This window comes from Lagenorhynchus albirostris, chromosome 15, assembly GCF_949774975.1.
Source record: "Lagenorhynchus albirostris chromosome 15, mLagAlb1.1, whole genome shotgun sequence".
Lineage (NCBI taxonomy): Eukaryota > Metazoa > Chordata > Mammalia > Artiodactyla > Delphinidae > Lagenorhynchus > Lagenorhynchus albirostris.
The window spans coordinates 9,889,821-10,033,999 of record NC_083109.1 but is presented as its reverse complement, the minus strand read 5'-3'; the positions used below and the strand labels follow the sequence as shown (position 1 = coordinate 10,033,999).

General features: G+C 43.2%; 1 protein-coding gene and 1 pseudogene across 8 annotated transcripts; both read right to left on the bottom strand.

The window, feature by feature from the left end:
- Positions 1-30,879: 30,879 nt before the first annotated feature.
- Positions 30,880-52,168, bottom strand: LOC132505622 (60S ribosomal protein L7-like; annotated as a pseudogene).
- Positions 52,169-58,746: 6,578 nt separating this feature from the next.
- ZFP64 (ZFP64 zinc finger protein) lies at positions 58,747-136,535 on the bottom strand. 8 transcript variants are annotated; one of them, XM_060123539.1, is made up of 9 exons: positions 135,985-136,535; positions 132,873-133,112; positions 119,513-119,674; positions 118,164-118,226; positions 114,684-114,935; positions 72,349-72,498; positions 72,117-72,179; positions 63,472-63,723; positions 58,773-60,425 (listed from the first exon to the last, which is right to left on the bottom strand). In XM_060123539.1, exons 1-9 carry the CDS (start codon positions 136,028-136,030, stop codon positions 59,716-59,718), a joined length of 1,938 nt encoding a protein of 645 aa, XP_059979522.1. In that variant the 5' UTR covers positions 136,031-136,535; the 3' UTR covers positions 58,773-59,715. The 8 variants fall into 8 exon arrangements, with proteins under 8 accessions (XP_059979523.1, XP_059979522.1, XP_059979519.1 ...); XM_060123536.1 differs by lacking the exons at positions 58,773-60,425; positions 63,472-63,723; positions 72,117-72,179; positions 72,349-72,498 and adding exons at positions 107,329-108,755; positions 134,360-134,634 and having other exon boundaries at positions 135,985-136,507; XM_060123537.1 differs by lacking the exons at positions 58,773-60,425; positions 63,472-63,723; positions 72,117-72,179; positions 72,349-72,498 and adding exons at positions 107,329-108,755; positions 134,360-134,634 and having other exon boundaries at positions 132,873-133,106; positions 135,985-136,507.
- Between the last annotated feature and the right edge of the window lie 7,644 nt (positions 136,536-144,179).

The following is a 144,179-nucleotide window of genomic DNA, read 5'->3' as shown; positions in this document are numbered from 1 at the left end:
CAAAAGAACAGCAGGACCTGAGCCTAAACTCCGGACGGCTCCTATTCATCTTTCATTTGTTTTGGAAACTCCACCCTCCTCCTGCCATGTTCAATATCTAATTGGCATTCTGACCCTTCAGATAACTCAACATCTGCTACTCGGATGCATCTTGGAAACCCTTTGTTCCCCTCAGGCGGAGTTCAAGGGGCTCTCTTTACTGATACACAAGATTCATGCATGCCATTGTGTCCGCAACTCCTGGTGCTGAGTGGAGACAAAACTACTGCAAGCCGATATGAAAAATTGAGCCACCCCCATATTCTACCCGAATCACATTCAACAGATTTAAAATTACGGATGGCTGGAGCAGGGGGCAGTGAATGAATGAAACGATTCAGCTTGACTTCTTTAATAAGCAATTTGAGGCTGCGATCCACAAATCTATTTTTACTTCCGCTAGTTTAAATATATTTTGGCTCCACAGCCTCTGCTTTTCACGATTATGCGCCAACGTCTGTACTAAAGTTTTGGATTCTGCAGATATAAATTGGGATTTTTAGGGAGAACCACATAGAAGACTGATTCTCTAACACATGATTTCATCGAATCCAAGACACCATAGACTGTAGACCGTGTAATTATTTTACGTACCGCTAGGAAAGAAAAACTGAGGCTAATTAACTTATGGCATGCCTTCCATTCTAAGAGGCAGGACTAACATCAGAGATGTAAAAATGTGTAAAAATGTGCATCTGGGAATGATGAAATTTGGTAGTACTGGGAGAGATTATGGAATTTGTTCCTGCAATTTACTGGGAAATGAATCATCCTTTTCAGCTGTTTTTTTCCTCCCTTGGTGACTGTGTTCTGTTAAGGAATGTCCAATGTGTGTCCCTTACTCTTCAGTTTTGATACTGATCTAAGGAAGGTCTGCTCTGAAACTATCCCCCCCCAAATGTTCCCTAGTGCCACTTGCTGGGATGGGTTCCGTGGGCCACAAATCAGAACCACCTTTCCGGGCAAACGATTCCTTTTTATTATTTTACTTGACAGTTTGATTTAGGGTCAGTAGGATAATGTTTAATTATCTTCTGGGAAGAATGAACCCACAATGAGCTGAGAAAAGTTTAGGTCCTTCTGAATACTGAAAGTTACCTTAAGTTTTGGATCAGACTGGAAGATTCTACTGCTAATAGTTTAAGGCCCAGAGGAAGCCAACAGAAGGGCATGAGCTCCAATGAAACAATTTAAAGGAATTTGGGACACCTCTAAAAAACTTAAATAACTGATTTTTCTTTCCCTGGTTTAAATGGTTGGGCAGGGCACTATGGTGTTTTGGTTCAAATCTCTGCTCTGCCTGATTCTAACTAGGAGTCTTTTAGGCAAATGTTTGCATTTATGAAATGGGAGTAATACTCATCACAGGATTAAATGAGTTAGTGCATATAAAGTGTTTAGCTAAGTGTCTCGTACGTATCATTAATTGTACAATAAATTATGATTATGGTCGTTGTTGTTACAGTCCTTTTGACCCAGAGTTGAAAAAAATTTCATGCCAGCTCCCCAAAGATGTAGTGTTCTCTTGCTATAGCCTGGAATTTCTGATTTCTAAAAGGACAAACTATCACTATTGTAAAAATTATTATTCACGATGTACTTTTCTTTCATGGTTTCTGCTGGTTCTTCCTTCAAAAGTTTCAGCCAGCATTTTCCTACATTCAGCTACAATAAGTGACAATTCCTAGGCAAAATGTCTACATGGGCTTCCTTTCCTACTTCTAAGACTTGTTTAGGAATATTTTTTCTAGAGCTCTGAGTGCTTAACTGCTAGTTTTTCTTTCCTAATGAGTTGAAACAGCTACATAATCAATGACTGTGGTTTCTTTGTTTTTTTGTTTTCATCCATCGTTGTCATCTTTAGACTATTATAATTTGCCTGAATTTCTGAACAGAAGGAAACATCGTGGTAATCAGAGATTTTGCTTTAACTGGACACTACATTAGAACTTTCCATGTGCTAACAGCTAGGGGCATGAAATGAATGAGATATGATTATATCTCTCTGCTTGGGAGAAATGCACAGTAGTGAGGGCCAAAGCCCCAACCCAGCTATTTAATTTCTTTACTTATAAAGACCTTTAAAATATGTCATTAGCTACCAAGCAAGCAGGCCTGGGACGAAGGTGAGGCAGAAGATTTATGGGGACACCAAAAAACTCAGTCATCAAGATAAATAATATTTTAATGCAATGCTTTTTAAAAAATGCAGTGCTTTGATCTGCCCCTTTCTAGCTATGAGGCTTTGGGCAGATACTCATCTTTCGTGTCTCTGTTTCTTCATTTGTGAAATGGGAGCAATATTTACCTCGCAGGGTTGTGGAGGATTAAATGAGGTAACACATATGAAGCTCAGTGCCTTAAAAAAATCCACGATGAACAAAATTTCAAAATTATGGATAAAGACTGAATCCATAAGAAGACTGCACTAAGTTTTGAAAAAATCCAAATGGGACATTTGAAGCTAAATAACTACTTTTCTTTTTAAACCCCATATTCGTTTATTTATTTATTTTTGGCTGTGTTGCATCTGCGTTTCTGTCGAGGGCTTTCTCTAGTTGTGGCAAGTGGGGGCTCCTCTTCATCGCAGTGGCGCGGGCTCCTCACTGTCGCGGCCTCTCTTGTTGCGGAGCACAGGCTCCAGACGCGCAGGCTCAGCGGCCATGGCTCACGGGCCTAGTTGCTCCGCGGCATGTGGGATCTTCCCAGACCAGGGCTCGAACCCGTGTCCCCTGCATTAGCAGGCAGATTCTCAACCACTGCGCCAACCAGGGAAGCCCTAAATAACTACTTTTTGGGGTTTTTTTTTGTTTGTTTGTTTTTGCGGTACGCGGGCCTCTCACTGTTGTGGCCTCTCCCGTTGCGGAGCACAGGCTCTGGACGCCCGGGCTCAGCGGCCATGGCTCACGGGCCCGGCCGCTCCGCGGCATGTGGGATCTTCCCGGACTGGGGCACGAACCCGTGTCCCCTGCATCGGCAGGCAGACTCTCAACCACTGCGCCACCAAGGAAGCCCTAAATAACTACTTTTTAATAATAATTATGATGTCAAAGAAGGACAGGGCAGCAAAGCTTGTGAATCTCCTCTTTCCTTTCTCCTCTCTCTGGTCAGAAAGTAGGTACCTGGCAGGGCATAGAATCTAAAACTTGACTGCCTTGAGTTTGACCTCTGGACCTACTACTTATTAGCTGGGTGACCTTGGGAAAATTACTTAACCTCTCTGAGCCATGTGAGGATGAAATGAGATCATGCACGTAGAGCAGGCTCTCAGGAAGAGGGAGCAGGTATTCCTAATGAGGCAGTGCAACTCAAGAAATAAAACGATCTCAGTTTACTCCAGTTTTGCTTGTCACCAACAATAATGGTCATCACTTTCAGAAGGTTTTCTTGACTTCACCAATAAGAATGTGTCCATGATTCAGAGGGCTTAACAAACCCAGCTGATGCAGGGCTTGGTAAATTTTCACACCACCACTACCATTCTTCAGAACACTTTCAAAATATTATTATCATTATCATCATTATTATTTGGGTAAAAATGTTCAAACTCTACCCAATAATAGAATGACCAGTACAGTGAATGCTCTAGGCTCTAGGTAATGACCTAGATTTAATAATTATTAAGATTTTGCTGCACTTGCTTTAGCTAGGCTCCTTTCCTTCCTCACTCCCCACCCTTAGTATCTTAAAGCATGTCATAGAATTCATGTCATTTCACCCTACACATGGAAGTATTCAGAAATAAAAACCCAGTTTATTCAGGGAAAGAAAAACACACGATGCTATTAACACTTCTAACAAAAGGGCCGATTCCTAGGTATCACCCAGCCCATCTTCCAGTGGCCCGCATCATCAAAAATGTCTACTTTACTCTTGATTTGTCGGAGTCTCGATCCAAACCCATCCCCTGCATGTGGCTGTCATAGGAAACCTTTTCTGTTAAGAACTCCCGGCAGGCGACTGTTGAATCTCTGACATCTTCTGCTTCCCTGGCCCCCAAGCACAGAACCAAAACAAAAAAATCCCGACCTAGTTTTCAAACACGTTTATCCAAGAGAAAGGGTGCCAAGCCAGAGCACGGAGACGCGGAAGGGCGGTTAGGCAGGGTGTGGAGAGGGCTACGCTCCCTCGAAGCCTCCCGCGCTGCATCCGACCTCCCATCCAGGTGTTGGGCCTCAAACCCACTTCCGCTATTGTTTACCGCCCTCCCGTGGATTAATCCCCTGTCAGTCACGCCAGAGATGCTCTGGAGAGACAGGCCTGCGTAGCATCCCATGTGTCAAGGCTCCTTTGATACACTTTATCTTCCCTTATCCTTTCAGACGCACCATGACTCCTCGGCCCGTCACGGCCCCGGAGCTTTAGAATTTACGCCCAGGGGCTGACACCCCTCATTTGGAGGGGAGACGGGGGATTTTTCTTTTTCTTTTCTTTTTTTTTTTTTTTTTTTGACAAATCATTGTTGATCTGATAAGACGTTTTTCAGGGGAATCAAGGAACAAACTGGGAGTGCCGTGAGTCAGGGATTCAGTAGCAGTTACAAGAGGCTAAACAGCTTTGCCTGTTCATTTTGACTGCAAAGATGCCCGTTGGTCTTGTCAAAACTAGGAACGTTTTTTTTTTTTTTTTTTTGTGGGTGGGGTGCAGGGTGGTTACGAGGAGGGATGCATGAGTAGAGGGTTTCAGATGTATGTCAGCATTAAATATTACCATATGTTCAAATTTCCTTTCTAAAATATAACTATTCATTGAAGGAAAGACACGCAAGTTATGTATGCTGTTGTACAATAAACATAAGTGTAGTAATGTTAATATTAAACCAATGTGCTTGGTTGCATTTTTTTTCTTTTAGTGGCTACTACTGCTTTTATTACTTTTTATACTTCTAGCATGATTGTCTTACAATTTAAAAAATCAAATTTTAATTACACACGCAAGGCGTGAATCCAATTCATACTGAAGAACATTCATATTTCAGAGATAAAGCTAAAAGTTCTTGACTACTGTGCCTACATCTAGTCCCCATCTCCACAGAAGGTAGCTGTTGCTGTCAGTTTGTTACATGCGATCACAGGGCTTTATTTCTATGCATGGACATCCACATATTTGTCCTAGACTTAATTTTTAGATCTTTCCTGGAGTCAGCATATGGGTGCTTAATAACTGTTGCCTGATGGAGATGGTGGTAATGCATTTCTAGGCGCTACTACCAAAAAGTATTAATATACTGATTTATGGATGCTTATTGTATAGAATCTAGGCAACTGCACAAATCTTCTTGGTAGAGAATCACTTCTTTTTCCTTTGCTAGACACAATCCCAAAATGACACTGAATAGCAACATGTTATAGGACAATGTTGAAAATGATAATTCTCATCTCCAACCTCAAATCTTATATTTCTAAAAGTGCCTATCAAAGTTGGATGAAAATGAATTTTCCTAAAGCAGAGATCCTCATTCACCTCTTACTTCTCCCTTCTCTCATTAATAACATTTTGCATTATTTTCCTGCTATTCCCCCTCCTATTTCTTAAACATAATGAAGAGAAGGTACTGGAATAAGATTGTTCTCAAACAATATGTTATGATTTTCCTAGTGGAAAGTAAAGTGTCTCATTTAACATATGACTTCTGTCTGGTACATTCTTTGAGGTTTCCCTAAGCTATTTTTTTTTCTGACTATATAGAGATTCTGATTTTTTTGTGTTTTGTTTTGTTTTATTGTTTGGCTGTGCCGTGCAGCTTGTGGGATCTTAGTTCCCCAACTAACCTGGGCCCTCGGCAGTGAGAGCGTGGAGTCCTAACCACTGGACCACCAGGGAAGTCCCGAGATTCTGATGGTTTTAAGCAACAGTTGCTACTTCTTAAACTCCTAATGCCATCCATCCCTGCCATTTAAACAGGATCAGGGACTTAAAAGACAAACAGAGGTACTTTTAATTCCCTCCTAATTTAAATCAAAGCATCAAAAATCTGAGTTCACAAAATAATAGTATAAATAATAATTATCACTAATATTTATTAAATGCTTCCCACGTGCCAAACATCATTTAAAACACTTTATGTGTATTATTTCATTTCCTCTCAAAACAACCCTATCAGAAATAGTAATGGTAACTACTACAGAAATAGTAATGGTAACTAACTACTAAATAAATGGTAATCTAAGCATTGAACAAACTGGACAGACCAAAACCCTCCCCTTGTAGAAGCTTACGAATATAGATTAACTAATAAGAAAAATGAATAAATCAAATCCTTTTAATGAGTGATCAGTGCTACGAAGACAGTGGGACCCCTTTTCATCTTCAGAGAAACATGTCACATGGTCATAATGCCTAATATCAGAATGGTGCCGTCTTAAAAAAAAAAAATTCAGTTTTACTCTTTAATTCTTCCTCTGATCCTGTAAATTTGTTCTGATCCCTGCTTTCTACAGATGAAGAATTGAGGGTCTGTGGGGATGTCTGAGGTCACACAGGTGACAACAGGCAGACCAGAATGGTATCTAGGAGTTTGTGACTTCTCCATGCAATTTTATGTGGAATATTGCATAATAATCATTGGAGGCTTTCTCTCTCCACCCCCAACAAAAGAAAACCAAATAAACCTATTCCAACCCATCAAGTATAGATCACTTTTGTATGTTTGACAAAGAGAAAGGGTCGATATGTTTCAATCACTCAACAGTATTTGTTGAATAACTTCTATGCCGTTAGTTGCTGGGGTTTTACCGTGAATGGGACAGACACACATAGAGTTCACAGTCTGGTGGGGAATGTGGATCATAAACCTGAGAATAAATAAATCAAGAAATAAATGACAGAACACTGTAAGCAATTATACTCCAATAAAGCCAAAAAAGAAAGAGAAATAAACGACAGGATGGTACCAACGGCAATGTCTATAATGAAGTAAAACTGGTACTTGTGTAGAAAATGATGGAGCGGGTGGATGACTAAGGAGGATCTTCAGCAACGGTAGCCCTGGAGGGCTCTCCCAGGATGGGATTTCTGAGCCAAAACCTGAATGATGAGATTATGCAAATGTGGGGGAAGGGCATTGGGGAGGGGGGATTAGCACATACACAGCCCCTGCTGTGGGAACCTGCTTGGCGTGTTCATGGGTAGCAAGGAGGGAGGTGGGAGCAGAGCCCATGATCACGGCCACTCTATACCCTACAGAACTTATTCTAAGTCCTTTGGGAAGCCGTGGGCAGGATATAATCCAAGGAACAAAAATCATGCTACAACACATTATTGTGTAGCGGAATCTGGTGGAAGACCCCAGAGAGTAACTTGGCATAAGAGCTGTTTGACTCCCAGAGTCTTGAAAAGAATCACTTTGCTTTCTCTCCTGCAAACCTCCTTCTGCAGGGCTCCCACGCAGGATGCCTAGACACAGCGTCATAGCAGATTCTAGTGGGTTTGAACACTTTGCGCAAATTTAAATTCTGGAGCAAGGGCAGAAGCACTTGGTAATGCATTTATTACCTTATTCAGAACTCAGCTTTCAGCTTCTCTTGGCCAAAGGATACTACTTTAGGTTGAATAGGTCCTGCTAAAATTACCATCTCATATATTAGAAGAAACCCAGAAGAGGAAAACCTCAATTACATGAATAAGAGCCTTTGGGGAGCATTTAAATATGGTATCGTACATAGGATGGCCTGCTCTTTGATAAAACCCCGTGCATAATATGGGCTCACCTGGAAACTGGCTCATTGGGAGGGAGGACTTTTTGCTGTAGACTCTGTTGTGTCTTTTCAATCTTGTAATATGAGACTATACTACCCCGTTAAAAAAAAAACCTCACAAGTTATATAAATAAAATTTCGGATTATTTTTATCAGTCAAATAGGCTGAACTTTTAATTGGTACATTGTCTCCAATGTGTCTTAAGCCGGTTAATTTTTTTAATTTTTAAGAATGCTTTTCATTAATATAACACCATTGAATGCCTCCTAAGTACTGATCCTTTGCTAAATTCTTTTGTAAAACAAAAGCTTTCTTAACCAAAAGCAGGATGAATGGCAAATAACACAAAAATTAAACCTTTAGTTGATTATATGCCATGTTTAATCTATTAGGTTCCTTAATGGGTGTTTTTGTTGTTATTTAGAGAGAATTATATGAAATCATCACTAAGCCGTCACTGACTTGGAGTGATTTATTTTGGGGGGGAAACCAGATGTTTGGGATGGCTGATAACGCAAGAAAAGCTGCTTTCTTTGCTGTTTGTTTTCTCAGGGTAAGTTAGGCAAAGATGACAAATATTAAGGTACCACCTTACCCCATCCTACTGACAGGCCTGTGACTGATCTTTTTTATCAGTTAGTTGAAAACACACACAAAGAAAGAAAATTAAATAATAAGGCCTGGATGTATGCATAGTTCAACAAGTTAATTTAAATTTAGATTGCTAACTTACCCTCTGTGCCTTTAAAATGTTATAGCAAAAACCCCACATGCCCACACTACACACACACACACACACACACACACACACACACACACACACACACACACACACACACACACACACACACACACTCACTCATACAATCTGTTGGAAATGTTTCTAAAGGGCTACCAGTGGCTCAGGGTGAAAAAAAACCCAGCATGCTTTGGAGGTTTGGTTTGAATAAGTAGTACAATTGCTATTTGTATATTTTAAAAATTCCAAATCTTATTGAATTAGATAAGTGGGCTCCTTAGAAGGTGAGTGAAACAACTAAACCACTTGTGTGGCTAATTTCAGAAATTTAAAGAAAACACAAACTTGGGAATGTCACATTACATGGTTCTAAGGCACAAAGCAGAAGGGGGATGGCCTTGGCCATTTGCTCGATTTCTCTCCTCTCCTAGGACCATCCCACTGGATTCCATTTCAACGTGATGATTCCCCAGGACCTGAGCAAGAAGCTCCCTAAATCCCAGCACTGGGGGGTTTCTTAGACAATGAACGAAGCCCTCCAGGCCACCCCTGTGCTTGGAGATTGGGCGACCTAGCGCACCACGGAGCCACGATTCCCTTGACAGTTTCAGGTTTATTTCTGCCCCAGTGGCACCCCCGGCCCCATGTGAGTTTTCAAAACATCTGCTCCTCACTTTCCAACGCCAGGCACCGTATCAATGAGAAGTGCAGGGGGCTCTCGGTCCTCCACTGATAACAACATCTGGGGATAACTTCTCTCATTTTACAGTGAACTAAAAATGAGACAATCTTTCAGCATTCAGAGATAGAGGCTTCCAGGCCTTCCTGAGCTGCACTTCATTTTTGATTTCTCGTGTCAGAAATAGAAAACGGAGGGCAGATCATCTGACCTGACCTAAGATCAGCTCTCCGGCTTCACATCTTTAGATGGAAGATTGTAGTAAGAGAAAAAGGAGATATCTATATGCATAATGTGGAACCTCAGGGGGCATCATCAGTGAGCAAATTCTCTCTGGCAGAGCTCATCATTTTTTGGAATACTGTGAGCCCCGGCACACGCTGAGGACCATCCCTGGGGGTGGAAAGTTTTTCCTTTTTGCGTCTTTTAATGTGAACGGAGGCCTTTGATGGCTCCAGCCACATGGCTGTGGGGTGAGGCCCCACTGAGCTCAAATGCAGGCACCAAGGCTGTGTCAACATGACTAAAAATAGTCGAAAGTTGAAAGATTCAGTTAGTCAACACGGAGGGGTTTGTGGCGGGAGGGGGACGCAATCAATGACTCCGTTTGAATAGGTTTCTCCCACTAATTAATTGATTATTATTATTTAAACATCAACAGCAAGGCAAACGGTTTCTATGTTGTGTCCAGTATGGTTCTAAATTGCTTTATAAATACTAACTGGCTTGTTTCTCATAGTAACTTTTCCTGTTCCCATTCTAATGATGAGGGAATTGTAAAATGGTGGTCCCTAGGCCACCTCCGACTCACGGATAGATTCTGTCTGACCTACAGAGTTTGAAAGGTTGGTAAAATTCATATAAAATTCGAGCTTCTGGCTTTACTTGAAAATTGGAAAGATTTGGTGACTTGGGGCCTGCATTTCTGCATGGAGAGCATTGGCAAGAGTGAGACAGAGACACAGACAGACGGGCTGAGAGACACACATACACACAGACGCACTGCTGGATACGGACTGGCTTTCCGGGCCACCGGAGTTCCCACCTGCCCTGCTGCCCGCATTTCTGATCTGTGCCTGGGCCCTGAGGTCACTGAGTTGGCGATGCTGGTGTTTCAAGTTATCTAAGTTCATTGAAGGGGCTGGATCATTGATGGTGGTGATGGGGAGGGGTTGGGGAAGCTGAGGAAGAAACAAAGTATGTACTGAATGAATGAATGGGGTTTCTGGTCTTGAGCTGAGTTTTCTGGGTGGTGAGAGGGCTAGAATGAGAATGTTTTCCTCAGGAGAAGGTACAAGAAACACCTTAAGAGACCTCCCTGGCGGTCCAGTGGTTAAGACTCGGCACTTTCACTGCAGGGGGCGCGGGTTAGTTCCCTGGTCAGGGAACTAGGATCCCACGTGCCCTGCTGCACAGCCAAAGAAAAAAAGAAGAAAAAGGAAACTTAATGCGGTGGTCTGCACTGAGGGCTCTGGAGTTGGGCTGCCTGGATTCAAACTCCATCTTAATAAGCATTGCGGTCTCTGGGCTTCAGTGTCCCCATCTGTAAAATGGGGCTAATCAAAGCGGCTACCCCACCAGGGAGCTGCGTCGATGAAACAAGACAAAGTATTTGGTGCAATGCCTGGCACATAGTAAGTGTTCAACGAATGTCAGCTATGAAAAGCCCCTTTAAAATGCTCCTTTTATGAAGTTCAAATAAAAGTCTGGAGTTCAGCTAAGAGTCATGTACCAGTGTCGGTTTCTTTGCGGTTACCATGAGGTTTTTAGATAGTAGTGTCTCTCTCTCTCTCTCTCTCTCTCTCTCTCTCTCTATATATATATATATATATATAAAATATGTATATATATATATGATTGTTTTAAGGTGCTGATCTCTTAATTTCTAATGCACTTTTTTTTTTGGCTACGTGGCATTTAGGACCTTAGTTCCCTGACAAGGGATTGAACCCGTGCCCCCTGCCATGGAAGTGCAGAGTCCTAACCAGTGGACCACCAGGGAAGTCCAGAAAGCATGATTTAAGAGAGGTTGAGATGGATGTGTTAGGCATGTGAAACCTAAGTTTCAAGTTTCCTTCAGTGGCCCTAGTAAGGGCCCTAGCATCTATTCACATGGTCACATGTTTCTGTAAAATTTGCAAACATAAGATGTTTTTACAGTCTTTGTTTTATTTATTCTATGTTTAAAAAATTTATTTATTTTATTTATTTATTGTTTCTGGCTGCGTTGGGTCTCCGTTGCTGCGCGTGGGGCTTTCTCTAGTTGCGGCGAGCGGGGGCTTCTCATTGCGGTGGCTTCTCTTGTTGTGGAGCACAGGCTCTAGGCGTGCAGGCTTCAGTAGTTGTGGCATGCAGGCTCAGTAGTTGTGGCGCATGGGCTTAGTTACTCTGCGGCATGTGGGATCTTCCTGGACCAGGGCTTGAACCCATGTCCCCTGCATTGGCAGGTGGATTCTTAACCACTGAGAAACCAGGGAAGCCCGCAGCTGTCTTCTTGTTCTTAATCATGGGGCTGAGATACTCATCAGGTCCTACCTCCAAACTTGATTAGATTCCAAAAGACAATGCCCTCCTATGACAAAGCTGCTATCTCTTAAGAGGATGATCAAACAAAACCGCTTAAGAAAACAGTGGAATGTGAGCTAGGTGGGGGCAGGGAACCCCATTAGGTGCTCTAATTGGGTGAATATCCCAGGGACTGAAATAGACACTGAGTCAAGCCTGAGCCCACAAAGGTCCTGCTCTTTTGTCTCTTAGACGCAGACCACATGGCTTCCCTCGTCCAGTTCTGGGTGGGAGTTGAAGGTAGAGGCAATGGATGCTACACTGTAGAGTTGACACAAGAACTGATTCAATTCCAGCTCTCTCTACCACCTGCCATCTGCATGACTCTGGGCAAATTCCTTAAAATCTCCGGGTCTCAGTTTCCTCATCTGTAAAATGAGGATACTAGTCCCCACCTTTTATGAAGTTAAACATCTAAAGTCTTTAGCACAGTGCTTGGTACACAGTAAGTGTTAGCTATCAGTATCAGGCAGCAGTAAACAGCTTCTTCTTTCCTGTTTCTTGAATATTTGGTACAACTAACCCGTAAACCTGCCCTTGCCTGGTGTGTGTGCATACATGTGTGTGTACACATGTGTATATGCATGTGTACATATGATATGCATGTGTACTAAACCGAGGAAGTCCCTTGGTTCAGTTTTGATAAGTGATGTTTCCCTAGGAAGTTAATTTTGCCGAGAGTTCACCTTTTTTTGGCATGAAATCTTTCACAGTATTCAACTGTAATTATCATTCTCTTCTGTATCTGTAGTTAAGCCCTCTTTCTATCCCTAATATTTTTATTTACATGTTTTTTATCTGTTTTAATCAGCCTAGTTAGATATCTGTCTTTTCAAAGAACCAGCTTTTGGCTTGGCCAGTTTTTTTCCTCTCAAAATCTTTGTTTTCTATTATGTTATTTCAAAAATTATCTTTATTACCATCTTCCTTCTGCTTTCTTTGGATTATTCTTTTTTCTTGCTTAATAGTTTATATTTGTAAGAAGAATTAAGATGTGGCTGAACCAATGACTCTCACCTCATAGGACTGTTATCAAAATTAAAGGAGATTATGCTTATGAAGTGCTTATCAAGATGACTGGTATAGGGCTTCCCTGGTGGCGCAGTGGTTGAGAGTCCACCTGCTGATGCAGGGGACACAGGTTCGTGCCCCGGTCTGGGAAGATCCCACATGCCGCGGAGCGGCTGGGCCCGTGAGCCATGGCCACTAAGCCTGTGCGTCCGGAGCCTATGCTCCGCAATGGGAGAGGCCCCAACAGTGAGAGGCCTGCATATGGCAAAAAAAAAAAAAAAAGATGACTGGTATATATTGATAGCAAGTCCTTGATAAATGTAAATTATCATTACTATCTTCATGCCTCAGTTCTACTATCTCTAAAATGGGTCCATGGGAGGATGAAATGAGATAGTCTGTGCAAGTCCTTGGTTCATGCATGTCACTTGTGATGAGTATTATTCCCTGGGTGTACAATATACTTGTCATCTATTATAACTGTCCTGATTGTGTCTGGGGTGAGCGAGAGCCCTGGCTTCCTCTCCCAGGACCGGCTACAGAACTGGCAGGACCCAATGCGAAATGAAAGTGCATGACCTCTTGTTAAAACCTTATTAAGAGGGCTTCCCTGGTGGCGCAGTGGTTAAGAATCCACCTGCCAATGCAGGGGACATGGGTTCGAGCCCTGGTCCGGGAAGATCCCACATGCCGCAGAGCAACTAAGCCTGGGTGCCACAACTACTGAGCCTGTGCGCCTAGAGCCCGTGCTCCGCAACAAGAGAAGCCACCGCAATGAGAAGCCTGTGCACCGCAACGAAGAGTAGCCCCCGCTCGCCGCAACTAGAGAAATCCCACGAGCAGCAACGAAGACCCAACGCAGCCAATAAATAAATAAAACAAAAACAAAAAAAACCTTATTAAGAATTTCAAGATGGCAACAGCAGAGCCTTAAACCAAGCATTTAAGGGGACCTTCTGAGCACGAGAGCAGGTTGGACGTCCCTGAAGTTGGCCGGTCCTCTCCCAAGGTCGCCTGGGCAGAGAGCTGGTGTTTGGGCCTTGGAGGAGGATTGCTATAAAGGCCTCTTCCCTGTGCCTTCACACATGTGTATGTTCCAGCTTTCTAACTGATTCCAGGACCTTGGAATTCCGTCTGACCCCTAAGGCTGCTCCTAATGCAATCAGGGGGACACTAGATCCTCAGCCCCCAAATCAAAGGCCAGGACAAAATCTTGGATAAATTACAGCTGTTATAAAGAAGCCACCTTTCACCTTGTTCTCGTATCCCTTATGTTTATAGTCATAACTCAATGAAGCCCTCAACATTTGCCATTGATAAACCTGGTTGGGTAAGCAAGCCTGATGGGTTAACAATGACAACTAGAGCAACTTAGAAAGCGACCAACAGGAGGCCAAACCACTCTTTTAAATATACAAGGCTGCTTTTTAAAAGGACGTGTGGTGGTTGATAGAGATGCAGCTCAGAATAACATTTGTCTCTAAGAAATTGTTGAATGAATTTGCAAGATTAAGTCAGCTTGTGCGCTGCACGTGAGCAGGCGGGACTCTCTGAAATGCTAGTACTTTCTCTGCTGCAAACACCGCTCCTGTCCTGCACGGAATAGGAACCAGGGCCTTCCGCATATCAGCGCCTTCACTGGCAGCCCACATTTCCGGAGCACGAACCTCGGGCCAGGGCCCCTGCCAGGAAGGGGCTTTACAAGGATTATCTCCTTCAGTTCTCTCAGCTACCCTACGGCTACCAAGTGACCCAAGTTCACTTAGAAGTGTGTGAGTAGGTTTCCAACACGCCTATTTGACAAACCTGTGTTCTTAGCCACCATCCAATAGAGTCATCTGGTCACATAAATGTTAGCAACAAAAAGAGAGATACAGGAATAATTAACATATATGTATATGACACCAATTGCGCCAAGGACCTTACACGCATTATTGCACTTGTATCTCATATTAGTTTTATGAGGGAGATAACGATGATTATTATGCCCATGAGACAGATGAGGAAACTAAGGCTCGGGGAAGTTAAGTGCTGAGAGCCACACAGCTTTATAGAAAGGCTGGATTGGCAGTTGTCTTAGCTCGAGCTGTTGTCACAAGACACCACAGGCTGGGTGGCATAAGTGACAAACATTGATTTCTCACAATTCTGGAGGCTAGGCTGTCCAAAATCAAGGTGCCACCAGATCTGGTGTCTGGTTTGCAGATGGTGGAGAGCAGAGAGAGAGGAAGCAAACTCCCTAGTGTTTCCTCTTATTAGGGCACTAATTCTGTCCTGGGCGTTTCACCCTCATGACCTAATGATGTCCCAAAGGCCCTACCTCCAAATACCATCATACTGGGGCTTAGGGTTTCAGCATGCAACTTTGGGAAGGATACAGACATGGAGTCCCTAACAGAAGTTATAGCTTCAGAAATCAGAGAAGAGGAATTTCTTTACTTTCTTTGCAGCAATGGAGAATGGTGATGCCAAGTCTTGAATTTCCACTTAACTTATTTTTTTGCTCAATGTGGAACACATTTGGCCTTCAATGCTCCAAACCATGAGAGGTACAGGGACGTGTGAGGCCTCAAAATCCTGAAGCTAGGGCTTCCCTGGTGGCGCAGTGGTTGAGAGTCCGCCTGCCGATGCAGGGGACACGGGTTCGTGCCCCGGTCCGGGAGGATCCCACATGCCGCGGAGCGGCTGGGCCCGTAAGCCATGGCTGCTGAGCCTGCACGTCCGGAGCCTGTGCTCTGCAACGGGAGAGGCCACAACAGTGAGAGGCCCGCGTACCAAAAAAAAAAAAAAAAATCCTAGTGGGGAGAAAAAAAAAAAATAGGTGGCTTGACGCTAGTGAAGAAAGAGTTAAAAATACTCTTGTCAGCCTCAGACATTGCAGAACCAGGCCAGCAACTTTTTTTTTTTTCCAGAAAAGGTTATAAGTAAACACAATATGTAATAGATCCGTACCGCCTAATTCTAAGCCATGGTCAGCGCTGGAAGGTTACAGAAAATGCAGAGACAGATAGCATATGAGGACTGAGGGTGACAAAGGTTTCCTTTCTCTTCTCTTCTGATAGATTTTTTTTTAATTTGGAGGATATTCAAATCAACTGAAAAGTACAGAGCATAGTAGAACAAACACTTATATTCCCACTGCCCCCAAATCAGCAAATAGAATCATTCTGTTGCAATCTCTGATATTTTTTAAATAAAAAATAAAACATTACTAAGTCAAGCCCACTGTACCTTTTCTGAAGGCCTCCCCCCAAAGTGACTGCTATCACGATACTGATGTTTCCTTCTAGCCTATGCTACAATAATTTTAATATTCTATGTGTATACCTCTATATATCTGTATCTTTAAATGTTATAAGTTAATTTATATAAAGAGTTTCTTGTTCTTGAGATGTATCATGTTGATACACATGATTCTTTTCAACTGTAGGATCATATTTCCTCGCAGGAACGTATCACGTTCTATTTATCCTTTCTCAGATGGGTGCATATTCAGGCTGCTTGCAGTATTTTGCTTTTCCAGCAGTGCTGTGAACCTCCCTACGACCCTGTGACATTTGTTGGTGTGTGTTCCTAGGTTGGCTGGTGCGGACATATGCAGTGTTCCCAGAAGTTGATACCTTACTCTCCAAAGTATCACAATAAACTTAGTTCTCCTCTATGCCCCTGCCTTCCATTTGGGGACTAACAAGTCACACTTAAGATACATCCGAGCATTCTGCACAGCCTGTGAGACCCAGCGGGACCTGGTTCGAGCCCATCCTTGCCTCTGCTCCCCGCCGTGGTTACTCTCTCTGCTCCTGGAAGACAGCAAGCCCTTTCCAGCCCCCGGACCTTGCGCTGACTGGTCCTCCCCCGAGCTGGCCTTCTGAAGCTCTGACGTTCCTCCCCAGACCTGAGCTGGCCCACCTGATCGCCACGTGTCACGGGGGCCACACATGAAATGGGGCTGCTGTGTCTGAGGAACTGGATTTCTAACTTTACTTCATTTTAATTTAAAACTTCAAAACTGATACTTCATTCAACTAGTAGAACATGTTTAAGTATCTTTAGTACAATTTGCGTATGTGAATCTACCTTTTCAATTGTAAACCTGATGAAATTGAAATTCAGATCAAATCTTTCTCATGAAAATTTACTGTCCAAATTGAGACGTGCTGTCGGTAAAAAACCTGTACCAGACTGCAAAGACTTATTGTGGGAAAAAAAAAAAAGTAAAAAAATCTCATTTGTTATTTTTTTCAAAACATTTTTGAAAAGATGTTTCGGATACACTGAGTTTGGTAAAAATAAAATATATTATTAAAATTAATCTCACTTGTTTCTTTTTTACCCTTTTTAATCTGGCTACTAGAAAATTTAACATTACATATGAGGTTAAATATAACAAAATGTATTATTAAATACATGTAAAAATAAATAAAATAATAAATAAAAATAAATTTAAAATAGTTTTAAAAACTCAAATAAAATTGTATATAATACAAATGAAATGAAATATATCATTAAAATAAAATAAAACTTTTAAAATAAAAACATTTAAATAGTAATTAGTATAATATTTTAAAAACATTTATTAAAATAAAAATTAAATTATTTCTACCCATTTCTTTTTACCTCCTTAAAGCTGGCCACTAGAAAATTTAGCACTACATGTGTGACTTGTGTTTTTTATATATATATATATATATATATATATATATATATATATATATATATATTTTTTTTTTTTTCCCGGTACACGGGCCTCTCACTGTTGTGGCCTCTCCCGTTGCAGAGCACAGGCTCCGGACGTGCAGGCTCAGCAGCCATGGCTCACGGGCCCAGCCGCTCCGCGGCATGTGGGATCCTCCTGGACCGGGGCACGAACCCATGTCCCCTGCATCGGCAGGCGGACTCTCAACCACTGCGCCACCAGGGAAGCCCTTGTGTTATATTTTGAATGGAGAGCTCTGGCCTGTGTCTTCCTGAGGCTGGCTCCTTCTCACTCAGATCTTTGCTTTAACATTATCTTCTCAATGAGGCTTTTCCTAACCGTACAGACTTGAGAGTCATCCTTGTACGACACAACGGCCCCATTACACTGCCTTGTCTTGTTCTCATCTCAGCACTTATTACCACTTGCCATTTTGGGGTGTTTATTTCTTTGTTGCTTTTCTCAGCACACAACATAAATGAGCATCTTCTCGATAGGAGTCCTCCAGCTCTGGTTCAAGCAATCTGCTCGGTGCTAGAATCGTTGTCTGCCTCATGGGTTACGCTCATAAATATTTGTTGAGTCAACTCATTTCTGAGGAACATTTCCAAGAATTTACAAAACAAACTATTCATTTACACACACCACCCACCCAAGCTCTCAGGACTATGTAACTTGAAATCTAACGTTGAGAGGCGACATTTTCGATTTTGGATTCCAGGTGCAGTTGGGTCTAATAACTGTTTGTCACCCAGCCTTCCTGAAAGGTGGAAGCATGGGATAGAGAGAGAGAAAGATAACAGTTTGGATTTATGCAGGAAGCATGTTTGCCTGCAGCTTGATAAAAGATCATGGCTGGAACCAAAAAAAAAAAAAATCAATCAATCATTCCTTTCTTGATGGCTATTTTAAATATTTAGCTGAAATTGTCCTCATCTGGGTGTCAGCTGTTTTCTCTGCAAACACCCGTAGCCCTTGTGCTCACACACAATGCGGGGAGGCCGGAGGCCCAGCTGCAGGACACCTTTTGTGTTTTCAATTTAAAGCTTCTGGGTTGATAGTTCACATTAACATGGAAAGAAATATACAACTTGTGAGTCGAGAAAGCAGTTTTTACTCATAAAATCCTTTGATAGTTTAGCCATCTGGTCAGAGTGAAGCCCCACATAAAAGAGGCCCAAATAAGGTTAAAGGGCACACTCTCTCAGGGTCAAGGGGGCCCACCAGAGTTTGCTCTAGCGGACTTCACTAAAAGGACGCCTGACAAATTATTGCGCATTCCATAGCTTTTTGCGTAAGTATTTGATTACAGTGGACAGGAATGTTGTTGATATTTTCAAACGTGAGGCAAGGAGGAGGAGAGGACGCAGTTCTGTTCATGAACGCTTTTCAGATCCCCCGATTCCCTGCTCAGGGGCAGAGGTGCTCTAAGCATTTTATTGAATGGCTGTGTGCAGCGTCAGTGCGTTCAGAAGCCTTTTGGCTCTGGCAATGGTGTGAAGAGATATGCTCCCCCCACCCCGCCCCGCCTTGGGGAGAAAAAACAAGTACACTGTCGTACCCTGAATTGCCAGGAAAGCCCCTCTGCTGTTTTCTTCTTGCTGTTTGGTAATAAAATAGGAAAGGAACCGCACTACTTGGAACTCTCTGCTCTTTCCGGTGTGAATGTCAACAAAACTAAACATATTTATGGCTTTATTTCTCGGAGGGGATCACAGACAGAAGGGAATTTGAGGTGATTAAGTGTCATTTTCTCCAGAGTCCTGGACAAAAGCAGAGGAAATCACTTGATTTTATGGGGTCTTTGATAACACAAGTACAGTAAGTAAACGGCAGGTCTTTGAACAGTTGGGAGTACGCATCTTGGATTTCCAAAAAGTGCCAAGAAGCCATCCCCTTCCCTTGAAATGGGGAAGGATGAAGACACTGCCTGTGAACACATGTCTGGTGCAGCTTCGGAAGGTAATGCTCGTTAGGCATTAGCAACAACAGTTCCATTCTGGTAAGAGACACAGCTTTGCAGATCATTCTACATAAGACGTTCTTGGGGGTGTATTTGTAATGTTTCCAGCTTCCAGGACAGGAGGAAATGAAGAGGTGGGACAGGCAGATGGACCAGTCAGTCCAAGAGGAAGCGAGTCTGTGAGCCTCCATCAGAGGGAGGATTCACTGTGGTGGAAGGTTTGAGTTTGGGGAACCCTACCCCCTCTCCAAGTCTCCCTAAAATGGACCGGAAAGCCTCTTGGACTGCTTTATGTAGTTTTTGGTGGTATAATACACATAACATAAAATTTACCACTTTATTTTGTTTTGTTTGTTTTTTGCGGTACACGGGCCTCTCACTGTTGTGGCCTCTCCCATTGCAGAGCACAGGCTCCAGACGCATGGGCTCTGTGGCCATGGCTCACGGGCCCAGCCGCTCCGCGGCATGTGAGACCCTCCCAGACCGGGGCACGAACCCGTGTCCCCTGCATTGGCAGGCAGACTCTCAACCACTGCGCCACCAGGGAAGCCCTACCACTTTATTTTAAAGTGTAACATTCAGTGGCATTTAGTCCATTCACAACATTGTGCAACCAGTAACATGATTTAGTTCCAGAACATTTTCATTAAATGAAAAGGAAACTCCCGGGCCCATTAAGCAGCCCCTCAGGCCTTTTTTTAAATAACAATTTTACTCCTGGTGGGGACAATGTAATAAGCCCATCAAAGATAGTGGGAAATTGCTTACTGGATTTATTTATGGTTCTATATCTCATGATAGGATATAAAGTCAGGCATGAAATAAATAAATACAGATGCATACGTATATATTTAGGTAGCTGTGTGTGTATGAGAGACAGAGAGACAGAGAGAGAGAGAGAATAGATCAGGAGCTGGAGAAGGGAAGAACCATTTCACCACTGCCTGGTCACATGCAATCTTATGTTCCGCTGACAGTGAGGGCCACACAAGTCATTCTGGCTATTTCACCACATGTCATATTAAAACATCACCTTGGTAGGCCGCAGTTTCTCAAGGAACCAAAATGAGAATGATTGTGACTTAGAACATGAATAAAAGTTAAAAAAAAAGGCGAGAGAGAATTAATGGCAACTACTAACTTTGTGTCAGGAATGGTACTAGGTGCTAGTACTAATTGTACTTTATCTCTTTAACCCACCAGAAGAGTGAATTTGCAAAAATGATAAGAGTGGTCCATGATCCCATTTTACAGATTAGGATATTGAGGCTCCTAGAGGCGCAGTCACCATTGAAGGTTATGTAACCAATTAGTGCTGGAACCATTGGGTCTAAACTCTTAAATATGAAACTCAGTGCCATGAAGTATAAATTTAACATAAACCATATACTCAAATGACCAAAAAAAAAAATAGATACAAGTACTTAATAATACACAGGCTGTATATATGATCTGAGTTCTTGGAAAGTGTGGCAGACATTCTTGCTTGTCTCCTGGACAACCATTTTCTTCTCATTCCTTATAACGAGACCTTGATTTTGTGCAGACCAAATGGTGTGTACCTCCTGGATTCACCTAAATTAGCAATGCTCAAATTGATTTATCTCAAGATACCAACTTAGAAATGGAAACTGAGAAAATTTAAAGTATTTGTTTATTACAATCGGCCCCCTGCATGGGTGAGTCCTGCATCTGCGGATACTGAGGGCTGACCTTACGACACCATCTTACAATATACAAGGGACTTGAGCAGCCATAGATTTTGGTGTCTGCGGGGGCCCTGGAACTAATTCCCAGAGGATATCAAGGGACAACTGTAATTCATTTAAAACAATAATAATCCCATTACATGGTAATAAAAAAATTCATGAAATATGAATATTTTTCAAAATCAAAAAAATTTACTGAGAAGAGTGGCACTCAGTCTTTTACATTTTATGCAAATCTCTTCAATGACTGGCTTTAATAGAAGACAGCAGGATTCTCATATCTGCTTTTGCACCATTTGTGCAAATGTCCACACAATGAAAACAGGCAAGTATCGTTTTAGTGTCATTATGAAAATCATTTTGACTTCACAGCTCCCCTGACTCAGAGGGTCTCAGAGACCGCAGGATTCTGTGGACTACACTCTGAGGACCAGCTGGTCTGTATCAATCAGAGCAATTCTGGCGCCTTTCCAGTGATTACTGTGGAGGAGGTCACGTGACCCAGTCTGGCCAAAGAGATGGACACCAGCTGGGGGGCCTCTGGAAAAGATTTCCCTCCCTGACAAAAAGAGGAAGCCACAGGAGGAAAAGGCACTGTTGTGCCCACTCCCATTTCCCTTTGCTGTGTGAGAACATGATATTGGTTGTGGTGGCAGCCATCTTGGGACCATGAGGTAAGACGTCAGTAAAATGCTGAGAAAGGGGAAACAGACTGTAGGAAAAGCCTGTGTCCTGGATGACATCATTGAATCATCATGTCAAATGGAGATACAAGACTTTTGTTTTCTGAGATAATTAAATGTCTTTGTCTAAACCAAACTGAATGACCTTTGTATACAGATGCATCCTACATGATACATCACATTATAGAAATACCAGAGACTAGCAGTAGATTTTGGAAGGTACAAGGTTGGAAACTTAATTTAGCACTTTTACCAAATTAAACAAAGCTTGAGAAAATGCTTTGCCAAATGCAAACCCAGGAACATAGGTACAAACTTTCTATTCCTTTAGTCAAGAAATATTGATTGAGTCCTGAATGAGTTAGGATTAGGTCTGGCTGTGCAGGATAGAAAACCCAAAGTAACAGTAGTTTAAACAAGGAGACACGTTTACTTCTCTCAAGTACCTACAGGCAGCAGAGTGCCAGTATGGCGGTTTCATGATTGTCAGGAACTGAAGCTCATTCCATCTAGCTGTCCTACTATGCTCAAATTGTGATTCCTGTTGTCCAATAAGGAAGCAAGAGCTCCAGGAACCATATCAACATTTACCTAATAGAAAAGAGGAAGGAGAGAGACCACATTCCTTCCCTAAGGCCATTACTGGGAAGTTCTCACATCTCATTGGCCAGAGCATAGTCACATGACCACATCTAGCTGCAAGGGAGGCTGGGAAATGAGTCTTTATTCTGGACACCAATGTGTCCTACCATCAATCAGGGTTTCTGCTTTTACAGAAGAGAAGAATGACTACCTGAGGACAAGGGCAGTCTCTGCCACAGGTACCTACCATGTGCCATTTCTGAAACACAAATGTGCAGTTTACTAATGTGTCAGCTTACATTAGGAAAAGTATATTTTTCATTCACTTAAATATTCATTTATTCAACAACGATTGCTTGAGGGCTATTTGTGCAACCTATGAGATATAAGACACTGGTGATAGAAAAACAATCAAAAGGAATTGTTATCCAGCAATAACTCTGGTTGGGGAGTTATCCGGCAATAACTCTGGTTGGGGAGAGCAGTTATGTGGAAAAAGAAAGCTATCACGAATATTTTTTCTTAAAGAAATAATTAGGAGCATGTGCAAAGTTCTAGCTATAAGGAAGCTCACTGTACTTTTCTAAAAGCCCATGAAAAATGGAAAGCAACTAAATAACCAGCTATTGCTAAAATCAATCATGGCACATAATTAACAGCAATGCTATAAAACAAGACTGTGGTTAGCATTTGCTTCCCATTTACTTTATGCCAGACATTGCAGCAGCTCTTTACATGCATTAACTAAGGTAATCTTCAGCTAAGGTAACTAAATCCTGTGAGATAGATAATTATTGTTCCCCGATTTTACAAATGAGGAAACTGAGGCACAGAAAAGTAACTTGCTCCGGGTCACGCAGCTACGTGGCAGAGCTGGGATTCAAACACAGAATCCAAGCTCTTAATCACTCTTAATTTGTACGTCAGTAATATTTCACTGAACTCTTATTAGGTATATAGCAGTGTGCTCTAGGTACTTGGGATACCTCCTTCATGAAACTCATATCCTAACTGGGGGGCAGCTGTTCATACAATGAATAATAGATATAACAATAAATTATATGCCTGAGGAAAAGCATACAGGCAGAGGGAACAGCCAGTGCAAAGGCCCTGGGGCAGGAGCACATCTGAGATGTTGGACAATGCAAAGAGGCCAGCATGGCCGATGCAGAGTGAGTCAGGGGGAAGAGTGGTAAAAGTGACCAGACTTTAAGAGGGTTGGGGGCCTCCTAGTTCACTGTGAAGACTCTGAGTGGGGTGAGATCCCCTTGGGAATTTTGAGTAAAGGAGGGCTGCCATCCCCCTAAGATTTTAACTGAATCCCTCTGGCTGCAGCGTGAAAACTAGACCGCAGGGGCCAAGCATGGCACCTGGGAGAACAGAGAGTAACACACAGAAAGATGTTCGCATTAGAGGAGTAATTTTCTTAAAAAGCTACACAACAGTATGTACAGACATCGTACTATGGTCATGTGCGCCGTGACCACTGGGGGAAGCTGGGTGAAAGGAACATGGGGCCTCTCTATGCTCTTTGCAATGTCCTGGGAGTTTACAATTATTTCCAAAAAAAAAAAAAAGTATATACAGAAAAATCCCATTTTGTTTAAAAAGTATCTATGCAAAGAGATGACACTGAAATCTTTATCTTAAAAACTGAACACAATTTTTTCTTGTGTATATTTTATAAGTTTTTTTCAATGTTCCCTTACTACTTTTGTAACTTCAAGAAAAAGCTTTTATAAAACCATCTAGACTCATCCAAACTTAAGGGATCACAGACAGTAAGGAAATGAAGTATGAGGGCAGTTCAGGAAAACAATTCTTTCTACAAAGGCTGACCCGGGGCCAAGAGGAAGTGGTTTGACAGATTTGGAGACTGACCTGACCCAATGATGGCACATTTGAACATCGTCCGATTTACGGCCACGGCTTTAACACACTGCATCCAACTCCCAGTCATCACATGCCATGCTTGCTTTGGAGGAGGCTGTCACCCCCCTGGTGGTTCCATTTGTCACGAGAAACTGACATGTTTGGATAACACACCAGCCCTCACCATGTTGTCTAGCGCTCCTGGGCACTCTGCCCCCCGTGCCCCCCTCCCCCACCCCGACATCTCTGTAACGACCTGTCTCTGAGTCTGAGTCGCCCTCCAGCAATGTGAGCTGCTTGAGGGCAGGACCAGGGACTTGCTGGGCCCAGAGTAGGAACTGTGATGCCACCTGTCAGAAGAATGACTCCAAACTTTGCTCGTACAGAAAGTGGCCACTCACTTTTGTCGATTCTGCTTGGTCTCTTAAAGCAGGGACCGCTTTTCAGAAATTCCCCTCAAGGGAATAAATAATAAACATATAAGCTAGAAAAATATGAGACATAGTGCTTTATAGTGAACCTACCAGGTGTCCCTCCAAACCCCAAAAGGAGCCTCAATGCATTATTTAATATCTTTTCAAAAAACAAAGCTCTGGATACAATTTTTTCCTCTCTCCCTCCCTCCCTTCCTCTGTCCCTTCTCTTTTATCTAACAAATATATACAGGTCATCTCCTGTGTTCTAGAACACATGCCAAGCAATGCAGTACAGTGGAGAATAAGAAAGACAGGGTTCTTGCTCTCAGGAAGCTTGCAGGGTAGGAGGCAGTCAGACGTTAAACAAAGGTACAGATAAAACAATTTAACTACCGTGGCAATGAGTTCCAGGAAAGAGACATTCTCAGCACAGAGAGAGGGTTAAGGAGGGGCAGTGAAGGCTTCCCAGTAGAGGTAACTTTTTGTTTTCTAGACAAAAATGTTAATATTTATTTCCATACGGAAGTGCTTGGGATACTAGGCTAGGAGACATTTGAAAGAAGTCTGACAATTATTCCAACCAATAATGGCCAAGTTTGGATTTAGGAGCCAATCAGAATAGGAAAAGAAAGAGCAAAGGGCATGCATGGACATAATTACAACAAGAATGAATAGGTCAGGCTTATTTGTATGAGATAAGAGAAAATGGAAGTTGAGCTTAATTAACATCATGATAACAGGCCAAGGCCAATTACAGATAAGCACAGAGGACAAAATAAGCAAGAATGATGTTCTTACAGGTCCTACATTAATGCTCCACAACACACAGAAAGTCGGAGAGGGTAGTATCTCTTTGTGGTGTGGGGCTATCCCACATACTGAGGACATCTGTCATCCCTGGCCCCGTTCACTAAATGCCAGGGGACAGTCCCTAGTTAGCCTAACAGCCACAAACACCCCACCAATTTCCAGTGCACCCTTGCTTCCTGCCTAGTGTCCTTGGAGTAGCTTAAATGTCACCGCTTTGCCTCCTTAGGGGGCTCCTTCTGTAGACCAGGGCTGGGTAGTGCCCCAAGGATGGGGTTGTGGGGAGGAGCTTAGGGAGGAGAACGGATGAAATGGGGGTGCAAAGACCTGCTAAGGTGTGGGGCATTCTGAGCAGGTGACAGCAAGCACATTTCACAGTGGGGAGGGGTTCACACTGATCCCACAGCACAGCCTCCTCTTAGAATATGTGTGCCACACCCATCCTCCCTGGGACCCTGGGCCGTGAACCCCAAGCAGTGGACACTGGGTCTGCAGAGGGAGAACCTGAAGGCGGAGCCCACGATGGGTAAAGGGCACATGGTCGAAAAGACTGTAGTCAGGAGGTCAGTACAAGAAGGGAGGAGGCCCCATCCAAAAGGGGCCACCGTTTCCTAGGGCAGGGTCTCTCGATCTTGGCACTGTTGGCATTTGCGGCTGGATTGTTCTCTGGGGTAGGAGCCGTCCTGAGCACTGTGGGGTGTTGAGCATGGGCATCCCTGACTTCTCCCCACTAGATGCTGTTAGCACGTCCCAGGTGTGACAAACAAAAATGTCTCCAGACATTGCCAAATGCCCCTTGGAGGGCAAAACTGCCCCCAGTTGAGAATTGCAGACTTGGACCAAATAATTTTTTGGCTGAAAGATGAGTTTGTCTTCCCAGAGGCTAGTAGAGTTGCTTATGGGCAACGGACTCCACAAAGTGATGGAATCACGCCCTCATCCTTCAGCTAGTGGATGTAGGACCCAAGCTGCTCCAGTGTCCCTTTCAGAGATCTCCAGGATTAAAAGGACACTGGGGTGAAAGCTGGGCTGGGGGAGGCTGTCAGAAAATGGATTTGTGGAGGTAAGCTGGGCCCAGGTCATTGGACTTTATTCAAGGGACGTGGTTAGGTTTTAAATTTATTTATTCATGGCTGCGTTGGGTCTTTGTTGCTGCGCGCGGGCTTTCTCTAGTTGCGGTGAGGGGGGGTCTACTCTTTGTTGCGGTGCGTGGGCTTCTCATTGCAGTGGCTTCTCTTGTTGCAGAGCACAGGCTCTAGGCACGCGGGCTTCAGTAGTTGCGTCTCGCGGGCTCTAAAGCACAGGTTCAGTAGTTGTGGCGCACGGGCTTAGGTGCTCCGCGACATGTGGGATCTTCCCGGACCGGGGCTCAAACCCGTGTCCCCTGAACTGGCAGGCGGATTTGCAACCACTGCGCCACCAGGGAAGTCCCATGGTTAGGGTTTTATTTGTTTGTTTGTTTGTAATTCTGCTGTGATGGAAATTCTCTGATTTCATTTTAAAAGCTCGCTCTGGCTGTTGGGTATAGAACACAATGTTTGAGTCAGAAATAGAAGCAGAGACCAGTGAGGACTGCCTACTGGCTACCAGGTGGGAGATGACGGGGACTGGGGCTTGGATTCAGCTGTGGTGGTAGAGGTGGAGAGAGGCAGATGGGTTCAGAGTCCAGGATGATGGCTGTGATGTTGAACCAGGTGGACTGGGTGAGGAGAAGAATCACTTCTAGCAGCTTGGTTTTAGCCTCGATTGGCGATACCCTAACATGAGATGGGGAAGACTGAGAGGAACAGGTAGGGCTGGGGTGAGGGAGGCAATGTGGAAACCAACAGGACAATTTTCTTTCATTTATTTTCTTAAATTTTGTTCTCAGCCAGAACCCTAATCTCTCTGAGCATCAGTTTCCTCAACTGTGAAATGAAGAGGAGAAAGCCTACCTCACAGGGATCTTTTCAGCTGCAAGTAACCATGGCTTAACTACTAAGGATATTTAATGATCTCACACAACAACACGTCTTGGAGGTAGGTGGTTCCGGGTGGGTTTGGTGGCTCAGCAAAGCCACCAGGATTCAGGGTCTCTCCATCCTTTTGCTGTCTCTCCTCTGGCACTGGTTTTCCATCTTCGGACTTGTTGCCACGTGGTTGCCAGAAGCTGCTATAGCCATCACATCCTCACTCAGTCCCACACAAAGATAGGAACAAGTAGAGTAAACAGAGAGGCTCTCTTCCAGTATTGAATGTCCCTGGCCACACTGACTGTATCAAAGGTGGGCCCATGACCCATCCCAGGCCATTCAGAAAAAGCAAAATGGAATTCTTGTTTAGAACTCCTGATCTAACCCTGAGGATATACCCTCTTGGTGTTGGACTGGAAGCTGGGAGGATGTAAGCCTGGAGCTCCTTAGGATCCCGCACATACAGCCTGCCTAAGAGGAAGGCAAGGCCTGTGGGACAGTATCTGAGCACCTGGATGCAGCCATGCCTGAAGTGAGACCAGACGGCAATTGCCTTTTCAGTTACGTAATCCAGCGTATTTCCTATTTTAAGTCTATGTGAGCTAGGTTTCTCTCACAGCTGAAGGAGACTTGACTGATGTAGCTTGCAATAAGAGTTTTTTCCTTCAATTCTAGGGTCTCTAGAGCTAAACAAGTATTTGAAAGTCTTAGTCAATGCAGGCTACTACAACAAAAATACCATACACTGAGTGGCTTAAAAAATAAACATTTATTTCTCACAGTTCTAGAGGCTGGATATCCGAGATCCAGGTGCTGGCTGATGTGGTGTCTGGTGAGGGCCCACTTCCTGGTTTGCAGATGGCTGTCTGTCTTCTCACTGTATCCTCATATGCTCTCTTTGGACCACAGCGAGAGGAAGCAAGCTCTCTGGTGTCTCTTCTTACCAGGGATTGAACCCGTACCCTTGGCAGTTAAAGAGTCCTAACCACTGGATGGCCAGGGAATTCCCTGCCCTACCTCCTAATACTATCACATCGGGGGTTTGGATTTCAACATACGAATTTTGGGGGGGACACAAACATTCAGTCTATAACAATGACTTATCTTAGTAAATACAAAGCTTTCCACAAAAGTTAGTTTAAAATAATAATAATAAAAAATTCTAGAGCAGCTTTTTAATCTGGGGTGCAGTGCAGAGGAGTCTTTCTTAATTCAGATGGTGCGGGTGGTATTCAGGCAGTTGCTACATTATGCTTTTGTATTTACAAATAATCATTGTGGCATTGTTGTTATAGAAAAGAGTAGAACCATGTAAATGGCAATAAGTTGGTCAATGGTTAAAAACATTAAGTACAGCTGTATACTGAAATACCAGGCAGCTATTTTAAAAGATGTGGTAGGTAGCTTTCTCTAATACTGATGATACGGGTCGATGTCCAAGATGCATATATAAGTGGAAAAAGCAGATAAAAATCAGTGTGTCTAATATGCTTCATTTGTAGCAACCAATAAAAAAAGACAGTGTGAAAACCTTTGCTTGTGAATGTATACCAATCTCCAGGAAGATAAACAAGAAACTCACAGTGGTGCCTGAGATGGGATGGGAATCGGTGCTTGCAGAAAAAGAGAAGCAAATGTTTTTATTGCACAGCCCTTTGTACCTTTTGAATATTCAATCCCGCGAATGGACTACCTCTTTTAAATAAATAAATCACATACATGCAAATGACGAAAACCGACAAGCAGAAATCGCAGACACCAAAACAACACAGGATTATCTAAGGTATCCTGACCCAACAACATTGAAACATTGGCTTGGAATCTGGCTCAGACTTTAAGTCAGGTTAGGGAATTAGGCCTTCCTAACAGAATCCACTTAAGGAATATAATGCCTTCCACGGATCTGGTGTTGGCCCCGATATTCCAGAATCAATGCTGAGCTCTGCTCTGAGTTTCACCATCATGAAGGTGTGCAAAAGACAGACACATCCCAATGTCTCTGTGGCCTTCCCTGGGTGTTGGTAGTCACAATGATTTGTTTTGTTCCTTTGTGCCTTTTTAAAAAAAATAACATTTTTGTGCTGCCTATTTGGTAATGAACAGTGGGAAAAATGAACGTTGTTTAGAATTAATGTAATGATGAATAAATTCCCATAAGAAAACCCAGAAAATGTCTTTAAACTCAACGAAAAAATAAAAAGAGACTTCCGCCTGGCTCTTGAGACTGTAAGACGTCTTTTCTTTCTTAGAAATATTAAGCTCCCAACAAGTAGATTAAAAACTTTACCCTCCAGGGCTTCCCTGGTGGCGCAGTGGTTGAGAGTCCGCCTGCCGATGCAGGGGACACGGGTTCGTGCCCCGGTCCGGGAATATTCCACACGCCGTGGAGCGGCTGCGCCCGTGAGCCATGGCCGCTGAGCCTGTGCGTCCGGAGCCTGTGCTCCGCAACGGGAGAGGCCACAACAGTGAGAGGCCCGCGTACCGCAAAAAAAAAAACACAAAAAACTTTACCCTCCATTAAATCCTAAAACAGTGAAAGTGAATGATCCATCTCCCCAGTGTCATGTTTCCGGATGGGACAATGATTATGAATGTCTCTTGGATCTGACGCTCCATTAAGTCCTGTTAGGAAGAATACTTTCCAGCTCCAAGACACAATTAATATCTTACTGGCAATGGCATTCTTGAATAGATGACTGGGATTTTAATTACACTCAGGCAGAAAGTAATACTTTCTAGGGCTGGGTAAAAACACTCTTCGGAAGTAAAGTTGGGGGCCATAAAGACTGGGGATTACTTTAGCTAGTCATTTGTAACAGGTAAATGGTTGTGTTTTAACTTCCTGGAGTTAGGGCTGGAGAAGCAGAAGAGGATATTTTAGGAGGAGGAAGGAGAGTCCAGCTGAGGGAGGTGAAGGTCTTTAAGAATTTTTCCATGGTTGAGAATTCATAAAAAACAAGAGTACTGATTATAAAAAGGACAGAACTTCAGGATTAACATTTCTACAAATCTGTAAGGTATCCATTCATGTTGTTTACCCAGTGCATTAATCGTTACTATAGGAAATGCAAGCATCTCCCCAAAAGTTGGTGAGATGAAAAACTGGAAAACAGTCACCAGATGACTTGCACAGTCTAACACAGTGGTTCTTTTTTTTCTGGCCTCACCACGCAGCTTGCAAGATCTCAGTTCCCCGACCAGGGATTGAACCCGCACCCTCGGCAGTAAAAGCATGGAGTCCTAACCACTGGACTGCCAGGGAATTCCCTAGCCCAGTGGTTCTTAAGCAGGGATGATCTTAAGCAGGGGATATCTCACACTGTCTGGAGATATTTTTGGTTATCACAGCTGGGGGGGGTGGGTACCTCTGGCATTTAGTGGTCCAGGGATGCTGCTAAACCTATATGCTTTTTGTTATACTAAGTACACCATTTTATTTATTTATTTAATTTCAATTTGAAAGCAGTCACTGTTTATTAACTGACCAGATTACAAAAATAATCATGGTAGATACCTTAGTTCATCCTTCTAATAAGCCTGTTGATCTGGTCTTCCCTGTTGCCAGCATTTCCACCTTCTACAAAATGGGTGGTCTTTTCCTTCATTCCACCTCGTGGAGAAGACAATTTGAAGGGCCACAGGAGGTTGTTTGCTTCTTTGAAACGTTTTCCAACAGTATAGATCTCATGAATCAGATCCTCCATGCAGATAATACTGTATTTGCCAAGAGGTAGAGCAATCAACGCATTATCTGTTAGAGCAATTCGCTTCTTGGTGATTTTGCCATAATCACGCTTGTAGATCAGTTCATTTACTGACGTCAGGTTGGGGTACTCCCACGCAATGTACGGTTCCACAATTCTCAGCATGTTCACTGAAGCCTTGTTGAGCTTCACAAAGGTGCCATTGAAGATCTGATGGAGGCGAAGAAGCTGTACACCTGTCGAACCTTTGGGCTCACACCACTGATACCTCTGATCCTGATGACAAATGCCAGTTTGGGTTCAGTGGGTACGAAGAAGTTGCTGGCTTTTCTTGCCATCCTAGCCATTCGAATTTCAGTTCTTATGTACACCATTTTATACCCGGACTTCCTTATTTACTATATCTTCAAGTTTGTTCCATATCAGGATGGAGCACACGATATTATTTATGTATGTTATAAATACATATTTTGTATGTTACAATTATGCAAGAAAACCCACTTATTGTCTTCTCTTTTAATGTATCCATCTCACTAATTGCTTTATATAATTAAACTTTTTTCCGTAGAGCACCACCTTTTCCTTGAAAATCCATTTCTCAAACACCGGATGCTACATTTGGTTGCCAGGTCACATCACACAAAAAGAAATCTTGGACGAACTACACTTAATTAGTTCTCTATTTTAAAAACGTGCACGCCTCCTTTCCTCCCTCACTGGGGTTGGTAACGTATCTAGAAATGGCTGGATGGACCTGACGAGACCCCCAGGTAAACTGAGTGTCCTAGAGGGCACGTTGGCCTCCTCAAGTTACTGGTCACTGCTAATTAGTTTAGAGAGTATAAACCCTTCATATTCTCAAATTCCTTTTTCAAAGAAACAGGAGGCTTAAGTCGCCACAGATGTGAATGATGTCATGAAGAGGGACTTCAGGAGGTGCAGTCGAAACCGTCTGAAGCTCGCAAGGCAACGCAAAGCCACTGGCGTGGCCCTCCGCTAATAGAATTTAGCCAGGACAAGAGCCATCCAGCTTGTTCCACCAGGAGCTCAGTGCCTCTAATAGATTCTGAAAAAAACATGCCTTTTGTTGTTTCAGTTCGGGCTTAAGAAAAAAGAAAGTGAAAAATAAAGTTGGAAATACATCTTTTGTTGGAAATTTGACCAGTATATTATCATAGGGTATTTTCCTTACTGCGATAAAAGCGGTGATTTCGTAAAACTTATTTTGTGTAATTCCCTTCGTTGCTTTCCTGGTTACATATTCGCTACATATATTCATTCCACAGAAAATGTACGGAGGGCCTACTCTGTGCCTGGCATGCTTCCAGGACTGGTGATATAGGATGAAGAAGGCAAACAAACAAAAAATCAAGCGTTGCAAAACATATTCCATGGAAAGGAAAGACTATGAGCCCACCCACTCCAGAGACCATGGGTTTCTCCAGCGTTTTTCCTTCCACGCCTAGGCTAACATATAATATTTTACAGTGATGGGAATTTCTTGTACGGATATGTATATACTTACACAGACATACAGATATTCACAGTAACATCTGTGAGGGGAATAAAAATCTCCCAAATAAGTGATTTTAAAAATATTCCTGTTTATCTTTAATCTGCACACAGGTTAAAACTGCTGACGCTCTGAACCATATTCTACATTGAAAAGAATTCTCTGCCTTTGATTGTGGGTCAATGTCGTCCCGTTTATAGGAATAAAAATGACAGCGATTACAACCATCATCATAGAAGTGAAAATGCTCCATTACTGAGGTCTGGCTGCATGACAGATACACTATAAAGCATGTTTACAATGTACTGCATTTGGGCTGGCTCTGGAAATCACACAGCAGCCCTGGGAGGCTGGGTGAGATCCAGCCCCAGGTGGAGATGAGCACGGGAGGGGGAGGGGGTGCCGGTGGGGGGCGAGGGGCTCAGAGCAAGTACTTAGCAGCTCCCAGCACAGATCTGCTTGGCTTCTAAGCGCCACGTTTCCCACTCTAATACCATCTAAGCAAGCAAACAAGCATCCGCAAAACCTGTAAATCGACACGTAGAAAACTAGGCTGTTGTTTGTCATTTTGACGGAGCAAGCGCACTAGAGAAAAGCAGGACTTCTAAGTCTCTCATTCTGTGCTGTCACTAGAGGGTGACTCTAGGTGAGTCGAGTCCCCTCGCCTGGATACGAAATGAGATGAATATTCAAAACATGGATCCCAAAGGGGTCCTATCCTATGAGGATTAAGCCAGACAGTGCATGTTAAAAAATAGAAGAAAAAAAATCTGTAAATTGTAAAGTGCTTTCCAAATCTTAATTATCCTGTTTGGTTTTTTTTTGGTGAGATTGTCTCATTTTATTTTTTATTGACATGCAATTCACCTAACATGAAATTAACTGTTTTAAAGTGTATAATTAAGAGGCAGAGCTCACTCGTGATGTTGTGCAACCATCAAACTATACTATCTTCATGAACATAAACATATACATATGTCGCATGTGACAATGTTGGGCATCGTTCTTTGATCCTTTAGTAATTTAGTGCCCCTCAAGGACACTACGCTCATGCAAGAGTCTCCCAACCCCTAGGCCTCTAGCTCACACAGGGTTTCCTGCCTCTTCTCAATCCTGTCATTGAATTTCAAAGCCTTACAATTGCACCCAACAAATTGCTATGGGTATTTATTCATGGTCTTTGTGATATTTGCTGTTTTACAAAGCCAACGGAATGTCTGGGTCTCTGATTGGCTACAAAGCCAAAAATAAATCCAGGTAACACGATAAAATTTTAATTATAACCATCCTTGGTTTTCAAGACACCCCAATACTGGGTAATTGTACATAAACTGAAAACGACACCCCTCCACTCCCAACCCTGTCTGGTTGCTGGAACGTTCTAGAAATAAAGGTAGGGCTCAACAACATTTAAGACCTTTGTACAGAAATACAGAAGCCAGTTCAAAGCCTTTTCCATATCTGATAACTGGAGCTATCACTTCTTTTTAAATGCAAATAAGTTACTTCGGGTATTATTAGAAAAAAATTAAACTAGATTATCTGCAGCATAGTGAAGGAAGATTACTTTTAGCAGTGATGCATGTTTCCACAGGGATCAGTCCTGTTTTAATTTCTAGACTGGCAGTTCTATAGATTCACAAATAAAGAGAGGCCCTGGCAATTTCTATAAAGCCACAAACAAGCCCTATGTTTCTGTTTCTTCTGATGAAATGCTCTGGGTCAGGCAGTGTGTTTGTGATCACACCAAAGTAGCAGCATCCAGTTCAAAGTGGAGGAAAAACAATCTTAACAATGTAAGAATTTCCAAAAGTCCAAACATCCCTGGCCACGCCGCTCCCACAAATGGAAATGGTGTCAGATCTGCATCATAATTGATCCTCCAGATTTCCATCCACAAAAGAAGGATGTGGTCAACTAGAACAAACAACACCAGGGACAACAGAGGAGCCTTCTTGCTAACGTTCCCCTCCCCTCCGCCCACTAAAGTTTAGCAACTGACATCAATTTCAGCGTAATGCTCAAGATACAATCACGGTAGAGGTTTACGGCATGTTACGAAGAGCAGGGGACAAGCACATCTGCGCTATTTTCCTCCTTGAGATGTGAGCTGCTGATAAATATTCACTGTAGAGGTTTTTCCATAATTCTTTGACTCTTCAAAAGCAAAGCCATTTTGGGAGTCTAAGCTTTTTGCTCCTGACCCCACAAACACGAGGGGGAGGGGAAAAAAGAGTGAAAATGAGGGAGAGCAAGAGAAAAAAGAACAAAAAATTTTTGATACAGATAAAAGAAATTAAGCGAGCCATAAAGTCTGGGCTTTGTTTTAACTGGGTTGTAAGGTCCTGCTGTGCCGCCCATAATCCAGCTGGGAGAGGGGCCCCTGCTGGGTGGCTAATTAAAACAATTATAAATACAAAGAAGGTATCAATGGCATTCCGAGACTCAAACAAAGAGATAAAGCATTGAAGATTTAAATTGTCAATGGTCAATCTCTCTTCAGGGGATTCTGAAGAGGAGTCCGTGTCCCCAAGACCCCTCAACTCCTTTTTTATACTGACTTACGTCTGGTTACTCGGGACCCTTCCTTCTGTTGGGTTTACAGACATCAAAATATGTCAATGATGGAATTAAGGGAAAGTATAGGCACGAAAAGACTCCGATGTCTTAGCATGTCAGAACAGTGGATCTGAGTTTAAAAAATAAAATCCTATATGGGGAAAAAGGTCCCTGCCCCTCCTTTGGAATCGCTATTTTCAAAAACAAGAAAACAGAAAAGATCTTGAGACTTTTTGCCCCGATTCAAAGTGACAAAATGAAAGTCAATGTGAAATGTGATTAGAGGGTTTTTTTTTTTTTAAAAAAAGTACTGTGGGCAGTTTTAGGAATGTTGAAAATGTAGCAAGTGTGCTAGAATACTCCTTCAATGGATTTTTAAAAAGTGAGTTGCAGAATTAAACGGTACTCTCCAGCAAAAGTGAAAATCTTTCTTACTTTCTTAGACCAAGCTTTTTTTTTTTTTCTCCTTTCTGGCTTTTATAGGTTGAACCCTAAAAGGAACACTCAGAAGTATACTAACCTAGAGTTGCATAAATTAGTTCTCTGGTTATGGTAAAGATCCTAAAAAGGTGTGAAACTGAAAGCCACAGGCAAGAACTAATTTATGCAACTGCAGGAAAATGTCTGAGTACTTACAACGCAGGACAAAATAAGTGTCAGATGTAGATTCAAATGTGGGATGAGCAACGTTTCGGATTCCTTTAAGGAACAGGATCCAGATACTGCTGCACGCGTCTGTAGTGCTGAGACAGTCCCTCACTGCACTTTCAGAACCTCTCGGGACTCAATCCCAGAGCAGAAGAGATCGCAAACGTTTTCAGGGGCGTCCCTCGGGGAGGGTGGTCTGTTTGCTCTCATGACTGGGGTCTGACCACTGAGAGCCTGCACTTGGGGGTCGGTCAGCGGGGCTTCAGGAGAAAGACCCCAAAGCTCCGATTCGCTAAGGCTCACCCTTAAAAGGAGCAATACCTCTTTCCACCCACAAAGAAAGTAACGGCGTAGCTGGTGAAAGCCTGTTAAGGAGGAAGCAGTTAAGGTAGAGGCAGCTGATAAGGACCCAGTGGGGGTCAGAGCCCAGAGGCAGTCTCTCTCACTCTCCCTTCCCAGCTCCTCCCCTACCATCCCTCTCTGCGTCCCCCTTCTCCGTCTGTCTTGTTTTGCCTCCAGTGGCGAGGGGACTGAGTCTTTCTTTGGGGTTATCAATGCCCCCCCATCCTTTGACTTAAGTGTTATTTCTTCCATCAATTAACCGGAAGATGTGTGTCTTTCCCGGTGTCAAAATAATATCAATAAAAAGGTCTGAGAGACTGAATGGAAACATCGGCCCAAAGCATTTGCAGCACATGATGACGATTAGTAAAAAGAAAGATAGGATTTGACCAAAATGACTTTTTTTCTGGGATAGGAATGTTGCCTCAAAAAAAAAATGTTGCCTCATAAAGCACCTTTGCTGCTTCAAGTATTCTGAAGTTATTATGTAACCAGGATATTAATACAAAGCACAGAAACTCCTCTAGTTATGTGTTCAACTCCGAGCTTTTCCGGATTTGAACGCAACTCCACGGGGAAGCAAAAGTGTGACAACTCTGCTCAACGCCAACAGAGGGCGATAGATACTGGGATCTGTCACTGGAGTTCTGGTCAAAATTTTTAGGCTAAGGCAATACTGAAACTCAGATGCACTCAGGGGGCAGAGGAAAACGGACAGGCAGATCTGCCAACAACATTCGTGGGTCATGGCCCACACACCGTATGCCAGGAGGCGTGCAAGTCATTAAACAAATCTCAAAACATTTAATCTTCCCACTTTGACACGTATACATTCATAATGACAAAAGCAAAACATATGTGTCAAGTTATTGTTTATATATGATTAAAAGTCTGCAAACAACCACAGAGGAGAGAATTTACTTATTACTGCACATGTCTGGGTGTCCTGTTGACGGGCCTGTGATATTCATATGAGTAACAAACATAATTCATAAGTTATTATTTATCCCATTTCTTTCTGTTGTTTCCATTTCAGTGGACTCATAAAATGTATAGTTACAGTCAGGTTTTTACATAATTTATATTCTATTGACCAAAGACTAAAATATTTTGGTAAAGATTCAGATAATAAATGTTTTAGGTTTTGTGGTCGATCTCATATATTATTCTTGGTTTGCTGTACAAACCTTTAAAAATATAAAAACCATTCTTAGTTCATGGTGTAAATATAGCCCTTAGGCTGTTCGAAATAAAATCCTGTCATTTTTTGACCCCTGATTTTGTCAATAATCATCTAAAAAATGGAAAAAAATCAAATTCAATTATCAAAGTATAAAAAATGTGAATACTCATTAAAAAATTAGATGTTATAAATACTTCACAAATGTTTTAAAATATTTTTCTACCAAAATGTCCAAAATTATTTAAGATGGAAAGGTAAAATACAAATGATAATTGAGATCAAGCTTTACATAAAAATTATTTACACAAAGCTGAAATATATATATGGTTAAAAGAATTTGTTAAATCCCATTAAATATTCATTATAAAAATAAAACTACTTTCAATTTTAGCATTCAGTGTTTGTCTAGCTGCCAATGTTGAGAATCTAAGCCTGTTACATCAGGACCAAGGTATAAGCAAATTGAAGAGTTATATGAATTAATATTACAAAATGTCCTCTGCTGCCATGTGTAACTGGTACAAATACTGTGCTCTTTGTAAGCACCTCTAGAATAATGAATTGGGACAATGAGAAACAAGAAAGGGGTTGCTCTGGTATTGCTATGGAGATGGGCTATACAAGTATCTGATGCATTTATGGCCTGGGAGAAGGCTCCGACAGTTAATTCAGTCGTCTTTTCTTTCCTAAGTGCTTCCCGTGCTCAAATCCTCCATGCACCCTGAAGCAGTGTTGTCTGATGTTGGCAGCAGTATGACAACAAACCTTCAAGGCATTCAGAGGCAAGTGCCTTTTGCTCTGCAGAATAGGACCAGAGATGTGAAGTGTTTCCCGGGGTCTGAACCGTGTCAGTCACAAGCGTGCCTGTTTAATGCCATGGGTTGCACATGCCACCGCTGAGTACCAGATGCTGAGGGGCAGACTTGCCCATGACTTTTAGCAAATATTTTTTTTTGTGTGTTTTATATTCAGAGACACAAAAGTGAGGAGTCCAGGGCAGAGGCTCCTCTTGCCCAAGTCTAAAGGGAGACTGCAGGCTAGATTAAACAAACAACGCCAAGTGGGAAGATGAAGGGCCGCTGACACTAAGGGGCAGAATCAGAGAGATGACAGGACATGGTAGAGATGCAGTGATCTGGGGAGCCCATGCCCTGTCTAAAGAGAACTGTCAACATTCTGCCCTTACCAATTACTGACATGTAGGAAAGTGGACCTGCTGTTGCTGGACTGTCTGATTTCTCAAGAGAATGCTAAATTCTGGGTTTTTATATGAAAAAAAAATATTACAAATAATCCAAGTTAAAAAATAAAAGGCACATTTGGAGGGATTAAATCTTTAGGCTGGACTGATTATTAAAGCCGCCATGATCAGCCTTCTGGTCTACCGCATTTTCCTATTTGTGCTTATCTCTGAAGGGTTTATGATCATTAATTATTCATTTTTGATAAATACTAAAGCAATGACAGAGTCAAATGTGGGGAAGAAGAGGTATGTGATTAGGTTAGAAAAGAAAGTGAAGGTTCTATTTACACCTTCACTTCACACCTTAGCAAGGGTTACCTGTGTTCCATCACTTAGACTTTGCATAATATGGACTCAGCAACGTCCTGTTTACAAGTAGAGAAGCCTCCATACCTGGACGTGTTACTTTGTTTCTGGTTCTCTCACTAAGTTCAGATAATTTTTGAGAGATCTTCATTGTACTTCATTTTTAGTAAAAGGAGAGTGAGTGGCAAAAAAAATGCGCGATAAGAGAGTAAAGGGACGAAATTAGAGATCTGCAGGGAGTATTTCCAGATGTGAAGACTCAGGACATGGGGTTACATCCTGTGGTTCTGGAAGGGCAAACAGAAGATATCTGGCCTAGGAGTTGGGGAGGGAGAATGCAAAGGGAAGGTACCAAGTTCTGTGTCAGGCATTTTGGAGCACAGGTGAGGTATCTACAGAGAGGTTAAGAGGTCAAACTGTCCCAAGTTCAAAACCCAGTTTTAGTTGTTACACGCTGGAAAAAGTTGCTTCTCCCTCTGAGCTTCTGTTTTATCATTTGTAAGAGGGTGATAACGATGACCTATCTCAAAGGGCTACTCTGGGCAATAAATGAGCTAATATCAAAGTCAAGGTCTAGTGCACATTCCTCAGTAAGTACTCAGTAAAGCTGGCCACTGTTAGGAGAATCATTGGGATTAGTGATGGGAACTTGGGAATCATCAGCAGAAAGGCAGGCAACCGAAATCTGAAGAGAACGGGGCAGGAGGCATATGTATTGGGGAGCATAGGGATCTGGGGGAATATAGGAAGGAAGTGAAACCCTCAAAGGGATCAGAGGAGGAACAGTCAGGTAGCAGAAAGGTCAAGACAGGGTTTAGGGAAGGCCCCAGTGTGGAAATAAAATAGAAACTTTATTTTCTCAACAGTGTGAAGAGTGAAAGTGAGTTAGAATGGCACTTTATAAACTTTAGGGTACTGGGGAGAGGGGAGATGTTTAAAACACAGATTCCCAGAAAGTCTGACTCCGTGGTTCTGAGCTGGGGCCCAGGAATCTACAGGGATTCCAACTGCAGGTAGAAAAGCCACTCTTGGAAGAACACTGTGTTAAGACAGAATACGCAGCCAGGGAGAAGAGACAGAGTGGCCACCATTCTTTCAAGGTAGTTGGTTAGAGTACACACGTGTTTCACCCTCCACTATCCACGCATTGAAGAAAGAAAAAAGTTTTCCAGAGAAAACAGGTTGCTTTCAACAGGTTGCTTGATAAGTAAAGGAAGGGATGGTGGCTAGTGGTGTTTACTCCTATATATATATACAATGGCCAAGGGGACTTAAACATCTGTGACCCTAGGCTTGGATGGGGGAATTAAATTGGTTGATTTTCAAGTGTTAAACCAACCTTGCATTCCTGAAATAATCCAACTCAGTCATGATGGATAGTGGGAAAGAGACACATTGATCAGACCTCAATCTCAGGTTCCAGGTTCCCTTTGCTGTCTCAGGGTTCAGGCAGGCATGACCTTCTATCCCATCAACACAACAGCTCCCTGAGACTTGGAAATAAACATCAGGTCTTCTAGAGCTGTGATCTTCAAACTGTTTTTCTCTCACACTCTATAAAATAATTTTTTTAAAGTATGTACTCCCTTACATGTTTTAAAGTTTATATCTAAATCTTCCTATGTTTAAACAGCTTAAAAGGATTCTGGCACTATAATTATTTGTTATATAATTTCTTTATATGTATTGAAAATAATCTAAATATCATGTATCCTTGACCTCCACTGTCACCCACTTGAATCATACATGAATAAGCTGTTCTTTAATAGTTGAAATTTTATGTCATTACTTAAGTTTTCTCCTTAAATTTGCACTTCAATTCCACATCCTCATGGAATTTTATATTAATGTAATAAATATTTTTTGCTTAGAAGTCTTTTATTGATCACCTTATCAAAATTCTCAGCAAGGAAATTTATACATAAGTTTAAAAAATTTAACTTCCTTTGGTCAGAACTGAGTCACTATTACAATGATTAATTTTTGTGTAATTGATGAAAACAAGGTGACTATACTACAAAATCAGAGCAACAGAAGTTACATCATTTTTGAAGCTGGGTCATGGGTGCAGGGAGGATCATTATGATTCTCACTCTTCTGTATATGTTTGAAATTTTCCACAATAAAAAGTTAAAAAATATATTGAAGAAGTAAGTATAAGTTCTGGTTAAACATTCCTAAACAAAAAATGTAAAATTTTATTGGCAGTAACAATTTAACAAGATGGATGTGACTTTTAACAAGATAGATGGTCCCTTTCTTTGGTGCAGATCAAGTAGCAACCACTATTACCAGGTTCATGCATATCTTTCCAGAGATACTGGATGCATATGAAATAAATGCTAACATATACTCTTTATGATACATAAATGATAGCATATTGTGTGCACATTCTGCACCCTATTCTTTTTTGTCAATGCATCTTTGTGTATGACTGTGTCATATAAATATATATGTATATATACAGACACTTGCTTTTTAGTTTTAAAAATGTCTTCAGAGAATTCCATGAAACGGATGAACCATAAGTTATTTACCCAGACTCTTCCCTACTTGGTGGCATTTAAGTGGTTTCCAATCTTTTGCATTTATAATCGGTGCTGCAGTGAATAACCTTCACAAGTATTGCTTTGCTCATCTCTAATTTTATCTTAGAAAAAAATCACAAGTTTTTAAGATCAGTTTTAATAGAAAAATGCCTTTCAACAGCTTAAGAAATACTTTTCATAGATTTAGAAACTGACCAAATGGGATTCTTTTGGCTCAAAAGGTGGGGCGCTCGTCCCCTTCCTGCTTTTCTAATACAAAAGAGCCAACCTTGGTGACCTAATACAAATCTCACCTCTTGTTATTTATTTTCCAAATATTTAAGTACAGCTGATTGCTTTTTTTTCCTGAAATGCCAGAGAAATAAAAGCTAGCATTTATTGAGAATTTATGATGTGCATGTACCATACTAGGAGATATTATCTCATGGAGCCCTCACAACAACCCAATGACATGGACATTGTTTAAAACTAAGAAAACTAGGGCTTCCCTGGTGGCGCAGTGGTTGAGAGTCCGCCTGCCGATGCAGGGGACACGGGTTCGTGCCCCGGTCCGGGAAGATCCCACATGCTGCGGAGCGGCTGGGCCCGTGAGCCATGGTCGCTGAGCCTGCATGTCCGGAGCCTGTGCTCCGCAACGGGAGAGGCCACAACCGTGAGAGGCCCGCGTACCCCCCAAGAAAAAAGAAAACTAAAACTCTGAGAGGTTAAGTCAGTAGCTTAAGGTCACACAGCTGGTAAGTGGTAGAGGTAAAGATTCATCCCAGGTCTGTTCGATTTCAGGAATTCACTCGCTGCCTCAGGAGCCTACACAATATATCCCCGCTATCCAAGCCAACACTGCCTTGTACACTTTTAAAACTACTTTTAGGTTTATGGAAATATTTCAAAGATAGTACAGTTCTAGATATGCTTTATCTAGCTTCTCCTAGTTAACAAACTAAGAAATTAACATTGGTACAACACTATTAATTAAACTAGACATTTGGTTTGTATTTAACCAATTTTCCCCACTCATGTTCTTTTTTGCTGCTTTGGGATCCAATCCAGAATACCACTTTGCTTTTAGGATTTTTCTGTTACTTTTAGTTCTTTCTTTCCTGTATTTATCAGCTCCCCCACCACTTCCTGAAAGCAGAAATATTACTGAACACGTGAGTCCATCCTAGTGTCCTAGGAACAGTGCTGGACCCACGACCATGGAGTCAATGGTGACGTGACATGATTTATCTGGCTTGGCCTGATTTATTAAAGTTCTGGCTGTAGAAGAAAACAGGTTTCCAGGGCTCTGGAATATCAGGTGTGCTAATGAACGCCCCGTAAAGCAGGAGGGACACATCAGCACTTCGTCACCTTGTCTGCCAGGCGCCGGAGGAAGTGGGAGATTTGCTCATGACACCAGGTCACTTCCTCCCTCCCTGGCCTGACCTCCCAGCTCTTCCAGCAACAGCCAGTGGAAACCATGGCCAAGTCACTTAGTGACATCTTAAGGTGAGGCAAAGAACTGACAGGGCACGCTGGTCCCACACTTGGAAGGGACCTTCCAAATCCAGAGTTCCCCTCCTTGGATGGGTTGCCACATGAAAATATGAGAAGTCTAGACACTGAATGGACATCAGAACATACTTAATAAAAAGAAAATTTTGCTATGTAATTTTACCTGATATCCATGATTATCTAGTATTTACTATACATAGTAAGGTTTTTAAAATGCGTGAGATTCATTCAACAAATATTTACTTAATACCAACTATGTTCCAGGCACTATTTTAGGGGCTAGGTATAAGCAATAAATGCCCTAAAAGAGCTTATATGGATATAGAAAGCAGATCAACAATCAATCAACATAGTATATAAGGCAAGTGAAATGTTAGCCACTCGTGCTAAGTGTTACATTCATTTAGCATGTATCTGAGCACCTGTGTGTGCCAGGCACTGTTCTAAATCTTGGAGAGGTGACAAGGACAAAACTAAGGTGCTGAGGTCCCTTAGCTTTGAGATAAGACAGATTCTACTAAAAGAAGAGGCGATTTTAAATAGAAGGGTCAGGGAAGGCCTCTCCAAGAGAGTACCCTTTCATCTGAGATCTAAAAGATAAAAAAGGTCAAAAAGCGGGTGGAAAGAGCATTCCCAGCAAATAGGACAGCATGTGCAAAGGTCCTGAGGTGGAAAACAGACTGGCAGGTTTGAAGAACTGAGAGAGAAGAACATAGTGGAGTGTGTGCAGTGAGCAAGGGGAGAAAGCAGCCACGGTATGGAAGGAATTTCAGTCCATGGGAACGCGAAAGCCACTGGGCTAATCTGTCTGTTGCCATTTTGACATTTCCCAGAATCCCCTTCCCCATGGGTTCCAGGTTCTACCAGTCTTCGTTGCTGTGCGTGGGCTTTCTCTAGCTGTGGCAAGAGGGGGCTATTCTTTGTTGCAGTACGTGGGCTTCTCATTGCAGTGGCTTCTCTTGTTGCAGAGCACGGGCTCCAGGTGCGTGGGCTTCAGTAGTTGTGGCACACAGGTTCAGCAGTTGTGGCTCGTGGGCTCTAGAGCGCAGGCTCAGTAGTTGTGGTGCATGGGCTTAGCTGCTCCGTGGCATGGGGGATGCCCCTGGACCAGGGCTCGAATCCATGTTCCCTACACTGGCAGGCGGATTCTTAACCATTGTGCCACCAGGGAAGCCCTCTATGCCTGCTTTTGTGCTACAAGAGCAGAGCTGAGTGGCCTGCAAAACCTAAAACATTTTCTTTCTGGTCCTTTACAAAATAAGTTTGCCAACCCTGTGCTAAGACATGACAGGCCTTGAGCAAGGCTTCAATTCCCCCTGTGTCTGAAGACAGAGTGATTTCAGTTATTCTGACCTAATCTTGACACCCAGCAAAGGTTTTATGCAAGGAAATGATGGTGTCCAGCTAATGCTTGAAGATTCTATTTTTGCTACTGTTTGGAGGATGGCTTGGAGGAAGGCAAGACTGGAAGTAGGGGGATCCATAAAGAGGCAGTTATCCAGGTGAAATACGATGATGACTTCTACCAGGGGGCTGGTGGTGGGGATGGAGAGAGGAGGGAAGATGCAAGATAGATACAGTCTAGAGACACCCAGTGGCAATGGATACACTAGTGTGCGATCACGATTAAATACTATTCTCCCATAAAAAGAACCAGAGCTCCTTTGAGAAAGTTAATCTCAGAGCTGGGGCAGGTAATACACAAGATTCACCTGGAACATCTTGTGATACCAGAAAGTAATGAAGTGCTTTAAAAACTATGGGGCCATGTTGAAAGGACACAGGAGCCAACTTGAAGGACCTTCGAATGGCCAAATCTAGAGTGATTTGAACAAACTAAATAAGCAATGAGAATAATAAATGATATAAGTCAATAAACAAACAGGGGGAAAGGACAGAGCCTTCTTACAGAAATTCCAATTAACAAATGTGAAAGGAATGATAGAATTTGAAAATCACCACTTAGCAAACACCACAGGGATAACTGTTACAGCCAAGAACGGTGGACGGATACTAAAGTTAGTGAGCAAAAGAATGATGAGAAATGGAATATTTGCATAGTCTCAAAGAATCTCCCCCCACAGGGTTCTTATTAAGGACAAAGAGAAGAAGAGTAACTTCAGAATGAAGAAACCCTATGGACACCACCTTCACCAAGTGACCACAGTTAACATCATCAGTAATGAGACATATTGACTTCAGGTAAGTCCTGATATGATGCACTGAAAAAAGCCACGGGTGGCATTCCTGAAAAAAAAAGTTGCATAACTGCAACCTAATCGTGGGAAACATCAAAGAATTTCCAATTAAGGAACATTCTACACAACACCGGTCAGTACTCTTTAAATGTGTCAAGGTCATGAAAGACAAAGGAAGACTGAGGATCTGTTAGAGGACAACTAAATGAACGTGGGATGCAGAACGGGATCCTGGACCAGAAAATGAACCTGAGTGGGACAACTGGCAGATTTTTAATAAGGTCAGAGATCAGGCGGCAGTGTCGTAGCAAGGTTATTCTCCTCATTTCCACAGTTGTACTGTGCTCATGTAAGATGTTAACATTTGGGGAAGTTCAGTGAAGGGTATTTTTGGGAACCACTATTTCTGCAACTCTTGTCTAAATCTAAAATTATTCCAAAATAAAAACGTTTAAAGCTCCAGGGAAAAAAAAAGATCTGGTTTGGAGAAATGATGAACAGGATTGCTGATCAACAGGTGTGTTGGGAGGAAGAAAAGGGAAAAAAAAGTTACATTCTGCTTTGCATTGTTATCAAGATATAGATACAAGTAAAAATGCCCTAATACATAAGATGAACTGTATAATCATCCCTGAGCAATCTGTCTATACACCCATTTATTTGTACACAGTAAAATCTACTTCATATGTCCAGTAGGAGTTGTATTATTGGGGATCACTTCACTCCTGAATTTCCAGAAGGGAGCAGGGGAAATTCCAACAGGGGAGGCCACATTTATGAATGTATACAAATGTATATATCTTGAATTGCATACAAGATATGTAAATGTATATCTTGATTTCATTATTATCTAAAATGAGAATCTCTTGTGAATATTTGAGGCAAAACACTGGAATTAGCTAGTATTTATTTTGTGCCTGTCCCAGAGTCTATTGTCACAGGTATTATACAATTTATGGGGGATCCAATACAAAGTTGCAATTATAGCCGTCACTAAGTGAGTACCTACCATGTGTCAGGATCTGGGCCAGGGGCCAAATGCCTTATCTCACTTCATCCTCCCACTAACCCTGTGCCCATCATTTAGATGAGGATGTTGAGTTTCTGGGAAATTAATGAACCTGCTCAAGATCTTACAGTGTGAGGATGAATTGAAGGTATGTGGGGGTCACTGCCCCCAGGCTCTCAGCCAGTAAGTGGCAGAGCTGGCCTGAGATGTGGGTCTAGGCTTCTAACCACAGCTGCAGGGTTTCTGCTTTGTACTCTACTCTTTCCACAATTAGCAGACGGCAGGACCAGGCATGGAGGGCTTACAGTTTTGTCCAAGTCAGTGTGCTTGCTTAAGGCAGCAACATACAAGTCGTGTATTACAAGGACTGGACCCTCAAGTCACATATTTTATATCTTAGCCACTCTTGCCAACACTTGGTATCACCAACTGTAAAGGTCTGCAGATCTTACAGTTGGAGACTAGCTCACCTGTCCTTTTCAAGTCCATTTTCTTGAGTCAGCCCCTTGCAAATGGTCTGACCACATGTTTGTCCTCTCCCACCATCTTTCTGTCCTTAGCCCTTTCCATATTCTCCTCTGTTGGACTGTCTTTTTCTTAGTGATTTGAAAGAGATCTTTGTGCATGCTGGATGTTAATAATTTGTCTAAAATAGGTGGCAAGTATCCTGCTTGCCTTTAAATTTGCTATTACTATTATCGGTGTTTTAAATTTGGAGCTGTCGAATCTCTTTTCTTTGATGGTATTTGTGTCTTTTGAATAAACTAAAAATGTATTCCTCCGTATTTTCTTCCACAACTGTCAGTTTTGTTCAGGTTTTGTTAATCAAGGGGGATTTATTTTTGTAACTACAGCAGGGAATCTAACTTTATTTTTTCTAGCCACGTTTATTGGATTGTTCTCCGTCTTTCTTTTTAAATTACATGTAAGATTTAAATCTATTTCAGATGATCATGTGTTACTTTTATAATAGCAATAGCTGAAATACGATTACTTGAAAGGAATAAAATCATATACTGATGTCCTTCTCTTGTGTCTCCCCATGGCTCACACAATGCCAGGAACATAGTACGTGTTCAGTAAATATTTCTGAACTGAAGGTGCCAACTTTTCTGTTTTCTCCTGACAGTATTATGTATATAATCTGTGATATAATCTTCACGTTAGCTTGGCATCATTACAGGCATTGAGGGGTAAGATCATATTATTAAAGATTTTGTTCTTTTAGTGCCAGTTTTTCAGTTAGATTTTAGAGAATCCCATTCTACAGATATAAAAACAGGAATGTGAGGTACCAGGATTTTCTGCTTTAAAAATGAAATCAACATAGCAAGTGGGAAGCAGCCACATAGCACAGGGAGATCAGCTCCGTGCTTTGTGACCACCTAGAGGGGTGGGAGGCAGACGCAAGAGGGAGGAGATATGGGGACATACGTATATGTATAGCTGATTCACTTTGTTATACAGCAGAAACTAACACACCATTGTAAAGCAATCATACTCCAATAAAGATGTTGAAAAAATGAAATCAACAAATGGTATATAATCTTCATGCCCTCTTAAGCCCTTAATCACTGAAGGATTATTCATATCACCCATTTTTGGCTATTCTTAAACTAAGCTACTTTGCAGCAATCCTGAATCTTTTCCCAAATAACTAAATGATACAGCAATGAGGGCACGAGGAGTAGCCCTTAGGAGACACTAGATAAGCATTTCTTTTTCCTTCCTTTTAAATATGTCCAATTTTAAGGAACTGCTTCCCTCCATCTCCCCACCCCATCCCAAGGCTCCCATTCATTTTCTGACATGGGCTTTTCAACTGCAGCATTTCCAATTTTTAGGTTGCCCTCAGTTACTGAAAATCCGGCAAAGCTCTGCATTTATTTTTTTGTGGTGCCCGCCCCATCCCCTTCCTTGATCACGGCTGTGTTCAGCTTTCAAGAGTTACATTTAAATACAGGAACAGAAACAGTCTGTGAGGCTATTAGCAGTGAAAGATAATTCATTGGAAATGGTTCCCTGCCTGGCAGTTTTCAAGCAGACTCATCACCCAAAACTAATTATGCTGGGAGCTTTGGACATCATGAACGTCATCGTCCAATTAGAAGTTACAGCATTTGCTGAGTCCTACGATTTATATACAACTGGTATTTCATATTGATTACACTAATCAAGGCACATGGTATAAATTCCTCACATCCCTGGGCAAACAGTCCAGATTTTTAATAATTCTCCTTTTTGCTGGTTACTGCACTAATTACGTGCTAAATAATGACATTATTATATATATTATATATATTATTATTAGTGGTGAAATTTCAAGCGATTTTATGCCTATACAGTGCCTACTCTGATGTTGGATTAAGGGGTCGGTGGATTTTATACTTGCAAATTGATACCTGGTCATCAGGACACTTGTGATATTTTTTGCCATTTTAAAATTTAATACACATCACTTAACTAATGCAAAAATACGATCATGGATGGAGTTTTAAAAAGTCCTCCACTAATGCGATAATGATAATCAGCTTATCTAAATTAGCATTGTACTTAACAAAATAACACACAGTTTTGGAGAAGGAGAAAGTCAACTTGGCCTTTCAGCATTGCTGATGAGGGTAAACTGGTACAACCTTTGTGGAAAGCAATTTGGTAACATTTAGTAAGAGCCTTTAAACTGTTCATGACTTTTGACCTAGTAATTCAATTTCTGGGAATCTAGCTGAATAATGCTATATATGGAAAGAGCTTTATGCATTATGATAAAAGCAGCGTTGTTTTTAACAATAAAAAAATGAAAAGAAACCCAAATGTCCACCAAGGGAGTAATGGTAACATTTATACGTAGTTTTGACAACATGGAGAAATACCATATTAGGTTACAAAGAGGGGAAAATAAAAATTTCGAATTGTGCAGACATTAGCATGTATTACACAATGATGTAAAAACATACCAAGCAGAACAAAAGACTAAGAAAATAGAGTACAATGTTAGCAACTGTCGCCTATGGATTTGGGACTAGATGACAGGTAGTTTTCTGTATTATTTTGTATTTTCCAAAATTTCTATAAGCATGAATTTTTTTTTTTTTTTGGTACGCAGGCCTCTCACCATTGTGGCCTCTCCCGCTGCGGAGCAGAGGCTCCGAACGCGCAGGCTCAGCGGCCATGGCTCACAGGCCCAGCCGCTCTGCGGCATGTGGGATCCTCCCGGACCGGGGCACGAACCCGTGTCCCCTGCATCGGCAGGCGGACCCTCAACCACTGTGCCACCAGGGAAGCCCTAAGCATGAATTTAATATGATAAAAATGATTGACTGTATTGCAATAGTTTTAAATTAAAACATTAAGATCAATATATTCTTTTGGAGTGAAATATCAGTAGTGCATTGTATTGCCCCCAGCACAACATTCCCTGTTCTCCAGAGGTGTGGTCACATTCTCTGAGAATATTTTGTTAAAGGAAAGCACAGGAGTGCAAGGTGAGTTACAGATGAAATCAGGGAATAGATCTACTCTGTGACTGAATTTTTTTGGCAGAAACAAGGTCCGCTGCTGAAATGACTACTGCTCTAATTGGGTAAATTCCTATTTTATCCTGAAGTTAGAATGCCAGAAAATAACAAAGAAACCCATGAAGGTGATCAATTCTTCCATGCTCACATTTTGAAAGACGTTCTGTGCAATTCATAAACTGCATTTAAAGAACTCTTTTCAGTATTTTCCAGAAAATGAGGTTAAAAAGTGTCCAAAGGTTAAAAAGTGTCCAAAGGTTCCAGAAAATGAGGTTAAAAAGTGTCCAAAGGAGGCTATAGGCGCGGAGGAAGAGTGTAGAAGAAGCAAAACACAAGAGATGAGATGTTCATAGAATGTTTAAATTCCAAAGGACTTTACACATTTAATGTATCATTTATATTTAGAACTGGGCATCAAAGTGAATAAACTGGCAAAGTGGATGAGAACCTCTAAGATAAATTTAAAAGTTATTTTTATTTGTAATACTTCCTTGTTGTAAAAAGCCTAACAGAATAGATTTTAGTAAAGCAATAAAAGCTCTCCACTCTTTCCCACGCCTGCTTCACTTACCAGAGACGGCCACCATTAAAGTTATTTCATATCCTTTAAGACAATATTCATGTATATAACTTTTTTAAAAAAACACCAATGGAGATTAAACTGTACAGAGTACTCTGCAACTTAATTTTACTTAATAACTGACCTTCAACCACTTGTATCTCAACACACATGGGTCAACCACATTTTTTTTTTTTTTTTTTTAGTGATGCGTGGTCAGGACTGCATGGCTGTATCATTATTTGACCAGCCCTGTTCTCATGGACATCTGGTTGTATCCTGCTAACTGTTCTTGTGGACAACGCTGCTCTGAACATCCTTGAACATACTCAATTGCATACTTGAATTAATTCCACAGGAGAAATTCCTATAAGAATAATTGCTGGGTCAAAAGGAACTCACATTTTAATATTTTGGTAGATATCACCAAATTGGTCCCCCTCAAAATCTCCCTCTAGCAAGGCATAAGAATACTCTTTCCCACTATCCGGCTGTAGAATTAAATTTTGTTTACAACGAATTGGCAATTTCTATTCCATTGTGTTCACTTAATATGTCCATTTATTTTCAAAGTACAGGCATTTTTTACTTGACCAAAGAGAAGAGGATAAACGGCAAGGTCTGTGTAGGTTTGTCCTGATTCAAGTAGGTGCATCAGAAATTACTAGTAAGAAAGTAAATCCAATTCATAAAATATGTAATTAATTCCAAAGTCACACAGACCAATTTGAGGATTAAGGAAACTCCTGGGTAACTGAGAATTGTTGGCAGTATTAACTACTCATTAAAAAATATAAATTATGATTAGCTAGTCCAATCTGGTGCTTAGCACGTGCCAGGCACTGTTCTAGCTCTTTACATAGATTAACTTATTTAACCTTCATGACAACTCTATGAGGTAGGTACTACGATTATTTTATAGATTTAAAAAAATGAGGCACAGAGGGTCTTAATATGACCAAGGTCATGCAACTAACGAAATGACAGAGCCAGAATTCCAGCCAGGTACTCCGAATGCAGCCTCTGGGCTCTTAACTACCATGCTACATTCAAAGCTCATCTTCAGGAAATAAAAGGATGCATTCAAGAGTTCTCCACAAAGCTTTTCATCATAGCACTGACGATGGAAAACTTCCTTACCTGCCTTGGGTTGGAGGTGTCCCCAACGGCAAGATGCTGTGATGGCTAAAGTACAGGTTAATTTTTTTTTTAAAATAAATTATTTATTTATTTATTTTTGGCTGTGTTGGGTCTTCGTTGCTGTGTGCAGGCTTCCTCTAGTTGCAGAGAGCAGGGGCTACTCTTCATTTTCAGTGCGCCGGCTTCTCACTGCAGTGGCTTCTCTTGTTGTGGAGCATGGGCTCTAGGTGCATGGGCTTCAGTAGTTGTGGCACGCGGGCTCAGTAGTTGTGGCTCGCGGGCTCTAGAGCACAGGCTCAGTAGTTGTGGAGCACAAGCTTAGTTGCTCCATGGCATGTGGGATCTTTCCGGACCAAGGCTTGAACCCGTGTTCCCTGCATTGGCAGGTGGATTCTTAACCACTGCGCCACCAGGAAAGCCCCTACAGGTTAATTTTTATTTTGCTTTTCTACATTTCCTCCAGTGACCACATGTTGCTTTTGTAATAAGACAAAGTCACTTTACAATAGTGACAGTTCTTAAGAACTGAACGCTTTCAATACCGGAAGGTAGCTTATCTTTCCAATGCCTCATCCAACCTCCATACCAACAGCCACTCAGCATCAGGAGGGTTTTGTTTCATCAAACCACAAAACCATGCAAACACCATGACCCACTTGTGTCCGACGACTCTGCCCTTCAAGAGCTCAATCTGTAAAATGGGGCCAGCGTCACCTACGCTGGCGAGTTGCTGTGTGGAGCCAAGACGTTTGTGAGGTTCACGCACCCTTTGGCACTGGCAGCTACTATCATTACGATTTTGGGGAGCCAACCCCAAAAGACAGCCATGATGACCAATTTTAAACCAAAACGTTTATAGATAGAGACACCGACCGCTAATGGTGACTGCCTGTTGAAAGGGAAAATGAGGGGCTGTGAAAGGAGAGAGACTTTTCACTGCACATCCCCTGGTATTGCTTGATTTTTTTAAAAAAATGTCACGATTATTATTTTAAAAGAAAACATTTTAGGACTGAGGACTTCTTATAAATGACTTTCATATTTCAGAGAGAGGATATGCTGAGCTTTTTAGTTAAGTGAACATTTGACAAATGTAAATTTGCTTAGTATCACTTAGATACTTAAGCCACACTAGAATCTTTAATTACAACAGCTACATGGCTAAGGCTTTTGTATTTGAACTGTAATATAAAACCAATATTTGGAGACAGCACACGTCAGAAAAAAATCCTATTCAAACATTCCATTCACGTCAAAAACAATCAAGAAATAGGAAAGCAGTTTAAAATTATGTATCATATTTTAATAAGCTGTTCTGACTGGCAGGGGTAGTAAACTACAGCCTGGGGGCTAAATCTAGCCAACTACCTGTTAGTTTATTTTTCTAAGTGAAATTTTTACTGAGATAATTGCAGATCCACATGTAGTTATAAAAGTAACAGAGATTCCTCGTATACTTTGCCCTGTGTTTCTCATTTAACCTATCACCTGTTTTTGTATAATCCACGAGCTAAGGATTTTTAAATGGTTGAGAAAATTAAGAATATTTTGTGATGTGAAATTACATGAGATTCCAATTTCGGTGTCCGTAAAGATTTGTGGGAACACACGCACATTCCTTTACGTACCACTTCCAGCTGCTTTTGTGCTGTGAGGCCAGAGCTGAGCAGTTGCAAGTGACCGTACGACCTGCAAAGCCTAAAATATTTCCTACCAGCTTTACAGAAAAGTTTGCTGGCCTTTGGGCTGGAGACTGGGCTAAGGTCAGGAGAGAAATGAGTATCTGGAATGAAGATTTTTCTTTTAAAGACAATTTCTAAACGATGTCTGTACCATTGATTCCCTCAGATATCGATGTTAGAAATTTGTTGCAATGAGGGACAAATGGACAATTAAATAAGAGGCAAATATGTCCAGTTTTTTCCTCAAAATCTAGAGATGTCTATGTGTTTTGAAAGAATTACACACAGGACGTGAATTTCTCTTAAATATAAAGGGATCATTTATCAAAACTAAAAGTAATGAAGGTAGACTGTTTCAAGTCCACAAGTAACCACCAATACAATTGAAATAACCATTTCCCTCCCAGGATGCTTAAAATGAACAAGTGCAGATAACCCTGCACTGAATACTAGAATTATCTGCTGTTATTCATGTGTTACTACTCTCTCAGCCTTGGGTAAAAACCCTACCCTTAGCTTTAGGCTGAAGCCAGTCCGTTGTGACCTTTCCAGAAATAGGTGGTGCAGTGTGAGAGCACGTGAGTATGTGTAATGCCTCAAGAATTTCAGAATTGTTTGACAAACATACACTGTCTATTTTCTATAGGCCAAAGTCCCTCAAACTAACAGGTGAGAATTGAGCCATCTTAAGACAGTTTATCAGAAAAGGGCTGTACGTAGGCATTACAAAGAGCCTTGTTTGGTGAATCCCTCCTAATGCAAGGTCTTTTGGGGGGTGGGTGAGGGGAGGCAGGGGTAAATATTTAAGTCCTGGTGCTACTAGATCTAGTTATGATGGAAAGAACTGCAAGTTCAAATTTTACCAAGAAAACCAGACCCCAGAAATTCCATTAGCATCAGAGGTCTTAACCTAGCAGCAAAGGGACCATGGATAGAATTTAGAGGGTCCAGGGATTTGGATGGGAAAGAAGATGAATCTTACTTCCCTCGCCTCTAACTGAAATTGAGCATTTGTCAGTTTGGGATGCAGGTACCAAACCACAGAAGCATTAACAGGACCAGTGATTCAGTCAGCAAAAGAAATCAGTTATTTTCATATAACATTCTGGTTGCTGTAGCTATCTTGAAATAACATTTATGCGCATTTCTCCTTCAAAATTAAGAGTATGGCTGACCCTTGAACAACACAGGTTTGAACTGCACTGGTCCACTTACACGCAGGTATTTTTTTTTTTTCAAAAGTAAATACTACAGTACTATATGTCGTGGCTGGTTGAATCCACAAACATGGAGGAACTGCGGACATGGAAGGCCAAAGGCCGACTATAAATTAGGTAAGATTAAGCCCTGCATTGTTCAAGGGTCAACTATGGTTACTAACTAGGTCTGCTGCTACAGCCTTCATTTAATATAATGCTAATAAAAATGCCCATAATCCAGGAAATATTCTGATAACTATTTCAATATAACAGTTTTCCTTGGCAAACCTATACATTTTGTTTTATTCTTTTAAACATCACTCAGAGAAGGGATTCAGAGATTCCACTGGACTGACAAAGGGGTCCATGACTCAAAAAGCAATGAAGAAAACTGGCCTTAAGGCAGGTCTCCCAAGCAGGTGGTGCTGGGTATTAGAAGGAGCTCCACTTGGAGGACGCAGACACTGGTTCTAATCCTGACCAACTGCTGGACTTGGGTTCTTTACCTTCATTTCCTTCTCTATTAAAACAGAAACGTCTCAAGGTGGGGCATGAACGAGATCCTATCCACGCGGCCCCTGAGCACAGGCTCAGCTGGCCACTCATACTCTTGGGAGTTCAAGTGCGGTTATCACCAACGATCAGTATCGAAGCAAAATTTGCTCAACCATTTTGTAACCTGCCTGTTGGGGGAATGTAACATGGGTCATTCCAGCAATACTTGCCCCCAGCATGTGGGCAGACAGCCTAGGGACACTTTCCGATCATCCAACAACACCCATATTCAAAATTTTTTCCAATCCAACATCGACCTCACCATTCGTGCAAAAGATCTTGTCATTTTCCTGCCTCGACACTTAGAACTCAAATCGCTCCGTCCCCGATTCCCCTACTTCTGCCAGTGGAAGACACCCTAGTCTAAGTGGAGAGTCAGGCTGCAAATTACACACAGGCACGGGAGTCCAGCACACGTGGGTCTGACTTTCCTGTGTTAGCTGCACCGAGCAGGTTAACTTTTCTGAAGATTAGCTTTCTCTTGTAACAGCAAATACCAATGTCATTCATTGTAAGGTCTGAGTGGAATCCGGCAGGGAAATGCTTGAACTTCATGGTTCAGGGCGCTTCCTCCTCCCACCCAGAGCCCTGGCTGGCCAGCCCCAGCCAGGAGTCTTGTTTTCAAAAGTTGAGACCTTTTCTGTACCAGTGATGCACACAGGCTCCCTCCTTAGGCATGTTTTTCTTTCCTCACAGGACTGGCTGCGTAATTTGCAGGGCTTGATGCAAAATGCAAATGCAGGACCCCTTGTTCAAAAATTAAGAATTCCAAGACAGCAAAAGCAGAGCACGCACCCGAGTGTGAGGCCCTTCGTGACTGCACAGACGGCAAGCACCCATGAAGACAGCCCTCCTTCACTGGAGCAGCTCTTCCCACCTGGCTGCACATTAGAATCACCTGAAGAATTTTAGAAAGTACTGATGCCCAGGCCCTTCCCCACAGAGACGGATTCCAAACACCTCAGAGCTTTCCAGGTACTGCAGCCCAGAGCCACAGTTGAGACCCACCGGACTAGAGGAACAGAAAGCCTTGGAAGAATGCCATGGGCCAGTATGCACAAAGAACAGACAGAGGGTGCCCCAACAAGCCCTGATAAAACAGAAACGCTCATGTACAGAATACTCTGGGTGTTCAGGACCCGTGCCAGGTGTTTCATAGCAAAGTCATCTTCAGCCTTCAAGAGCCTGCATTATTGCTCAGGGGCAGAGAATACTCATGACTCAGCATCTCCTTGTGGGGTTTTAACTCGGCAAGGCTACTCCAGAGCCACGATTTCCCAGCACCCTTTGCCACAGCCACGGCGCATGACCAGCCATGTAGCCAGGAGAGGTGAGCATAAGTTTATGTGCAACCTTCTAGCAGTGCCAAGAAGAGGGAGGATGGCCTCCCCCTCCTATCCTGGCTGGAGCTTAAGTTGCCACCACCTTGGACCATGTGTTGAAGATGCGGGGCGGGGCTGAGAAGTAAGATAGAAACCACGATGCCCAGTGTCATAAGGTCACAGTACTAGTCCTTGGTTGTCCCCATCCCCTGGCCCCAAACAAAATAAACGAGAAAAAGACACACACGTGAGCCAATTTCTGTTTTGGTGTTTTAAACCAGTCGACTTTTCATTAAGCCAAATGCCTGAAATGGCCCATTTTACAGACGAGCAAACTGAGAATCTGAGGTAAAATCTCTAGCCTGACGTCAGCCAGACAGTACTGCCAGAGGCAGGGTTGTTCTTACCTCCTTCCTCCTCAACCCTGTTACCTTTTAACAAAAGAAGGCTCCTTTTGGATGGTTGTGTCATCATCTTACTCAGATCAACTTATTACTCTAACAAAATAACAGAAGTTTCTTCACCTTCGTATCTGAACAAGAGGCAGAGACCAGGGTGAGGTGGTTGAGGCAGTCCCCTCTGGTGCAGATAGAAAGTGGCACCCAACATCTCACTGATCAACGTGCCTATTTTAACGCAATTTTCCTAAAAACCAAACGGAACGCAGAAGAATCCACAACGAACAAAAACACCACACTCTTAAAGACAGGTCCAAGTCTGCCCCTGCATGGTCCTGCCTTCATTCCCAGGCCAACTTCTAATAAAACTTCATTTACAAAAACAAAGCAGCTGACCTGTGGCCACAGTTTGCCAATTAAAAAAATATTGCTTTAAAACGAGTGATTACTGAGTTCTGAGTGCCCCAGGCACACGCCTCCCTTGTCTCACCCTAGTTCCAGCCCTGGATGGTACCCGGGAGAAGGAGAGGAGTTAACACGGGTCACGTTCTCAGCACAGTGTCGGGCTCAGAGTAAGGACTCACAACAACATAGCAACAGGAATTGAGGCGCATACTTTTTAAATAATTAAACCCAGGGACAAACAAAAAAATTCATGTTCTACAATGTTTAGAAGGCAGCAAGAAACCTTAATCAGAGGAGAGCATGAGGGGAACATCTTGACTTCTGTACTCTTCACTGGAGATTTTATAGCTACACTGACTAAGGATCAAAAGGACGCAGCTTTTCCCAGTGCCTAAGCGGGAACTTGCCGATCTCTTGCATGAAGCTGTAGCTTGCTTAAAGGGATCCCAGGAAACCTGGCATTCTCAGTATTTCTCCTGTGTTTTCACCCATCATCAATTACCCCGTTGCTTGCACTCAATAGCCCAGCTCGGGGGTCAGCAAAAGATGGCCCTCCAAATCATGGCCTGCTTTTTGTAAATAAAGTTTTATTGGCCCACAGCCATACCCATTCACTTACCTGTTATCTACGGCTGCTTCGGTGACAACGGCAGAGTTGAGGGATTGTGCCACAGAGGTGAACAGAGCTGAGTAGTTTCAACAGAGACTAAGGCCAGCAAAGCCCCCCAAATTTACTATCTGGCCTTTTACTGAAAAAGTTCACCAACCCCTGGTCCAGGTGATGTCAAACTGCAAACATATTCATTAATCAATTTCCCCTTTCAGATCCATATGGACCTTGCGAAACAGAGCTGGGTGCAGAAACCGTGTCAGCGGCCTCTTACCTACTATGGCTGCTTCCCAGCTTTATTTGGTGATTAGCTGTATATTTTAAGTCTCATCCTCATTTTATAAAGTTTTGTTGGAACACAGACATGTTCTTTTTCTTATAGTCTGGCTGCTTTTGTGCAGACAGTTTAGTCACAAAGGAGACCTAATGGCTCCATAATGCCTCACATATTTACTATTTATATTAAATATTATCTGATCCCAAACTTTTTGCTGACCTCCGCTCTACTGGGCAAGCAAATTTGCTAGGTGATACCAGCGTGGATCCAAGACCCTTGATGCCCAGACAGCGGTGAAAAAATGTCTTCTAAAGAGGCTGATATTTTTCCTGTTTATCTGAAGAGCTATAACACCAGAAGTACAAGCAACGTCTATACGATTTCGATCTATCGGTTCCCACTTGAAAGGTCAACAGCCCTTCTGTTACTAGAACAGAAACACAGATAAGACTCTTTGACAAACGGCAGAAAGGTGACTAAAGAATCTGTACAATGCACCAGCATTCAGTAACAAAACACTTCTGAACAACCAAAAATAGCTCTAGAGCAAAGAAATGATTAATTCTCTCTGCTATCATTTCCATCTTTTCTTCTCACAAAAAGATCCAACAGTGCGTTATAACTCGCCCGAAGTCAGACTTAAACGGAATCAGATTTGTTCAAACAAAATTTCTAAAATAAGTTCTGTACCTCTATTTCATAAGTGACATAGTCCCCTGCATACAATCTATAAAAAAATGTTTTCACATCCTTGTTTCTAGTGTATCCAAAACAATGGATCTATTCAATGTTTTAAAAGCACAGATGTTTAGCTTGATGAGAGCACACAAGAATTTGTATTAAACAAAGACTGTATTTGAAGAAAAGAACAAAGCAACTTTGGATAAATTATATATCCACTGGCATTCCATGGCCTCCTAAGTTTCCGTCAAGTGAAATGTCCATTTACAAGAGGTTTGGGGTTTCTCGTTTGTTGGTTCAGCAAACACCAAGGGCTTACCGTGATGAAGACACAAGTCTCAGGCTTTCCCACGCATCATATGTCCCAGAACCAAGCCCAGGACCCACTGGGCCCCTCATCTCTTTTTATGAACCCAAGTAGGCCAAGGTTGAATTTCACAACACACACAATCACAGGCTGAGCTAGCGTCAGCTTGATCTTTGGCGCCACCTACAGATCAAACTGCATTTCGCTTCACTACAGCACTAAGCCACAGATCTCCCACGTGCATTTACAGAGAAATTACTACGGGGGCCGGGGCAGCACCGCAGCACCCCACACCATAACCTGTCTGTGGAAGACCATAAACATGGAGTGCCCCTCTTACACCATTCTACAGATGAGCTTGCCTTTTTATTATAAGACAATAGATAAAAGGAACCACACAAAAAACGCGGAAGGCGAATACTCATAAACCACCACCCACGTTAAGAAACAGAAGTTTTCCGGCCACCCCAGACCCTCCAGGTACCCCGCCATCACCTTCACCTTTCCCGCTCTACAGATGAGCCTAGTATTAGTTTTTCCATGTGGTCTAATTAGTTTCATAATGCCATCGGAGATGGACTGGTTTTAGAACTGGAATCCATCGCGAAGAAACCATCCCTATCGGAGGGAGCAGTGCTCGGTGGACGCCCCCCACCTTGGAACCGAGACAACCCGCTTAGACGATTCTTGGAGAGAAGACAGGGACACGGATGGGGGAGGGTCTCCACAGCGTTGCCTTGGCGCCTGCCTGCCCTCAGGCCGCGGTGACTGGGGCCATGGCCTCGCTGGAGCAGGTGTCCCCTCAGCTGGTGACTCAAGTCTGGCTCGAAGGCCTGAGTGCAGAGGGCCGGGCAGGGGCGCGTGTCTGGCGTTCCGGACGGCTGCCCACCCTCTCCGGCGAAACTAGAGGCACTGGCTGGGCTCCAGGGACGTCTCGAGCTGCCCCACGGAGACCAGGGTGCCCAGCTGCCCCGAGGCACTGCTCTCGGGCGGGAAGGTGACCAAGCCCGAGCTCTTGTTCTCACTATGGTCACTGTGCTGCTTCTTGTGGCACCGCAGAGAGTCGCCCCTGACAAAGGAGGCGCCGCAGGTCTCGCAGCGGAAGGCCCGCTGGGTCACTATCTGGGCCACGTGCTGCCCACCGCTCTCTCGGGGCCCCTCCCTGCCCGGCGGGGCCCGGTTCTCTGTTTTGGCCTCGTCCCTGTGCACCTTGTCGATGTGCTTGGCCAGGCTGCTGGGCCGCTTGGTGTCGAAGCTGCAGAAGTCGCACTTGAAGGGGCGGTCCTTGCAGTGGACCCGGCTGTGCACGCGCAGGGCGGCGGCGCTGGAACAGGAGTAGCTGCACTCGGGGCACTTCTCGGGGTGGTCGGCCTGGTGGAGCCGGCTGTGCTCCAGGAGGTCGGCCCGGTCCCGGCCCTGGAAGGCGCAGTGCAGGCACTTGAAGGTGTGCTTGATGCGGATGTGCGACTTGAGGTTCGCCTTCATGGTGCAGCGGACGTCACAGAACTCGCACTTGAAAGGCTTCTCCCCCGAGTGCACGATCATGTGCCTTTTCAAGTCCGAGCTGATTTTGAACTTGGCGCTACAGAGCCAGCACTGGAAGGGGGTGTCCCCTAGCAACGGAAGGTGTGTTTCCATTAGAGCAGGCAGGCAACACAGAACTCCCCCCAAACACACCTCAGAACACCTGGCCGCAGAGAGGTAGCTGGGTCTTTGAACTCCAATGACTTGTCACCTCGTAACACCACCACTTACCACGTATATTAACTCGCTTAATCCTCACGACAATCCTACGTATGGGTACTACTACCCCCATTTTAATAGATGGGGTAACGGAGGCTCAGAGGTCAAGTTATTCGACCATGGCCAAACAGCAGGGATTTGAATCCAGGCATCATGGCATCCAAGTCCACACTCTTCAGGACACTTCCGTTTCAGATCTAAACTCACTTAACTTGACATCCCAAATTTGGACATGGAAGGAAGAGGTGTGGTTTATGTTACACACAACTGTTCCAAATCAAGTTAAGACTTAACAAACGTGCTCACTTTAGTGTTTAACCTGTATTTTTACATCAGTTAACTGGCTTGTATTATTAAAGTTTTGCAGTTTCACGATGGCAGAATGAATTTCATTTATAAAATTAACTCATGAATATGGCAGCAGGAGAAGACAAATCATGAAATGCCATAGCCTCCTCGGTACTCCCTGGAGGCACTGCTAAGGGTTTAGTTCTTTTGGAGGTTGTTACTTTAAATATCATTGTCAGTTGACTGTATGAAAAGATGAGATTCTTACTTATCCTGTATAACCATCCTTTCCCCAAACTTCTCCTGCATTGTTGGTTGTGATTTTGACTCTTCTAGCCTTACTTTCTAAAATGAGTAATAGCTTCAACTTTTAGTCCATCAGCTTGAGAGGTTTAAGGATTCCTTTCTCTTTGTCACACTACCTTCTCCCTGCTTGAGAAATAGCTTTATTTTTACATTTAAGTTCGGTTTGCATTCTGACTTAATTCCCATGCTTTAACTAGTTGCTTTAAACTTTAGACACAAACCACAAGTAATGTATATTATGACTGGGTATGTGACGTTCATCTGAGCCAAATTCTGCACTGGGATTACGTCCACTTCCACCTGGGCCAGTTGATCGTGTGGCTAGTATCAAGTTCACCTCGATTCTCTTTTTACATTGAAATATTTTGATTTACAATATTATCTTAGGTTCAAGTATACAGCATATTGATTCAATATTTTTATAGATTATACTCCATTTAAAGTTATTACAAAATAATGGCTATATTTCCTCATGCTGGACAGTACATCCTTGTTGCTTATTTTATACACAGTAGTCTGTATCTCTTAATCCCATACCCCTATCTTGCCCTTCCCTTGATTCTCTTTTCTTACATGCTCACTTGGGTCCTGCTTCTTGGCTTGTGCATTGAAGGAAAAAAGAATCTCACCATCATCTCAAAAGCCATCCAGTCTCTTAATCATGTAACATTTTACATGGAATCTCTTATGGATTTTGAGTTTCTGATTTGCTGAATTTCCTCTTAACTTTCCATATAAGTATCATCCTGATATTTCCCTTTATTACAACCCCAGTCAGCTTCATTCAGATCTTCACATATCAAATATCTCATGCCAAATTTTGTTTCCTCCCTTGTTTTGCTAGAGTTTATCTTCCAGTAACTTCCACTAGCCTGGTGGCTGTGAGTGAAGTCTCAAGTCCTTGTGCATTGCTGTCTAGTCTACGTTCACACTTGAGATAGTCTGGCTGGGTATAGAAGTCTACATACCAAATCATTTCTTAATTTTGTGGGCACTGTTCCACTATCTCCGAGAAGCCAATATTACTGGAAAGTCTTTCTAGGTATGGATCTCTCCAGCCATTCCCTTTGTCCTGTGTGGCATCTTGTAAGCCCTTTCATCTCTCATGGCCCCCGAGAATTGAAAAATTTTTCTCATTTGATTTTCTCACTTCTCTTTTCTTCCTAGACCTAGTCAGAAACCAGACTTCTATCTTCTTATCATTAGTTCTCCAACTTTTTTCCTGGTCTCTGGGAAGTTTAACTTTATAGCCAGCAACCCTAGTTTCAATTCATACCTCTTTTTTCTGACTACCTTTGCCCATAAAACTCTTCTTGGATGCAACATTTCTGCCGGTGGATAGATACCAAAGAAAACTGAAAAATTCTTGTAAGTTACCCAAGTACTCTGTTATCTCCAGAATTTGTTATTTGTTAGATTTGGCACATTTCATACCACTCATTTTCTGCAGATGATGAGATAATCCACAGTTGACATTTTACAGTTAGGAAGAGTAGACTGGTTTAAGGATTAGACATAGGTGTCATGGGTTTTACCTGTTACTGGATAGTTTAGACCATTTTGCTAATAGGCTTCAGCTTCTCCTCTGAACTCTGACCTTTGCAGCCTACACACCAGTTCCAAGTCCAGAACGCTCAACGCAGACAGAAATTGGCTGGAAAGACTGGCTCCCAACACTATAGCTACCTCCCATTTGTCTGCTGGGACACAGTGTTCTTTACTCAATTTCAGATGTCAGTATATGCCTGTCTGCTTGCCATTTTCCATGAATTCACTGGAAATTCTCATTTTACGACTCTCCTTATGAGCCTCCCCATGCCCATTTTTCTGGGCCATGTGGGGTTGGTTGGTTCTATCTTGTTATTTCAACAGGGTCTCACGAAGAAGGGAAGGAAAAGCTTTTCTGCAAAGTCTAACTTCTAGACCTAGAAGTCTGTGACTTGCAGTTACATTCAGGTGATTTTGCTGCACGTTTCTGAATTAAGCCACGCAATCAGAGTTTCAGTTAAATGACAGAAACACCTAGTTTACACATCAGACTTTTATTGAGATACATCCTTTGCTTCCTGACTGCTAAACTGGATTATCATCCCCAGTGGTACTCTATGTAGTCAAGTTAGAGAACCCAGCTGTCAGACTTTCATGTTTTACTGAAAGCTGTTGTCCCGGTAGAAGAAACCACAAACTTCACCATCAACAGAGAAGCTCCAAACTTCTTTACTTACACCCTGAAGTCATTTAAGTTGCTTGTGCTTTAACTAAATGAACGCTAAGGAATTAGAAAACAAGGGAGGCACCGAGGTTTCGAGGTGTGGGACGTACCTGTGTGGGACCGGAGGTGTACGGTGAGCTGGCTGGAGTTGCGGCTGGCGTAGGGGCAGAGCTGGCACTTGTACGGCCGCTCGTCGGAATGTATCCGCAGGTGCTTCTTGAGGCTGCTGCTGTCCACGGCAGCGTAGTCACACAGGTGACACTTGTGGGGCTTCACGCTGGTGTGGCACCGCATGTGCATAGTCAGGTTGTCCTTCCGGCTGAAGCACTTGTCACAGAACTCACACTTGTGGGGTTTGTCTCCTTCAAACACATAAGAAGAGTCAGGGTTTTAAGGGTTTTCTCTACCAAGATGACTGCAAAGAGATGTGACCAAGGTGGTAGCCTGAGCATAGGGGTCTGCTTCTTCCTTCTCACCAAATGCCCAGAGATAGGAAGACGCTGAGGTCTAGATTAGCACATTGGAACAGAGATAACATCAGACTGAGAGAAAATCATAGGCCAAACCTTGTTTGGGAAAACGAGAGTGGTCATAGAAGTAGTCAAGATCAGAGGGGGCAGGTGGAAGGGTATTAGAACAGCTTTCTGGCTCACTAGTTGATAAAACACATGGAGAATGGTCAGGTTGACCCTTCCCTTACTTGTACTAAACCACAAGCAGCAATGGTATCTACCTCCCAGGCTGTTAGGAAGTGAGCGTGCTTAGGCTGGAGAAACAATGTTAAAGGCCCCAAGTACCTAGAGGTACCCTGGAGAGCAGAGAACCCCAAGCCCAGAACATTGCCACCACATAACCACTCCAGACTGATCATATCCAAATAAAAGTCTACCCAATAACCAAATGCTTGGGGAAAGCCAGAACAGAACGACATGCCTAACTCAAGAACCTTAAGTTCGAGAAAATAATTATTTCAACACTAAAAACAGACATGGATTTTTTTTTTAATTAAAAAAATTTTTTTTGGCCGCACCACCCAGCTTGCGGGATCTTAGCTCCCCAACCAGGGATCGAACCCGGGCCCTCAGCAGTGAAAGTGTCACATCCTAACCACTGTACCTCCAGGGAATTCCCCAGACATGTGTCTTAAGATGGCTTACCTAGAGCCATGGTGGTACAGTGTCAGAAGCCTAGGAATGACGAGATCTTAAAGCTCAGAAAAAAAAAAAAAAAAGTCCAGATGAGCACACAACTCCTCAGACAACACCGGATGGTAGCAAGATGGTAACAGTATCTGCAAAGTTCCACAGAAATTATATCCTGTACTTGAACTAGCATTCCATGGGAAGAAAAAATAAAGCCAGTTGACAGATGACGCAGGCTATCACACTTGAACCGTGTACGTCAGAACAACAAAAAGGTAAGTGGATAAGATGTGGGCTTTAAGTAATGAAATGGAAAGTACTGCTTCCAAACCACCGAAGACAGCCAATCATAAAAAAAAAAAGGATACAGGGCTTCCCTGGTGGCGCAGTGGTTGAGAGTCTGCCTGTCGATGCAGGGGACATGGGTTCGTGCCCCGGTCCGGGAAGATCCCACATGCCGCGGAGCGGCTGGGCCCGTGAGCCATGGCCACTGAGCCTGCGCGTCTGGAGCCCGTGCTCCGCAATGGGAGAGGCCACAACAGTGAGAGGCCCACGTACCACAAAAAAAAAAAGGGATACAACAGAACACAAAATGAGGTAAAAATCAAACTAAACATCACTTAGTACAAGAAACAAATGGATTAAATTTCCTATTAAAAATGTCAATTACATTAAAAAAAATCAGCTTAATGCACTTAAGATACCCAAATAAAAATGGCAGAGAAGTAGAAAACGACAGAAAAATACTCTAGGAAAATGCTAAAAGACATCAGAAATATCAATATTAGGCAAAACAAATCATGGTGAAAGCCACTAAAAATTTTATACTGAGGAGGTAGAACTCACTAAGTAGATGTGAATCAAACTTATGAATCTAACACGGTTTCACAAAAGGTTTTTCAAAGAAAAGCTTGCAAATTGTAGGACATGTTTTAAAACAACTTTTGCTCAGGAATCAAAATGCAATTACAAACTCCCAAGAGATGAACAGGGGGAGCTCCATGTATCAAAGCCCATAGCCTAGTCACTTTTCAGAAGAATGTCTGTGAACTTCAGGTCATTTTAAACAAAAGGCTGAAAGCAAGCAAACCATTTGCAACTCAAGGAACTAGAAGAAATGAACAGCACTTGATCAATAAAACCAAAAAATGGCTGTTAAAAAGGGAAGGTTCGCTCAAAGAAAAGGTACCAATAGGCCAGGGTTTTCAATCCCGCCACTACAACCATTTGGGGCCAGGTGATTCTTTGCTGTGCCCTGTCCTGTGCACGTAAGATGTTTAGCAGCATCTCTGACCCTTTCCACTAGATGCCAGTAGCACCTTCCTCCCCAGTTCTGAGAGTCAAAAATGTCTTCAGATATTACCAACTGTCCTGGGGGGAGGGGGACAAAATTGTACCTGCCTGAGAACCATTTTAATAGACATAGAAAGGAGAAAGTGGACAAGAAATAGACAAACTCAATCATGATTATTAAGCAGGCCTTTATCCCAATCAGTTTAGAAGACTCAATAAAATGGTGATCGTCCAGGAAGATATAAAATTACAGTCTGAATCAAGAAAGAAAATGGAGCGATAACATTTAGAAAAACTGCTATGTCAGAGATGTACCCCAAGGTAAATTGTTTATTGTTCAAATAGTCACTGTCGTTCCCAGAATTATGCTGCATGGTCCCACCACTGCAGGCTTGGACATGTGACTGGCTCTGCCCAATGAAAGAGGAGCAAAACTGATGAGTCACTGTTAGGCAAATGCTTTTAAGAGCCAGTGCCTTGGGAATTCCCTGGTGGTCCAATGGTTAGGACTCCTGTTGGATCCCTGGTACAGGAACTAAGATCCTGCAAGCCACTCAGTGTGGCCAAAACAAAACAAAAACAAACAACAAAAAACAGACAGTGTCTGGTTGGCTACACTCGCTTCTCTTGCCCAAGATGACCTGTAACATTCCAGATCAGGGTTTTTTTTTTCTTTTTTTTTTAAGTATAGTTGATGTACAATATTATATATTTCAGGTGTACAACATAGTGATTCACAATTTGAAAGGTTATATTCCACTTACAGTTATTATAAAATATTGGCTTGCTTTATTCCCTGTGAAGAGCAGGGTTTCTTTTTTTTTTTTTAAATGAATTTACTTTATTTTTGGCTCTGTTGGGTCTTCGTTGCTGCACGCGGGCTTTCTCTAGTTGCGGCGAGCGGGGGCTACTCTTCATTGCAGTGTGCGGGCTTCTCATTCGGTGGCTTCCCTCGTTGTGGAGCATGGGCTCTAGGTGTGCGGGCTTCAGTAGTTGCAGCATGTGGGCTCAGGAGTTGTGGCTCACAGGCTCTAGAGCACAGGCTCAGTAGTTGTGGCGTATGGGCTTAGTTGCTCCACGGCATGTGGGATCTTCCTGGAGCAGGGATCGAACCTGTGTTCCCTCCATTGGCAGGCGGATTCTCAACCAGAGCAGGGGTGCTTATTTTGGGCCTCATGGATACAATTTAGGGGATCCAAGACCTTGCATGAGAAAGGATTAAATTTTTATCTCCATTACCTCTAACTGGAATTTAGCATTTCCTCCAATTATGGATGTAGTCAATAAACCATAATAATGGTACCCGAGACCTCCATTAATAGACATGAGCCATGTTCAGACCACATTCTACTTGCTGTAGTTCTCAGTATCCTTTATGCTCATCACTACTTCACAATTAAGATAGTAGACCAGCCACTGGATCTGAAAATTAACTGCAGAGCTTCAGTGCTCCTGTGCCAACGAATCATCTGGGGGTGAGGAGGTCTCATTAAAATGCAGATTTTTTCACAGCTTTGAGATATAATTGATATATGAAATTGTGTAGGTTTAAGGTATATGATGTGATGGTTTCATACATGTATATCATGAGAAATGATTACCACAATAAGGTTAACACCTCCATCACCTCAGTTACCATTTTGTGGTAAGAACATTTCAGATCTATTCGTACCAACTTGCAAGTATATAATACAGAATTGTTAACTACAGTCACTATGCTGTACATTTGATCCCTAGGACTCATTCCTCTAATAACTAAAAGTTTGTACCCTTTGACCAACATCTCCCCATTTCTCAAGCTGAGCTCATAGAAACAAAGTAAAATGCAGTTTCAGATTCAGTGGGCCTGGGTGGGGACTAAGATTCTGTGTTTCTAACGAGCTCCCAGGTGGTGGTGACCTTTCTGGTCTGTACCACACTTCAGAAAAGCGAGGGTTTAGTGTATTAAAATACCACACGATGAACATTTTGACAGCAATTGTACTTAAATATAGTTTAATGTGCTTTTATTATGTTTAAATACATATACATATACATATGTTCCCATATCTCTTCCCTCTCACAGTCTTAATTTAGAACTTTCCAGCTAGCCGACTGAGGAAAATACAGTACTCCTTTCTTTTGGACTTTACTCCTTGTGGGCTTTTCATGTGAATATTGGCACTTCTACGTCTTAAGTGACTGCTTGTTCAAATCCTTTTCCGTTGGAGTGATCTTTGATTTGTAGGCATCCTGTGTGTTCTGAAGATGAACTCTGCCCCACGTTGCACATTTCTTGTAGGACACTTGTCATAACTCCTTAATCGTATCTTATTGTAAGCTTTAACTTTAGTCATATTTAATCTGCCTTCTTTGTGGTCTTTGCTAATTGTTTTTGCCTGTCTATCTCCCCCCATAAATTTGTCCTCCTATATTTGCTAGTAAGTCACATACTTTAATATTTAACTTATTTAGTATATCTGAAATCTGAATGGCAAATTTCCCTATTAAAAATGTCAATTATATTTTTAAAAAGGTCTGCTGTAAACCAAACTATGCTAGTTGGCTTGAGAACAAGCGCTTGTGGGACGACTGCACCGAAAACTGGGTGCTTTTCTTATGCTGCACCATTTTGACTTGAAAGAACTGAAGAACCATGATTATTTTCAGATTTGGTATTTGGCAGATGTTTTTTAAAATATGAACTAACTGAGACTGTCGTGTCAAGGAACGTTACTGATGATACTGTGAGGTTAACTTTTGGATTCTAAAAGAAAAGTTCGGATTTCAGGACATATATCCCCATTACCCTGGGCCCGCAGCATCCTAGTTCTTAGATACTTCTGATGAGATTGGTAATATTAAATGTGATTTTCTCCTATGTTACAATGAAATGGGTCAACGTTTGGAACAATTATAAAAGTTAGTAAAACCTACATTTTCCCAGACGTCCAGTGTATGACTGTCAAATCAAGCCTGGGTAGGAGCCATTCAAAGTGGAAAACAAACTAATGAATGGATTTTAACTTAACAGTTTGAAAAATTTATGGATATGACTGCAAATTCTATACAGCAACTAGTCTTTAACAAACTATCATTTGTTGTATTTTGGTGTAGTATTATCTGAAAAGGTTATCAAAATACTCCTCCAGGGCTTCCCTGGTGGCGCAGTGGTTGAGAGTCCGCCTGCCGATGCAGGGGACATGGGTTTGATGCAGGGGACACGGGTTCGTGCCCCGGTCCGGGAAGATCCCACATGCCGCGGAGGGGCTGGGCCTGTGAGCCACGGCCGCTGAGCCTGCGCGTCCAGAGCCTGTGCTCCGCAACGGGAGAGGCCACAACAGTGAGAGGCCCGCATACCGCAAAACAAAACAAAACAAAAAAAACCTCCTCCATTTCCAATTACATTATATGAGAGGCCAGATTTTCTTCATATCCTCCAAAGGAACACATGGCAATAGACTGTATACTCAAATAGAGGGATGAGAATCCAGCTATTAAGACAGGTGTGCAAATGTGTATACAATGTTACTTATCACAGTTTTGGAAAACAGTTACTTTTCATAGAAGTGTTTATATATAATGAGCTTACTGTTTTTTTAAAAAAATTTACTTTTTTTTTGGCCACGTGGTACAGCATGTGGGATCTTAGTTCCCTGACCAGGGATTGAGCCCGCACTCCCTGCACTGGAAGCGTGGAGTCTTAACCACTGGACCATCAGGGAAGTCGTCTACTGTTATTTTTAAATGAATAATGTTTTAAAGTTTTCGTTCTAACTTTTAATGCAGTAACTGTCGATAAAAAAAAACTCTTTGGGGATCTTCAGGTTTGAAGTGTAAAAGGTCTCAAACCGTGGCTGGGAAATCAATGTTCTACCCATTTGGCCAAGGTCCTTAAGTGATCAGCCACACATACACTGCCATCCTTGCCTCCCACTAACAGCTGGGTCAGAGATGGCATTGGGTCTATGTAAGTTCTTTTTCTTGGTAATAGAACCTTCTCTTTGTAGCTGGGCACTTGCCACACAGATTGAAGATTTCAAGCTCCCGGCCTTCACTTCCACAGCTAAGAGTGGCCATGTGACTAAGTTCTGGCCAAATGGGCGTCAATTCAAATGATGTGTGTAACTTCTAGGATGTGCCTTTAAGGTGCAGTAAGCCACCTCAGACCACACCAATGAGAGCTACATCACTGGGATATCAAAGCAACAAAAGAAGAGACCAAGTCCCTGAAACCATGGGGCCCGGCCACCATGCCTGGACTGTCACAGGACTGAAATACTTTGCTTTTATGCAAACTTTAGTTGCTTACTCACTATTCCATGAGTCACAAGGGGTACTACTTCTGGGTCATGCCCAGAGGGAAAGATGCTGTGAGTCCCCCAGGCCCCACTCCTATCTTCCACTGGGTAAGAGATTCAGAGAAGTAGAGCAACTGCCTTGGATCCAGAGAAGCAGCTCAAGTGTATACCTACCAGAGAAGCACGGGTCTGACCTACATATGCATCCCTGACTCAGTGAACCCCACCAAGGACAGGGCCTTGCCTTATACTTTCTGTATCCCCATCATGCTCTGTATCACCTCGATAAAACATCAATCCAGCCCCTGCCTAGCTCTCTAGGTCCACCTGGTACTGTTGACATTGGGGCCTGACAGTTCTTTGTAGGGCCTGTCCTGTGCATTGCAGGATTTCGGCAGCACCTCTGGCCCCCACCCACTAGATGGCAGTAGCACCGCCCCAATGGAGGATTGCTCAGTTATCCTCAGGGCAGAGTCACCCACTTTGAAGTTGCCTAGCCAGGCCACCCTGCAGGGGAGGAAGGGGGGGTCATCTTTGTTCAAATGGCTCCCACAGTCTGCATGCTCTCACCGGCATCATCCTGGCAACCTTGCCTTTCAAGGCTTCACTAGGAGGCCTTTCACGATCCACCCTTCCCAGGCAAAGTTGACCCTTTGTTCTCTAGTTTCCATAGCACGACGCCCATTTCCAGTACAGACTGGTTGTCCAGAAAGCTGTCTTCTTAATGATGGAGCTTCAGGGTTTTAGCTGGGCGTATGGCTGCCCTCTTGAAGCCATTTTCCAGCCCCCCTTCGTGCCTGATGTGGCCACGACTTATTCTGCTCATTATACCGCTAAGTCACAGGGGATGCTGCTTCTGGGGCATGACCTGAGGGGAGGCACGCTGTGAGCCCTTCCTCCTGCTTCTTTTTTCCACTGGTTGAGAGACTGAGTTCTAGAGCAGCTGCCTTGGACCAGGAGACGAAGTTGTATGTTTAGGCTGCCAGCTATTCCACCAGCTGTGGACTATTTACTTCTTAAATTGTACTTGAGAGAAATAAATCTGATTGTGTTTCAGTCACTTAGTTTGGTTTCTCAGAGCAAAGACATCAGTATCCCAACTCATACAGGCTACTGTAGAGTCTACACTAGAGACCAGAGGTTGGCAAAGTTTATGGAAAGAACCAGAGAGTATAATACATCTTAGGCTTTGTGCAACATGCAATCCCCGGCAACTACTCAATAACCCCACTGTAGGGCCACAAAAGTTATTTTTCATAAAATTGTTAATATGTAATGGGCTTACTGTTACATTATTGGTAACAAAGCAGCCACAGATGACAGACAAACGGACACGATAACAGGCCGTATGCAGTGTGCAGAACGTGGTTCGTGATCACGCATTCCTTTGCTCCAGCACGTATGGTTTCTCTGTATTCTTAGCAGCTGGTTGCTCTGAAGGCACCTTCGAGAAGCAACTTCACTGCTCTTATCTAAGGTTCCTATGGCCACAGGGCCTCTGTGTCCCCCTCCCCTGCCTCTACCCGCCTCCCCAACTTCACCTCACACCCATCCTCCTTCTGCTCCCTCCAAGCCTTTGCACCGCGGTTCCCTCTGCCTGGAACCCTTCCTTCTCCTCATCTGGTTACTCAGTCATCTTTCTGTTTTTCTCTTTTTTCTCTTCACCATGCAGCACGCAGGATCTAATTCCTGGACCAGGGATCGAACCTGCACCCCCTGCAGTGGAAGCACAGAGTCTTAACCACTGGACCGCCCGGCAAGTCCCTTAGCTATCTCTCATAGTTTAACTTGAGAGTCTCTTCCTCCGAAAAGCCTGTCATGACCAGCCTGGATCAAATCCCCTACTACAGTCCTGGTACTTCTCCCCTTGCCTGTTAGTTACCATTATTGCCTTTGTGACTTTTTAGGTCCCAGACCCTCCCATGAGGCAGAGAGACTGTTTCTGTCCTGCTTGCCACTATACGCCCAGCACTTTCGTTCATATCCACATCCTTGGGTTTTTTCAACACTCAAGTTTTGAACAAATGAACGGATACCTACCAGTGTGGATTCTTAGATGGCGGTCCAAATCTTTCATGCCATGAACAGTTTTGAAGTGGCAACCTAGAAAAGAAAAACAGGTTCCCTTAATATAAATAACCTCAAAGAGGAAAGCTACCAGGAATCTGAAATTCTGGCAAGTCACGTGCTGAGTCAGTGAGCGAACGGATGCTGAGCTCCTGTGACCGAGCCCCGTACAGAGAAGGGTTCAGCGCCTCGAGTTTACTCTTACCTGGATAGCAGCAGTTGAAGGTCCTCTCCCCAAGGGTTGCTGTTTGTTCCTTTGACTCAGAGGGAAGAGCTGTGACAGGGGCTTTCTGGGTATCACTGCTATCAGCGGAAGGACAAGTTGGTTTTGGAACATCATTATCTAGTTCTGAAGCTGAAATTGAGACAATAAGAAGTGTTACTTAATTTCTCAGATATGAGCACCACGCTAAGTGTTATAGCAGGTTTGGGCTTATTTCACCTACCACCCCCTGCACCCCACAAAAAAAACAAAAACAAAACCCCAAACATCACAAGTTAGAAGCCATGCACACTCTGGTCTTAACAATCCTCTTCCTCTTTACCAATTTCCAGGAAGTACCGGGGACAAAGGAACACGGTATCGTGACAGGGACCCAACCGCCACGATCCAGACTGCAAAACTTTGCAGCAGTGCTTCTCGAACAACGTGGGGAAGACCTGGTACATAGAATAATTTCCAATCTGTCAGACCAGTATTTTTTTTTTTTTTTTTTGCGGTACACGGGCCCCTCACTGCTGTGGCCTCTCCCGTTGTGGAGCACAGGCTCCGGACGCGCAGGCTCAGCGGCCATGGCTCACGGGCCCAGCCGCCCCGCGGCACGTGGGATCTTCCCGGACCGGGGCATGAACCCGTGTCCCCTGCATCGGCAGGCGGACTCTCAACCACTGCGCCACCAGGGAAGCCCAGACCAGTACTTTTTATAAAATAAAGACAAATTATGAGAAAAGTGGAATAAGACAATAAAAGCCCAAACATTATTAGATATGACAGAAAGGTGGATGTCGAGCTGTCTTTAAGTGCTTACTCTCCACTTCCGAATTTATTTTGACTCAACTCAGTAACAGGTCACAGACCACGCTTCAAGTGCCACTGCTTTCCAGGACAAAATGCCACTGTTTCAACTTGAAAGATGGAGGAGGAGAAAGAAAAATCAGAGACTAAAAGATTTGAGATGGTCTGTAGTATCAGGACCTTTTTGGATCCCGATTTAAACATATTGTAAAAGCCATTTAAGACCATGGGAAGTGCAAACACTAACTGAAAGTTTGATAAGGGAATTTTTTTTATAAAGGTGTGAAGATGAAATTAAAGTTTTAAAAAGCATTCTGATAGTTTACAAATGGCTGTTTATAAACTGTATATGTCTGATGTGCTTCCAAATAATCCAGGGAGGGGAATGGCTGCACAGAAGAAACAAGATTGGCCACTGTAACTAGTTGTTGAAACTGAGCATCTAGTCCACGAAGTTCATTGTATCATTCTCTCTGTTAGTAAGGCTAAGCTAGGTGAAACTGCTGTTTCTGTGGGCCAAAATGATCGGATAATTTCATAGGGTTCAATCTAATATGCAGGTTTAAAAATTTCTATAACAAAGCCTAAGTACTCCTAGAAGATTGTAAAGTGATTTCTCTCCAAATAGATTTAAGACCAAGGTAAAAAGAGGTGCTGTCAATATCTTAAGTTTTTTTTTTTTTTTTTTTTTTTGCAGTACGCAGGCCTCTCACTGTTGTGGCCTCTCCCATTGTGGAGCACAATCTTATGTCTTAAAAAATCTATTAACTAGTTTATGAATTACAGGCCAAGGTCAGGGACTTTTGGCCCCAGTTATAGAAGGTGGATTCCATCTTTCTTGCTAGGTTAAGGTAAACCTTCTTACCATGAGAAGCTGTAGAACACACTGATAACGGCTTCAGTTCCAAGCATAGGGTTTGCTTAGCCACGTGCTAGCTGTGTAACTATGGGCAACTTAAGTAAACTGAGGCTCAGAAAGGTTATCTGTAAAAAGGTATCACTGACCTGCCTCAGAGTTAAGAGATGAACAATGTAAATTCTTGGTACAGTGCCCGGCCTCCACTGAGTCAATGCTATTACAGGGCTTCAGGTAAAGGACTGCAGCTATCACATCCAAGTAGCCGTGGTGCTTGAAGCCCCTTAACAGGGTCTGAACAACTGACCTAGTCCCATAGCTTTCAACTGGGGGCCATTTTGCAATACCTGGGGACGTTTTTGATTGTCATGATCATGTGCACATGTTTGCGATAGTGGCACCTAGTGGGCAGAGGCCAGGGACGTTGCTAAACATCCTATGATGCACAGGACGGCCTCCACACCTACATCAGAATCACCTGAATTGCGGCTTAAATGTAGTTTCCAAAGCCTCATCCAGACTTAACTAGGGGTGGGCCCAGGAACCTGCATTTTTAAAGCACGCTAAGTGATATCCTCATACTACTCTTTAAGCCTTTGCTACTCAAACGGTGGTCCTCAGAGCACTAACATCAGCGTGACCTGAGAGCTTGTTAGAAATGCAGAACCTCAGGTCCCAGACCTACAGAATCTGCACTTTAACGAGATCCCCAGGTGATGCCTATGCTCATTAAAGTGGCAGAAGTGTAACTCCAAGCCAGCACTACTCAAAAAACCTGTGCATCACAATCACCTGGAGGGCTTGTTAAGGTACAGGTGGCTTGGGCTCCGCCTCCGCAGTTCCTGACTCAGTAGGTCTGGAGTGGGGCTGGCAATTCTTCATTTCTAACAAGCTCCCAGCTGATGCTGTTGGTCTGGGGACCACATTTTGAGCATTTCTGCTCTTCCAGAAGAGATACCGGCTGGGAAGAGATGCTGCTCAAGGCCGCAGGGCTAGATGGTTTCAGCCAATTAGAACCCACACTTGCCAGATGTGAAGTCCATCGCTCAGAGGAAGACACAAAACCTAGCATTGTTTAGCAATTCACATGTTAAAGAAAGCCATTAAACTATTGAGGGTTTTTAATCCCACAGAAACCAAGGAAGACTGAAAAGCTGAAATCCAAGTGAGAGGCTGTAAAGCACACTGATTTAGCAAACTGACTGGGAAGCCAGGTGATAAGTTCCAAATTCCAATTCTATCCTTTACTAGCTGTGTGACCCTGAGTGAGTTACTCAACTTCCCTGTTCCTCAGTTTCCACATATGTAAAATGAGGATTATGGCCCCCATCTCACAGGTTTAGATGAAGATTAAGTTCTTTAATGTATATACGTAAAAGAACCTTATACATAAGTCAGCACTATGTAAATGTAACTGGTTTTATTCACTGATGTGTACACACGAGCCACCGGATTCTCAGGGAGTGGAAAACACACCGAGCAATGCAAGTTTGAGGGCTTGAAGGCAGAAGGGAGATGGATGGGTTAAAGCTATCAGGAAACTGTGCCCAAGGCTATAAAGGGTCACTATGGCAGACTATGGCAGATGCAGAGCTTTTAAAGGCGCCTTCCTCCTTCAATTTTAAGCATCCAGGAAAGCAAGGAAGGTCAGAAGCCTACTCTCCTGAGAAAGGTACAGCTGGGGCAGAGGCCCTTCTAGTCTGAAAGATGGGGTTGGGGCCACATCTGACAGAACTCCGTTTAGCACAGCGGCCATTTTAACCCTTTGTTGATGTTCCTTTGGTAAGGCTGTTATCCTGCCCCTCTTATGACTGAAGTGATTGAAGTCTACCAACTGACCTGCTCTGTTCTGTCTCCTCCAAAAGCTAGGAGAGTTGCAAAGCCATCTGCAAATTAAGAGTGGCCCAACCTTAAAAAAAAAAAAAAAAAAAGGCGGGCTTCTAACTCAGCATCATAACAGACCTAAAACGCATGGAGGGGGAACATCAGTTGCAAGGCTGCTTTTCCCCCCAGCGGCGGCTGGTGTTGGGGTGCCCTGGCACCCACAGTGCTGCACAACACACAGCACCCTCCCCAACCCCTCCAAACACAGGGCAAGGCTCCAGGAGGTGCCCTCCAAGCGCTGTCTGCAGGAAGAAAAAGCAGCCCATGGCACTCACTTTGAACAGCCCGGGTTTACTCAGGAATTGTCTTTTATAATCGCTTCCCCCAAAGACTCAACATCCCCAATACCTCCCCAATTCTTTTACAGAGGATCAGGAGAAGCCTTGCTCCCACCGCAGGAACCCCACCCTAGGGTTAGGGTTAGGGTGGAACCCCACTCCGGTTCCACCCACCTATCGCCACTCTAGACCTTGTGCACAAAGACAGGATATTTTGGTTATAGTAGTTCCATCCAGCCAAGCTTTAGGTTTTTTTTTTTCTTTAAAGAAACTTTGTTTATTGGAATAGATAATAGAGCGTTAATAGGTATAATCCAAAAGTTACTGTGAAAAGTCTCCAACCCCGCTCCCCAGCTCCCCAGTTCCCTCCAAAGGCAATGTTAAGAGTTTCTTGAAACATTTTGTTTAATTAGCTATTTATCTAAAGGGTTGGTCTTCTTTGGTTTTATTTTTAGGACTGTATTTAAAACTAAAGCGTGATGCCAAACTATTAGCTTAGGAGTGATTTTAAGCTTCTGCTTTCCTCCGCCACCTCCTTGGGAGCGTAGCAAAGCCCACCAGACAGACCTGCTGCTGAAAGTCTGATCCTTCTGGCAGAAGAGACTAGATCCCCCTCTCCCTTTCCGAGCCGGGAAAATGCTCGGAAGGGAGAGAAGAGAAGAAAGTTCTGCTAAAACTCCTCTCACTACCCCCTTGCTAAGCAAAAGGCAGCAGCGACCCCCGGGCGGGAGGGAAGGTGGCGGGCAGAGGGACCGTCAAGTAGGAACCTACATTGTCTTACTTGAGTGCAAGATAATCAGAAGGGGAAGCGCCTTAGAAATGCAGAGTCCCCGACTCCACCCCACCCCTGAGATTACAGCAGCGCAGGGGGTGGTGGGAGCCTGAGAATTTAGCGAGTTCTCGAAGCTCCCTACTTGCAGGCTCTTCAGAAGCAGAGTCTCCAAGGCCCACCGGGTGAGAAATACTGCCCCGGGGGCCTAGGCTTCTCCCGGGCCCCCTCTAGCCCGGTGGCAGCCGGGGTGAGCCTGTTAGATCCCACCGCGGCACCCTGCTCACTCCCCGCCCCCAACGTGGCTCCACTTCGCTTACAGTAGAAGTCAAAGTCTTTATCGGAGCCCGGGGCTCCCGTCACTTCTCAAAACCTCAATCGGACGCGCCTCGAAGCCCCAGCCTCGCTGACGCCCGAGGCCTCTGCACTTGCTGTTCCCTCTGTCTGAGTGCTCTTCCCTCGGCCATCTCCACCGCTCGCTCCCTCACAACCTCCAGAGTGTTACTCGAGGCTGCCCTCCACAGAGAGGCCTTCCCGGGACAACCCCCTCCCAGCTTGAGGTTTTCCCCGGCGCTCCGCGCTAACACACCTCACGCTCCGCCGCTTTATCTCACGTGCCATCTTTCTCGCCTCCACTGGGCCATAAGCTCCAGGAGGGTCGGAATTCTATCCTCCTTGTTCGTCGCTGTGTCTCTCCAGCACCTAGCCCCAGGTCCCGGCAGAAGCTCAGACATTTTACAGACATCTCCCCCCATCCCTCAAAAAAACGCCTGGGGCGCGGGTCTCGGAGCGCCCAGCTTCCAGACGCTCAGCTCCAGCCCAGCGCCAAGGAGGTGGGGCACCCGGGTGCCGGCGCACCCCGAAGACAGCCTCCAAAGGGGTCTCAGAGCATCCTTCCAACGTGTTCGGGAGATGAACCGTCATTTCACAGCGCTTGGGGGGAGGGGGAGTGGATGCAGGAATCCCCTAGGGGAGCGACGTAATTTACCCGAGGAGGGTGAATTTACGAGGTGTGTGTGTGTGTGGGGGTGTAACTTACCAAGGTGGGGTCAGCAAGGCCCGAGACCCAGAACTCGGGTTGGAAGCTTCACCCACCCTTCCACGCCCGGTAGCCGGGACCTCGCACCCGCGCGGCTCTGGGGAACGTCCGAGAAACTGCCTCCAGCCCCCCGGGCCGGACGTCCGCAGCACTACTCACCCGGCTCCCCCAGCACCTCCGGGGCCGCCTCGGCGAACTCCTGGCGCTCAGGCTGCGGCTCCTCGGAGCCGAGATGCTGGGGCCTGGCCTGCTTGCGCCGCGACATGGCGTGAGGACCAGGGCTCTGGCGAGTCCCTGCGAGCGGCCAGCCTCACACAACCAATTCCCGGAGTTCGGAAATTACCCCCTCCCTCGGCCGGAGTGCGCATGTCCCGGCAATTCTGCTCCTCAGCCGTACAGGGCGATTTATCAAGAGCCCCGACGGCTGATTGGCCCGGAGCCAAGACCTCGGGACTCCAGGGGAAGCGCGGTCCACACCCGGGAAGCCCGCACCACCTGGGAAGCTCGTTAGAAATGCAGACTCTCGGGCTCCACCCCAGACTCACTGAATCAGAATCTGCATTTTAACAAGCTCCCCAGGTGATTCGCATGCACATTTAAGTTTGAGAAACCGTATCTGCATTTTAACGAGATCCCCAGGTGATTCGTTTGCCCATTAAAATTTTATAAGCACGGCTCCCCTCCAATTTAACGTGCGCGCGAATCACTGGGGATCTCGTTAAAATGCAGATTCTGACTCAGTGGGTCTGGGGTGGGGCCTGAGCGTCTGTATTTCTAACGAGCTCCCAGGTGATGCCTTTGCGGCTGCTGCCGCAGAGGCCGCGCTTTTCGATTCTGGCTTAATTGGTCTGGACTGAAACCTGGGCATTGGTGTATATATATTTTAAAAAGCTTCCCCAGGTTATTCTGAAGGGCAGCCGAGGTTGAGAAGCACGACCTCCACTCGTGGCTGCATATTCGAATTTAAAATTTAAATGAGGCTAGTGCGTCTCCAACGGCAGGGTGAACTTACTGGTCCTGGAAGAGTTGGTTAAAAATGCAGATTCCGGAAGTTTTGGCTTCAGGCGGCGGAGCCCAGGCATCTCTATTTCAATGCAGCATCTCTCCCCCGGCCCCCGGACTCTGGCGCCCGGGGTCTGAGACCACACGGAGGAAAGAGGCCTGGGGCCGACAGGGGCGCGGGCCCCGCCCAGCAGGCGACTGAGGCGTGGTCCTCGGGGGGTTGAGCTAATTGGCGTTCGTGCTCAGACTGGCTGGGCCCTTGATGAGACCCGAGGGGACCCCTCCTTGCACCAAGTAAACGACATCCAACAGGGAGCAAGAAAGCCACCTACAAGCCCCAGATGTTTACTTTCTTCCATTGGGGAGTTACTTAAGGCGGGGCTGTGCCCCAAGCTTGCCCGAACCTGAGAGTCACGTGGGGGCCTTGGTTAAAAAAGACCCGTGTTCAGCTCTGAATCCGTGGGGCGGGGACTGGGAATCCGTATTTCTAACATCGCCGCGGTGAGCTTTTCTGCCGTGGCTTGCTCCGGCCCTGTGGGGTTTCTCAGCGTCCTGTAATTCACCTTCTGTGAGGTTACCCTTGACAAACCCTAGGGGACTGTCTGCAAGAAGAGCATTTTTATATTTCTTTAAAAAGGAGCTGTTTTCCTCAAACTTCCCGTTGATTTTCAAGTTGTGAATTGATTGCAGGGGGTGTTTGTGTAAAGCCAGGTGAAGTCACTCAAGGTTAAATTTTCGAGATAAATTTTTAAAAAGCAACTTTTGAAGTTTTCTTTGGTCTGTGTGTATATGTGTCTAGGTACACATATATGTAAAGCCATTTCAAAACATACGTGTGTGCTTCTCTTTATCGTGTGACCTTTTGGAATGTCTCAGAAGGATCTCTAGGAGCCAATGGTTGCCTCTGGGGAAGTTGATGAAGGAAAAGCACCCAGCCGGGAGGTTGGGAGGCATCTGATACCCGCTTTTTACTACTTGAGGTGTGTACCTGTGTTTGTATTTGCTATGGATAGAAATAATTTCTTCAGCTCAGGTGCACACAACTGGATTAACCAATCTTTGGTACAAGACCCGTTGTCATCCCTGATCTGTCGCTGACCTGTATTTGTCTGGTTGGTTGGTTGTTGCTTGGCTTATTAAGATATAATTAATACCAGGGAACTCACTGACCCAAGCTAGGACCTTAACCATAACCTGCATTTCTCATCTATCCCCCTTCATCCCCTCCTCGAATTTAATAGCCATCCACCTAAACCCTTCATTCTTCATTCCTTTGTTTTTTTTTCTTAGCAAGTCTTTTTTGCACCTACATGTATTCCTTAAATTTTAATTTTTAAAGAACTTCATGAAAAGGGTATGTAATCTTCCAGTAATTACTCCTCCCCCGCATTTATTATATTGCTAAGATCATCCAAATTATCACTGTTGTTCAACCAGTTTGACTGATGTGTAATATTCCATGGTGTGAAAATATCACAGTTGGTTCATCTGCCATCCTGTAGATGGGCACTTGGGTTGTTTCCCTGTCTTTGCCACGTGAATAATGCAGCTATGATCTTTCTAAAAAGTGTCAGTTTCTTAAATGAATGTATACATTGGTTGGATTGTAAGTGACTATGTAAGAAATGATGCCACAGTGGAGGCACCAGTCTACACTTCCCCCAGCAAGGTAAGAGGTACCGTGGAGTCAAATCCTTTACCACACTCCGTATTGTCAGATGTCTTAATTTTTGCCAATCAAATTGACATACAATGATATTTCACTACGGTTTTGATTTGCATTTTCCTTGAATATATTTCAACAAAAGGCAAAGTAAATTATCAATATTTTCTACAAATATAATGACAGCAACAGATTAAAACTTGCTTCCTTTTTTGAAGGCACCGTTTTAGTATTTTATAATACATCCATTCAATGTTATGGTCCTAAATTAAGTTTATTACCATGTTTGGTTTTAATGGCTTGATTTCAAGGGTTATCACTGAAAAACTGAAGAGAAAAAAAAAAACCTCACAGGATATATAGAAAAAAACAAAGTATCATTGGCTATGCTTAAATCATGGTTCTCCCTTTTTAATCCCATTCGCCAGTTACACAAATTGACTATTTTCTTTGAAATCCAGCTCGTAAATTTTCATTTCCCCTGATAATCAACCTGGGGCTTCTACAAATTAACCTGAAGAGCTTAACCTAAACTATATCTTTTTTTTTTTTTTGCAGTATGCGGGCCTCTCACTGTTGTGGTCTCTCCTGTTGCAGAGCACAGGCTCCGGACGCACAGGCTCAGAGGCCATGGCTTACGGGCCCAGCCGCTCCGCGGCATACGGGATCTTCCCGGACCGGGGCACGAACCCGTGTCCCCTGCATTGGCAGGCGGACTCTCAACCACTGTGCCACCAGGGAAGCCCTAGGGAAACCCTAAACTATATCTTTAACAACTGGATTTCAAACCCACTGAAGCTCTTTATTTGGAAGATGTTTAAACAGATTAGGAAATTCTGTTGCCAAATTTAAACACGCAGATAGAGGTCTTTACAGGTGACAACTTTTCATTATTTTCAGCAACAAAATCACCTCACAAGGGAATCATGGCCAAACATGCATTTCAAATACTCAGTCCATAGCATGTTTCTCTTGGAAAGCATTTTCTCATTCTTTATATGTATATCACCTGTATCCTGATTTTTTTTTTTTAATGGTTGTTAGGTAGTTCCCTTTCTTCAAAAAGGAAGTCAATAAATTTTCAACGCTTGTCCCTTTGTAAAAGAAAAACGGAGTATACTTGTAACTTTCATAACTTAAGTATTTTGCCAAGAGGTGAAGTGTACCTCTGAATTATACAGACGATTCTCCCGGTCATTCGACATCTTACAAAGCATTACAAAGATTCCAGAGGCAGTATCATGTCATTACGAAGCACATGGACTGGGGCCAGCTTGGGTGAGAATCCTGGCTCTTTTACCATGTGACCTTGAGAAAGCTGCCTTGTGCCCCAGTTTTCTCTTCAATAAAATGGCGATGCTAATACAGCCAGGGTGGTTGTGAGGATGAATGAATACATATATATAAAATACATGGAACAATGTCTACTACAGAGGCAGCACTCTGTAAGTGTTATGTATAAGAGTAGGGTAAGAGTTACAGTTATCTGTAAAAATAGCTGATGCTCATCTAGAATTGGTGGTTCCGGGAATTCCCTGGTGGTCCAGTGGTTAGGATTTGGCGCTTTCACTGCTGGGGGCCCAGGTTCGATCCCTGGCTGGGGAACTAAGATCCCACAAGCTGTGCGGCAGAGCCAAAAAAAAAAATAAACAGAAGAATTGGTGGTTCCAATGAACTTGGGACAGATATTCTGTTTTATGTGGGAATAAATTGGAAGCACGCAAACCTGTACTGGCATTACCCAACCCTTCTGAGTTGCAGACTTCCATGCCTTTATACCAGTTTCTCTATATATACTAAATGAGCACTATACTATTATTTAATATTGGTCAAGTAATTGCTTTCTTTTTTAAGAGAAATAGATAAAAACATAATTGTCTCTCTGATTGTCCTGGGCTTCCCGTGGGGCTGAGCACCTTGCTTGGGTCGTGTTCTCCTAAAGCTACCTCACTCGACTTCTGTCATTACCACCTAGTATTTTCCGCTGTGGATAAAGGAATGAATCAAGAAATGTTTATCCAGGTAAAAGTGATGCCCCAGTGGGGCGTAAAGCTAGACAGGAGCAAATCTCATTTCTTCATCTGCCGAGAGTTCATTTATTTGTTCATCTGACGATAATTTGAGTCTGGACTGTTGCCTGGCTCTGTTCCAGGTGCTGGGTATGGAGAGGTAGGCAAGACACACAAGATCCAGCAGGGCAGTCAGAGAAGGAAGGAAAGAACGAGTGTGCAGGTCATTTCAGATAGGGGTGGGGGCCACGGTCAAGGTGAAACGGGGTGGCGAGATGAAGAGTGGTAGTAGGGGCGGTACCTGAGTTTCGCTAGAAGTGACCTTTGAGCTAAAACCTGAATATAATAGGCAGCCCTGGGAAGAACCAGGGAGAGAACGTTCCAAGGGAGAGAAAACCATAACAGCAAAAGCCCCCAGGAGATCAGCTTTCGTGTGTTTGAAGCAAAGTAAGAAGATTCAGTGACTACCTGGTTTCCAGAGAAGAAAAATATGCCTGTAAGAATTTGAAAAAAAAAGTCCAAGCTCACTTACGATTAAAGAAGTGCAAGTTAAAAATACATTGAAGCACTGTTTTATATCCTGTCTGAATAGAAAAGATAAACACAACCCCACACATATTAGTAAAAGGGAGCGTATGCTATGATCCAGCTATTCCTCCCCCACTGCACTCCTCACACTGTGCATGGGCATCACTGGGGACCTCGTTAAGATGCAGATTCTGACTCCAAACTTTAATGTGCAGAAGAATGACCTGGGGATCGTGTTAAATGCAGATTCTGGGCAACAAACGTATAAGAGGCGTTCAGCATCACTAACTATAAGGGAATGAATATTCACCATAAAGTCCTCCTTTCTTTCGCCTATCAGCTCAATAAAAATTAAGACTGCTGATAACATCTACTTTTACTAAGAGTGAAGGGAGATTAGTCTTCTAATACATTGCTAGTGGGAGTGTGAACGGTTATAGCCACTTTGGAGGGCAATCTGGCCATCAATCTTTAGATATGCCCTCCTAATGGTTTATCAGTTCTGCTTTCCATCTCCTATAGAGAAATGCTTGCACATGTGCACGAGGGGACGAGTCCAGGGATGTTTGTTGCAACACTACAGTCATTGCAAACAACTTGAGAAACAACCTAAGTGTACAACAATAGGGGAGTGGTTAGATTCAACTGTGGTTTAGCCATACCAGGCAGCAAATAAAAGTAATCAGCCAGTTTTATGTTTATAGGGATGGCTAGAGCTCCAGCTATACTGCATTGAAGAGGAAAAGTAAGTTCTACATAGACATAAACACATATTCAAGTCCACATATGTTTTCAGTGGTGAAAATGAAAATCCAGAGGACAAAAGTCCTGGCAGGATGCACACTGGCTATGAGTTAAGCAAGGTGGCGGCAGGGAGTAGATTCAGAGGGGAAGGATTGGAGAACCTAAAATTTCCACAGGTATGCGTAAGAGAACATTATCCTTAGTAACATTTTTTAAAAATAGGGAGTGTGTTCACATACTACTTTATGGTTAAAAATTAATCATTAAAATTACTAAATTATGGTTCTATCATAAAATAGAATAAATTCTTTATGACTATAAAAAGAATAATGTATTTCTCTGTGCACTGATGGAATATTTTCAGGATGTATTAGGTGAAATATTCAAAGGACAGAAAACACAAGTAATGCTGTTGTGTGTATGTGTATATATGTATGTAAACACATATATGTAACAGTATCTCTCTATATCAAATTTAACATATATACATCTACACACATACACACACAAACTTGTGAATGCAGAGGAGACCAGGTTGCTGGTAACATGAGTTAGCTCTGGGGACAGGACAGCAGTATTTGTGATGCAGTTGTCTGAGTGACGGACATCTTGCTATATACCTTTTTACAGTCTTTTAAGTTTGAAAATTTGGCACACATACAAGAATGTATAAAACATAAACGTGCAATTTAAGGAACAACACCTGAGTAACCATCAGCACCGTAAGATACAGAACATTCTTAGTACTGAAGAAGCCCTTCACATATTCCTATCCATCAGCTTCTCCTTCTTTCTGCCACCTTCTTCCAGGATTGCTAATTTTGTGTAATAATTATTTAAAAATAGTTTTGTCACCTAACTATGTTGCTTAGTGTTGCCACTTGTTGAACAGTATGACTAATTTTCCTTCACTTGCTCCTTTAAGCCTGTGAGAGTCAACACGTTGCTGCAGGCAGCTGTGGTTCATTCATCGTTACCCTGTGACTATATCACACTTCATCTACACCTTCATTGCCAGTGGGTGGTCTCCAATTTGTAATTATGAGCAACGTAGCTATGAACATTCTTGCATAGCTTTCCTGATTCACATGTGTAAGTTTCTCTAAGCCTAGGATCTGCATTTTAACAAGATCCCTTAGTGATTCTCACGCATGGTAAGTTTGAGAAATGCAGTGTGGGAGGAATGCCTGGATCGGAGCATATGCTTACGTTCAAATTAACTAGGAAATGCCAAACTCTATCCCAATGTGGCCATATTAATTTATATTCCCATCAGCATATTAACTTTTAAAATTAAAAAAAAAAAAGCTAGTTAAAAACTCACTAGGGCACAGTCTTAATTGAAAATGGAAATAACCACGATACAGACCCTCAGTTCTTCCTCTTCTTTCCCTTCTCCTCCCCCACTGCAGCCCCTTCCCTTCATAGATTAGAATTTGAAATGATGAGATGAATTACTGGAAGAGGATACTGTACAAGCAACAATGTGGATCAGGACCTTTATAGTGAAAACAGCCTCCAATTCACCTGCTAACACCTACAGATTTGGAAGTTCCTGAACTGTAGAGGAATGTTATCCAAGAATAGGAATTCTAAGCTTCTAGACGTGCGGCTGGGTGTGGCAGGCCTGAGCTGGTCAGTTGTCTTACCTACTCCTGAGAAAAATGAGTTTCCAATCCTTTTCTGGTGACACTGAAATCTCCCAGACCAACTGGCATTTTCAGGTTCTTTTCGTGTTCCATATCTACGGCTTACAGTCTCCCTGACTGACATATTCTACCAGGGCTTGTTCCAGAACCATTCACTTGTTTACAAACATTAACTGGGTTCTATCTGGGTGTGAGGTATGATACTAACCTCTAGGAATGCAACAGTAAGCCTTCAAGGAAGTCACAGAGTAATCAAGAGGAAAAATAAGTAAACAGTTACAATACAGTGTGATAAAGACACACACATGCTGTATTAAAAAAGAAAAGAAAAGAAAAGAAAGACTCACACAGTGATCAGGGAAAGCTTCCTGCAAGAGGCAGATTCATAACCCCAGAGGTGTAGGAAGAGCAGGTCTGGGGCAGACAGAGAAATGAGGTGAGAAGGGTCCCAGGCAGAGGGAATAGCTTGTGCAAAGACCAGCTGTGGCACTTTTGAGGAACCTCGGTCTGGCTGGAGGTGGGCAGAGTGCTGGAGACAGGACATGGGTAGGGAGTAGATGCAAAGGCTTTGTATAGCAAGAAGGGTATAATTAAACCATTTCCTATTTCTCCTTTCCCCTCTCTCCCTTTTAAACTTGGACACATCCAGAGGCAGATCCTAGGCCTGGCTTGGGAAGGTTACTCAACCTCTCCTAACCTGAGACGCAGCAACAGTGGTGGTAGTGATGACTATGACGATGACAATGAGAAGAGTGAGTATTCACAGAGGCTCACCGTGTGCTGAGTAGCATTTTAGAACATATTCTACATGTATTATCTCACCAGAGTCCAGCTCTTTAGAGATGTGTGATTTTGAACAAGTCTCTTAACCTCCTCGAGCCTCAGTTTCCTCATCTGTAAGATGAGGATAATAATTCTACCTACCCCAAATGGTTTTTCTGAGTATTAAAATGGAAATATATGTAAAGGGATTGACAAATAGTAAAGAATCAAGTTTATTAGTTATTATTATTGGCTGCCATCTACCTACTACCCTTATACTATAATAACTTTAAAAACTAATTAAAATGTAATAACCATTATTCTATATTTTATTGAATACGTACATTGTGCCTGACTGGTTTGGGTGATAGATATACCCATCCTTTGGACCAGGATTTGGCAAACTATGGCCTGTGGACCAAATCTGGCCCACTTGCCTATTTCTGTAAATAAGGCTTTATTGGAACAGAGCATCATGCATTTATATGTTATCCATGGCTACTTTTGTGCTAGAACTACAGAACTGAGTAGCTACAACAGAGATGATAAATATTTACTATCAATTATTTCTCTTGAAACCAGCAACTCTTTCTGTTGCTTTATAGAATAAACTTGCTAACCCTTGCTTTTGGACTTATAACTTTGACCAAGGTCACAGGGTACTGTGATTGGCCAAGCATGGGATACGTGCCCTCCCCTCATGAAAGGGGTGTGTTAGCCCCATTTGAAGCATATAGGCTGAAAGAGGGGGTGGAGTGGATCCCCAAGGAAAGTCTGGAAAATGCGCAGAGAAGGAGGTAGTTAGCAGAGGGGTCCGAGGCTCAGGGCCTTGGCAATGAATATTCATGGTTTTGTGTAACCATGCTACCCTCCTTCCTTTGGGGAACTAGTTCTGGTAGGGGTGCCACTTATGGAAAGCCACTGATGGCCAGATGAGTGGGCCACTGACCAGGATGGGCTCAGCCTAACCCACTGTGTCTGCCTGACCACAGATGTGCTCTGGCGCTGGGCGCACCATTCCTGGCGTGTTTATGTCCAAAAGCAGAGACAGAAGGACTACCCTCTGGATTTGCTGCATTGGGCTGATGTTAAGTTGGGGTTGCCAACTGTGCCCATAACTTTCTAGCAAGTTTACAAAACCCACCTTGGGAGGAAAGAATAAGAACAAGCAAAGGCCAGCAGTGAAGAGCACGATCATGAAAAAAGACGCTACACACAACCATCTCCCTGGTTTAGGTCTCAAGGTCCGGGGAGCAGCCCTGAACCCTGTGTTTCTTTCTTCGATTTTGGAAACTACCTAGTATCTGTCCAGGAAGTCTTCTTACTTCTGCTAGTTTTAGTGTGTTTTCTGTTCCTTGTAACCAACAGAGTGCTGGAAATATGTGGGCGAGCCATAGAGAAAGGCCAGAGAGGACCTCCCCTCACCTAAAGTCAGGAGGAAGCGAAAACCCTACGGAAGTAGAAACCATGAGGTGTGTAAAAGATACAGAATAGAGGGCAAGGGGCCAAGCAAAAGGAAGAAACCAACCAACCAACCAAATGTGGAATAGCTGAGTTTCATTTATAGCAGAGAAAATACCCAAGAATTCCCAGAACTAATACATTTTAGTTCCAACTTCTGATCTCCTGCACACCTGGTGGTCAAACGTGTATTGTTACATCATAATTTTTTTTTTTTTTTTGGCCTTGCCATGCAGCATGCGGGATCTTAATTCCCTGACCAGGGATCGAACCCATGCCCCCTGCAGTAGAAGCACAGAGTCCTAACCACTGGACCTCCAGGGATTCCAAATGTTTATTGTTTTGTGTTGCAGATACCTTCGTACATTTCTGTTGTCACCTGGGTCTTATAGGCATTTAAACCCTGGTTTAAAAGTCCCTTTAAGAATAAACTAGTTTTGGACTTTCCTGGTGGCGCAGTGGTTAAGAGTCCACCTGCCAATGCAAGGGATATGGGTTCAAGCCCTGGTCTGGGAAGATCCCACATGCCGCGGAGCAACTAAGCCTGTGTACCACAACTACTGAGCCTGTACTCTAGAGCCCGTGAGCCACAACTACTGAAGCCTGCGCACCTAGAGCCCGTGCTCTGCAGCAAAAGAAGCCACCGCAATGAGAAGCCTGTGCACCACAAGGAAGAGTAGCCCCCGGCTCACCACAACTAGAGAAAGTCCGCGTGCAGCAACGAAGACCCAACACAGCCAAAATTAAATAAATAAATTTATTAAGAAAAAAAAAAGAACTCGTTTCGGACTTCCTTGGTGGTGCAGCACGGTGGTTAAGAATCCGCCTGCCAATGCAGGGGACACAGGTTCGAGCTCTGGTCTGGGAAGATCCCACATGCCGTGAAGCAACTAAGCCCGTGCACCACAACTACTGAGCCTGAGCTCTACAGCCCACGAGCCACAACTACTGAGCCTGTGTGCCACAACTACTGAAGCCCATGCACATAGAGCCTGTGCTCCACAACAAGAGAAGCCGCTGCAGTGAGAAGCCTGCCTACGGCAACGAAGTGTAGCCCCTGCTAGAGCCCCTGCCACAACTAGAGAAAGCCCTTGCGCAGCAACAAAGACCCAATGCAGCCAAAAAAAAAAAAAAAAAAAAGTATGAACTAGTTTCACATGAGGTGACATGGGATGATTTCTGAATTTTTGGCTCTGAGGGAGGAGAGCAGAACTACTCCACCCATTCAGGGTGCCTGGTTTATGGAAAAAGTGCCTGGTACAGCAGAGTAGGTGCTTAATAAGCTTTTATGAATGAATCCTGAATGAAAGATATATTGTTAAATGAAAGAAAAAAGAAAGGCAAACGACAAGATGGTAAGTTGAGTAAGGGGCCGTTAAAAGGAAATCAGGAAAAAGAAGAAACAAAAACTATACATATAAGCATATGTAAACACGTGATTGCTTTTGGGAAGTTAGTTGGGGATCTGATGTGGAAAGGAGAATAATTTTTCATCATATACCATGTTGGAATGTTTGAATTTTTCCACTCTTTGCATGTATTAGCTTTTCAATTAAAAATATTGTAATGAGATATATGCTAAAGCCAAAAGAGTAACGTGTTAATGACAGAATCTTTGTGGAAAGAATGTGGGTGATCACCAAACATTTTTTTCAACTTTGCTGTATGTTTGTAATGTTTTATGGAAAAAAAATTGTTGGACATTTTTCCTTTAAGAAGTTCCCGTTCTATAATGAAGTCAAAGGCCAGCCCTGAAGCATTGGTACCCATCAGCCTCTCAGAAGGAAGGAGAATTCCCATGGTGGTGGTAGGGGCATCTTTCTGCTTAAAGGTGCCAAGCGTTGCACTGTTAGACTGAAAACATCTGAGCTGGCTTTTTTTTTTTTTTGCGGTATGCGGGCCTCTCACTGTTGTGGCCTCTCCCGTTGTGGAGCACAGGCTCCGGATGCGCAGGCTCAGCGGCCATGGCTCACGGGCCATGGCTCACGAACCTAGCCGCTCCGCGGCATGTGGGATCCTCCCGGACCGGGGCACGAACCCGTGTCCCCTGCATCGGCAGGCGGACTCTCAACCACTGCGCCACCAGGGAAGCCCCTGAGCTGGCTTTTTAGCTAAGTGCAAAGGCTGAGTCTAAAGCAATGACTTCTACGCTGATATGGCTCCCAATTCTGCCCAACTGGAGTCCTCACTATGGGTCAATGACAATAGAGCCCATCAGAGCTTCCCTCTTTGGGAGTGTATCAGTTAGAGTTCATTGATTACAAGCAACAGAAACTGCTGGCCAGTTGAACCAGAACAGGAATTGATTGATTGGAGCATGTGAGGGACCTGAGAGCCCAGCTCAGGTGATGGGCAGAAAGTGAGGCAGGCCAGAACGAGGTGCCCTGCAAGGACGTCTGTTTGGGATGCTGCAGGGGAACATCTCTGATGCTGATGCTGGAAACCCCGGAGCTGGGCCCCACTGCTCCCAGAAACCGCCGCTGCTGTCATCACACTGTTTAAACCTCTGCTGAAACGCTGCTATTGTGGATGAATTTTAATACCTCCCTGGGGTTTGTGCTGCTTGCTTGGTCTCAGGCAGGAATACCTGACTGGCCAAGCCCAGGGCTTGTGCGTGTCCTCAAGCTGCAAGGAAGTGGTGGGAGTAGCTGATGCTCACCAGCTTGTACAGTGGTGGGTAGGACACTGCCTTCCACCTGGATGAGCACAGTGACAGATGCCTTCTACACAGGAAGCCGGTGGATCCTGAGCAGCCCTGATGATGACAAAGGTGAGCTATTGACGGCTTAACCAAAGATACAGAAAAACTGAGAAAGCAGGTCATTAGCGCTGCTACCTATATGGCTACGTTAATTGACTGCCTACTATGTGCTATGTACTTAACCTGTATTATTATTTTTGTTTTTCTTTTTAAATTGAAGGATGGTTGATTTACAATATTGTGTTAGTTTCAGGTATACAGTATAGTGATTCAGTGTTTTTGCAGATATATTCCATTATAGGTTATTACAATATAATGGGTGCAGTTCCCTGTGCTATATAGAATATCTGTGTTGCTTCTCTATTTTATTTTGTATCTGTTAATCCTACACCCCTAATTTGTCCCTCCTCCCTTTCTTTTCCCCTTTGGTATCACAAGTTTGTTTTCTATATCTTAACATGCATTATTTTATTTAACATGTTATTTAATCCTTCTTTACAACACTATAAGGTAGGAACTCTTATTATCCCCATTATGCAGAAGAAGAAACTGAGGTTCAGAGAGGTTGGGTCACTTGTCTGGGTCATATCTCTGGGAAAACATGGAGCTGGGATTTGAACCCACCTTCTTCTGACTCCAGAGCCCTTGTTCTTAACCACTACCATCCACTGTTCCACTTCTCCATGGGCCTGCTGTACAACCCAGGCTTGCAAGGTCTTTGAATGACAATACTTACTCACCTGCTTACAGGTAATCTGGGTGTATCTATGCTGTCTACACTGGATTAGGTGGAAAGAAGCTCTGTAAAGATGACTGCCGATTTGCTAACTTGCTTCTTGCATTAAGAACTTTAATGCTGAAAAAAAATTTAAGTTCTCATTGAGCCTTCAGCATACCAATCTTAAAAATTAATCTGAACTCTGCGAATCTTTCTGAAGACACACGGTAACTTAGAGTTAGCTCAAAATGAATGGAATGCTATTTAAGAAAAGGTGTAAAGTCTCTTAAAAGCTGAGGCATCTCCAGCACTTTATTCCTCCCATGTATGTTCTCTTGGAAGACACTGAGTCTCAGAGCCAGTGAGGAAAATGTTGCCTCTAACAAAAGATGCCCTTATGGAGACTACCAGGTCTTGGGTAGATTGGGTGGGGAGTCCTCTGGGCAGGTTTTCTTTCTCTCTCCTATGAAAGGGAACTGACCAAAAATTAAAAAAAAAAAAAAGGAAGAAAAAGGATGCAAGACAAGATGGGAAGAAGAGACCTGCTGGATTTGCATCCAGATTTTACAAGGACAAATACTTTTTTCACCATACTTGTGTTGAAAGTGATTTTAAAGTGGTACTGCAGGGAAAACATTATTTCATGCATTCAAGTAAATGCTAAACACTGGAAATGGCAATTCAGTAGACAATGGTAAGTTGAGTATGTTTACTAATAGTCTCCTGTATTAGTCAGTTTTTGCTGCGTGACAAACAACTTCAAAATCTCAGTGGCTTTCGACAACAAATATTTATGTTATTTTTTATGTGTCTGTGAGTCATTGTGGCTCTACTGGATTGGGTTGAGGTCAACTCCATGTGTTTGCTTGTGTCTCCTTGGGTGTTTTGCTACACACAGCATGTTCTTCTCATGACAGGTCACGTGAGAGCAAGAGGATGAGCCAAACTGTATAGACACAGTTAAAACCCCTCTTCCCATTGGGTCTACTGTATTCCACTGGGCAAAGCAAATCACACAGCTTCACCCAAAGTCAATGGGGCCAGGAAGCCACTCTACCCACCGTGATACCAATGTGCAAGGGTTGATAAGTATGATTCTGTACCAGGGAGGGAGTGTTGGGCTGGAAACAGAAATCTAATCTACCACAGCCACTAACACTGAAAATAGGAATACAATCACACAGCGAAGAATAAACAGATGGATAAAGACTTGATACATTTATAGTAATAAATTTATCTCTAAAGCATTAGGTCAAAACCCAACCTCTGATCAGCTCTGTGGCATGTGACTCGTTATTTTTCTTAGAAAACTGACTCATGGGATAGGAAACTCTGATCTTTGACTTGTGTTGTGTTGCTGCATTCCACCACTAGGGAGAAGCATTAGGCATTATGTTACAGCTTCTGGGCTGGGCCTTCCATCGGTGAGGGTGGTAAAGGCATACTGGAGGCTACTTATACCTGCTCTCCCAGCATAATTACCCATAGTGCTTGCCACCCCACTCTCAAAGGTGTCCCAGTCTGATGTCCCAGTCTGGATGATGGACTATATGATCACTTTATATAAATGGTATAAATGTGGTGCTGCTTCTCTAGAAATAAACAACCTCCCCAGGAGCTAACATTCTCCAAGGAGCACCTTTTTTTTTTTTGCCTTTTCCTTTCTAGAAAAATGCTCCGATTACAAATGACCTCTCTCCTCCAGGGCTTCATGTGTTCCAGCCCACCTTAGAATGCTCACCCCCCATTTCTCTGTTCCCAATTTCAATGATCATTTTGACTTTCCATGAGCAGCCTCCCCTGGGCCCTTCAAACCTGGGTTATATGGGTTCCCTGTCATCCTGCTATGTCCCCCTGATAGAGCATTCATATACTGTGACAAATGTTTATTTGCCCATCTGCCTTACTAGTCTGTGAGATCCCAGAGGGCAAGGACCCTGCCTGCCTTGTGTCCCTACCATCATATGCAATTAGTATTTGCTGAATGAATGCAACTGTTGTTAATTGTTTTACTTATTTTAAAATATGGCAGAATACAAAAAACAGAATCATACTGTTCCCAACCCCACTTTCTACCAGTTTCTCTTTCTGTTGCTCATTTTTCTCTGGTTACATTAACCTCAAACACCCCAGGCACATTTGTTTTAGGGTTTTTGCATTGGCTGTTCCCTCTGCCTGGAACTCTCTCCCTCTTGATATCCACATGGCTCCCTCCCTCCCTCATTCCAGTCTTAACTTCTCAGGGAGGCCTTCCCTGACCATCCTCTATACAACTGCAACCCCCTCCCCTATCAAACCCTGCCCCCCATGCCACAGCACTTATCCTTCTAAGACACTGTAAAATGTACAGATGTGTTTTGTTCTCTATGTACTGTCTCTTTCCCCACACTAGAAGGTAGACTACAAGGGCAAAGATCACTCTTTGTTTGCTCTTGATACCTCCCAAGTTTATAGAACCACACCTGGCACAGAGTAGGTGCTCGAGAAACACTGAATGAATGAATGAGTTCAGTGAACATTTGCTGAACACTTCCTTCCAGGGGTTAGCATGGTTAGAACCAGTCGGAGCCCTCAAGAGCCACAGTTTTGGTAGAGGCAACGACAAGACAAGAAACAGTGGCATCTAGACATAAGCTGCTTCAAGGCAGTGGCTCAGTCATAGCATCTAGTGTCCTCATAGCTCCGTGGGCCCTGTTGAAAGTTCTCTACTCCTACCTGGAGTGAACCTACCAATCAACTCACACAACCAAAGCAGCTGATGGCATTCAGAACATTCGCCCTATTGTCTCCCTTTCCCTAATAACTAAATATCACCCAATTCCACCCTCAAAATTCAGCGAAGTAATGCTCAGGGAAAGATAATGCCAGAAGAATATAGCCCAAGATAAGTGACTCTCATCACTGCTTAAGAACCGCAAAATCAGCATTAAAAACTGAACAACTAACTACAGGAATTCTTTTACAATTTTATAGCTAGCACTTTTGGAAAAAAATAAAGAGATTGGTTCAAGGAAGAATATTCAAAAGTACTATTTTACTTATATTTGCAAAACATTTTGACTATCCTAAGAAATCGTGTTTTAAAAATATAAGTACATATCTATATATATGTGTTAAAAAAAAGGTAAATGTGTTAGATGTATGGATGGATGTGTTTCCTGAGAACTAAGGGATGCCAATACTGGGTCAGAAGAAATTTCGGAGTTCTCCTCTGGTCCACTCTTGGTTTCTTGAGAGCTGGTTATAGGAGGCACAGCAGTTAAATGCTTAGCAAATACCTGGTGTGTAGTAAGTGCTCAATAAACGTTAGTTTGCTAAGAGAACAGAGTAGCTGCTTGGCCAGGCTCCACCTTTGCTACTTATCTGAGAGGAGAGTGTGTCATTTCCCTGCCGTGCCTGACTATTTTCATACTGATCCCTGGGCTAGAATCAACCTTTTTGTCTTTGTCTTCGTGCAAAGATGGATGAATGTGCCCCGCCCATTACTAGATTGCAGTACGGGATTCTGGTAGGATCAGAATCTAGAACAGGATCTTAATCACTGTGTGAGTCCAACCAAATCAACTAGACTAGCTGTGTGACCCAGGGCCAGCTGCTCACCCATTCTGTTGCTCAGCCTAACCAACCCTAAAATGATGACGCTAATAAGAGGTCCTGAACAGGGCTGATGGGGATGTTCAAAGAGTTAATGTGAGCGACACAGAGTAACTGTTCATTAGGTAGTGGGTATCATGACAAAAATTCACAAATAATTCCAAAAACCTGAATACACGAGTATCTTTAAAACTAGGACAAACAATGGCAACAACCCAAATTTCCATCAGTCGATGAATCGATAAATGAAATGTGGTCTATCCACACAATGGAATATTATTTGGCCATAAAAAGGAATGCAGTAGTGATACACGCTACAACCTGGACATACCTGGATAACATTATGCTAAGTAAAAGAAGTCAGATACAAAAGATCCCATATGGTATGATTCCAATTATGTATTGATAAAATGCCCAGAATAGGCAAACTCACGGAGTCAGAAAGTAGATTAGTGGTTGCCAGGGGCTGGGAAGAGCAGGGATGGAAAGTGACTGCTAACGGGTACAGGGTTTCCTTCTGGAGTGATAAGAATGTTCTGCAATTAGATGCTGGTAATGGGGCTTTCCTGGTGGCACAGTGGTTGGGAGTCCGCCTGCCGATGCAGGGGACACGGGTTCGTGCCCCGGTCTGGGAGGCTTCCCACATGCCGCGGAGCAGCTGGGCCCGTGAGCCATGGCCGCTGAGCCTGCGCGTCCGGAGCCTGTGTTCCGCAACGGGACAGGCCACAGCGGTGAGAGGCCCGTGTACCGCCAAAAAAAAAATAGATGCTGGTAATGGTTGCACAACTTTATGAATATACTAAAAATTACTAAATTATATTCTTTAAAAGAATATAAGTCTTTTTATGGCATTTGAATTATATCTCAGTATAATTCAATATAAAGCTGTTATAAAAAAACAAATTAGGCAAAACCAAGATAAGTAATTAACTTTCTGCCCAACCTGTCTCTTCTCCGTGTAGAATGAAAACTTCTCTTAACATTCCTCATGTCTTGGTTATAATCTCCCCACCCCCAGGGGCTGACATCTCCAATTAGGGGCCCATGGAAGAGCTTTAATTTGTTTTAAAATCAGAAGAAAAACATTTTAATATAATCCAGTTTAGATTATATTAATCCTTGTGCCCACACAGTTGTAAAATGTAAGTTTCTCTCTCTCTCTCTCTCTCGCTCTCTTGCTCTCTCTCTCTCTCTCTCTCTCTATATATATATATATATATATATAATTTTTTTCTGTGTGTGTGTGTGTTTAGGAATGGGCAAAAATGCCCCTAGTCCAGGACAGTGGCAGTGGGACCCTGCTGGCTCCCCACAATTCAATACTAAACCACAGCCTTTTCTCAGAGTTTGTTCTCTGGCTTGGGGACTCATGGGCACCCTCTGTTGCTCTCATGATGCCAGGATGAAGTCGGAAGCACCAAGCTAAGTGAGAAAACTAAACCAAAGGAAATGGAATGGGTATTCTTGCCTCTGTTCATTACCCACTAGCCGGACACTCAGCGCTGGGGGAAGGAGGGGTGAGGGAAGGAAGGAGGTAGGGACCTGGGCTCAAAAGCAAAGACCAGTGCCCAGCAGAGTGAGCTTGGGCAAGTCACGTGACCTGTTTCTTGCTCTGTTTCCCCATGTCACTGAAAGTGCGGAAGAGCATTTTAAAGCGTGAAGGGTTGGTTTAAGTAAGACTTCACCGTCTCTGCAGGCTGTAGTCATGGGCCTTGCAGTTCCTGCCTGAGATTAGGCAGTCTCGCTGTGGACAGTCCCCTGGGTCAAATCTAGTTCCTCACACAGCCTCTTAAAGACAGGACAGTGTCACGGCAGTAAAGGAAACAGAAGGGCAGGGGAGAGAAGCTATCATCGTTTTTATTCCAGATCTTCAACTGAAATCTTTCCAGAAGATCCAATTCTGGCTGATGAACCGAAGATCAATTTCAGTTGTAAGCATTCAGTTTTTATTGCTCAGAGAATCCTTCTGAAGCCAAGAAAACAAACAAACAAGACCCACCCAAGAAGTATCAATATAGAAACCCTGTTCCAGGACACAACCCTTGAATTCTTGGTTTCCCCAAGAAAACCCATGTAAAACTAGATGCTAGCAGGCTTATGTTTTGACCTCTTAGATCAAGCGCCGCAGAATAATGTGGGACACAAAACTGAAATATTTTGGTGTGTATAAGAAGCTCAGAGCAGGGCTTCCCTAGTGGCGCAGTGGTTGAGAGTCCGCCTGCCGATGCAGGGGACACGGGTTCGTGCCCCGGTCCGGGAAGATCCCACATGCCGTGGAGCGGCTGGGCCCGTGAGCCATGGTCGCTGAGCCTGCGTGTCCGGAGCCTGTTCTCAGCAACAGGAGAGGCCACAACAGTGAGAGGCCCGCGTACCGCAAAAAAAGAAAAAAAAAAAAGCTCAGAGCACAGACAGTAACTCTGAACTCCCCAAATTACAGTGGTAAACTGACGTGCAACAAAACAGGCCTGTAACTCACATCTGGGGGTGGGCGTGGCAGGCACCCCAGCAAGGCCTGCCCAGTCCCACTTAACATTCCAGGGAGATCCAGGGGTGGGTGGCAGTAGAGGGGAAATGAATTCCGGCAAAGAAGCCCAGATTTAGCAAGTTGGGTGAAGGTCATGACTAGAGAAAACATGCTGATTAGAACGAGGGCAGGTGATTTGAGTGTTGGCTCTTGGTTTAAATATCACCTAACTGCTGTGTGACCCTGGGTGGGTCTCTTACCTTTTCTGAGCCTCTGGTTTTTTACTGTGGTATTTCCCTTATTGTCTGGATCGGAAAAATAGCCAGAGTCCTAGATTTAAAATACAGATTCTCAGGTGTCCCACCCAGATGTGCTGTACTGGGATCTCCAAAGCTGGGCTGTAGCTGTGGGCATTTTTAACAAGTTTTTCAGGTGATTCTTAAACCAGGAAAGTTGGGAAATATCTTTTCTGCACAATGTGGGTAATAATAGTAATCCTCCCTCATGGGATGTTGGGAGGATTACATTATTAGGTAGAGCATTTAGCATTGTGTTGGCATATCCTGAGTCAATAAATGTTAGCTTTTTATCACTGAAAATCATTCGTACCATTTATTTAATAAATATTTGTTATGTACCTATTATGTGCAGGGTCCAGGGCAAGGGTTGGCAAACTACGGTCCAACGCACTTGTTCTTATGTGGTCTGCGAGCCAAGAATGGTTTTCACATTTTTTTTTTTAAATGGTTGGGAAAAAACAAAAGAAAAATAATAGTTTGTGCCACTTGGAAATTTTGTGAAGTTCAGATGTCAAGATCCATAAATAAAGTTTTATCAGAACACAGCTATACCCACTCCTTTACTATTGTCTCTGGCTACTTTCATGCTGTACTAGCAGAGGTGAAGAGCTGCAATAAAGACCATGTGGCCCACAGAGCTGAAAAATATTGAATATTTTCTACCTGGTCCTTTTTAAAAAAGTAAATAAATAAATAAAATTATTTATTTATTTATTTTTTCTTTATTTTTGGCTGTGTTGGGTCTTCATTCCTGTGCACGGGCCTTCTCTAGTTGCGGCGGGTGGAGGCTACTCCTCGTTGCGGTGCATGGGCTTCTCATTGCAGTGGCTTCTCTTGTGGCGGAGCACAGGCTCTAGGTGCATGGGCTTCAGTAGTTGTGGCACGTGGGCTCAGTAATTGTGGCACGTGGGCTCTAGAGCACAGGCTCAGTAGTTGTGGCACACGGGCTTAGTTGCTGCGCGGCATCTACCTGGTCCTTTACCGAAGAAGTTTGCTGAACCCTGCTCCAGGGCAAGGGCCTTCAATTGGGGTTCTTGTATTTGGGGAATATACAAAGATTTCTCAAGAGGTGTATGGGCATGATTGAGGAAATCAATTCTCAGATCCTCAACTTTGATGTGTACTTTTCCCTAAAACTGATCATCTAAGAGCACACCCAGAAGGTGACTCATGGTGCCGAGGTTGAGAAAGTAATTGGTCCATGACTGGGAAAGAAATCCCAGGTGGTTTTCATTTCTTTGCTTTTAACGAAATTGACCCAAATAATTATGATTGATCATTGTATGATTTTCTGGCATTTAACTCAGAAGGAATTAAAATAATTGAGAAGCACTGCTGTAACAATACACTTTCTATGTCTCTATCCTTATTTATGCGAATGAGACTTCTCAGCATTTACATCAATAAAAAAAGAAAATTGGGACTATAACTGAAAGAGATCTGTATCTCATTCTAGCAGTTGGTAAAAAAAATTTTTTCTTTTAAGTAATATCATCACAGATATATAAACTGATTAAAAACTAGGCCTATCAAACTCATTAAGATATATTCTTGCTTATTTTAATTATTTATCAAAAATGTGTAATATATTTATGTAGTTTACAACATAACAACAACAAAAAGTTGTTTTGAATGATAATTTGATGTAAAAGAAATGTTTAAAGCTTGGAGCCCTACGGTCAAAGGGAATAAAAAATGTGTTTCAATTTATAGAACTATAATTTTGTTGCTGAGTAGTGGGATGAAATGAACAACAAAAATTTTTCAAGATTAGTAATGTTTCCCGTTTTCAGTCCCCTCCCTCTGTTCTGGAAATTTCAGAGATTGGTTCTCTCAACCTGACTTGGCTGAGGTGAGAGACCTCCCAACTTTTTTTCCTGGCAACACTACCATTTTGTCTCAGCTTTGCTGGTCGCTGGATCTAGGGCATTCAAGAAATGGATCAGATCAGTATCAAACTTCTCATCTCCACGAGAACAGAATTTAAAGATTACTGAAGAGAAAAGAATCCGCTGTGCAAAGGTATCATTCATCTGCTGGGGCAAAAGAAATACCAGCTTACGTGCCCTTTCTAAGGAATATACTCAAGAAATTAATGGAATAAGGATAAACTCAGAGTAAAGATGTGAAATACGGGAAGAAGAGTATAAGAAATTATGGTGAACAATGAATGTTGTAATCTTTGGTTAAATCTCAGTTGATGTGGTCATTTGGGAATTGGAACATAGGAGACATACTGTAGGGCAAAACTTAACAAAAGCCTGGAAGTAAACTCACAAGCTACCTCAGCAACACCCAGGATTTGGAGAGAGGGGTTGTAGAAAGAGATGTGGCCCAACGGCCTCCTCTTGTGAGGAGGAGACTTCTTAATGAAAGGTTTGGGCCTAGTTGATATTTATATCTGATATAGCAACAGAGGAATCGATTGAAAAATAATCGCTAGAGTTTAGAAAGTAACTATTAGCAGAATGGAAACATATAAGAACTTTCAAGAGCATAGTGAAAAGTTAGAAAAGAAAAAGGAGAAAATTACAAAGTTTAATAAATAGTAAATATTAAATAAGACAGAAATGAATAATACCAAGTATACGTTACTATGAGAAATGCAAACAGTTTGACTTCTCCAACCAAAGACAAAGACATTAGGAAGATATTAAACCACAACCAAAGACAAAGACATTAGGAAGATATTAAACCACTGAGTGGGAAAGATAAACCAAGCAAATGTAATAAAATATAAAATAAGACTTAGAATACTGTTATTAAATAAAGTGTAATTTAAGGCCCAAAGCTATTAAATAGAAAGATCAGGCATATACTAAAGGGTAAAATGTAAAATTGACAAAGAACACACACATGATAGCCACAAACTCACATGCAGCAAACAACATATGACAAAGTATAATAAAATGAAACACAGTAATACAAGAAAACACGATAAAAAAACACAGCCACAGTAAGAGGCTTAAAAATACTTCTTTCAAAGTTTATCAAGCAGACGAAAACTAAGAGAATCTGAATAACAAGGTCAACATACTTGATTCATAGATCTCCTCAAACGTTTACAAAACTTGGTCATGAACATGGCTATAAAGAAAACTAATAAATTACAAAAAGCGCGTATTTTACAGGTCATATTCTCAGATCAAAACTCATTAATATCAGAAACCAAAAATGAAAATATAGTTTCACAAACTGTAACTACTTGAAAAATAAGACATAAACCTTTATATAGCTCTTGGGTTTTATCCCCCTGACTTCCGGAACAAAGCAACCAACCCTAAAACTGAAATAACGAAGTATCTAGAAATTTACGAAAGAAGGACACTTCATATAAAAATCTATAGGGATCTGGATGTCATGAAAATTTCTGAAAGACTTGGAAATAGGCAAAAAAGATTACTGGTTGTCCTGTCATATCCCAGCTCTGGGTTATCTAATCCTACAGCGGTCAATGCCTTTTAGCGTTTTTGAGCTATTTTACAACTTTGTAAGTTACAGAAACATATAATAATGCAAAAAACATATAAGAGTGTAAACACACCTTGTGGGTGGAATGCAACTGATGGTTGCCCTGTAGACCCCAACCAGTTTTGCATCTGTCTGTAAGTTTCTTTCAGCATTCCTGATTGCCTGTGTAAGCATTCATTGAATTCCCCTTCAAACCTGTTGTAACAACTTACTGATTTCCTCATTTATTAATGAATTAGATAAAATTGCTAACACATGCTCATTTTATATTTGTATGGCAGTCATGATTTAACTTTGAAAAAAATGATCTTTTAACATAGGTGAAGTCATACTGGAAAATACACAGCTTTAAATGCTTCCCCATTATTAAAGGCTGAAAATAAGTGAACTTAACACAGGAAATTAGACTAACAAAATAAACTGAAGGAAAAGCAGGGGAAAGAATTAATAAAGATAATGCTGAAATAAAGATACATGCTGAAATGAATAAAATGGAGGAGTAGAGAGAGAATAAATAAAAGCAAAAGCTTTACTTTTACATAAATGACAAAACAGATAAACTCCTGGCAAACTACCTAAGGAGAAGACTGAAAATACAAATAAAACACAACCCACCCCAAACTCCCCTAAAACCACCACCCCCCCAAAAAAGTAACAAGAGCACTGTTAGATCAAAAAAAAAAAAAAAAAGCCAAAGAGTCTAAAATAATTTTAGGAGAATGTTAAGTGGAATTACAGAGCAAAATGAATGATTTTTTTCTTTTGCAAAGTATGTATTACCAAAATTTATCAGGTTGAGACATAAAGTCCAAATAGACCATTAATTACAGAAAAAAATGGAAAATTTGTTAAGAATGTACAATGAAAAAGGGTATCAGCCCAGAAAATAAACAGATAATTCCTGAAATAACAAACTATTGCTGGTCACTGAAAAAGGAGGAAAGAGCCTCAATTTATTTTCAGAGAAACATAACCTAAAACGAACAAACAAGCAAAGTCAGAGAACAAAGAAGAAAACCAGCATTCAACTGCACTTACCCATACGGTTATAAAAATTTCAAGGAAAATATTAGTAAATGAAATCTAGGAACGTATTAGAAGAATAATCCAACATGACCTAGACGGTCTGTTTCAGGAATGCAAAAGGCTTCAGTACCAGGCTATGTCCTACACTAATTCACATATCAACATATGTAAGTACAAAACCCAAATATTTATGTCAAGAGATAGTTAAGAGATATCTGACAATAATCAGCAACCCACCTTGATAAAAACTCTGAAGATGGGAAAAGAAAATGACTAAGTACTATAAAAACTGCCACCCAAGGAATAGCATATATTATATTAAATTGGGAAATTCTAAAGCCATTCAAGTTAAAATCAGAGATGCAACAGGGATGCCAGCTGTTTCAACATTGTTTGGAGGTTCTGACTAATACAATAGGACAAGACTGCAAAATAAGTAGTATAAGTATTGCAAGGGACGAGAAAAAAACACCTGGGAATGAGGTGACTATACCACAACCATCATGTCATATTTATCAGCGACCAAGAGTTCCTAATAAATACTGTCAATGAATAAAAATTTTTTTCTAAGGTAGTACAATATAGACAAATATACCAAATATAGCTATTCCCTATGCTTGCAACAAATAATTATTTTAACATAAAATATCCTATTTACAGTTACAATAGAATTCAAAACAACAAGAAAATACAGGCCCTATTTAATAAGAATAGACTGTATATGAAGAAAACTATATATTACAACAGGGTTTAAATAAAAGTTTTTGGGTGGAAGATTTAACATTTACTTCTTATTTTTTTGGCTGCGCCGTGTGGCACGTGGGATCTTAGTTCCCCAGCCAGGGATCAACCCCGTGACCGCTGCAGTGGAAGTGTGCAGTCTTAACCACTGGACTGCCAGGGAAGTCCCAGATTTAACAGTTTTTAAAGTCATTCTTTTCACGAGTTCATGTAACCATACAGATACAATGCTAATACAAATCCTCAAAAGGTTTACTTTTTATGGGGGGAGGGGTAATGGACAAAATGAAGTTCGTTTAGAAATATGAATATTTAAGAATTGCTAAGAAAATTTTGGAAAATAATAGCTACGGGGAGGCTTTACAAGTCTAAAAGATACTAAGGATTACCTTAATGCTAATATAATCAAATGTGTAATGTTGGCAACCCAGAGAATTATAAAGATCAGTGAGACAAAACGGAGATTCTAGAGATAGAGCCAAGTATATTTGGGAACTTCATCTAAAGGTGAAATTAAGATGTCAGTTCCAAGGAAAATAATATTTTGTTTAACACATGGTCCTGGTTATAATTGGGCAGCTAAACTCCTATATCATACACACATAAATATGAATTCTGGCTGCAGAAACTGAAAACAAATAATGAAAATATTAAAGAAAAAAACCTCAAGGGAAGGGAGGACTTTCTTAGAAACTACAGGAGCCACAAATAAAGCACTAGAAGAATCTGACTGCATACAAAGTGATTATTTTTAGATGGAAATAGCACCATGAGGAAAGTCAAAAGACAAAGGATAGGAGGGGAGAAAACTCAGCACCATTTGACAGACATGGGGCTCACATCCCCAGGTGCCCAGCAACCCAAGGAAAAAAATAAGAGTATGAGTTTAAAGTTCATAGATAAGAAAAATGCAAAGAATCAACAAGTCTATGCAGAGGTGTCACAGAGATGCAGATCAAAACACCAGCTCAGGAAACGCACAAAGACCAGATTACCATTTTCACACATCAGACCTACAAAACTTCAAAAGATGGATAGCAAGATTCGTGATAGCTGGAGCCCGCACCACCAGCACCACCAATGAGACTATCGTTTTGAAAAACTCATCTGAATCTATGCAAGTACAAACTACAGAAACTCATTGAAACGCACTTTGGGGACTCTAACCTACAGAAAGAAAAGAAAGCACAACTGAATAAGAGGAACTATGTAGGATGTTTACTGTGGCAGTTTGTAATGGCAAACACACCCCCAAACAACCAAAATACCCATGAAGATGGAGATGCGTGAATAAAGCATGGTGCTTATAACATGGTAAGTCATAGTCTACCGTTTGCTTAAAGGAAAAGGCATAGCTGTACTGACACACAGTACTGTTAATAAATGGAATAATAAGGGCAAGGTAGAGAGAAATGTACATAGTGTGATACAATTACTATAAAAATAAGGGAAAGCCTTTTCTAGGTTATTTTTAAGTTGCTATGAACACAGAGACCTTACTTACCTTGGGTGGAATGAGAATAGGCTGGAGATTAGGAGATTATTGGCTTGGTTTTTGTACAATTCTATATATAGGTTATCACAAGGAACAAGTTTTGCTGTCGTAGTTTGTTAAAAAAATCCAAATACGCATGTGTGTGTATGTGCATTATACGTATCTATGGAGGGCAGCAGTTCCGTGGAGATATAATGATATAAAGAGAAATATAGTATATAAAAAGAAAATAGTATGCTCCATTCAACCCCAACTCTGTAACTGGAGTAGAAAACATACATACGGGACTCCCCTGGTGGTCCAGTGGTAAAGAATTCACCTTCCAATGCAGGGGACGCGGGTTCAGTCCCTGGTGGGAGAACTAAGATCCCACACGCCGTGGGGCAACTGAGCCTGCGTGCCACGACTACTGAGCTCGCACGCCTCAATGAGAGAGCCCGTGTGCCACAACTAGAGAGAGAAAACCTGCACGCCACAACTAGAGAGAAGCCTGCATGTCACAACTAGAAGGAAGCCCACGCGCCACAACAAAGAGCCCGCAGCACAATGAAAGATCCCACATGCCGCAACTAAGACCTGATGCAGCCATAAATAAATAAGTAAATAAAATAAATTTAAAAAATAGAAAACATACACAAGCATAGAAAAAAAAGATTAGAAGGAAGTCCATTAAAATGGTCACAATTTTTACACCTGGATAGTAAAATTATTAGTGACTTTTAAATTTTTCTTAATATACATACAGATGGTCCCCAACTTACGATGGCTCAACTTAACAACTTTTTGACTTTACGATGGTACAAAAGCAATACACATTCAATAGAATCATACTTCGAATTTTGATCTTTTCCTGGGCTAGCACTACGTGGTCTGATTCTTTCTCCCGATGCTGGGCAGTGGCAGTGAGTCGGCCATGGGATCACGAAGGTGAACAACTGATACACTTACAATCATTCTGTACCCCTCCAATCTGTGTTTTTCACTTTCTGTATTCATTAAATTACATGACCTATTCAATATTCTCTTCTAAAATAGGCAGATTTTGCCCAACCGTTGGCTAATGTAAATGTTCTGAGCACATTTAAGGTAGGTGAGGCTAAGCTATGATGCTTGGTAGGTTAGCTGTATTAAATGCATTTTCAACTTAATGATATTTTCAGCTTACAATGGGTTTATCAGGACATAACCCGTTCGTACGTCGAGGAAGATCTATAACGTGTTTCCCATATTTTTTATCTTGAATACACATTACATTTATAATCAGGAAAAAAATCATTTAAAAGTTGAAACTAGGGGCACACTGGGAAAAAAGATGTAGAACACAGGTTCATGACAATAGAAGTTTCCCAGGTAAAATCCAATGGCTGAATAGTTTCCTAAAGCACTGCAAGCAGTAATTCTAAAGTGATAAAATACTAACAGAGTAAGCTGCAAGCTTGTTTGATTTCTTACCAAACCATAGTTATGACGCATTATCATCACTGCTGATACAAAAATAATTTCTGGCGAAGAAGAAGGATCAAAAATAAAAAGAAAGAAGACAAAGCCCAGCTTGAGGATATATATATATATATGTATGTGTTTTCTTTTTTTTCTTGGCCACGCTGCGCAGCATGTGGGATCTTAGTTCCCCGACCAGGGATGGAACCCGCGTCCCCTGCATTGGAAGCACCGCGTCTTAACCACTGGATCACTGGGGAAGTCCCTGTATGTGTATCCTAAGGGATGCTGACTTTCTATTTCCAACAGGCAATTCTCAAGGTTTTCAGCATCACCATTTTCCATATTTCCTTAGTTTGTTATTACAAAAAAAAGGGGGGGGAGGGAATAATATCTTTATGTAAAAGTGAATTGATATGCATGAGAATTTTAATAAGTTTGTGTGTTAGGGAATAAAATTAAAATGTTGATTACTCTGGTAAAAATGTATCTAAAGTGTTCTCACATTTTAAATATGCTTCTCTCACAAGAGTAACCTCCCCTCCTCACCAATCCTTGCTCATGCTCTGTGACAGCATGTTTCATTTATGCAGTGTTTATTAAGAGCCCACCCTGAGTTGAAGATAATGCTAGAAGCTGGAAATCAGAGATGAAGACCCAAATTCGGGTCTTTGGATCCAAGCACGGGTCATTTGAGATCGCTCTCTGGCGCCACCTACTGATTACACAGCATTTCAATTCAAAACAGACAAATTTGAAATTTCCCTCTCGTCAGTACAGCCCATGCTTTGGACCTAGGTGCTTTTCCAATCCCTCTCATCTGATCCCTGGGACTGCACGTATATTACTATCTAAGACAATGCCATCCTAGAAAACTGTCCTAAAGGTTAATATTATAATTAACCTAACCTAAAGGTTAATTATATCAGCATCTAAACAGAAACGTCAGGTTTGTCACTCTGAAGTTTCAAAATACAAATGATCGTTGGGTCACTTTAGGCACCACACATATTTGACTGTGAAGAAGGTAAGGCATTTATATACTATTTATGAGAGAGGACTAAGAAGCTTTGCTTCTTCAAGTTCTCTTTAATTAGGTAATTCAAACCCCAATAACCCAAATCATACTGTGACTCTGAAGAATCACTAACATTTGTTACGTTTTAATGATGTATCAATTTATTAGGAAACCATTCCTTTTTTTCCCTCATTTACGCTACACTTTTTTCTTTTTTATCAAAAATCCATGTCACATTATGTAGAAAATGGTCCTTCATGCCGATAGATTTGTATCCATGTATTAAAACACTATTACCCCAAACATTGGGGGTATTTCAGAATGGGGTCTTAAGAGAGGCTTAGAAGCACCATCTACTACACAAATGTAATGAGGTGGGAAAAACCTTTATTAGAGTTTGCAAATCAAGTTGGAAGCAAACAAATGTATTCACTACTCAATTCATTTCATTCCAAGCCCTAATCGGGATCATCTTGGTAGTATTTAAGATTCTACAGCACTTAGAACACCGCGATTCAGAGGTCTCACAATTATCGCAGCATAAAAAAATTTCAGTAAGCAGTATAAAATTACCATTTATTATGGGGGTGGGGTGTTTTCACAACAATCCTTAAAAACATTAAGGGCAAACCTCTCACAGAATTCCATTTCTGACTTCTTTTTTGGTCACTCCTTTTTCCCCCTTTCTTTTGTTTTATAAGCACTAGTCTGGTATGGAATCCGCCGGACAGAGCAAAGCTGGGTGGGCGCCTCCTTGGATGATGGAGTAAGTCTGCTTGGGTAGTTCTTGCTGAGAGGTGGTGGAGAATATGGGCGGAGCCGTGGTGGCCACGGCGATGTTCTGGCCTCCGTCGCTGACCACAGTCACTTCAGCGGTCCCCTCCTGAATCAGAGCGTTCAGGCCTTCGAAGTCAGTGCAAGTAATGCCCGAACTGGTGATGAAAGTCTGGTTGCCAGAGCCTTCCTGGGGGCCGCCCGGGGCCGTGGGGATGAGGGTCTGGTGCAAAGTGCCTCCGTCCGTCTGGTCGTGAGTGGTCAGCAGGACAGCCGGCTGGGGCATCGCCGCCGCCTCGCTCGGACACCCCGAGGAATGAGGAGGGGCGATCAGATTGACCTGGCGTAAGATCTGCAGCCGGCTGTTCCCGGGCAGTTCCTCTGGGTTCTGCGCCACCAAGGCGGGCTGTACGATGTTCACTGCGGCCGCCGCAGCCTGGACGATGGTGTTTGCCTGGGGCACCTGATGGCCAACGATGATTTTGACTCTGCCCTCGCTGAACTGGGGCACTTGGCTGGGCTGGAGGGGCACCTGGAGGTGCCCCACAGCGAGGGGCGCGGCGGGCTGCTTGCTGGGGTCGATCTGAAACTGCAGGACGGTCACATCCGAGCTCTTATTCTCATTGTACTCACTGTGCTGCCGCTTGTGGCTGCGGAGCGAGTCCTCGCGCATGAAGGAGGCATCGCACCGATCACAGTGGAAAGTCTTCTTGGCGTCCAGCTTGGCCACCTGGCGGCTGCTCTGCCGGCCCGTGTCTTTCCTCTCCGAGGCCTCGGTCTTGACCACGTCGCCGTGGAACTTCTTCACGTGCTTGCTCAGGTTGCTGGGCTGCTTGGTGTCGAAGCTGCAGTAGCTGCACTTGAAGGGCCGGTCGGTGCAGTGGATGCGCTCGTGGATGCGCAGGGCGGCCTTGCTGGAACAGGAGTAGCTGCACTCGGAACACTTCTCGGGGTGCTCGGACTGGTGCACCCGGCTGTGCTTGCGGAGCGTGGCCTTGCTGTCCCCCAGGAAGTCGCAATGCGGACACTTGAAGTTGTTCCCGCTGTGCTTGATGCGGATGTGCGACTTGAGGTTCCCCTTCATGGTGCAGCGGACATTGCAGAACTCGCACTTGAAAGGCTTCTCCCCCGAGTGCACGCGCATGTGCCTTTTCAAGTCCGAGCTGATTTTGAACTTGGCGCTACAGAGCCAGCACTGGAAGGGGGCGTCCCCTGTCAACACAAGGTGAGTTTCGATAAGAACAGGCAGGCAACAACCATAGCGGATCCCCCCGAAGCACACACCAGAAAATCGCTTATACCAAGGCAGGCGGGTGGAGACCTTCTAACTGCAGCTCCTAGCAGCCCCTGGGAGAAAAAAAAAGAGGGGTCGGGGGCTTCTCTCCTTTTCCCAAACTTAAACCACCACCACCATTATAACACCCAGAAGAAAAACGGAGATTGAAAATCAAGCTATTTAACTGTCCCCAGTAAAAAAAAACAAGATTTGCGAATACACTTAGTATATCCTTGAAAACAATCAAGCTATCGTTCCTATGGTTATTGTGTTCACTCTGCTAGGGAACCATTCACAGTTGCATAATTTTGCATAATCCGTTGATTTTGGTTGAGTTACATGTTGTAACAGATTCAAGGGCACATTTTCAAATCAGTCAGCTCCATGCTCACTCATCAGAATATTCTTTTTACAATGATTGAAACGCCCAGCTTACACTTCATGCAGATTTTTATTAATAAAGACGTGTTTATTGCGCACAATTTATTTATCCCACATTGCCAGCTGCGTTCTTTACTTGTGAAGTTACAAAATCCAGCTGCTTGATTTTTTTTTTTTTAATTCATGTTCGGTGAAAGATGAACAGGAAAAGCGAAATTGCAACATCTGAAAGGACATGATATTCCAAGTTTATTTCCTCAGTGAACGCTAAGTCCCAATCATCTGATAATTCAAGCAAATTGGTGACCCCGCCCATTGCAATATTGTTTAAGCAAGCGAAACAACAGCAGCTAAGGTTCTTCGGTGGCTTCCCGGACGGCAGGCGCCCTGCTGAGCATTCCACAAGAATGGTCTCACTTGATGATCCCGACATTCCCATGAGGTGGGTACTATTATCAATATTATTCCCAACACTACTGTACAAATGAGGAGGCTGAGGCCTGGAGCGACTCTATCACTTGTTTCCAGTCACTCGGTAGTACATGGCAGAGCTTGGATTCCAACCCAGGCTGATTCCAAAGCGGGTATTCTTTTTTTTTTTTTTCTTTGTAATTAAAAGACTTTACTTTTTTAGAGCAGTTTTAGGTTTGGGGAGATTATACAGAAAGTAAAGAGTTCCCATATGCTCGCTCCTTCTCTCCCCTGCACGTCGTTTCCCTATTATTAACATTTTGCATTAATGCAGTACATTTGTTACAACTGATGAACCAATGTTAATAGATTATTAACAACTAAACTCCAGTTGACATGTGGATTTACTCTGTTTTGTATATTTCTATGGGTTTCAACAAATGTATACTATTACATATCTACCATTACAGTAGCATACAGGATAGTGTCACTTCTCTAAAGATGCCCTGTGCTACACCTATTCACCCCTAACCCCACTCCCGGAACCCCTGAAATCTCTGATATTTTTAATTGTCTCTATAGTGCTACCCTTTCCAGAATGTCATATATTGGTTAACATCTTAGAGTATGTAGCCAAAGCTGGTATTCTTGGATGCTAGGTGATTATCTGTACATATGACCAATGTTTGCTTTCTTACCATAAGCTCAAAAGAGTGGGATTGTGTTCTGGCTTTTTGGTATAAGACCTATAACATCACAATGAGCTGTTTAATAAATGCAATTAATGATGGAGCAAATTAAACAAGCTTCGAGAAAAGGAAGAAGCCCCAAACTAAACAATGCTTTGCATGACTAAATGCCACTGAGATCATTCACGTGAAACCCTAGAACAAGGAATGGTAAGCTATACACACAGTGAGCCAAATCCAGCCCACAGCCTGTTTTTGTAAATAAAGTTTTATTGTAACACAGCCATGTCCATTTGTTGTGTGTTGTTTCTGGTTGCTTTCACGCTACAACTGGCAGAGGTGAGTAAATTGTGATAGACACTGTAAGGCCCGCTAAGCCTAAAGTATATTTACTATCTGGCTCTTTATAGAAAAAGTTGGCTGACTTCTGTCTTAGAATGTTGCTCTCAAACTTTTTTATGCCACGGACCCCTTTCTGGCGGTTTAGTGAAACCCATGCACGCTTTCTCGGGGTAATGTTTAAATGCACAAAGTAAACTAAAATAAAAATCAAAAGGAATACAAAACACACTAATTATATTGAAAATTATTAAATAATTAAATTGTGATTGGGCAATGTGTGTGCATTAAGTAACGAGCTCTAGCGGTGGGTCTAGTGACGACACCAATTTCTAAATAGAGAAGAGTGTAAACGATGTTTTGATCTATCAAAAACACATTACAAAAAGATCTGTGATTTCTACTGGCGACAAGTTCACATGCACTGTAATCAGACTGGATGCCTATTTTCATAACTGAAGGACACATCACATTTCAGTAAGATGAGTGAAAATGGAGATGTAATTTTTTTCCTCATCCAAGTTCAGGGCCCTCCTAAATTCTACTCATGGATCCCTGGGTGGAGGTGTCTGTGGACTCAGAGGAAGAATCACTGCTCTAGAATGTTCTGCTAGGTCTTCAGTTACATCACTGCCCAAATTAGTGACGATCTGTTTCCCTTTTTTTTTTTTTTTAAAAGCAATTTAGCAGAGGTCAAACCCAGAAAAACCAGATAACCAAATCTCGCAGCTGAGTCGCAGAGCTTAACAACACTTTTTGACATGAAGGCAAAGGGTTTAAATCTTTTCATCATCATTATCTTCTTCTTTTTCCTTTTCACCATAGATTTATTTCTTAAATGAGGCAGACTGGTCAGTACCAGTGCCACTGGACCATAAGCTCCCCAAAGCTAATGACTACATTCATTTCTGCCCACCACCTGACCCTCGCAGTGTCTGGTACCTGGTGAGGACTTAATGAATGTTGCTCTGTGAACAAGCAACTGATATATTTAAGCTGACAGATCTCTTGAGTTTAGGTTGCCACCGAGACAATATAGTCGATCAAAGCGATGGAAGGGTAAAGACAAAATCCTATTAATTTTACAATTTGTAAAATTTTACAAGTGCCGCAGATTCATAAAAGGGAAATGAACATTCCATGGAGATACTGCATAAATGGCATACATTTAAATTTTTAGAAAATATACTTTTTCTAGACCAACTTAAAGATGCTATTATAAATGAAATGGTTAAGTTTACCCTCCTAAGTTAAGATGATTCTGAACAACTTCCCTAAATGAATCCTTCAGTGCCTCTAACCGAGGCTGAGGAGATTTCTGAAGAAAATCAGATGGGTGCCAGTTATGCCAATGTCTTAACTTGCTGTAGCAGATTAATGTCCCCAGACCTCCCCACCTCCTATCGCTCCCCGTAGCCATGGCCTCTGCCATGTATGTGATTATGCATGCTCTCCCGACAGGGACAGGATGACTTGCCACGACCCCTAACAAAATAGGCTCTATCACGTCATTGGATTTGCCTGATGGTATGTTAACTAGACTTGATACAAGTAATGGCTTGAATGGGTTTGTGAATCGGGGTTTGCTCGCTTGTACCTCTGTCATCCATCACCAGGAGAAGGTCAATCCTGTCCTACCCGCTGATCCCAGGAGGAGGACGACAGACGTGGAGCACAGCTGGATTGGTGCAGCCAAGGCCAGTGGACAGCCAGCCCACAGCCAGCAGATTCTGAGATTTGTAAGTGAGCCCAGCAAAGACCAGCAGAGTTGCCCAGATGACACCCAGCTGATCCCCAAACATGAACAGAGAAGGCATGTTGTTGTATCCACTGAGGTTCTGTGGGGTTTTTTGTTACACTGCATTATTGTGACAACAGATAACTGATATACATATTGGCATCGAGAAACAGAGCGCTGCCGTAACAGAAAACTAAAATACGTAGCTTTGGGTTTGGGGGGCAGGTAAAGGCTGGAAAAGTGGCAGTGCACCCATTTCACGGCAAGCATTTGGGAAAACTGTCACCTGTCGTAACTTAGAAGATAGAAAATGTACCCACGGAATTCTGAACTTGAGCAAAGAGATTCATTAGTTCTAAGCAGAACAGTGAAAGTGACTTACAAGCTGCATATGATAAGGTCCCACAAGAAAGACACAAATTCCAAAAAGAACTGGCCATTTTCAAAATGGAATTTAGCGAGAATACAGAAAATCAAAGATGTGCTGGGTTAGATGAAGTTTCCCATCTTCAACCAGCAAAAGATTTTCAAAGTACGACAAAAGCCTGGGAACAAAGATCATATCCAGGGAACTGATCGCAGAGGGAAGAACGAATGAGAAATGAAGGGTGTAAGCACAAGGTTCTTTGTCAAAATCTCCAAAAGAATAAAGTTGGTGCCAAGTAAGTCCTCTCAGCTGGACACGGATTCCTAAAAGTCGCACCGGCTTCAACCTACAGAACATTATTTGCCGAAAGTGCCTATAATTGAGTTTAGAGGAAAGGCAAGTCTCCAGAAGAATTATGGGTGTGGCTTTTGGCACAGATACACAGGAAACTCACAACGTTTTTAAGATAGCTCTATCAGCAAAGCTGTCAGTCTAGACTAAAATAAAACCTAAAAAGACCCCAACTTTCGGTAGGCAGGAGGCAGGCTGAGAAAGGTTCTCAAAGGCACATTTTCCACTCCTTTTCAGAAGTGGTTAAGGGAGGTGATGAAAGGCTGCTCCAGGGAGCAGAGTCAAAAAGCACACGGTCGAGTCAACGCCTAATCAAGAAACATTCCCTGTTCCCAGAGTGGGGGGACCTGGAAACACCTGCCCAGAGGGATTTCAGAAATCTGTGCACCAGTGACTGCCAAGCGCCTCCTGTTCTTCCCTTTTGGAACAGGAGGAATATTATAAGTATCCTGGCTGCGTTTCACCGCTGCATGCTGGGAGCGTGGGGACAGACAGCTTTGTCTTTTTATTGCAGAAGGCTCTAGGTCAAGAGAAGCCATATCTATACCTGATGGAGACTGCAAGTTCTGGATCCTATGATTGGCTAGACTTGTGTGGGTCTTGGGAGGCCATGAATGCATCTGCATGTCAGAGAGATGTGAATGATGGTGGGGTGAACTGGTGAATGATGGTTGGTGCAAAAATGGCCTTTGCCATGTAACCCTGGGATGACCTTCCACTGTGGGTGAGCTCAGCCCCACCCGTTGACACCAGGCCCAACCATTTAACTTACTTTAGCCAATGGGATGCAAGCAGAGGCTTGAAATGAGCTTACACGTTGGGGCATACTTGTTTTGTCTTCCACGCAGAGGTCTGCCCTTGACATGAGAAGGACAAGCCTGGAGTAGCCCACTGGTCCCAGAGGGAGGCTATGAGACATGTGGGCAGAGCCAGACTGCCCCAGCCAAGGCAAGGAGACAGCCAGCAGATCCCCAGCCAGGGTCAGTGGACACCCAGCCTTTCCCACACATGTGATTAAGCCCAGCCAAGATCAATGGAATGTCTAGCCAACTCCCTGCTGACCTGAAGTACGTGAGCAACAAATGCTTTTATAATATGCTGCTGAGATTCTGTGGTGGTTACACAGTACCACTGTATCGAAAGTGAAGAGACACACTTGCTAAAAGGAAAACATACATCATTTGTTAAGTTACCTACTCAGCTGAGTTTTTTCATCAAGCTGTCCCATGCTGAACTGATCAGAGCAGTCTTCAAAAGACGACTGAAATGCCTAACCATACGTTATGCAGACATTGATTAAAAATGCATTGCTTATATCTATATTTCATTTAGCGCACCTCCTCAAGTAAATACTAGTGAATAGGGTCTAAAGCTACATAAAGATGTGTATAAAGTTATAACCTTGATGTTTTCCCCTATTTTACAGAGAAAGCGACTTCTGAGCAGATGAAAAGCAAAACTGCAAACCACGGGATGAACTAACGTGCCCAGGTCCTTTACTTAGGTTGTGACTCAGTGCTTGAAGGTGTCGGTGATTTAGGCAACAGGCAGTTGGGAGCGCAGCGTAAGGACCACATGAAGGACGTACCTGTGTGGGACCGGAGGTGTACGGTGAGCTGGCTGGAGTTGCGGCTGGCGTAGGGGCAGATCTGGCATTTGAAGGGCCGCTCGTCGGAATGTATCCGCAGGTGCTTGTTGAGGCTGCTGCTGTCCGCGGCAGCGTAGTCACACGTCTTGCACTTATAGGGCTTCACGCCCGTGTGGCACCGCATGTGGGTCTTCAGCTTATCCTTCCGGCTGAAGCACTTGCTGCAGACTTCACACTTGTGGGGCTTGTCTCCTTCAAACGTGCACACACGGCATCAGGAAACAAGATGAAAGGGAAAAAGGCTTATTTCCCACTGCCTTATGAAAAGCTTAAGACACAGTCACCCAAGGATATTTAGAACCCCCCCGCCCCAAAACTACACGGATGACGGGCAAAGAGCTAACGTCTTGGGAGAGGAGGAATTGCTTCTTCTATGTTGTTTATTAGTATTTTCTAATTTTTCCTACATTGAAGATGAATTCTTTATCAATTTAAAATAGAAGGCAACTCAAAAATTTTAAAGTACAGCTAAGTAAAATAAGAAACATTGTCTCATACCCATTAGCTCTTTTTTCTTTTTCATAACAGACACACCCTAAAACTCAGAATCTCTAAGTTTTAGTACAGCTCACGTCTGACCAGCCAAAGAATACATTTCTCGGCCTCACTCGTAGCCAGGGGTGATTCTGCGATGAAGTCCTCATTAATCAAATGGCAGAGAAGGTAAATGTGTCCCTTTCGTAAAAGGAAATGGCTTGCCTTTTACTTTTTCTCTTTCCACCTGTCTTGCCAGCTGTTACCAAGACATGAGGGTGAACAAGCAGGTGAGGACAGCATACCTGCAGATGGTGGATACGTAACCTAACGTACTGTAATACAGAGAGAGAACTTAAGTCCCTGGATGATGGGGACAGAGCTGCCTACCTGCCTAGACCACCTGCTTACCTCTGGACAGCTACGTGAGACAGACATAAACCCCCACCTTGTGTGAGCTGGTGCTGGGCCGTTTTGCTACAGCAGCTTAAACTGTACTCACTAATGCACATTGTCAACTTGCCACCCGTGAACAACTGCTAATTTTTTGATATCTACTTTTCCAATTATCTTGTACGTGTGTGTGCACATTTTGGGGTACAAAAACCTCCTTGGCCAACATCAATTTAACCCTTATTTTTTGGAAGGTACTGTGCCTCTGAATGATTTTACTTAATTCTCTCAACAACTGGGATTAGAACCCAGGACAGTCTTGCTTTCTTAGCCAAATGCAACACTGCCTCTCCACTGACTACTTTCTTGCACTTAAAATAATTTCAATCATTTTCACATCATTAAATTTCTACAACATGATTTTTAAGGCTGAAGTATTATATGTACAATACTGTAAATGTACTATAAATTATTGAACCAATTTCCTACTTGGCCATCGAAAAGAATGAAGCAGATACATGCATACGGACACGGAAAGACATCCAGCATTAAAGAAGAAACAGAAAGTTGCAGAGAGTGTATATATTATTAACTTAATAAGACATGGAAAAAGTAAATTGTGCGTTTTTAAGCCTGGTATACACATGCCAAAATTTAAGAATGAGACACACTGGACTATTAAGACTGGTGACTTTTGGGCATGTGTCAGATAAGATGTGGTTGTGAGTCAGGATTTTCACTCTTTACTTTACATATCAAACATGTATTTTGGCCAAATCCTAAATAGCTAAGTGCTAAAATCAATTGTCAGCCAAAGTTGGTCATTATCCTCATAGAACAAACATCTGGGATTTAAGAATACATCTAGAAGTATATTAAAGATTCTAATTTTTTTTTTTTTTTTTTTGCGGTACGCGGGCCTCTCACTGTTGTGGCCTCTCCCGTTGCGGAGCACAGGCTCCGGACGCGCAGGCTCAGCGGCCATGGCTCACGGGCCTAGTTGCTCCGCGGCATGTGGGATCTTCCCGGACTGGGGCACGAACCCTTGTCCCCCGCATCGGCAGGCGGACTCCCAACCACTGCGCCACCAGGGAAGCCCAAGATTGTAATTTTATTATTAAAAATGTTCACAGTCAAATTAAAAAATCCAGGAACAATAATTTCTCATTACTGACAGCTGCTAAACAGCTTCTGTGGGCACCATCCTGTGTATGTGCAACACCGAGCAGATGCCGGATGTCGGTGGAGCTGGATGGTTTACGGCCAGCTCTGCTGGTAAAGAGCCCCACTCTTGCTGTTCCTGGCCATGAGCTCTTCTCCGAAAGTAACTAAGGTAAGTACACCTTGTCAACTCTCTGACTTGAAGATGTTGACGGAGATGCTGCAGTTATGCAGAAATCATCCTACAAACCCAAGCGTGGCTAACTGTGAGTAGAGGATGCTTCCTGAAGATTTGCAGCGATGGACTCCAGGGTGCTGTCCTCACTTACATTTTTATAATGCTTCCCCAATTATCATGCATAATGACAGCACTTTACTCTTACAATGATGAATATGCTACGTGTGACTGATGGAACTTCAACACAGGGCACCCACCAGGAGAGATTCATTGCTTGTTACATTGAGAATGCTTACCAATACCTAAAACTTAATAACTTCAGATTGTGATAACTAGAAGAAATCCAAATGACATGATGCCGTGAGGCTGATTAGATATGATGGTGATCCCAGTGCAACAAGGCAATCGTTGGCCGTGGCCAAGAAGTATCAGAGATAACTGCTAGATATTTTATCTTCTTTATCTTCCAGATATTTTATCTGAGGCTAAGTAGCAGAATTTGTGCAATTAGGGATGCCCACGCCAAATTTCAGTGTCCCTCCCTTATACACGTTGACACTCACTGAATTTACATATGACTGTATCATCTGAATTATGAGCATCTAATACTTCAGGAAAAATAGTCTAAAAGCAATTCCTTCTCCATGCAGAAGGTCTGGGAGACATAAAAATGATACATTAGAGAAAATTAAAATCACCAGAAATAATCACACTTTTCTTTTTCCATGCAATCCTTTTTTTCTCTCCTTTAAAAAAAGTATTTATTAAATTCCCCTTTCAAAATTGCAAAACACACTCAGGTATCCAATGATGCAGTGTAAAGATACATAAATAAAAAGTCACTATTCTCCCCCTCCTTCTTCTGTTTACCAGTCATTACACACACCACAAACACACACACACTTACTTACAGGATCATCTCCTCCAAATGAGAAGAATATGTGCATTTAAATTAATTCTGGCAGATCAATTTCCAAAATGTCTGTACCAGTTCACATTTCCACTTCTAAGTTTTCTCATATCTGTTCCAGCACTGGATTTTATTGCTCTAAACATTTTCTGCCAAAATCACGTGTAGAAACAGCATCTCGTTTTTATTTCATTTGTGTTTGTATTCCCATGATGACCAGTGAGGTTCTGCATCATATCATGTGTCTGACTTGTCCGGATCCCCAGCTCCCAGCACAGAGAAGGGATGTGTGTGAACCACTTACCTGTGTGGATTTTTAAATGACGCTCCATGTCCTTCATGCCATAGGCAGTCTTGAACTGGCAACCTTAAGAAAAGGCAAGGAAAAATCAATGACAGAGGGAAACACAGTCACTTTAGAATGGAGAAGCCTGGCAGAAACTTCCTTAACCAAGTGATGAAAGTTAATCCCACAGTAATGGGACCAACAGGCATCAGTGTGCTCCTGATACCAGGTACCAAGTACATAATATCGCGTCTGTACTTCCTGCTCAAATTGCTTCACCTACATCGGATCATGAGGAAACATCAGACAAACCCAAAGTGACAAACATTTTATTCAATATGAAATAACTGGCCTGTGCTTTGCAAAACTGTCAAAGGTCACGAAAGACAAAAGCTTAGGATTAAAGGAAACTAAAGACACATGAAAACTGAATGCAATGTGTATTATGAACTGGATCCTGGACCAGTTTTCCTTTTGATACAGAGAACATTAGTGAGACAACTGGTAAAATCTTAATAAGGTCAGCAGTTTGATAACAGTATGTATAAATGTTAATTTCCTGATATTGATGATTGTACTGTGGTTATATAAAAGAATATTCTTGTTTCTAGGAAATGTACATTGAGGTACTTAGGGGTAAAGGGACATCATGTCTGCAACTTTGGGGGAAATATATGTATATACAGAAAGAATAACAAAGCAAACATAGTATGTTAATATTTGGGAAATCCAGACGAAAGGTACACAGAAATTTTTTGTGCTATTTTTGCAACTTTTCCTTAAGTCTGAAATTTTCCTTGCCTTCCCCAAAGGTTTTTTTTTTTTTTTTTTGCGGTACGTGGGCCTCTCACTGCTGTGGCCTCTCCCATTGCGGAGCACAGGCTCCGGACGTGCAGGCTCAGTGGCCATGGCTCACGGGCCCAGCTGCTCCGCGGCATGTGGGATCCTCCCGGACCGGGGCACGAACCCGTGTCCCCTGCATTGGCAGGCGGACTCTCAACCACTGCGCCACCAGGGAAGCCCCCTAAAGGTTTCTTTTTTCTTTTTTTAAAGTAAGGAAGGAATAATTTTTCTGGATGTCTTCCTAAGTTACAGCACAGAAAGAAAAATTCACAGTAATCTTAAATCTTCACTAGTCCCATTCAAAGAAAGGCCCATGGCTATAAAAGTCTTACAGCCCAGTGCATGGTGACCAGAGACAGTGAGAGACAGGTCGTATGTGATGATGCAAATGCTGTGGGTTGATTTTTTTAAGCCAAGCAGTTTGGAGCACATCTACGTCCAGTTGTCAGGAATTCAGGAGTTCGAGTCCTGGACCTGTTAAATGTCACATTCTCTACGAAAGTAGGACAAAATGCTGCCTTTACCTGGATAGCAACAGTTAAGCCTCTTCTGAGCAGTTGGGGCTGTGGGCTTTTTGGCTCGTGACTTGGCAGGGAGAGAGATGACAGTGGCTGTCTGGTTTTCGTTGCTTTCTGTGGGCAGATATGTTTGATAGCCATGTTCAAAAACAAATTCTGGAGCTGAAACTAAAAGATATGATGATTATTAATTTTCATAATATGAATACCCAATAGATACTCCCTTTGCCCACCTTCCTTTGTAGAGAATGAACATGTTAATATTGCTTTCCCAGTCTCCCTTGCTGCTTAGGAGTGATCATGTGACCCCGTTCTAGCCAATGAGACACTAGAGAACATCTGCTGCAGGGCTTTTGGAAAAGATTTTCTCCCTGACTTGAAGAAAAGGTGGGGGCAGAAAGAGAGGTAGTTGAGGAAAGCTCATTCTTGCTGCCCTGATTGCCCCACTTTCTGTCTTTGGACATGCTGGAGTGAGGACGTGATGTCTGGATCTGTGGCAGCCATTCTGTAACCATAAAGGGAGAGCAAGAAAACCAGATGTTGAGCCAGAGCCCTGAAAACCATTCAAATCTAGACTTACTAAATAAAAAAGAAATGTCCCTACCATTTACCAGGTAGGTTTTCTGTTAACTTCAGCCAAAAGCATTACTTTCATAAGCTTTATCACAAAATCCTAACAAACAACTGGAAAGGAACTGATTGAAGGAATTCTGGGCAAAACTACAAATACTCTCTAAACATAAATACTTTTTAACACAAGTACTCCTAAAACAAACAAACAAACCTTGTATTCTTACTGAAATTTTGAGGAAAAAAGAATAAAAAGGAGACCAAACATCTTTATCATCTTTGTCTTTAACCTTGTCATTATAACAGGTAAAACAGGCAGTCTCAAATTTCTTTTTTCTTTTTTTCAATCATAGTTCTTTTGACTACTTTGTTAATTAAATTTATGGTTTGGGAATATGTATTTTCTTTCTTCCTTTATTACATGTAATCGTCACATGGAGATGTGGCTTCAAATAGGAGTAAATACAACCACGGGGCCTGTTCATTAGATGAACTTGTCAGGCTGAGCGGCCCTAATGATGGCTTTGAGAGCCAACGTCATATTCTGTTTCCAAACCTCAGTCACTGAGGCACCACCTTTGACATTTCTGCCATTGTACTTACAGAGTACACTTCTTTAAATCAACCTGGGCCTGACATTACTCCCTATTTTGGCTTTGCCTGAAGCAGTAATACTCCCTCCACAGGTTTGAGGTGTTAATTACAGTTTCTCTTAAAACAAACATCATCTTTCTTTGAATCTAAGATGTTATAGACTGTAAGATGCAGCATTATTTTACACACAATAAATTTTTAAAAGTTGCCTATTCAACACATTATAATGCAATGTCTTCATATTCCTTAGGTATTTATATATGTATAGATATTCCTTAGACATTTTATAGCATTCGTTGAATGGATTCTTTTAGATTTCTTCGGATACTTGATAGGAAACTCAGGTTCCTGACCTGTACTCCTTGGGCACCTTTGGCAATGACAGCTTCATTCCAATGCATGTCAAAGAATAGCTGGGTTCTATCAGTATTTGGTATTTGAGCAAAATCATGGTTTCCATTTTCCTCAATTGAAATATGTCGGGGGAAGTGGCTTCTGTTTAAAGCTGGCCGAAAGAGTCTGACAAACTCATGTTGCATCTTCACACCAAGTCTCTTTGATGCATTAACCAACCTGCCTCTTGCTGAGATGTTTCATCTACTCTGCGGGATTAGCTATTGCTCCTGCTTCCTCTGCTCTGCTTGGTTCTCAAAGCATGGTCCCCAGCCAGCAGCACTGGACTTACCTAGGAACTTGCTACAAAGGCAATTCTTGGGCCCCACCCCCACCTACTGAATGAGAAACTCTCAGGTGGACCCAGGAATCTAACAAGCTGCCCACATGATTCTGATACATGCTCAAGTTTGGGAACCACTGGTGTAAGGGATCCTTTTCCAGGCATCTCAGCAGCAAACCTTAACCCAGCTTTGTCTAATTGAAGGACTCCATCTTTCTTGGTTGTTGCTTTGCAAAAACTACAGTTGTTCCTCCAGCAACAAATATTTGCTTCATTAATATCAAACTGACCCGCTGCTACTGTTTCCAGATCTTTCTGGGCACAGTTACTTTTCATCTTCTATCTGAATCATCCTGCAATATCGCAGAAGACATTTCAAACAGCAATGAAACCCAACAAATGTAGCGCCAAAAAATGCACACAATTCTGCCAAAGTGACCAAAAAAGCGATCAATGACAATGCAATCAAGGTTTACCAGCGCGCGATGACAATTTTTTGGTGACTGCCTCTTGGCTGGCAGCTATCTCCTTGATTCCAAGGTGCACCCCCATTTCAGATGTTACAATGTATCTCTGAACTGATAAAAGTCTAGGTTCAGCTACTTCCTAGGTGTGGGACCTCAGGCCAGTCACGTGACTTCTTTGAGCCTCCGTTTTCTTGCCTGTAAGTGGGGATGATCACTGTGCCCACTTCATAAGGTTATTGCAAAGTTTCATGAGAGCATCAGTAGCACAGGATATGTCCACAGCTGAGTCTTAATAAATGTGAGTTACTACACTTGAGCAGAACTGGGCATCAAACTTTCAACAGGAATATGATCAAGACTCAGGGAGACCAACTGCCTTCGTTTGCCTGGGACTGAGGGTTCCCCGGGATACAGGACCTTCAGTGCTAAAACTAGGATGGCTGTTCACGCTACCATGACTTCCCAACTTTCTGCTCTACCACTTTTTGAACAAAAAAGGCTGGAAGACGCTGGGGTGGGGAGGGGTTGTGACAGTGGCCAGGCCCTCCCTACGGCTCAGCTCAGCTGTGGAGTCTGTAACCCTCCTGGGGAGGTAAGTGCTGGGTCCTGAATGATCCTGAGCCTGGGATTCCCACCCTTCAGGGAGATCGATGGGGCTTCGTCCCCTAACTGTCCACCTGCCCCTCCACCGTAAGCCTTAGCATCCCTTTCGTGGTGAGTCACGGCAAAGTGGAAACACGACAGTATTCTGGATAGTAACCCCTTCTCAGATATATGGTTTGCAAATATTTTCTCCCATCCAGTAGGTTGCCTTTACGTTCTGCTGGTTGTTTCCTTAGATGCACAGAAGTTCGATGCAGTCCCACGTGCCCATTTTTGCCTTTGTTGCCTGTGCTTTTGGTGTCTTGGGGGAGGCGGCAGGAAGCATAGGGAGTCAGGCACCCAAATGCAGGGATCATTTGGTGGGGGGGGGTGTCCCTTGTCTGTCTTCAGATTTGGCATAAATAGTGGCAGTGGCCTTGGGGAATCTGAGTGTCCAGCAGAAGTGAAGGCAGCAGGGTCAACCCCAAGCACCCAGATCTGCTGAGGGGGGAACTGCTTCCAGCAGAGGCATGACCTATCCCCAGGGGAGAATGTTCTCAATGGCTCTTATAATCAAGTCCAGTGCTTAGTGAGATCAGCTCCCCCAGCCCTCCCCCAACAACCCCCAGCAGCTCACAGCCTCACGCCGGCCTTTGGTTTTGTTTTTGCCCCCGGGGCTCTCCCTGGCTTGCCCGTGTGCCCAGGTGCGTATCTGAAACACGCCGTTTGTTCTAGGCAGTCCTGGTCTGTAGCAGGAGCACCTTGGGTGTTCAGTTATTCACTCATGTTGTTGCTTACAAAGTAAGAATGTCACATGAATTTCACAGGGAACCAAAATCTCTCTCTGTGGTTGGGACCCACTGGTGTCCTAGACCCGCTGGGCTCACATGGGCCAACTGTAGCTCCTCCTACAAAACTGTTCTTCAAACAGCTGAAGATTCCACGTCTCCCAAGCCACTTTGCTTCTCGCTTCTCTTCTTTGACTTAAAAACTCCATTTTTAAAAACCTTTTCTCTTTTATAAAATTAAAAATGTATTATTTTTTCAAAACAAAAGTAAACACCAATGGTAGAAAATCTAGGGAGTAAAGTGTAGAGAAGAAAACCTGCCCAGTGCTGTCCCCATATGGCAGTATACCCCCTTGCATGATATGCTCATTAAATACTGTACTTTTTCCCCAAAGTACTTATCTCTACTGTAATTAAATAGTTATTTGGGAAAGTATTTAATGACCATCCTCTCCTCCTTTGGTTGGATGAGCCAGGTGAGGACAACACCTGTATCTCTCCATCACTGTTTCCCAGAACCTCACACAGACGCTGGCAGTGCAGGGGCTCAGAGAACAATGGTTGAATTAATGATGGACCAAATGACTAACGTAGCCTTTGTATATAGATTTTAAAAGTATAAAACTGGAGTCATGGCTTAAATTATTTTGTATTCTTTTCTTTTTTATTAAACAATTAAGCAATTTTATTAAACAATTTTGCTATGTGAAAGCATTCTGCCACGTTATCATCCACCCAGAACACAATTTCTTATGGCTACATAATACGCCATCATGTTGGTTGTCACAGTTAAATTGACCATTCCCCCGTTTTGGACAATGAGTTGGTTTTTAGGTGTTTGCCTTTATAAATAATACCTATCCAAAAATTTTAACTTATCTCTAGTTTCTCTCGATACCTTCCTGTAAGCTGAAGAACCAGGTCAAAATGGAATGGTCATTTTATTGCTTGGTGATTCATAATTATGAGATCCTTCCAGAAAATCTAAATCAATGTACATTCTCCCCTTCACCTTGGCTATCACACAGACTATTTGACAGGACAAAATGAGATCATTTTAGTTTAATTTGCGTTTCATTAATAATTGGTGAAGATGAATCTCTTTTCCACCATATTTTATTCATTCATATACCTTCTTTATGAACTGCCTATTCATGCTATTAGCTCTTTTTTTTTTCTATTGAATTTTTACGTTTTTCTCATTGACTTGTAAATGATCTTTACAGATTTATTTATTTATGGCTGCGTTGGGTCTTCACTGCTGTGCGCGGGCTTCCTCTAGTTGCGGTGAGTGGGGGCTACTCTTCGTTGCGGTGCATGGGCTTCTCATTGTGGTGGCTTCTCTTGTTGCGGAGCACGGGCTCTAGGTATGCAGGCTTCAGTAGTTGTAGCTCGTGGGCTCAGTAGTTGCAATACGTGGGCTCTGGAGGGCAGGCTCAGTAGTTGTGGTGTGCAGGCTCAGTAGTTGTGGCTTGCGGGCTCTAGAGCACAGGCTCAGTAGTTGTGGCACCCGGGCTTAGTCGCTCCGTGGCACGTGGGATCTTCCTGGACCAGGGATCAAACCCGTGTCCCCTGCATTGGCAGGTCGATTCTTATCCACTAAGGCACCGGGGAAGACCCGATCTTTACAGATTAAGGAAATTGCTTCATTGTCATATCGTCAAATCTATCGTTTGTTTGTTCCTGTTTCTTCCAGTATAGGCCATGCTTATTAGGACTCACACTTAGGGGTCTTGATTCAAATGCAAACTCAGAATTCACCTGCTGGGAGAAAAATCCACCTCTCTCTGTAAGGAAAAGTCTTCTCATGTTCTTCCAAAGGGTTTTCCTGAATGTGGTCCACACCTGCCCCAGCACATCAGCCCATCTGTCCCCCGTCCCAAGGGTGACCCTCACCCCCTCTCTCTGCCGCAGCTGATTGGTTTGGAAGCAGACACCTGCACAAACGCTGGACCAATCAGACCCCCTTGCCCTGGAATTAGGAATTGGGGCGAAGATACGCGGCTTGACGTGGACTTTCATTCTGAAAAAAGAAGCACCTACGTGCCTGACACTGCCACTGAAAGATTTCCATCCTTTCTTGTCTTTCTCCTACTGGTCCAGTGGTTCTCAAAATTGATCATGTACCAAAGATTCTGATGCCGAGATCTAGGTATAGTCTGGGTATATTTATAGCTGATTTTTAACAAGTTTTCCATGTAATTCTTCTGCATACCAGCTTTGAGAACTCCTGCTCTAGACTATTCTAACAGAGTAGTGGCAGGAGTGTGGCTGTCCAGAGGGGCCTCGGGATTGGATTCCACTGCTAAGCCCCTCCTCCTTGTCCCTTGCTGGCCTGGCTTCTTCCAAGACAGTGGAACGGGGCATCTTAGCCAATGGGATCTAGAATTTCTGGAGAAGCATTTCCTCTCAGGTAAAGCGAAGCTGCCCCTTTCCCCATCCATGGGCAGGGCTGAGTGAAGACTTGAGGCTGAAAGCAGCAGCAGCAGTCCCCTTGTGGCCATGAGGAGGACTACTGCCGAGGACAGCAAGAAGATGCAAAGACCCCGGGTCTGCCCTGCCGTTCGTGTCCTGAGGTAAAGAATGTTTTACAATCCAGCCCTCTTGTAGTTTAGTGCTGTTAAGAGCAACCGAAAGCATCTGAACTGACCCAAGCCCTCACTGGCTGGTCCAGATTCCCAGGACCCTGCTCAGACCCACCCAGATGGTACACTTAAGGGAGGGGGCTGGGTGTCTGCATTTTTCACCAAAGCTCCATGTGGTTCTTTTGAGAAACACTGCAATGAGGACTTTCCTAAGGGGTGATGTGGTGCAGTCAAATGCAGATTCCTCAGCCAGGTAGCCTGGCTTTCAGGCCCCGTTCTGCCCCTTTCTGGCTCTGTCACCTTGGTCAAGGTATTTAATTCCTCTGTGCTTTAGTTCATTATGGGTGAAATGGGGATAATAATTCTTAGTACGTAAGTTACGTTGTGAAAAGTTAATTTTTAAAATGAAATGTAAAATTTAAATTCATAACAATTTAAGTCGTGAAAAACTACTTCACATATAGAGTATTTAAAAAGTACATGGCGGGCTTCCCTGGTGGTGCAGTGGTTAAGAATCCGCCTGCCAATGCAGGGGACACGGGTTCAAGCCCTGGTCCGGGAAGTTCCCACATGCTGCAAAGCAACGAAGCCCATGCACCACAACTACTGAGCCTGTGCTCTAGAGCCTGTGAGCCACAACTACTGAGCCCCCGTGCCACAACTACTAAAGCCCACGTGCCTAGAGCCCGTGCTCAGCAACAAGAGAAGCCACCACGATGAGAAGCCCGTGCACCACAACGAAGAGTACCCCCGTTCGTTGCAACTAGAAAAAGCCCACGTGCAGCAATGAAGACCCAACGCGGCTAAGTATTAAAAAAAAAAAAAGTACACGGCACATAATGAGCAGTACATGAGAATTAGCTATTATTATTATTGCCAGATTCTCCCGGCAAATCATTACATCGTTTGCCTTACTGATTACTCACACGCTCGGCAACCTTCAACGGCTCCCCAGCTTCTTCACAATAAAGGCCAGATCAAAGCAGGGCTGCTACCCCATACTCCCCGTGTCATCTCCTGCCACTGTTATCAGATCTCGCCTTCAGAAGCAAGATCAGCTTCTCCACCTCCCGACCACCAGGAGGAAGTGCCCCCCCATCTTCCTCCCCAAGGCAGGTGAGGTTTTCAAGGCCTATTATACATTCGATCTCACTCATCATTTCTTCCCTTGGCTTTCCCCGTTGGGACCAATCTACTCCATGAACTCTCTGCACAAGGCTGTACTTGTCACAGATGGCTGGGTCTGTATGTCGTACAACTAAATTCTCCTCCCCTCCCTGCTGAGCTTGGAATTCTCCACGGGAAGCATCTCCATTAGCTCGGCTCCAGCATCCGGCACATGACAGTCCCAGAGCTGCCCTCACGGGGCCCTGGTGCTGGGGCAGGCGCCACGCCATGAACTTCATGCACATTTAATGAAGTTAAGCCTTACAGCTGCCCTTTCCTGCATTCATTTGGTAACTGTTTTACTGAGTGCCTAGGATGTGCCAGGCCTGGTGCTGGGTGGCAGGAAAACAAGACTGATTAGTTCCTGCTCCAAGGAGATGTACAGTCTAGTGAACTAGATATTAAACTACTAGTTGGGGGCCCACAGGCCAAACTGAGCCTTCAGAAGTTTTTCTTAAGGCTTTCAAAACCAACTAGGTGGGTTTCCCTAGGGCAATGACCTCTGGCCAAAGACCACCGGGGACACACCTGTAGTTGGATAGGTTGATTAGTCATTATAACGAAGGTAACTTCATACCACGCGAGCCGTGGAGGGTCTCAGTAAGAGGGTGTTAGAAAGGACCTAAAGAGTATTAGAGGTTTGGGGCTCATGTTAGATGATTTTGGGGGGACAGTTCACGGAAGCCTGCGTTGGAGGCTGTCAGAAGGTGGGGACAAGTCTATGATTTGGTATCTTAGCGACTATTACTGAGAAGCACAGAAGGTAAAGCCGTAGTAGGTAAAGCAGCAGTGTCACTCAGCTCAGTGGGGGAGGAGGGGATGTCTGGTATCCCGTGGCTCAGGTGTGATGACAGAGGGGTTCTGTCTTCATTCTGTCCCACCACAGTCAGAGTGGCCCTGTCTCCTGCAGACATTCTGTGAACCTGTTTGCGTTCACCAGGAGAACAGCACGACCCACCAGCGAGAGTCAGCCCAGCTCCCAGCAACACCAAGGCCCAGCTGATGCTGCCTCCTGGCTCTCAGGGGCTGCTTTCCTCCTCCTCTGCTTATTGTCCAAAGGCCCGCCCACTCTCCATCACAGTGGATCCGCTGTTGCATTTGCTGCCACTGCCTGATCCCCAGGAGCACCTGAATTTACTTTTCTGGCTAAAGGCCGCTTGTTACGAAATAACAAATTAATTGCAACTGTGATATGTGTTAGGCGAGGAAGCAGTGACGAACCTAACCTTAGGGGTGGGGGGCGGTGGGGGGGAGGGAGAAATCATAGGTAGCTTCTAGGTGGAGGTGACTTTTAGCCTGGGACCTAAAAACGTGGGAATTAAGCAGAAGAGGTGGGAAAGATCATTCTAGGTCCAGTGATAATTCAACTCATATTGGCTGGGGGCTTGCCATGAGCCAGGCCCTGTGCAAAATTTTCCGTGTGCTGTTTCATTTAATTTTCACAGCCCCTGATTGGGTAAGTAATGAGAGCTAACCCTGACAGCTCTAAGTGTCTTCCATGTAGGTGCCCACGGCAGCCCGGCTGGGACCCTCTGAGGTTGAGAACCACCATCACTTCCATTTTACAGCTGGGGAAACGAAGACACTGAAACCCTAAGTCACCTGCCCAAGGTTACCTGGTTAGCAAGTGATGCAGCTGGGATTTGAACCCAGGCAGTCTGGCTCAGGACCTTAGACTCTTCACTACCAAATTCTGTGGCCTTTCTATTTATTCTTGTCCCCACTTTAAAAACGAGACACCAGGAGCTATTATAATTTGCATCGGTCACACGGCTCCTAAGGCCCTGTGAAGCCAAGACAAAACTTGGGGACCTGACTCCAAAGCCCCAGGATTTTAAGCCGTGAACTTAGAAAATGCATATAGAATGCTAATTTTTTTTTTTTTTTGCCAGCATCAATATCTAATTTTACTGCTTTTATAGAAAAGTTCTTAAATTAACTGCCAAACTGTAGGCAGCTTTCAAAGCTAGCAGAGAATAAACTTTACTTTACATCCAACTATTACTGGGCTGAGACAAGACATAGGAGCTGAGTGAGGGAAGGTTTCGTTTAATCAAGGACTGAAGAGGGACAAACTGCCCAGGACAATAATTGGGTGTGGGTATCTGGAGGAATCTGCCAGGGTGAGGGGTCAGACTGTGACTTAGGGCAGTGAGCGACCCTCCAACTGGGTCGAGGCCCAGAATCCCCCAGGTGCTTGTTAAAAATGCAGATGCCTAAGCCTCAGCGATTCGGGTTCAGAGGTGCAGCCCAGGCACCAGTATCTTTAACAAGCTCCCCTGGGATCCTAGTCCATAGGTAGGTCTGGAAACTGCGGCTATGCAACATTGAAGCCCAAACCTGGGGGAAGTTGGGCCCAGAAAACCAAACTAAATAGTGTTAACGAAAGGGAAAAAAAGCAAGATTCTGCTTGTTTTGTGGCAGAAATGCAGGCGCAGTCAGGGAGGGCAGCTGGATCCGGCAGAGACTCGGTATCCTGCAAATCTCACCCCACGCGTTAATCTCTGCATGAATAAAAGCGGTCGTTTATTGAGATACTGTCCCAGGTCCTTTACGTGGATTACTGCAGAGTCCTCACAATAACCCAATGATATTAGGTATGAATTAGGAACCTAATTCTACTACCTAATAGTATTAAGAACCATTATAACCCCTTTCTACAGATGAGGAAAATTAAGCAGAGTAAGCGACTTGTCCACAGGCCAGGATGGCAGACTGGGATAAATGTCCAGCAGTCCGTCTCTGGAGCTTGGAGCTCCTGTCAACTCTGTGCAGTAGGTACCACCATGAGCTGGGCACAAAGAGGGCTCCAGGCCTGGCCTGAGCGTACAGGGCAGTTGGCAAAACTGAGGCATGGCCAGAGTGAATGGCGGCAGGGTAGTGGAAATGCTAAGACGAGGGTGAACATCTCTGAGCAAAGAACTAGGACAAAAGAAGGGGCAGTTATTTGGTGTGGGGTCAGCTTCACTGATAGATGTGAGATTTGGGCAACTGTGCATTCACTCCACAAAGAATATGGTGCCGGGGATCCACGGTGAACACGAGGGGTGCAGCTCCTGACTTCATGGTGCTTAAGGTTCAGCGATGGGACAGACCGTGAAGTTTGTTCTGCAAATAATCATTTAAGTACTGGGACTTGACCTGGTCTGGGAGAACCGTGCGCATGCATGTGTGTTGTCAAAGAGGGGCTCTTTGAGGAAATGCCTTTAAGCCCAGCTCTGACACAGGCATAAGAATTGAGTCAGTTCCAGGCAGAGGGAACAACACATACAAAGGCTCCCAGGCTTGAGGAAATGTGGCACATTTGGAAAACAGAAAGGACATCATCAAGGCTATTGCAATTCAGAGGGGAGGGGAATGTCCTGAGATGAGCCAGATACTCTGTGTGCAGTCTGTCATGAACCTTAAAGTTTTGAGGTTGAGCTGGTGTCAGGCAGGCAGGAAAGGTATTTTAGGCAGAGGGAACAGCATAAGCAAAGGCTCGGAACCCAGAAGGATGCAATGGCCACCAATAAAGTGTAGGCCTTGAGGTCTCCTCACGCTGGGGCCTTGTGTCCCAGGCTTCACACCCAGTGTGTGGGGTTACTGGGAGTTTGTGTTTGAGGATAGGGAACCCAACACGGAGTCTTCAGGGAGAAGACCACGAGGGTAAGGGCCAAAGCACTTAAGTCCCAGGACCGTCTTGAACCTGTGGTGGGACCCTGGCCATGCCTCATACCCACTTGCAGCATTACTTTGTCCAGCTGTAAAATGAGAAGGTTGTACCAGGCTCATCTCTAAGGTGGTTTTCAGTTTTAACATTTTCTTGGTGACTTCCTTTAAAATGAGAATTAAAATAAATTCGGGAGAAAGTGGGAAGACCTCAAGGTAATCCTACTAAAGTTTGTGAGGTGATCAATTATATTTCAATGCTTAAGGAATTCAGCAGAAACATTATTTTGGAGGCATTAAGGAAACAACCACAAAATTTTGCTTGTTGCTGAAAAATTCAGACACCACACCAATGTACAACTGAAAGGGCGAAAGTTGGTACCCCCACTTCAGATGTTCTCCACACCTCGGCTCCAGATTAACTGTTTGCAAAACATTGAGAACAAGTCAGAAGCTGTTGGTGTGCTCAACCAGGCTCACAGACGTATCCTGTTTGGCCAACAAAGTTTTAAAATTTCGGAAGTTTTACATTTTTCAGTTTCTCAGAAAAACCCAAATATGACTGGATCCAAAGAGAAGCTTTCTCTACTTTACCACAGTCCTCACCATTCCCTAAGGCCTTATGCACAGTTTACTTCTCTCGTTAACATTACTCGCTTCATTCCTGTTCTAGCAGCTTTCCGTGAATATAATACTATGTATGTATGCATACATATGCTTTTTTACACTTACCTTGAGAATCAATGTCTGTACAGAGATCTAGCTTCTCTTTTCAATGCTAAGTCACATTCCACTGTCTGAATTTATTCATCTAATAAATTACTAGATTACTATTCACTATTCATCTCTGGTATTTATTCATCTAATTTCCTCTTGACATATACATACAAAGGTTCCATTTTCTTTACAGTATATAAGTTAAGCAAATACCCATGTACATTTGTTTATCAAGTTTTATAGGATAAATACCTAGAAGTGCGCTTACTGGGTAAACATGTTTCTGTACATTTTAAAATTTAGAAGATTTTAAATGTAAGATTTAAAGATTGAAAGATATCACAAAATTGCCCAGTTTATATGAATTTACATCTCCAGAAAGTAAAGGAAAGCAGTATTTGATTTGCATTTCTTTAACTACTAAGGCAATGGAGCATCCTTTTATGTTTAGTGGCTCTTGAATATCATCTGCTGCCCTTTGCTGACTTTTCCGCTTGGTTCTTTTATTGAATTTTAGGAGTTCTTTATATATGAGGGACATTAGGCCTCAGTCACACACGTGCTGCTATTTTTTTCCCCAGTTGTCTTTAGACATTTTTATACATTGTTTTTCCTTTGGAAAAATGGTAGCTTTATTTACAACCTCATCACATGATTCTTTTTCTTTTGGGGGAGGGATCCCACAACCTGTCTTCCTTGGCAGGCACAGTATTAATAAATATAATTTTTAACTTAAAAATTGGAATGCCTTTAGCTAACAAATACATTTTCCATTTCCCCACTGGATCCAGCAGTGTGTCTACCAACTATCTCAAAAATGGCTTACTTCCTATTTTTAAAGTAATCTGTCTGGTCCCGTAAGGCAGATTATATAGGTGTAAGTATAGGTGTGTATAGGGGTGTGTGTGTGTGTGTGTGTGTGTGTGTGTGTGTGTGTGTGTGTGTGTGTGTGTGTGTGTGTGTGTGTGTGTGTGTGTTTGGGTCTCTGTGTGTGTATAATTTTTACTCTAGAACTTTTGCAGTTTCATGCTGCACACTTAAATTTTACATTCATTTGCAATTTATTTTGGACACAACCAAGAACTAGGATGAACTTTTCTGTTTTCCTGGTTGGTAGCACAAGGGAGGGGAGGCATCAATGCCTGTTTATAGATTTAAAAACTAAAAAAAAAAATTTAAACATTTTTTTTTGTCCCTTTAGACAAATAATGCAAATTCAGGAATCACACACGTACTCCCACCACCCCAAATTACCACCTTTTCCTTTTTACCATTTCCTGCGAGTATTTTTTTCGTAGTATATAGGTTTTTGTTTTAGAAACCTGTTTTTTGTCTGTTTGTTTTGTTTACCACATGACAACAATTTATAACTGCTACCACTTAATGTTTTAACCTAGCGGGTCCCAAACTTGGCTGGGCAGCTGGCTTCCCAGTGGAGCTTGTTAAAAATAATGAATCAGCAACCCTAGGGGGTTGGCCCTGAGTATCTATATTTTTAACAAGTTCTGTGGAGGCGTTTGGGACATAGCCAGGCCAACTCTAAGTGACTCCCCCATCCCCCAGCCATACCTGTGATCGTCTGGGTCTCAGAGGTGATGGTTCGTGTGGTGGTCTGAGTCTGGGTGGCAGGCACCGTTTCCTCTGATACAAACTGTACCGTGCTGGGCGCCGCCCCAGATGTGCCGGTCAGCTGGCAGCCACTCTGCTTGTGAGCTACAAAGGCGTCCAGGTTGTTAAACTGCTGCTTGCAGATGCCGCAGATGTGGATGTCGGGAGTCAGCTCAACCAGCACTGTTGTGCCACCTGGAACTCCATGGGACATAGGGGAAGTCACAGATTAATTCCAAACAGCTTGAAATTACAACACAAACCAGATTCATGGTAAAAAAAAAAAAAAGGGCATGGCGGCAGACATAGCTAGTTGCTGGCCCAATATCTATTCCATTCCCCTCTTCTTGCAAACAGAATCCCAGTTCTGCCCTAGCAGCAATGTACCCAGACCCAAGTGATGCTCCTGGTCATTGCCTACAGGGGCACTAGTGGTATTTTATGTGAGAAGGTTCTCCAATGTGCAGGGCTACCCTACACGTCAAAGGACCAGCAGCCATCTCCTACCCCAACTAAAAGGTAGTCATACTTCCCAGTCATTATGAAAACTAATGCCCCCACTATTCCAACCCCCTATCCCATTATGAGAACCACTAGTCTAAATAATCTTGGCCCACTACATACTTGGGAACCCCTCCAGCACAATGCTGGAGGAGCTTCTGGGAAAAGTGTGGCTTTCATGATAAAAAGGGATCTGACATGGTTAACACTGTCCACCTCTTCTTCTGGCCTTGAATGCAGATGTGATGCCAGGGCCTTCTGCAGCCACACTATAACCATGAGATAAATGCTAAGATCTCTACAAAAGCTTACTTCACGGATCCCCTGAATCAACCTTGGAATCAACCAATTCTAGACTTCTCATTAGGCCAGTATAGTTCAGTTTTGTTACTTGTAACCAAAATTCATTCCTAACTGACAGAGGCGTTATTTCACAACAGTAATAATACAAAGAGTTAATACTGTATTAACATTTGCAAAGCACTTACCACAGTCCTGGCACTATATTAGAAAGTGCTATATAAATGTTTGTTAAATAAAGAAATACAATTAATAAGTCTCTAACCAATATGACTACCTTTTTATTTTTAAAAATTTCTTTGCCTTATTACAAGGAAACTCAGGTTTATAACAGAAAATTTGGAAGAGAAGAAGCAAGGAGGGCTATCACTCACAATCTTTCCACCCACGCATACCATGAACATTACAAAATATTTTCTTCCATTCATTTTCAGTTAAAAATTATTTAAGATCCTAGTGCATTGTAAATTAATCTTTTTCCCACATGCTATCACACAAGCATTGTGCTATATCACTAAAATCTCTATAAAATAATTATTTAATGACAACACATTATTCCATGTTTTCCAAGCCTCATAATTTCTCAGTAGCTATAAGATTTGTATATTATTCCCAATTTTCCCCAGTCTAAACAGTACGAGAACTACCTTTGTACACATATGGTTGGCATCCATGCATCATAATCTTTTTTGGAAAATTTATAAAATATTTGCTTTACGTCCAATTTCCCCCTTCCAACCAAGACAAGACATCTCTGTGCAGAAATACAATTTGGTTGACTTGCTATGAAGAGATCCTCTGGGCTGAGCATGGTAATGTTTTATAAGCCATCTTGCAAACACCAAAATCAATGGATGGAAGGAATGGACACTTTTCTTCTCCTCTGGAACACTGCCTTCCTGTAGCTACTAAGGTGCCCAAGCTAAGAGGAAGACAAGGAATCAAGAGATGTAGTGATTGCATCGCTGAGGATTCCTTAATGATCAAATAGGACTGATACCCAGGAAGAAATGGGGAGAAGTTTCTGCTTCATATGATGGTTATGAGGATTAAATGAGATGGTGCTTGTAAAAGGCCAGCACAGGGATCCCCTCCCCCAGCATGTCACCTGGTTAGGTTATTACTGAGGTGCCCTATTTGAATTTGAAAGTATCCCCTCCGAAAATCTGTATTAATTGAGACCCAGTAACAAACAACGGGCACAATTTGTGCGTATCACCAACAAAAAGAATTCCTTTATCTTTGCAAAGTTCTCCAAACCTGTCTCCACATCAGAATAAGGGGGCGGGCCGGGGGTGGGGGGTTGTTTAAATATGGCCACGTCTGAGCCCCACTTCGGAGATACTGAGTCATAATGGTGGTGGGCTGAATGCGGGCTGAGGTTTCGGGAAATCTGCGCTTTTCACAAGTTATGCATGGAATACACAGCCAAGTTTGGAAACCAATGTCTCCAAACTTGTAAACAGTAACAGCAAACAAGCTAAACGCTTACTAGGTGCCAGGGGTTCTCAAACTTTATGTGCATCAGAATCGCCCAGGATAAGGCCGCCCTCCTCCCCTCAAGCCCACCCCGCCACCTGATGGGTGGGGCGCAAAGAGCTTTTCTTTTCTTTTTTTTTTTTGTCCTTTTTTCTTTTTTTAAGTAATCGCTCGAGCTCCCAGGTGGCTGGTTTGCGCTCAGTCCCTGGTCCACACTTTGGGAAACAATGCTCCGGGCGAACCCATGGACTTGAAAAAGGCTGTCTTCAACAAGAAAATTAAAATGAACCCCAAACTCAAAACGACCACGGCCCCGTTCCCCATTCAGATCTCCACCTTTAATGTGGAAAAGGCTTCGCAGTAAGCCGGCAGACCTTGTGAAAGTCCCCGAGCCCCAGACTTCCAGAATTTGGGGCCGCCGAGACAGAAGTTTTCCCATCAGCGTTGCCGCGGTTACCCCGAATCTACCTCCAAACTCCGCCGGGGGGCGGGGAATGCCCCAAGGGGGTGACGACTGTCTGAACGGCACGCCCTCCCCCACGATTCCCTTCCAAGAGATCTCCGGAGGCTGGAGAACGCCCCCGCCCCCGCGCCGGCTTGGGGCCCCCCCGCCGGCCCTCTCCGGCGCCTCCCGCACGGCGCGCCCGCCGCGGTCCCCGAGACGCCGGTTCCAGGCCGTCACCCTGATTTCGGGGCCCCGGGCCTGCTAGCTGCGTCGCAGACGTGCTTGGGCCCGGGCCCCGGAGCGCGCACTGGGCCCCGGAGCGCGCGCTGCGCCCGGAAAAGCACTTACTTTGCACCGAGCCCGGGAAGCTCTCGCCCTCGCTGCTCGCGTTCATGGCCGCAGACTGGGAGGTCCCCGGCCGGCCGGGGTGCCAGGGTAGGGGGGCGCGGGTCTACATGGTGCAAGGACTTTTCCTTTTATTTTTCCACACCCCCCAGCCTTCCTTCTCCCAACTCTGCGAGGCGGGGAGGACGGATGTAAAGCAAGCTCCACTTCCGCTGCCTAGAGGGCGCTGGCCGGGCTCGGCCGCCCCAACCTGCCTTTGCATCAGCGGCTCCCGGGGGAAGCAGCGGTCCAATCCCGATGCCCGGGCCGCTAGGCCCTGCACCCGCGGAATCCCCCGGGAGCCGGATAGCGCACACGCGTCTCCGCGGGTTGGGCGACCACGGGCGGCGAGGGATGCGCACCCCGGGCTGCGGCAGCCGGCGCCCAGCTCACACCCCTGCGGTCTGGGCCGGCGCGTTTGGCCTCCCCGGCTCTGGCGCCTTTGCACCTGCAGCCCTGGGCGTCTGGTCCCCACTGTGGCCGGGCAGCCGTGTCGCCCCCGGGTCGCCCGGGTGGTTTGCAGAGAAGACCGAATCGGGCTGCAGTTGGGTGGGTGCGCGGGGCGCCGCGGGCTTGGGGTGAACCCCGGCTGAGCGTCAGCGCCCGGCAAATCAGCAGAGCGCTGGGCGGGTCCCCTGCCCAGCTAATGAAATAAAGAGGACCGTGATCACGTGCCTGAGTAACAACTGGGATCAATCGCTGTAAGCTCCCTGCTCGGGGGTCTGCCAACTTTTTTATGCATCACAGTCACCTGGAGAGCTTGTTAGGACGGAGACTGCTGGGCCCACCCCAGAGTTTCTGACTCAGTGCGTCTAGGGTGAGGGCCGAGGATGAGCGTTTCTAAGTTATAAGGTGAAGCTCCTGCTATTGGTGGACGCTGCTTTCCCTGATCTGACCGGTTGCCTGACTTCCTCTCTTTACTACTCTCTCCTTCCCTCAGGCGGCAGCCCCAGGCACTCTCCAGCCTCAAGGCTTCTGTGCTTACTGTTCCCTCTATCCACCTGCCACCTTCCATAACCCCTTCAGGTCCTGATTTCAAATTCCCATCCTTAGAGAGACCCTCCTTGGCTAGCCCATTCTAATCCTGCAGTCCCTCCTCCACCACCCAATGGCTCCCTGTTTCCTTCCGGTCTGCTTCATCTTCTTAGAACTTATCACACCTAACATTGTATATCTGGAATATCTCTATCTGTATCTATCTATCAATCCATCAGTCTATCTGTATATCTGTCTATAGAGATAGATGACAATTTACTTGTTTATTACCTGTTTTCCCTTGCCCCTTACATTCAATAAATCCTAATGAACGTGGGATTAAAAATAACAATCTCTTTGCCTCAGTGGGCACTCCAATCTGGACTTGGAATATCACATGGTAGCGCTTGGCTAGGTCTGAGAAGCCGCTCCTTTGGATGAAGCCTGACTTCTCCAGTTTACCCCAGTCTCCACTCCTCCTTAATACTTCTTGATATCAAGACTGAGTATCAGTTCTCCTAGATCATTGCCCTTGTGCTGCATGTATTTGAATTTTTACATTCAAATAAAATGTATTTATACAAAATTTCCAACATGTTTGATAGAAAAAGGGATTTACCCCCCCCCATGGTTTAAATATTCCTTTTGACTAAAAATGTCTACCAAGGAATTACCTGTATTACCTGTGCTATGTCATGTAATCCTCAGAACAACACAGAGATAGACACTATCATACTAGTTCATAGATGCAGAAACAGCCTCTTAAAGGTTAAACAAATTTCCTCCAGTCAAAAGGCCAATAAAGGACCAGCTCAGTTAAGAATCCTTGAGGGCAAGTATCAGAAACTGTAGAAGAATAGAGATTTGCATAGGCTTCAAAGTCAGTCAGTTAGAATTATATCCTTCATTAAATGATTCCTGGCAGGAGATTTCCAGATACTTTCTTCAATTATTAAGAAAATACACAATATTTTAAAAATTCTGGTAATATCATAACAAGAATAATGAGGCCATAGTCACTGGGTTAATTGTCATTGGTTTTGTGAGCAAAGATATCCTTCTCTTAACAAAATCATTTATAATTTCAAGTGATCAAAATGTTTTTGACAGTAGACATTTTAACAAGTTTAGTTTCCTATGGCAACCATGCACAATTGACTAAAATTTAAGTTCTCGAGGCAGAAACTTTTATTTTCTTCCTTAGACACCAGCGTCTATAACAGCGCCTGGTATCTAAAAAGGGATGGAGGGATGGGTGATTAGTAGCACGGTTACTTTGGAAGATAACTATTAAAGCAAACCTTTGACTATTACAGAAAAGCATTTTTCCCTTTTCAGTAAACATACAGACAAAAGTGTGGTACAATGACAGAATCTAGAAAAATTATAGATTCCATTTAAGTCGTGTGGTAACTGGTATGCAAATACCTTTTTAGTCTCCTTTATTTTCCTAGACAAAGGCGAACAAGAATGGCTAGCTTTGCACTTTTCAGAAGTACTTGTGTCAGCAGCCTCTCCACTCAGTTTCCTCAAAAGTACTACAGAAAATTCTGGCCTAAAGTTTCACCTATACATTGAACCGAGGCTGGTGAGCTGACCCTGAGTCTGTTGCCCTTTGATCCGTTCCTTGCCACCCTGCTCAGCTCTGCATGTCAGGGGAGCTGCCCCCTGTCTGTAATTTCCAGGCTCCTGGGGCCTCTAGCTTCCTGTTGGGTTTGCCTAATGGATGGAAGGGAGAAACCAGAGTATTTCTCCGCCACTCCTCTCCCTATCTGGGTGGCAGTGGCTGCGTCTCTGCTATGGCCCCGGATCCCAGAAGGGCCCACTGTGGCCTCAGCTTCTGGCAGGTGACTGGTTCCTGGTGTCTGAAAATATGTCCTCCTCCTTTGGTCCCCAGCCTTCTCCCTGGGGAGCAGGGGTAGTGACTTCCAGCCGTTACTAATCTCTGGTTGCCTAACCATTCCCATTTAGCCTTTCAGCTCTTTCATCACCTGTGAATCGATTCCTGACATCAACTTTACTTAAATCCTCAGAGTTGCTTTCTCTTTCTGGTTGGGCTCTGGTTTAAGGTTTGGATTAAGGTTTGTGGGGCTTATAATTTTCTTCTTGCTTTTCTGGACGCGGCAGGTGATTCTTAACTGGAGAGTGCCTTAGAGTCTCCAAGGGAACTTGCTGAGAACACACATGCTCAGGCACCACCCAGATGCATTGGAATAGAATCTTGGGGCGTGGGCTCCAGGCACGTAGCATGGAGGCACGTCGTGGATGACACTAGCAAGCCCCTCCTGACCTTTGCACTGAAACCTGATCTGAAATCTTGGAGCAGACCAGGGGAAAATTTTTTATATTCCAAAATGGATTCACTAACAATATTTAACAACTGCGTGCAGTCCTCACATAAACATGAAGGTCAATAAAGAAACACTTGAAAGTTAAATAAGTGCTAAAACCTACTGTAATAGGATATAATCAAGACTCAACCTGTCGGGCATTAAGTGGTGATTACACAACCAATTATTTTGATGACAGCTGGCTTTGAGTCTTGCCTGGCATCTAACGGAGGGTGGCACACCTGTGTTTTAATAGTATATTCACTTAATTTCATACGAGCAAGCATACACATGCTTGATTTTTTCACTCTTTTATATAGTTAATATCTTAACATGAAAACACTCAAACAGTATAAAAAGGTATACAGTGAGAAGTGGGCGCCCCTTCAACCTCTCACAGCCCCCCCACCCCAGTTTCCTTTCAGGAAATAGTCACTATTACCAGATGCTGGGGTGTTCTTCAGAAAGGTATATGTATATCCAGCCATTTCTTTTTCTTCCAAATAATACCATAATGCAAACAACACTCTACGGCCTGATTTTTTTTTTGCATAACAATGTATTTTGGAAAATATTGCTTACAAGTGGATCTAGATTTGCCTCATTGCTTTAGGAAGATTTCAGGTTTCCATTGTGTATCTACATATACTAAAATTTACTTAAACATTCCCTGTTAATGAACATTTAATTTGTTTTTTGGTTACCACAGACAAAGCTGCAATGAATATATATCTGTATCTATGCCTGTACAGAAGAGAGTATATCTGTAGGATACATTCCTAAAATAGAATTGCTAGGTCAATGGGTATATGCATTTAAAGTTTTGATGCTTTCCAATGGCACTTAGAACTCCCATCAATAACTTGTTAGGACACCTCTTTCCTACATCCTAACTCACACAGTGTTATCAAGTTTCTGATCTTTGTCAATCTGGTGGGTAAAAAAAAAAAAAGCTATGTTGTAAATTTAACTTGCATTTCTCTAATTACGATACAGTTCTGAATTTAAGCAACAAAACAAAACAAACTCCTAACACCTATCTATCTCCAACAAAACAGAACAATGTAGTTACAAAATGTGTAATTATTGATTCAGAAGAGTTTCAAATATAATGCATAGATGGCAAAGAAGACACTTTGTTCCAAAGTCTGAATGTCAAAGAGCTAATGTGACAGTTCATGTGAACTTGTGGGGGTCCCCAATGTGTTAAAAGTCAGCATGTAATGCTTTGGCCTGTGTGTTTTTAAATAGTTTTAATATGTTAAAGACAAAATTCAAATTAGATATTTGCTGAGCTTTTGAAACACCCTCAGTGACCCTATGGTTTGAAAACCACTGCTGTAATTCTCATTTTACAGAATGGGAAACTGAGGTCCTTCCCTTGTGGGAATCCAAAGCTACTGGTGGAAATTTGAAAATATTTATTTTTTTTTACCTTTTTGAATACTTTTTCATATCTTTTTATTTTGGAATAGTTTAAGACTCACAAGAGTTGCAAAAACAGTACAGAGTTCTCACACTACCTTCCCCCCCACGGTGATAACATCATATTCTTTTTGTGTTGCCAAAAACTCTTGAAATGTTCGTTACTTTTAAATGCTTTTGACCCATCCAAGATCACAGCCAATTCAGAAGGATAGTCATGTCACAATTGTATTGATAATCCAGATTTTCATTACAGTGTCCCAGTAAGTATTTTAGTTAGACCACACTTGCTAAAAAAATCAATAGTCCCCAAAATACAAAGGCTCAAAGTCACAGAAACTAATTTCTCATTCTCCATTCTAAGATGGGTGCTGCTGTCAGTGGAAGGAGGTCTCCTTGAAGGAGATGTGGACCTTCTAGAGTGGGAGTGGGGCAAGTTTTGATGGATGGATAGCTGTGGCACAGAAAAGGTTCTCTACTTTTTCTCAGATGATGTATCACCCAGGAGGTCTGTAGACCTAGGTTTTAATTCAGTGTATTATTATTTAGCTAACTCTATTGGACTTTTTTGTTTGGTCTTCCTACTATCCCTCTCTTACTTCTGATAACAGGATTGCTTCTTTCCATGACTTCCTTTGAGAAAGGTTCCCCTTACTCCACATAATGTTAATCGCAGCCCCCCAGCCCAAAGGTCACAGAGGTGGTCATGGGACACAGACCAAGCCAGCAACTCCTACCATGCTGAATTATCTGAAGCTCACCCAAGTTTCTGTACCATATACGTTCTACTCTGTTTCCCAACTGAAATTCTGTTTCTCACTTTATCTACCAGGATCGTATCTCCTTATTTAATCTGAGCTCAAGGTCCCCTTCTACGGAACCTCTTTCAGGATCTCCTAGGTGGATTGAGGAGCCTCTCCCTAGATCCTTCTGTGTGGCCATATTCTAGCACTTGCCACAGTGTTTTGTAACCACTGGTTGACTTGTTGGCCTGTTTCAGTTAGGATGCCTTTGGCTGTCAACATCTTACATAGAGGTTTTCTCAGTTACGCCTCAAGGCATAGATAACGTCAATCCTCTCAGTAGATGGACAGCAGTGGGTTTACTGGAGCTGCTGGACTGGTTACATTGGTCAGGACTAGCTTTTGTCTCGGGCTGTGTCCAGCCTCCTTCTAAGCTATACATGAAAATACTCATTTCCTTTCACTAGTGATTAGTCTACCAGTGGACATGTATGATGTTGTGATTTATAATGAGAAATATGTGTTTGGTTTTCCACCTTTCTTGGCATGGAGTTCCTAAAACCCCTTGGAATTTCCTAAGAGACGAGAGTGGATGAAAGTGCCTTTTTTTTTTTTTTAATTTTATTTATTTATTTTTGGCTGCGTTGGGTCTTCCTTGCTGCACACGGGCTTTCTCTAGTTGCGGTGAGCGGGGGCTCCTCTTCCATGCGGTGCGCGGGCTTCTCGTTGTGGCTTCTCTTGTTGTGGAGCACGGGCTCTAGGTGTGCGGGCTTCATTAGTTGTGGCACGTGGGCTCAGTAGTTGTGGCTCATGGGCTCTAGAGTGCAGGCTTAGTAGTTGTGGTGCACGGGCTTAGTTGCTCTGTGGCACGTGGGATCTTCCTGGACCAGGGATCTAACCCGTGTCCCCTGCATTGTCAGGTGGATTCTTAACCACTGCGCCACCAGAGAAGTCCAAAAGTGTCTTCTGTTATGTTAATGAGGTGACTTTTGGAAAGTCTCTAAGTAACCTAAGTATGGGGGCTGGTTGCCAGGGGAACCAACCCTGTGATTAGAGGGTTGGAACTTTCAGTCTCACCTCCCCCTTTAATCACCAGTGGCCAATGATTTAATCAACACTGCCTGTGTAACAGAGCCTCCATGAAAACCCCAAAGAACAGGCTTCAGATAGCGTCCAGGTTGGTGAACACTTGGCCATTCAGGGAGAGCAAGGAAGCTTTGGGCCACTTCCCACATACTTGCCCTATGCCTTTCTTCCATCTGGCTGTCCCTGAGTTGTGTCCTTTTGTAATAAACTGGTAACAAGTAAGTAAAATGTTTCTTTGAGTTCTGTGAGTCACTCTAGCAAATTAATTGACCTCAAGGAGGGGGTTCTTGGGAACCTCTGATCTATAGCTATTGTCAGAAGCACAGGTGACAACGTGGACTTGTGACTGGCTTCTGAAGTAGAGTGGGAGGCCATCTTGCAGGACTGAGCCCTGAGCCTGTGGGATCTGACACTATGTAGCTGTAGAATTGAGTAGGACACCCAGCTAGTGTTGGAGAATTACTTGGTGTCGAAACACACACACACACACACACCCGCCCACACACACGTTGGAACATGTGACCAAGTTCTGCTCAATAAGATGGAGGGGAAATCTCCTGGAACCTTCTGAGAAAAAATTTTCCTCCTGAAAAGAAAGAGGCATGTGAGAAGAAAGCCCTTTCCTCCCTCATTCCCAACTTGATCCTCTTTGCTCTGGGGATTGTCACGAGTGGACCTGGGTTTTAGAGCTGCAGCAGCCGTCTTGTGGACACCAGGTGGCAGGCTTGGGGGTGGAAGCCGGGATGCTGAGTCAGGTGGAGAGCAAAACTGAAAAGAACCTGGGTTCTTGCTGATATTACTGAGCCATCGAACCTACTCTGAGACTGCCTAGCTCCTGACTTTTCATTAATTGTAATAATAATAGATGTCCTTATGATTTCAGCCAGTTCTCTCCAAGATTTTTTTTCACATTAATCATGATTTAATCATGATTAAAATGCTAATAATTTAATTATTATCACACTGGGGTAAAATGGCAGGACTTTTGAGGCATTGATGTGGAGGCTGGAAAAGAAAATTAATCATATTTCTTTATGTTATTTCCTTAAAATATAAAAACTCAAACAGAAAAGTTTAGAAAGTAATTAAATATTACAATTTTACAAAACTTCTTGTTATAACGTATCAGATTTTTACATGAGAAACTTGAATTTGCATCCATAAAGTTTGTGTATCATGTTTTATGCTTAAAATGGCTCCATGCAATTCCTGTTTGGGTCTTTTTAATGACGATCATGTTACATATATGATAGGTACCATCAGTGCAAAGCTTTGTTAGCACAAGGAAGCTATATAAAAACATACACTATGGTTTTATTGTTTTCTTAAATAAATTTATTTATTTATTTTTGGCTGCGTTGGATCTTTGTTGCTGTGTGCGGGCTTTCTCTAGTTGCAGTGAGAGGGGGCTACTCTTCGTTGCGGTGAACAGGCTCCTCATTGCGGTGGCTTCTCTTGTTGTCAAGCATGGGCTCTAGGCACGTGGGCTTCAGTACTTGTGACACATGGGCTCAGTAGTTGTGGCTTGCGGGCTCTAGAGCACAGGCTCAGTAGTTGTGGTGCACGGGCTTAGTTGCTCCGCCATATGTGGTATCTACCC

Bases quoted from the DNA above. Each gene is read 5' to 3' on its own strand.
- ZFP64 (XM_060123541.1), bottom strand. From the start codon at position 135,630: ATGGGAAAACTTCTGTCTCGGCGGCCCCAAATTCTGGAAGTCTGGGGC. The intron at 133,107-135,527 runs GTGGAGATCTGA...ATGGAGTTCCAG, and splicing joins AAGCCTTTTCCACATTAAAG to GTGGCACAACAGTGCTGGTT. The intron at 119,675-132,872 runs GTATGGCTGGGG...CATATCTTTTAG, and splicing joins TGAGACCCAGACGATCACAG to TTTCAGCTCCAGAATTTGTT.